This window comes from Aedes albopictus, chromosome 3 (genome assembly GCF_035046485.1).
Source record: "Aedes albopictus strain Foshan chromosome 3, AalbF5, whole genome shotgun sequence".
Classification (NCBI taxonomy): domain Eukaryota; kingdom Metazoa; phylum Arthropoda; class Insecta; order Diptera; family Culicidae; genus Aedes; species Aedes albopictus.
In genome coordinates this window covers 263,194,740-263,334,067 of record NC_085138.1, presented here as the reverse complement: position 1 = coordinate 263,334,067, position 139,328 = coordinate 263,194,740, and the positions used below count along the sequence as shown (strand labels likewise).

The following is a 139,328-nucleotide window of genomic DNA, read 5'->3' as shown; positions in this document are numbered from 1 at the left end:
CGAGATTTATAAATTAGAGATTTGATGAAGAATTCCATTGACAATTCTCATGATCACATTCAGGTTCTGTGACACCTTGCAATGGCAATATTGAACAAATATGTAACAAGAAAAAAATAGTCAAAACTCGTAACAATAAATTCAATCAAAAACAGTTGAATCTTCTGACAGACATCGTTTTTAATGTTGTTTTTAATACATCTTCGAATCGATCATCCAAATCAACCGTAGACGTTTATAAATTATTTTGTGAAACTTTTTTTTGTCAAGAATGACATTTTAGAGGGGATCTCTGAATGATTTGTTGATTGCCGAACAAACGATGCGTAGAACATATCGAAGAGAACAAAGATGCCGAGAATACCTAAAATCGCACTATTTCTAAAGAAATTCTTCCAAAAAAAAATCATTAAAAAATCTGTTTCAGTCTTGATTATTTTAAATGAAATTCCCTCATAAATTCGTGAAAGTTTCTTGTAAAAGAACAACAAACATCTGATTTAATCCTAGCTTGAACTACAGTGATAGACATTCGTTTAGCCGAGGCTCAAACATTTTCAAAAAAGTGTCGGGAAACTCATACAAAAGATTTTATGATAAAACTTTTTCATTGCGTTGATAGTATATTTAGTACAGTTTTATGAAAAGGTGATTCATCACACTTACATATACACTGAAACAAAAACGAGGGTAGAAACCCTTCAAATGTAATTTTTTGCCTAGACATTCGTTTAGCCGAGGTAAATAAAAAATTGGTTTTAACAGATTTTTTGTAATTTCGTGAATATATTTCGAGGATATACCCCAAGGCATTCAGTTTATGGCGTGTTAGCAAGATAATTGACCTTTAAGGTTTTTTATTTGTCCCGATAAGGAGAAACAATGATAAAAATAATTTTATTTAAGGAAAATACTTTCTGTAAGCACTGTAATGTAAGCTAGATTACTAGTTCTGAAAATATGACACAGAATTATCGTTGGTAAATAATTTATTGCATAAAATCAAAATGTCGTGAGAAAATTAAGTATTTAAATTTCCGTTGGTTAAACATCAAAATGGGATTGATATAAGCTCAAATAAATAGTTCTGTATAGAAATAAAGATATCTACTAATGCTTCTGAAGTATAACTGTATAATACTAGCATAACTAAATGAATTAGAAGCCAAGTGAAAAGAACTACTAGAAGAGTCGGAATTTTAAACCCTGTTTATTTTAAAGCAGATTTTCATACAAAAATGCATGACATGGACAAAACATTTGCTTATTTCATTCAATCCGAAGAAATGTATTATAAATGAGTCTTAGATTTGAATCACATTTATTCTTAACTTGAAAAGAACGTCTATATTATGAAACAAGTAGTTCATGCTAGAAATTTGAATACTTTGGGTGCTATTTCTTAAATCGTGAGGCGTCCAATGTATGTTATTTCAACCAGAATACAGTCTAGAAGGTATTAGGAGCTATAAAAAAACGTAAAAGTAGTAAACGCTGTGATTTATGCCAGTGATACTATCATATTTTATTTCAGCAAAACAATAATTAAATGCGTGATTTTTTTAAGGTTTGCGGCATTTTTTTCTGTTAAAAACTTTGTTTTTCGTAGATTTTCAACCTGCACTCGTTGTGATACTTTTATTAGAATCTTTTGAAACACTTCCGATGAAAATAACTACAACATATCTCAATTTGGAAACATTTTTATTATTATAACATATTTATACGAGATGCATGTAAAATTAATATGGCAACACTTCCAAAAACGTGATTTACAAGTCTATCTATAATGCAGGTCGCCATACAAAATGATTGTGTTGAATATTTTTCGAAATTTGATAGTTTTTATCATGGAATTCTAAAAATAGTACAATTCGGCTAAACGAATTTTCTATTTTTCTTGTATTTTACGGTCAAAAAATAAATAATATATTGTTTCATCCCATTGGCTCATGCAAATTACCTAGAAGACCCTCCAAAAATTAAAAATAGAACATATTTTTTTAATATACTTTTATTTTTGTGTATTTTGACTGATGCTAATTCTACACTTAGACATAAAATTATTACAGTTGCGAAAAAAATAGATAAAATATGCCTCGGCTAAACCAATGTCTACCACTGTCGAAATTGTATCATACATTTTCTCGAGTTTGTTTTGGAAGTTGCTTTGTTGAAATTCCTCTAATAATTTGAATTTCCCAGGCGTTTATACGATCAGAATTCCATAGATTCTTTGCTTCTTTCTGTATTTTCAATTTTAATCTTTGCTTATTTAGCGGATTTGTGAAAAAAAAATTCCTAAATTTTTGATAGCACTTGTAAAATACAGTCGAACCTCCATGAGTCGATGTTCCTTGACTCGATATCGACTCATGGAGGTAAATTTTTCCATACTGAAAAAAAAAAATCTGGGTTACTATGATGGTCCCTTCAAAAAGCTTCCCAAAGGATTTTTGTTCCACTACTCGATATTTCCTTGAGTCGATGGTCCCTTCAATATCGACTCATGGAGGTTTTACTGTATGTGGAAAAATCAGGGATTTCATTTTTGTAAATGAGTAGGTAGACAACTGTTGAATTAGTTGTTGGATTTTTTTTTTCAATCATTTATTGTGAATGTGCAGTTGAAGGAACATCTCTCTTTATTGAAGTCTTTGATAGTTTTTTACTATTGCTTTTTTGAGATTTTGACTTTTACTTGTTTTTGCAACAATGGTCTAATTTATCGTGACTGTGAATTTATGTGACTTACTTAATACTAATGCTTACAATTGTCCCACAGAATAAAAACCCTAATTAATCCACCTAGTGGTGATGGCGCCTTTCTCGTGCCTTTGAAAACACATTTCAACACAACTCAAGTGACATGTTGATGAATATCGAACTTGCATACGTTTAACAGAAATCCATTTCATGACATCAGATAAACGATATGGTTTTTGATTTTTGAGCGGCAATTTTAAATTTTCAGCCGCCATTTAGGTAAGTCCGGCAGCTTGGAAATTCTGGTCGCTATTTTTGGACTCTTGAAATAAAATTTAATTGAATGTGATTGAGAGCAATTTGACAAAAAATACAACCTTAAAAAACACCTCTGGCGCGAGGACGTTTTTGAGATCCTTATCTTCAACATTACATTTTCAAAGGTTTATGATTCAAATCAGTAAATGTTCTTATGCCGTTGATAAATTAGTGCCTTGACTATATTATCCAATAGAAAAATGCAAGGTTTATCGATTGGAAGCACGTGAGCAATGTCTTCGAAAACTTTCGCATTTTTTTATGGGCCATACTGCATACATGTATATTGTCATTTTTGAAGTCCAGATTTCTTCCCCATTTCAAATATATTCATATTGCATGATTTCAAGTCCTAAAGCTTTATTAAATGGCCATAACGGAACGCCTCGACCTATGCGAACCATTTTTAATAGCAAACAATGCGGTAAAATTCCAGTTTGATTCGAGCTATAATCCGAATAATCCGCTAATGGGAAGTGCCTTAAAAATGAGTGAACTTTTTTTGCGCACAGACATATACACAATTTTTTGGAACACAGCTTGTTCGATTCCTTTTGGCGTCCAAAACAACAGTGCAAAATTTGGGAGCGATCGGTTGCGTCCCCGTATTCCGCATTGCGATTGAAATTTGTATGGAATTTAGTATGGAAAAACATGTTTTTTTTTGCATTTTTCTCCTAAATTGATTTTTTTGTCTAAAACGATCTAACTGATGACGTTGAAGTATAGCCTGGGACATGCTGAAAATTTTTACCGAAGACCGCAAAGTGATCCGACACTTGTGAAAAAAGTTATAACGTGCAGACAGGCCCGGATTAAGGATTGTGGGGGCCCGGGGCCCGAGCGGATGTGGAGGCCCCATGGAGAGATGTCCAAAAATGTTTTTCCTTATTTTCGAACAGTTCTGGAGCAATATGAGAAATAAAGCTAGTGTTAGCCACCAAAAAAAGTTCTTGTGGGGGCCCCTAAAATGTGGGAGCCCGGGGCCCGGGACCCCCCGGCCCCCCCTTAGATCCGGCCCTGCGTGCAGATTGCCCAGTGGTGCTTAACATTTAACATGTGAAGGAATAACATCAATAAAATCTCCACTTCTGGACTAAGTAATCAAGGGAATAACTTTTTTCACAAGCGTCGGATCACTTTGCGGTCTTCGGCATATCCTAGACTATACTTTAACGTCATTAGTTACATGGTGTTAGACAAAAGAATTCAAATTATGAATAAAATGCAAAAAAGTACGTTTTCCCATACTAAATTTTATACAAATTTCAATCGCAATGCGGAATACGGGGACGCAACCAATCGCTTCCAAATTTCGCACAGGTTTTTGGATGCTAATACAGATTGCAAAAGCTTTGTTCCGTTGATGCAATCAAATTTAAATTTTCTCCATACAACGTTGACCCACTCTAATACACACATACAGACATCATCTCAATTCGTCGAACTGAGTTGATTGGTATATGTGGCTTGACCCTCCGAGTCTTCTATGGAAAATTGTTTTTTTGAGTGAACATATAGACTTTCATTACAATTCGGTGTACGAGAAAAGCAAAACAATACTTTCGAGCTTATTTGCTTTAGAAAACTTAGTTATTTAACTAAGGCAAAAGGTTATTGCAACCATAACAAATTGCAAATGCTCCATAGAAAATCAAAAAGCGCTCCATAAAGAATGAACATATGTTCCATGAAAATTTGCAATGTTACCCATAAATAATTGAAAACGTTCCATACTTTATGAAAAATGTACCGGAAAAACATAAAATTTTCTCATTAAAAGTGAAACTTTGCACCAATAAATAATACTGAAATGCTCCATAATAAAATACAAATGCTCCATAGAAAAATGCAAACGCTCCATAAAAATGAAAATTATACCCATAGAAAATTGAATATTGCTCCATAGAAAAATGAAATTGCACCATAGAAAATAGACAAATGCTCCATAAGTATTATCAAACTGCACCACATAAAATACAAATTGCTCCATAAACAATTGGAAATTCTCCATGACTTAAAATATTTGCACCACCAAAGCAGTGCAATGTAAAGCAATTCAGCCCTATCAAATTAAATTATGAGAATATGCTATCTATGGACGGTTTTCAATTTTTCATGGAGCAATTCATATTTTCTATGATGCAGTTTGATAATACTTATAGTGAATTCATCTATTTTCTTTGGTGCAATTTCAATTTTTTATGGTGCAATTTAATTTTTCTATGGAGCAATATTCAATTTTCTATGGGTACAATTTTAATTTTTTATGGAGCGTTTGCATTTGTCTATGGAGCATTTGTTTTTTATTATGGAGCATTTCAGAATTAATTATTGGTGCAAAATTTCACTTTTAATGAGAAAATTTTATGTTTTACCGGTACATTTTTCATAAAGTATGGAACGTTTTCAATTATTTATGGGTAACATTGCACATTTTCATGGAACATATGTTCATTCTTTATGGGGCGCTGTTTGATTTTCTATGGAGCGTTTCTATTTGTTTATGGGTGCAATAAATAGGCTGCCTTTAACTAACCCAATAGATTGAAAGATCTTTTGTGAAAGAAAATTATGTAAAACAGGGTTTAAAAGCTGCGATAAGTTTGAACATAATCAAGTAATAGCCAGTTCGAGGCAAGCAAAGTCAAAAACATGTAAAGTTCAATTACTACGTAATGGTTGAGATTTGACCATATGCGTACCATATGCGTACATTTTTTTCACCATTTATGATCCTCTAATACTCCTTAAAAAGTTTGCATTCACCCATCGGGACCCCCCGGAACCAATTCCGGAACACTACCGGTTCAGATATGGTTTGATACTGTTTTCCTGCTAACCGTTCATCAGGTTACCGAAAATGCCGCTGTTTGATGTGTCGCATACATGGGTTTGGTTCTCTTTTATATTGGGCAACTTCCGGCGGGACACCCAGAACCGGTTCCGGAACACTACCGGTTCTATTAAGGTCTGAGACTATTTTCCTGCTTACCGTTCATCAGATTATCGAAAATGCCGCTGTTTGATGTGTCGCATGAATGAGTTATGTTCAATTTTATATTTGGCCACTTCCGGCGGGACATCCAGAACCGGTTCCGGAACACTACCGATTCAGATATGGTCTGATACTATTTTCCTGCTAATCGTTCATCAGGTTTCCGAAAATGCCGCTGTTTGATGTGTCGCATGAATGAGTTATGTTCAATTTTATATTTGGCCACTTCCGGCAGGACACCCAGAACCGGTTCCGGAACACCACCGGTTCAGATATGGTCTTATACTGTTTTCCTGTTTACCGTTCATCAGGTTATCGAAAATGCCGCTGTTTGGTGTGTCGCATGCATGGGTTTGGTTCACTTTTATATTTGGCCACTTCCGGCGGGACATCCGGAACCGGTTCCGGAACATTATCGGTCCTGATATGATCCGAGACTATTTTCCTGCTTACCGTTCCTCAGATGATCGCAAATGCCGTGGTTTGATATGTCGCATGCATGGGTTTGTTGCATTTTCATGTCTGGCCCCTCCCAGGGGTACCGGTCCGGAACACCTAAATGACCATAACTCCGGAACGGCTGGACCGATCTGAACCATTTTCAATAGGAAACAATGGGACTGTATGCCGCGTCGAATGAACCGTCGGTCATTAAAATCGGTTGAGCTTTACTGCCAAAAAGTGATGTGAGTTTTTTGTACACACACATACACACATACACACACACGCACACACATACACACATACACACATACACACACACAGACATCACCTCAATTCGTCGAGCTGAGTCGATTGGTATATGTGACTCGACCCTCCGGGCCTTCTATCAAAAAGTCATTTTTGGAGTGAACATATAGCCTTTCCAGTACACTTAGTGTACGAGAAAGGCAAAAAATCATAAACATGAAGGTTGTCGTTTTATTAGTACCTAATTGGTAATAATCTATTAGCTCCGGTATTTTAGTTTTTTTTTTGCTCTCAACATTCAAGATTAAGATTACTATAAGAGGCAGTGAGGCATCGATAACTCCTTCCAGTGACGTCAATGCTTTTCGCACTTACCGACTAGCTTCCTATAAGATGTCGTTGCGGATATTTCAATTCTGTTTGCTCATTGACTTGACCTCGTCGCCTGACCCTTTCGACAAATACAAGAAGCAGAATTTACCCTCAAGAAAGATTCGACGATGCTTCCCACATGGCACATTGCAGCCCATGCACTGCAAAGTCCAGTGGGTAAGACGAATCAGTAGACGGCGGGTGTCGTAAAAGTGTCACTAGCATCACTATTAGCCGTGGCGTTCGGAAGAATGATGGCACAAAGTTGGAGGACTATTGCCGCACCTAAAGCGTAGTTCTCGAAAAGTTTTGTCATGAGAGAAATAGGTGTGTAGAGGAAAAAATCAACCGATGATAAAATTCTGAAAAAGGAGGGTGCACGAGCGATTCAACTGTACTGATGATGCGGTTTGGTGCTTCCGATGCCGATTGTCCGATTGAGTTTATAATCGCATTATACGGTTGGCGATGTTTTTTTAAAGGGATCAATGAAATTGAGACGTCAAGAATAATTGAAATTCAAAAAGTCTGATTTGCTACAAGTATTGATTATTTTGGACAAAATGGCAGAACAGAGCCTTCCTACATGTTGTGCAAAACATCTGGAATATTCTAAAAATTCTCTGAAGTCCTACTCTACATGTTTAAATATACGAGTTTTTTAAAAGTTCCAGTTTTTAGCGAAAATCTTGGGGAAGGTTTTGACAGAATTTCGATAATGTATCTGGTAAAATATTAGACTAAAAACGACTATATAAACTTAACGTATCTAATACAAGACAGTTGGAATGCAATCCAATCCGATTGAGGTGACGAAGAAGCAACCGAACAAAAAAAAATCAAAGCCCGGGGCTGGGAGTCAAATCTACAGGGGATGGCCAAAATGTTTGGGATTGTCAACTTTTTTCTCTCACAAAAATGTTCAACATGCTGTAACTTTTCAAAGAGTGCATAAAAAATTCTCAAATTCAGACTGTTTGTTCACTGATTACATGTGCATGATTGGTATAAATTTGAACTCGATTGGTTAATCTTTCGCGAAGTTAGAATCGTTCTGGTAAAACACTATTTTTTAGACAACCAATTTTTGAACTGTCATATCTCGGAAACCAGTGAACCGAATTGAATGAAATTTCCAACGTCTATCAACAATATATTGATACTTTATATCAGGCCCGGATTAAGGATTGTGGGGGCCCGGGGCCCGAGCGGATGTGGAGGCCCCTCGGAGAGATGCCCAAAAATGTTTTTCCTCATTTTCGAACAGTACTTGAGCAAAATGAAGAATAAAGCTAATGTTAGTAACCAAAAAAGGTTTTTGTGGGGGCCCCTAAAATGTGGGGGCCCGGGGCCCGGGCCCCCCCGGCCCCCCCTTAGATCCGGCCCTGCTTTATATGATGCTATAAATGTAATATTTTCTCAAGATGAATAAAGTTATACCGGTTTGACATTTTCACCCATATAGAGGAAAATAAGTCAAATTTACAATATCATACAAAAATTACTAAATGTGTTATTCTTTCAATCCAAATAGGCTCTAATACATCTTATCAGAGATGTCTTGAGAACAGAAGCAGAAAATCTTTGGATATCAACACTAAAATTTAATGACATTGATGTACAAAATTTACATTGTTTTTCAAGAAAGATCCAAAAAGTTTAAATCCATGATAACTTTTTTCAACGTTAAAAAAGTACCTGTGTTTTAATGTCATGAGAAACATCAATGTATTGTTGATTTACGGTCAAAAGTTCATTAAATTCGGTTCACTGGTATCCGAGATATGACAGTTCATAAATAAGTTATCAAAAAAATAGTGTTTTACAAGAACGATTCTAGCTTCGCGAAAGTTTAACCAATCGAGCTCAAAATTGTACCAATAATGCACATATAGTAGGCAAATAAACAGTCAAAATTTGAGAATTTTTGGTGCACTCTATGAAAAATTACAGGGTTTTGAACTGTTTTGTGAGAGAAGAAAAAGTTGCCTATCCCAAACATTTTGGTCACCCCCTGTATAATCATCCGCTTATGAAGCGAACGTGCGATAAACTACGCCACGGGCCCAGAGACTTTTCTTCTTCTTCCTTTTAGTCTGTTCTTTGTCGCGCTAACGTTCTCGCATTTCAACAAAACTTCGAAGTATTCTTTCGATCTGCCAGCTACCATAATGTTTACTGTCAGCAAGTTGATTACTCGGTCATTGATCATGATGAGAGACATCCCTGCTTTACTCCACATGCCATTGAAAGTTCCATAGAATATTCGCATATCATTTTGTTCCATACTGTTTTGCGCCTCAGTAAGAACATTTTACTTTCACTGTTTTTTTTTTTCTTTCTGAGGTGAAATCTTTTCTCTGATGCTCTCTTGCACAGATCTCGATTCTGCCGGGTACCAGACTTAAAGAGAAGAGAATCATGTCTTGCATCAATGCTTCCTAGAGCTATTTCCAGTGTTTTGTAAATTACCTGAATATTAGACAATTTTGAGTTTGTATTCCGAACACGGCACTCCAGATCATTTGAAACTTAATCACAAAGATTCTCTTCTCTGCAGAGCTGCTGGCATTTTCCTGCAACTCTGCTTGTATTTTCCAATACTCTACTGTATTTATTGAAATGGGATAATTCAATTATCGGAACCACAATAATCCATTCAAGCATAACAGCGCTTACTTTCGACATTATCAATCAAATTAATCTCCCTGCTGAAAAAACTTTTTCAAAGCTGTTGAGGTATCACCTCTCTCCGCACATACCGACGCCTGTTCCACGACCGGCAGATGTCTCACATTTCGTTCCATTGTCAATTGGTGTACCCGCAGGATTGGAACAAAAATCCAAAAGAGTGATTGCAAAAACTCAGTTTCGAACAAATGCAAGTCCTCGGCCTCGATGAAACGAGGCTCATATTTTACGGCCATCAAACGCACACGAGTACCGTGGCAAATTGAGATATAGCAACGCTACAGTTGCAGAAAAGACACTCGTTCGTCGGTCCTGGCAATTGTATGACAAGGAAGCGATAAAATCAGGACCAATCTATTACGCTTGTGTGGCCGCATTCTGTTCAGCTGCATGCAAGGCAGCATCCCATTTCACCTCGGGAATGTCTTCCCATTCGTCTCTATGTCCGTGTCGTCCGCGGTGTGGTCGTTGGTAATCGAGACACACGGAACTATCATATCCATTGAACTTTCTCGCGCGTTGACTGATGACCCTTTCTTCTCGTAATTAATTCTATTTGTTATTCTTCTCAACCGAGCTGAGGGAGGGAGGGCGTCTACGACGATGATGATAACCATCAGGTGACCAGTCCAAGAAGTACAAATTGGTGCTGTCGAGTTCCTGATCTACGCGGGTAATCCACAGACATCGGGCCAATTGTACAGCAATTTGATATGTCTGGTTATGGTATAATCTACTCCATCGGTCCAGGAGCGTAACCACGTAATTGCTACCATGTGGTTAAGGCTTTTTACGACATCATCAGAATCGGCATCCATGTTGGACATGTGGCTTGAAATTTCAAAGTGATACTTTTCTGCAACCATAGCGAATATTCGTATGAAAAAGTATCATCCTATATGCTCACTCGCAGTGATTACGATGATACTTTTTCAGCTGCGTTGCTGCGGTTGCTGCAGAACTGGTAGTTTTTTGTCACTTCAAAACGCGAGGCAAACAATCATTGAAAAGCAAAAAGTCAATGATTCGTTTGAAAACTTGGTGATGCATCAGTACACCTTAAACGGTTGACTTGAGATGGGAACAATTGATGACGTTGCATTCTTCCATGCCAGTGGTGTCCAACCTTAGATGTTCGAACAATTCACTTCATTTCGCTTGTACATTGTTTCCTCAAGTTTCCTTCAAAATTTTTGAATGTTAAAAAACCTCTTAATACAAAGTTTCCAACCTGCAAATAAATTCGCAGAAATTAACAAGTTTGAAAATTGAATCATGAAATCCGTGATTACAGCAAGGATTTTGAAAGTAAAATACAAAATAGACATGCCCATTCAGAATCCGGACGGATAAATTCACTTATACACTGAATTTCATACAAAATGGCCAAGTTTGAGATGCTGCCTGTAACTGGTTTGCATTGATGGATTAAGCTCAATTTTCAATACGGAACTACAAATATGCTGAATTTTACGTATACAAAGCACAAAATGTACAAAAATACAAAATTACTCAGGAACGAAAAAAAACACATCTTAAAAATTTTACAGAACTTAGCTAATAAAATTTCCTTCCAAAAATATTTTTTTTGTAATTGCGTTGCGTTTTCCCCTACTTTTCACTCGCGATTTCAATGATAAAACGGCCTACTTTTCTTCACTAAAACAAAAGTGCCGAAAAGTACTACTTTTCGGCACTCTTAAGAGTGCTGAAAAGTAGCACTTTTCGGCACCTTTGTCAGAACCCACTTTTCCACAACTTTTGCGGCTACCGTAGACACAGCTGCTGCTTCTACATCCTCTGAGCAGCTCAAATCCGAATTAGGACTATTCAGATTCTGATTAGGACTGCAGCAGATCAGGCGTAGAAACAGCAGCTGAAACTACTTTTGCTCTTGCCCATGCTGCGGTATGACGACGACGGGAGCTTGCAAATTTCTGACACCTACCCTATCATAGCCTACCTGATCGAACAAAAGCACCACGCTGACGCGCATGAATGGTGACACGTGGTTCCTCTTGATACAAGTTCGTGTAGCAATGAAAGATTATACTGGGTTTTTTTTTTTGCAATTACAAAAAACTTTGTATGCAACTCGTTGCAAAACTCGATTTTTTCAGCACTCGTCGTATTTATCCAACTCGGCAAGCCTCGTTGGATAAATGTACGACTCGTACTGAAAAAATCATCATTTTGCAACTTGTTGCATAAATAACTATTTATGAATTTTTCCGGACTTCCTATATAGTTTTTCCGGCTTTTCCTACCGATTTTTCTCATCAATGGAAAATGTTGTGGAAAATATTTTTTATTTTGTATTTTTTTAAATTGCTGAGAAAATTTGCTTATGATTCCGCAAAAAATGTGTCTACGATGCTTCGTTCTTGAGTTGATTTTTCAAAGTAAGTGGTGTCTGTGGAAAATGTTTATTTTCCACTGGAGTTTTCCGGAAAACTAGGCGACCCTGTTTTTTTCAATTTAGTTTTTATTCATATATGTAATATAAACCCCACCTGTTAAAAAGAATATTAAATTCTAAGAACCTTCGTACCAATTTGTACGATAGTGGCTTCGTGGCCGTGCAGTTAGCTGCATCAGTCGTCTAGGCGTTTCGTAAGCCTCGGAGTGCGAGTTCGATTCCCGCTCCAGTCGAGGAAAACTTTTCGTCAAACGGAACATTCTCCATTGGGCCACTGGGTGTTATGTGTGTTGTCCGTTGTCACGTGTTAGTAATGTTCAATCTGTGCAGCCTCTGGCTGAAGATGGTGTAGTGTCTTTGTGGTGTCTTTTTATAATAATATGAAATCCCCTAGTGTCAAACAGATGTTTGATCTTTAGTTCATTCCTTGCCAAAGATATGGACCCTGTCTACTGGAGGCCTTAAAATTTCTCGTCAAACCATGGAAGTCCAAGTAGATTTGTCCATGCACACAAACTTTAACGTTCCAGGGACATCTGCTCATGTCATGGTTAACCCTATAAGTACCAGGACGAATCAAAAATTTTCAAACTGCTCGTTCTCAGCAGTGTATTGACCGATTCTCAAAAACTTGCACTTTTATTCAAGGGGAATAGTTGTACTAACTTTTACATTTGGTGTCGCCCCGCAAAACCCCTCCCCCCTTTCGGGGAAGGCAAATATGTCTGTGTTTTTTCCTATTCTTCTGCTAGTTTGAGCAAATGCTTCAGGTTTTTCAGTAATTTCGATAACCAGCATCCAAAATCCCACCGGAGAAGTGTAATTTAGTTGCATGACAGTGTCCAACATTGTTGGGGGCCATTTGGTTTCGATGTAAGAGTACCAGGCTCACTGGAAGATCCGGAACATCCGATTGATTGATTGGTTTATCTTTATTTGAGAGACTTACAGCCCTTGGCTGGTTCGTCTCTTTCTTGGGAAAGGTGAGCCGGAAGGGCTCACCTGGAAAAAATACAAAAGCTGTCAAATATTACAAATCATTGTGGGTGTATGGGGCCCAGAGGGGGCCACCAAAGAGAAATAATTACATTTCATTTGTTTTTGCTGCTGTCTGCTGTGGTCTTCGGTCTTTGGTACCGGTGGTATGGGCCCGTGAGGCCCGCCGCTCACCGGGGGAGGGGGTTGTCTACCGACCTGGTTGGTTATGGTGTTCCAGTGGTGTCCTGGGAGCCAACGGCTCGCCACGGGCCTTTCCGGCCGGGGTTGGACTCGGAGCTTGTTTCCGACTGGTTAGCCGGGTTATATGAGGTTGCTGGTTTAGGGGTCCGGGGTTCCAGGCGGCCTACAGCTCGTCTCGGGCCTTTGCTGGCCAGGGTTGAACACGAAGTCCTTCTTGGTCTGTTTGGATGGCTCCTCCCCATGGGGGGGTCAATAAGGTCCCGTAAGGACCGCAGGGTAGGCGGAGTTGTCGGTTGGTGGTTGTTTGAGGGGGGGGGGCCGGAACATCCGGTAAAATGGCCATTTGATGAAAATTCCTCTAGAGCTATGGGATTTTTTCCAATACAATCAAAATTCTTGGTCTAATACCATAGTCAATGATTCGGTACTCTTATGGACCACAGTGGCCACTTATTGACCCACCGGAAGATCCGGAACATCCGTAAAAAAATTGTCATTTGATGAAAATTCCTCTAGAGCTATGCGATTTTTTCCAATACAATCTAAATTCTTGGTTTAATACCATAGTCATTGATTTGGTCATCTTATGGACCGCAGTGGCCACTTATTGGCCCATCGGAAGACCCGGAACATCCGTTAAAATGGTCATTTGATGAAAATTCCTCTGCAACGGTGCGATTTTTTTTTCCAATACCATCAAAATTATTGATCTAAGACCGCAGTCAATGGATCGGTCCTGTTATGGACCAAAATAACTGCATAATGCCCCACCGTAAGATCCGGAACATCCGTAAAACTGATCATTTGATGAAAATCCGCCTAGAAAGCTGTATTTTTTTCCAATAACATCAAAATTTTTGATCTTAGATCTCAATCAATAGTTCAATCCTGTTATGAACCAAATTTGCTATTTTTTGGCCCACCGAAGATCTGAAATATGTGTCCATAAAAATGGTCATTTCATGAAAATTCGTCTAAAACGCTGCGATTTTTTTCCAATAACATCAACATTCTTGTACTAAATCCGTACTCAATGGTTTGATCATGTTATGGACCAAAGTAGCCACCTATTGGTTCTTGGGATTATCCGTTCGATCCTCCTTTGTACCAAAGTGGACATATATAGGCCTATCTGAAGACCTGGACATCCGTAGAAATGGTCATCTAACGAAAATTGCATCAAACCGGTTTTACAAAGATTATTCTAATCAATGTTAGAGGAACGAAATCAATGGGTCGATTCTTATATGGAACAAGTAATGGAAGACTCTACGACTGATCCTGTACATGTGTAAAAAGATCATCTCAGAAAATAGTCTAAATCGCTGCAATTTTATTTACACTTGTATGAATAAACTGTATCAACGATTCCTTAGAATACTTCGTTTATTTTCATTCAAGATCCAAAAAGGAATAAAGTGGTTGAAATGTTTTATAAACCAATGCAAAGAGCGATAGACCCATCGTAGGACCAGCAAAATCCGTAAAACAGCCATCTTATGGGAACTGGTCTAGAATGCTGTGATTTTGTTTCTCCAAAGACCGCTAGAATTCATGATCTACGAACAAAACAAAAGTAAGACCCGATGGTGGTCATATTTCTGCATCTTGGTAACCGGTGACATACCTTTCTGATCATTCGAACATTTGTAAGAATTCCCATACAACATGGGACAATTGGGCGTAGAACAGCAGTAAAGGTGCTTCATTTTTGGATAATAGGCCTACTGATTGCAAGATCTGAAGCAATGGAAAAAAGTTCATCGAATAAAAACATAGTTACATTACAGAATTTTGTATTGCAAAATTAGTGAAATTCTTGATCTAGTTATCCGATGGTCCCAGAGGTTCTAATTGTTTTTGATTTGAGATAATGAACTATTATGCTCTTGGTAAAATCGTAGACCGCTAGTTTTCATTTTTGGCCATTTTTTTGTGATCAGGACCCTCCGGTGGGTCTGTCAAAGGCCATCTAGGTTGCCACGAAAGTTTTCCTAAACCGCAAAGACTTTTTTTCAATGCCATCAAAATTCATGTTTCAAAATCGTAGTCAATGGTTCGATTGCCCTATGAACCAAATTAGCTACTTATGGGCTCATAGGAAGATCCGAAACATCCGTAAAAAATGGTCATTGCATGAAAAATTATTTGATATGTTACAGCTGTATTCAATACTATAAAAATCAATGATCAAAGATTGAAGCAAAGGGTTCAATCCTTTGATGGGCTAAAGTGGCTACATATTGGCCCACCGGAAAATCCGAAGCATCCGGAAAAATGTCATTGAATAAAAAATTCGCCCAGACTGCTACGATTTTTTAAAATAGCACTAAAATTCTCCTGAAAGAATTTCCGGGAAAATTTCTGGAGGAATTCCATGGGAATTTCTATTGAAATTTTTGGAGGAACTCCCTGAGGGATTTCTAAATGAATTCTAAAGGAAATTTTTCTAGAGAAATTCTTGAAAAAAAAAAAAATCTGGAGAAATTCCACAAGGAATTTTTGGAGGAGTTTCTGGGGAAATTTGAGTAAGAATATCTAGAGGAACTCCCAAAGAAAGTTCTGGAGAAATTTCCAGAAGAACTTATGGAGGAATTCCTGGTGTAACTTCTGGGAGAATTTCGGAAGGAATTTCCGGAGAAAATTCTGGAGGAATCTGGAAAATTTTTTGGAGGATTTTCCGGAGAAGTTTTTTGAGGAATACCTTGAGGAGTTTCTGGGGGACCTCGTGAAGGTGTTTCTTGAAAAATTCCCGGAGGAATTTCCGAAGCAGTTTCTAAATGAATTCCCAAAGGAATTTCTAAAATTCCCAGACAAATTTCTGGAGGAATGTCTGGAGGAATTTCTTGAAGAATTTCTGGCGAATTTTTCGAAAGAATTACTGGAGAACTTCTTGAAGGAGTTCTGGAGGAATTCCCGAAGAAACGTCTGAAGGAATTCACAAAACAATTTCAGGAGGAATATCAAAAAAAAAATCTTAAGGCATTCCTGGAGGAATTTACAGAGATATTTCTGAAGAAATTAATTTCTGGAATTATTCCCACAGGAATTTCTTGGGGAATTCCAGAAGAAATTCACGAGGGAATTTTTGGAGGAATATCCGGAGAAATTTCTGGAGGAATTCGTAAAGAACTTTCTCGATTCCCTGAACATGTTCTGGAATAATTTCTGGATTAATTGCAGAAACAATTTCGGGAAGAAGTCCTTGTGAAATTTCTGGAGAAATTACCGGATAAGTTTCTGGAGGAGTTCTGGAGTTTCTGGAGGAGTTCCCAGAACAAATTCTGGTGGAATTCTCTGGGGATTTTTTGGAGGAAGTCCTTGAAGAATTCCTGGAGGAATTTCAGGAATAATTCCCGGAAGAGTTTATGAAGGATTTTTCGAAGAACATCTGGAGGAATTTCTGGAAGAATCTCTGTACGAACTCCCGTCAGAATTAATGGAGGAATTTCCGGAAGAAATTTTGGATTAATTCCTGGAAGGATTTTTGGAGGTTTTTTTTAAGAATTCCTATATGAATTTCAGGAGGAATTCGTGAATGAATTTGCGGAGAATTTTCCATTGGAATGCAGTAAGGATTTTCTGGAGGAATTTCTATGGAAATTTGGACCCACAGAATCAGTAAGCTTTCTCTAAGCTTACAGAAATTTTGATTTGGAGGAATCTCTGAACTAAGTAATCAATGAAAATAATTCTGGAAGAACGCTTCGAGCTACTTCCCAAGGAACTCCTGGAGCAATTCCTGGAGGCACTTCTGAAGGAATTTTCCAAGAATAATTCACAACAAATTTGTAATCCCTGGTAGAATAACGAGGAATTTTCGATCGAATTTTATGTAGAGATTTCAGGCAGGAATATCTAAAAAACAAATACAAGCCTCCCCGGAACATGAACTGCCGAAGCAATGAAAAATTATCTGGGAAAGAGCTTCTCGGGGAAATGTATTGTGCACACGGCCAATGGATGAGCTTACGCGGGTTCCTCTGCTCTCTCTGTTGGCAAAATACAAACTGCACAGTGCATGCACTTTGGTTCATAACCATTGACTATGGTAATACATCAAGAGTTTTTATTGTATTGAAAAAAATCGCATAGCTCTAGAGAAATTTTCATGAAATAAACATTTTCACAGATGTTCCGGATCTTCCGATGGGCCAATAAGTGGTCACTTCGGTCTATAATCCAATCATTGACTACGGTCTTAGACCGAGAATTTTAATTGTATTGAAAAAAAAAAATCGCATTGTTCTAGAAGAATTTTCATGATATGAAAATTTTTACGGATGTTCCGGATCTTCCGGTGGGCCGATAAGTAGCCACTGTGGTCCATAAGAGAATCGAATCATTGACTATGGTCTTAGACCAAGAGTTTAGATTGTATTGGAAAAAATCGTATAGCTCTAGAGGAATTTTCATCAAATGGCCATTTTACCGGATGTTCCGGATTTTCCGGTGGGCCTGGAACTCTTACATCGAAACCAAATGGCCCCAACAATGTTGGACACTGTCATGCAACTAAATTACACTTCTCCGGTGGGATTTTGGATGCTGGTTATTGAAATTACTGAAAAACCTGAAGCATTTGCTCAAACAAGCAGAAGAATAGGAAAAAAACACAGACATATTTGCCTTCCCCGAAAGGGTGGAGGGGTTTTGCGGGGCGGCAACAAATGTAAACGTTAGTACAACTATTCCCCTTGAATAAAAGTCCATGTTTTTGAGAATCGGTCAATACACTGCTGAGAACGAGCAGTTTGAAAATTTTTGATTCGTCCTGGTACTTTACGGGTTAACCTTTCATCTCGCATTTGACCACCACGCCTGGTACTTCAGGCCAGGGATGGGAACACTCACTTCGAAAGAGTTACACTCACTTGCTATTTTCTCAGCTCAGAAGCATGTAATCAAGAAACGTTGTATGGACGACTTTTGCCTTGTGGTTTTGTCTAAAATTTTGCCGAATGGAGTAGGGGTCGTACAAGAATCCCAAAGTCGTGACAGAGCTGTGAAAGCGACTCTCCACGAGGTGAGTGTAATTCAAATTCACCCCGTGGAGAGTTGCCTTCGTAACTTCCTCAGCACATCGGTATGCGTGTGAGACCCCTATTGTATTTGGCAAACTTTTAGATAAAATCACAAGGCAAAAGTCGTCCATACATCGTTTTTTGATTGCATGCTTCTGAGCTGAGAAAACAGCAAGTGAGTGTAACTCTTTCGAAGTGAGTGTTCCCATCCCTGCTTCAGGCTACTGGTCAATGTGGGGTTGGGGAGGGAAGTGATGATTGCAATCGCTTGTTGCTTACAGACCGCGGAACTCACTGCATCTGCACAAGTTCATGTGGATGGCGGAGTGTTGTTGGGAAATGTATATTTTTGGCATAGGGGTTCACGCATTGGTGCGTGGATGCCAGGCGTAAAGTGTTAGATTGTGGAAAGATTACTGGACCCGTTTCTGGTTCTAGCGATGGGTATGAACATACGTTTAAACCTGAGGTATATGTAGAGAAAAGAGTATAGAGAATGTAGATAGTAAGATACAAAGTAGGAGGAAAGGAGGGAGTTTCTACTGGAATATGTAGTATCGATTATTTCCACTGACTTTCTCATTCTATGCACTCAAAGTTCAAAACGACTTGTTTTGTATTGCCCGATTTTCGGCCTTGTTTATTTGGCCTTTTCAAGATTAAAACTGTCTGTCGTTTTTCGTTATATTGACTAATACCGCTTTTCGCCGAAGCCCAAAATGCAAAAAGTGACATTAGACAATGTAACGAAAAACTACAGAAATTTATACCTCTAAAAAAAGCCGAAACATCGGGCTATACAAAACGAGTCGTTGTAAATGTCCATTTACTGAGAAAGCCAGCGACAATAAGGGAACGTCCATAAACTACGTCACGCAAAAATTGCCCAATGTCAACCCCCGGATGGATTCCAGAAGAATTTCTTGAAAGAATGCTGGAAGAAGCAACTCTTTGAAGAATCCTAGAATAAACTCCTGGTGAAACCCTATAAAAGAAACCCCAAGAAAAAGTTCTAGGGGAACCCCAAAAGGAACTCCAAGAGAAATCTCAAAAAGAATTTTCCGTAGAAACTACTAAATAAAACTCCTAAGAAATTTCAAGCAGCATCTTGATCAGGAAGAAATCTTTGGGAAATCTAGGTGAAACTTCTAGAAAAATCCTCTAGCTATCGAAACGGAAACTTTTTATCGAAATTCAAAAGAACATCCAATAAGTACGTATGAGATTAGCAAGAGGAATCCCAGATTCTTCTTGGAGGATTTCTAGAGAAAAGCCCTTGAGGACATGTTAATATACAGGGGATGGCCAAAATGTTTGGGATAGGCAACTTTTTTTCTCCCCCAAAAAAATTCAACATGCTGTAACTTTTCATACAGTGCATCAAAAAATCTCAAATTTTGACTGTTTGTCAAGTTATTATATTTGCATCATTGGTACAAATTTGGGCTCGATTGATCAAGTTTTCGCGAAGTTAGAACCGTTCGGGTAAAACACTATTATTTAGACAACTAATTTTTGAACTGTCACATCTCGGAAACCAGTGAACCGAATTGAATGAATTTGTTAACGTTTATCAACAATATATTGGTACTTAATACGAGGTTATAAAATGTAATATTTTCTCACGGCGAATTAAGTTATACCGGATTGAAATTTTTACCCATATAGAGGAAAATAAGTCAAATTTACAACACCACACAAAAATTACTAAATGTGTTCTTCCTTCAATCTAAATAGGCTCTAATATATGTGATTGGAGATAACTTGAGAACAGAAGTGGAAAATGTTTGGATATCAACACTAAAATTTATTGACATTGATGTAAAAAAATTACATTTTTTCGAGAAAAATCCAAAAAGTGTCAATCCATGATAACTTTTTTCAAAGTTTAAAAAGTACCTATGTTTTAATAATTTGTGAAGCATTTACATACTGTTAGTGTACGTTCAAAATTTCATTCAATTCGGTTCACTGGTTTCCGAGATATGACAGCTCAAAAATGAGTTGTTTAAAACATAGTGTTTTACCCGAACGGTTCTAACTTTGCGAAAGATTAATCAATCAAGCCCAAATTTGTACCAATGATGCACATATAACAGGTTGATGAACAGTCAAAATTTGAGATTTTTTGATGCACTCTATGAAAAGTTATAGCATGTTGAACTTTTTTGTGAGAGAAAAAAAAGTTGCCTATCCCAAACATTTTGGCCATCCCCTGTAGTTCTGGAGGAGTTCCAAGAGATTCAGAGAAAAATTTAAGGTGATCTTCTGCGAATTTCCAAGAACCTTGTTACGGAATGTTGGAAAACTCAAAAAAAAAATCCAACCAATTCTCCGTAAAGCTTTGTTCCATCGGATAGTTTTTCCTTCAGAATTCCACAAGGTTACCGGCGGCATCCTAGATGAAGTTCTGGCGTATAGCAGGTTTAAGTTAAAAAAAAAAGAAAATTTCGACCTCAACTGTAAGGTTGTCTTCAGTGTCTCGTACTTGACTCGTCTCGTCATCTTAGTCCCACTTCTCTTGGTCATTACTAGTCCAACGAAGACGACGTAAGACGTTGTAGAGTAGACGAGAGTTGCCGTCCTGTCTTCATAAGCATTTGGACTTCCTTTTCGAAAGCCGCATAGCGCTGGTGGGCTGTGGCCGAATAGCGGCCTTTGGCGTTCCTTCACTCCTCTATCTTTCTCCCATGTGTCATCTGTGATCTACTGTTTTCTCTGGGTGCGTAGCTCATCCTTTTCTGGTCGGTGGGGACGAAAGCGCTGTACTACCAGCTGAGCATACAACTCTTTCCTGGTGGTCTTCGTCATCTATTGACCCGTGGATGCATAAGGTAGAAACTTTTGAAGACCAGAACAACGTTGGACGCTCTTTACAGGTTGTTGACACTCCACCATTTTGTAGCCCTGAAAAATACTTCCGATTTTCAAAAAAGACAGAAGACATTGCCCATTCCTGTTTTCCATGATGGAACTATGATTTCTTTCAGTAGAATAATGTAGAAGAAAATTTTTAGTGTGTATCATCAGTGATTTTAATGTCGATTTCAACGATATTTTCCAGTTGGGTTTTTCACATTCCATATTATCATTAACATATTTCAGGCATCTCTACTCATTACAGTATTAAGTACATAGAATGAAGTGTTAAACTAAGAATGAACTTCTCACATTTGTTTGGCAATGCTCTTTTTAGCTCATACTATTTCAAATACTTGATCCTGTGAACTGATAGATTATTAGTAATTTCCGCATTAAACCGCATTCTCACATTCACAAACAAACGCCCGATCTCAAAGTATCACTTTTTAAAGTTTTTTGTTATTAATTGAACCTACTTAGAAATACTACAGGCATTATATGTATATTTACAACTATGTACAAGTGAATTGCCTGACAATTTTTGAAACAGCTCAACAATTCCGTTTAAGTTTATAAGCCCTAGAATGCCACTGATGCATCGAAAATAAATAGATGGAAATATGAAGAAAACGATACGTATATTTACAAAGCAACGCAACGGTTTCCGTTGCTAGAATTGTCATGGAGTTTGTACGGTTGCTCGTTAGTTATGCTATAGATAATGGGCTTCTCGCGTGAATGGTAATACGTGCTATCCATGTTTGCGTTCGTTTTTGTTTGATTTCTTAAGACACAAATGAGAAACTACAACTGTTCTTATAATTACTAGGAACCGTTGTTTCAAGTTGTGCTAGGTCAATTTCTGCGATGCCATGTTGGTACGTATGGAATCGCAATAATTCACCTAAACAACTTCAACAAATAAACTTAGCGATCTACACAATAAATAACACCGTTATACTGCTCCTTGGGATATCCAGTTCTAATTGCTGCTAGCTAGGCTGCTAGTTAATTTTGATTTTGGTAAGTTTCCGGAAAATTGAACATTTCCCATGGCGCGTATGGGCGGCCATGCCAGATGCGCGTTCAGATCCGTAAGCATGAGTGGAGCGCATACAATTCTCATACTTTAGAGCGTGCCATTTTTGGCACTTCCCGGGTGTCGTGGACGCGAGATATACCTAGCTCTGCAGAGAGCTCTAAGGTTTCCATGCCCCTCTAGTGTCAGGGCTTTGGGCGCGATGAGCTTCAATATTTCCTATTGTCACGGATGTGCGCTCGTTTCCTTCGGGTTTTCTTCTCACATTTGCCCCACCAGGAAGATTTGCTGCACACGGTTTCCGGCTTCAGGACGAAGCACTTGGATTGTACGATGTTGAAGAACAGCTTGCCGACCATGTTGGCATCGCTGGAGTCGGACATTTTCAGGCAGGTGCGGAATCTGCGGGGAGAATTATGGGAAATATGTTAGACGGCTTTAACTTCTTGTTTAGGCATTCGAATCATTTGAACTGATAGCGAAAAGAACCAAAACTTTTTGGGTAAATAATGAAAATATCACGCTCTTTAATTGTTCATCAAATCTGGCGTTCGATTTGAATAGGTCGAATCTACATAAGAATCACAGCAAGCTCAGGTCCAATTCAAATCGAACGCCTGAAATATTCATAGAATCAAGAAGACTTGGCTGATCTTGCCAATGTTTTTTTAATAGTAAAAATACGCCATATCAAAAACTTTTTCCATACTATTCCTTAAATTTTTAGATCGATGGCATTTTCAGACTTATTTGATGTAACAATTATTCGTGTAGCTATACACGTTTTTCAAACACTTGCAAGTCACTCAGAATTACTTCGTGATTCGAACGAACAATACAGATTTGAGTAACACAATGATGTTTGCGATTTTTTGTTTGTTTGTTGATTCGCTTTACAAGAAAGTTTGCAGATTTCCACTACTTACTGATAAGTAAGGTGAGGACGGTGAGGTGCGATTGATCATAGAGTAAGCGACTGTTTTCGACTGTTCCGACTATACTACCTTAATATGTCAGTGTTTCTGCCCACGTTCTCATTGTATAATCCATATAAACACTGCATCCTTGTCTTTGGACACTATTATCGTTGATGAACATTCTCGTGTTTTTGGTCATTCTATGATGTCTTCGGTTTTCTTTTTAGTACTTAGTGAAGTGAAGTTTTTTTTTGATAGTATGGAAAAAAGCAAACAAACCGTTTCCATGTTGTTTTGATGTGAATCGCTTGCTGTCACTGTTGAGATTTCTTGGCGGGAGTTTGCTGTTTGGCATGAAAAGTAAGCAGTAAGCGTACTTAAGCGCGGCTAGATTCGAAAAATTCCTTGTCGTGAGTTTGTTGTTTATGTCGCGCAGTTTGCAGCAAATGATCTAGTGCATGAATGTATTGTTTGGCGTAGAAATGTGAAGAAATCGAGGCGTGGGTGCGATTGTCCGATGAGGTTGAAGTTGCTAAATGAAATATCTTTTGAATATTCACTATTATTTTTACCATCCTATCACTAATCAAAAACTGTTTCAGGCTAGGTTTCAGGTCTGCACCTGTCTGGACGCTTTCTAGATTATTTATTTGCCAGTAAACTGCCTTCCCTGTCATTGCACAAGACAGGAACTGACGCAGTCTTGTGCCGCGCAAAATTGGCAGTTCCATAGATCCTCCACATATCATTCCGTTCCATGCTTTCCAGCCCTTTAACAATCACACTCTCTTCGTGCTGCCGTCTCTTGCTGCGGTGGATTCGTTTCTCTGTTGCTCTTGTCATGTATCTTACCTGTATCGCTCTCCGTTGATCTGGTTACCGGCCACTAGCATTCGATTTCTGGCTGCATTCTTTTCGTCCGTCACTCGTTGATACTCCTCGTTGAGCCAATCATTACGTTGGTGTCACCGAGCGGTAATAATAGTGAAATGGATAATGATTCTATTGTTTCGTGATCTCGTAACTCCACAATTGCGTCGAAATTTTTGCAACTACAAGATAATGGTCCAAATCTATGTTGGGATCTTTAGAAAACCTCATGTGATATCAAAAATTGGATATCCTTGGAATTACCAAGAACTTGAAAACACATATCGTGCCTTATCAATATCTTGAGTTTGATAACCACTGTTTATTCTTGCCTTTTCTTACTAGAATGTTCTTTTTTCTCCACAGCGAGCGCCATCATTCCCTGTTGCTCTTCGTTTGTAATCATTCAAAAAACAAACCCGAGTACGTCGAGGACCATCATCAGATACCTCGAAATCTCTGCTGTCCTGGACGGACATGGTATATCACACGCAGCTTTACGACAACGCTCTTTTACGATTATTTATTGCCGGTAATCAGACAAAAGCGATGAGAGTTTCCCCGTTGTTTTACGTTTAATAATCTCCTCAAGGCTGTATAGCGAGTTTTGGGGAATGATTTTCAACCTGTTTCGTCGCCTTTTATCTTGGTGATTCTTTTTTGTTCGTTGAAATGAAGTCGCTGGTGCGGTGGGAGTTCCGTACTTGAAAGAATCATAATCGCAATTATGGGATCCGATACTGATTGATTTTCGCTATTGCGATCTTCTTTCGGCCGGCGAATGTGCGCTAAATAGCGTAGGATTGGAACGCATTTGCAACTCATCCCACCGAGTAATGGGAATCGCGTGCGTGGGCATGGTTCTCTCCGGTCGGGACAATTAACGTCGGATTGTGGTCAATTAGTTACAGGTTATTGAAACGACGGCGTTTGTACGCGGCGCATCAGAAGCCGAGCGCCAATTAATGAGCATCAAAAGGATGTGACGAAGATCTCGGCTAGCTCTGAAACGCCCTCTGTCGAGGAATGAAACGTGCAGAGGGGAACGGCTGCCGGAGTTCAAGAGGCATGCAGGATAGCGTTACTAATCCGGTTTGATGGTGTGGTAGCTGAGCTGCAGGCAGGCAGCAGGCGGCAGCGTCTAAGACGTCCGTCGGTCGATTCCTGGAAGCCTACCTCCGAAATCCGAACGGAGACGTGTAAATATAATAACGTAAATTATCACCTCTGCTGGGATTGGTTTCGAGAGGGTCCACGCCATCATGCGTACGATATACGAGTGTGTTAAATGGATCCTTGTGTATCGTTAGGCGTCCTTTGTGTGTGCTTTCGGTTTCTCATGCTTCGTCGCCTGGCTTGGCCTTTTGGCTTATTGTGGTGGCAAGGCTCTTCTGTATCCGAACAATCGATTTCAATACCTACTGAGTGGTACAAACGAATGACCGTAGTTGGAATTCCAAACCGAGAGCCTCTTATGATTTAAGCACAAGTGATTCTAGGGAAGGACCTGAAGGCCTCTAGATAATTAATGATATTTTTCGCGCTGTAAATTTCAAATTCTTCTAAATGTAAAACTGGACTTATCTCATTTGAATACAAAAATTTATGAAAAAAAATACAATCCCCTTTCGTGGAAATCTGGAAACGCTCCTGGTCAGGCAATGTTAAAAGATTTTCTTTTTTTCTCATTCGTTGATGGACTGTATTTATTTAGGAGGTGCTTCTTTTGACCAATGAATGCCTGTTCGTTACGACCGAGTACTACAGGAAGCATTCAAAAGATCGAAATCGATGCTTTTGATTCGGTGTTATCCTAGATTTAACTTTGCTTCTGTTATGTATTTGGCGCCTTTCGTGGAGTGCTTTCCATTATAGGTGTTCATCTGCTTACAAGTGCTTTGAGATGATTCCGTTTCTCCACTCACTTGAAAATGACTTGTCATTTGAATATGTGATCAATGATAGGCTATTTATGAGGATATTTACGTGTGGATACTTCTAACACAAATATAGGACAGCAACAGATAATCATTTTGAAAGCATCCAATTACGTAGTCTATTAACTTGAAAACAAGGCTTCAAACCATAAAAAGGGTCCATTTTATTCACGGTTTTCTGAATTTGCTTCGTAGGTCCTGTCAAACAATTATTTCTTAAGAAGTGGGAGTTCATAAGGTTAAGATTGAACTTCCAGCGATGAAAGATTTACCTAAAAAGTCTGACCCACTCTAATGCCACATTTTATTGGGTCAACCCTGACATAATGTCCATTGTCGGATCAACCCTCCTCAGGGTCGATATCGATCAAATTATTGATTACTAATGGCCCTTCATCCAAATTCCAGAAGCTGCAAATAATTTGATTGATGGCGCTCAAAATCTGCCCCGGCTACCCACACGTGAGGATCGCGCGCGCTACGAAGCCTACTTTCCTCACCTCGTGCCCTTAGACCGCCTTCGGGAAGCAAACCTGTAAAATCAATCAAAACGTGCATGCACGGTGTGTTACCTCTCATCGCAGCTGCAGTGCATCAGCGTGTTAACCCGCCAGTTGAACACGCCGTACTTGGTCTCGAAGCCCAGGATCCAAAAGGGGCACGACAGGTCGTGCTGACGGCAGCAGCGGTCCGCCTTCGACAGGCCGCCCATCTCGACGTAGTTGCGCGCGCTCCAGCCCTTCCCGCACCACTTGGTCCCGGGCACCCGGAGCACGTTGGACAAATCCCGGCGGTGCCTGGTCGTCCATCGAAAGGTAGGTAGGCACAAAACGGAAAACATTTTTTTTTGCTTTGTTGGTGATGACTATTTTCTACGCTCGAGGAGTTAGCATTCTAGGACGAAGCGAGGGATTTACAACACACTACCGGGAAGGATAACGACACGGGAACAGGTAAAACGAACAAAAAAAAGCCGTGTTTTAACAGAAACAAAACAAAAACTATAGGTATTTGGCTTGTAGGCGAGCCAAGCCAGGCGTTTACATAAATCTTTTCTGTTTCCGATTTAAAATTCAATGCCATCACTTTCTCTCCTAGCTGCTCGTTGCACACTCCACACCACATACGACGCGTATTTATCTTACCTTCTTATGCATAGCTGAGTGGGTGTCGTTGGGACATCCGCGATTCAGGTTTGGCCAATGGCTATCAGTGATTGTCAATTGTTGGACCTTTTTTTAATTTTACCTAAGATCCCAGTAGCATTCTCAGAATTGAGGCGAAATTCCTCTCAGAACTGTGGGGGAATATTTCTTAGGATTCTGCGGATACTCTTTCCCAGATTCTCTGAAAATTCGGCTTTCTGGGGTAATCCCCGTCAGGATTCTGGGGAAATTTCTCTCAAGATTCTGGGGAACTTGCCTCATGATTCTAGAGAAATCTTTGGGGTTCTGGGGCTATATTTTTATATTTTTCCTTCAAAATTATTAAATATTAAAGAATCTCTCACGAGATTCTGGGTAGAATTCTCTAAAGAAATTTGGATTTTAGAGAATTCCTTTGGAGATTTTGTGATTCCTTTTCGGGTTCGGAAGAAATCCTTCCCAGCATTCTACGAGAATCCCAGTAGAATGCTGTTTTCTGTATTGGAAGAGTTGCTCCCAGAAATCACTTTCAGGATTCTGGGAGAAACCCTCCTAGTAATCAGGGAAAATCCCTGACAAGTTTATGGAACAATTTTCTTGAGATTCTGGTGTAATAGTTTAAAAGAATTCTAAAGGAATCACCCTCAGAGTTCTGGAACAATCCCTTTTAGAAGTTTAGGGGAGTCCTTTCAAATATTCTAGGGGAATATCTTTCAGGAATCTGTGGTAATTTTCTGTTTTATGTGAGAATACCTCTCAGAATTCCAGAGAATCCTTCTCAGGATGCTGGGGAAGTCCATTCTAGAAATTTTCGTAATTCCTTCCAGGGAGAATCCTTATCAGATTTTTGAAAAAAAAACCTCTTAGGTTTCTAGATATATTTCTCTCACGAATCTGGAATTACCCCTCTTATGATCCCTCTCAAGATGCTGGAGAATCACTCGTAGAATTCCGAGGAATACCTTTCGGGATTCTTGCAGAATTATTCTCAGCACTCTTAATGGATTCCACCCAGCATATTTTAGGAATTCTGGAAGAATACTTAAAAGGATTCTGGAGGATTTCTTCTCAAGATTCTGAGGTCCTATCTCCCATACTTCTGTGAGAGTATATCTCAGTTTTCTTTGGCAATCCCGCCTAGTTTTTTGAGGAAACCTTTCTCAGGATGGTGGAATAATCCTTCTTAGGGTTCTAAGCTACCCTTTTCAAGATTCAGGGTCATTTCTTTTAAGTTTCATGGAGAATTCATCTTAGGAATCCGAATTTTGTTTTTGTGAGGATCTCTCATATTTTTTTCTAGAATGTGGAAGAACTGCTTTTGGAATTCCTCTCAGGATTCTGGGAGAATTCATCAAAGGATTCTGGAACATTTTGGGAAAATCCCAAGGAAAAGCTTCTCTTAGGATTCCGAGGCAATCTATCACAGGATTCTGGGAGAATTTCTCTCGGGACTCTGAGACAATCCGTCTCATAGATGTGGAATAATCTCTCGCAGGATTTTAGGAAAATCCATAATAGAATTCAGAGGGAATTTCTACCAAGATACCGGAAGAGTGCTTTATCTTCTAGATAATGTCGTTCAGGATTCTGGTGTATTTTCAGCATTCTGAAGAAATCTATCTCATAATTCTAGAACAACTTCGTTCAGAAAGGATTCTCTTTAAATATTCTGGAGGAGTTTCTCTCAGCAGTCTGCGGGAATTTATCCCAGTACTATATGGGAATACTTCTCAGAGATCTGGGGAATCTCAGGATCTCAGGATTTTTCTCTCGATTCAATTTTTTTTTCAGAATACTGTCTCAGCGTTATTCTATTTTCGAATCAGATTCGCGAAATGTTTAATGTGCACAAATAAAACATACTTGAACTACATGTAGCAAACGAATCATTTCATAGCTTTGTAAATATTCTATAGTATGGAACCGATGTAAAAACATCGGTTCAAAGCATTCGATAAAATCGGTGAATCGATTCTGCTGATCCGATTCGAATCGATTCACAAAAATCGATGTCTCAGCCAGATTTGCCCAATGCTAGGTTAGAACACTTGACGATCACGCCGAGGACCTGGGATCGAATCCCACTCCCGACAAACTCGCAAAATGTGAGTTCTTCCTTCGGAAGGAGAGTAAAGCGTGGGTCCCTAGATTAACTAGCCTAGGACTAAAAATCTCGTAAATACAGATAAAAAAAATCGGACGACTGCATTGGTTCTTATTCGTTATTAGTAACAAGCGTATTCAAAAAGAAATGTTTAATTTAAAACGAATAAGATAGACATATAGAGGATTTTAATCAGCAGTTATTTCAATATCAACTAAGAATCTCTTGTATTTTTTTTTGTATTTCTAGCTGAAATCATTTGGGCGATTATGGCACATGTTCTAAGACAGTAGCTCCACAGACTTAGAAAATCTAACTGTTCTACAAGAATGCTTAAAATATGCATATCCATGATTTTAGAGTTGAACACCTTGACTTTTCGTACATTGGTTTTTGGGATTTCTTGATATGCATACTATCAGTAGGTCAGCTCTAGAGGTGCATACTAAGGTGGCAAAACAAAAATTAAAAAAAAAATACCAAATCTTACCTCCTGAATCAGTAGTTTTGGACTCCCAGAAGCTACGTTCATAATTTAAGCAAAATCGATTAAGCCTAAGGGGACGCTCAACAAGCTTGAAGTTTGTATGGGAAAACTTGGCCAAATGTTTGCAGAAATTTTTCGAATATTGCCGCTAGGTGGCGTTGTAAGCGTTCAATAATTAAGCCCTTTGGTATTATTAAAGGTGACTGTTTTCCAAAAAACTTTGCCGTAGACCCCAAAGTGATCAGACGTATGTGAAAAAAGTTACACCCTAGGCAACGTGAGGCGAAGTACTGAGATTTCATTATTGACATTATTCCTTTACATGTACTGGAAAACAACAATTATGTTTTGCCTCACTTAACCTAGGCCCTAGGGTATAACTTTTTACACAGACGTCGGATCACTTTGTAGTCTTTGACAAAGTTGTTTGGCATATAGTCACCTACAATAATACCAAATGGTTTAATTATCGAACGCTTATAGCGCTATCTAGCGGCAAAACTCGAAAACTTATGATTTCTTCATACATTTGGCCAAGTTTTCCCATAAAAACTTCAAGCTTGTTGAGATATTTTGCTCAAATTTTGAACATAGCTTCTGGGAGTCCAATACAACTGATACATGAGGTAACCCGGATAAAAACTAACCATAGGGTGTTTTGTGAAAACCATTCCTGCACCATACAGTGTACCAGCCAGTGTTGGTAAAAACTCAAATTCTCAAATCTCATGGTTGAGTTGTTTCACGCGCGATTCTTGACTCATCAAATTCATCGCCGAAAAAATCATGCATGAGTTGACTCGTGATTTTACTCATTGCTTTATTTCTTGGTGTTCTTATTATTTACACCGAAGTTTTTAGGATTGTATGATAGAACAACAGCAAATCTAGTATACAACAACATTGAAAGCCGTTTAAATTAATTTGGATTCGTTTTACAAGCGAACGAGATTTCGGCGCTTGACTCGTGAGAGCGAGATTTTGCATGAAAATCTCGCGCATGAGAAAATGATTCAGAATCGCGCGCTTTTTTGCTCACGCAAGAGCGGTTCATGAGTGCGCTTTGAGTGTGAGTTTACCAACACTGGTACCAGCTACAATAAAGTGTATTGTAATGGAATGGTTCGCTAAAAGCTTTGCACATTGTAGCTTCTATACATTTACATCAGATCTTTATGTAACCATATATTATACTGTTTTTCTTACGTTTGAATAATTCACTTTTTCGAAATATTATTGCATTTTTTATTATTTATTCAGTTTTAGATTTTTTTTCCGTGCTTTGTTTTATTGCTGTTCGTGACTTTTTTTTTATGCAAAGGAAAGGAAAGAGAAAAAAGATGAATAAGTTGAAATATCAATTTAAAGTCAATAGGGGGACTCACTAAACAGTTTAAATTGCTGCGAAAGCCATGATTTTCTGTTATTTGAAATGTATCATGAAATTGCGAATGAAATAATCAAAGATTGCCTTGGTGATCGCAACTTTTAATCAGAATAAACTTTAATATGCGGTTTACGCGGTTAAGTGAATCCCCCTAATAAAAGGTTTAAATAAGTGGTAAACCAGGTCTTCTAAGGACTGCAGATCCAAGAGATAGGTAAACCCGGAAAGACGCAGGTAAACCGCAGATTACCGTAAATCAGTGGATGAGTTCAACACTATTCTTTCTATATTTGCATTTAGGGGAGTTTTGTCCCCTATCAGTATTATCGTTCTATATGAGGTCAAATTTACAGCTAAATCCGTTAATATTTGGGCTGTGCTGCTCTCGTTTGAAGTTTGTATGGGAGTTTTTATGGGAAACATTTTTTTTTGCATTTTTCTAGTGAGTGGCTCTAATTTATTTCAAATCACCAAACCAATTATATAAAACTATAAACTATAAAATTTTTTGAGATATCATAGACTATAGTTCTATATTATCGGTTACGTGATGTAAGAAAATTTAGAACCCCTCTGGAGAAAAATTCAAAAAACGATGTTTTCTCATATAAACTTCCATACAAACTTCAAACAAGTTTACCACCGCCCAAATGTTAACCGATTTAGCTGAAAATTCGATCAGAGCATCGTAGCGTCATATAGAACAAAATGAGAATGGGGCTCATCGAACTTTTTGACATGTGGGTTATTCCATACTAGCGTGAACCACCCTATAATATGTGTACAAAATCGTATTGTTCATTTAAGTCTGAGTATACTTCCTTTTGCACATAAAGGGGCTCAGCTGATCAGCTGATGATCAGCTAGGTAATCACAGCATTGAGCTCAGCGTAGGTGTCATTTACATTCTTCAGATAGGTGCTCAATCGTTGGTTAACCTGGTTGGGGGAGGCGGCAAGTGAGTTTTCCACTCGCACCACTTTCACGTATTCTCACTAGCGTGAGAGCGACGGAAACTCCTTGAGCGTTTGAGGATCAATGGATGATCTCCAATTGTTATCTCGATCGAGCAAAATAGCGTCATGTCGATTCATCTTGATGACTCCAGGGGCAACCTCAATGGTTACCCCAACGGAGGCTTCAACGAATGGTGTGTGGAATTTTCTTGCTCGAATCTGGAAAATCAACCCCTCAGGTCTTGGGTCCGGATTTGCTCTGATTGGCGATTCTTTGGTTGTTGACAGTTACCGTACAGTGCACCTTCTCAGGCGGCTTTAGTAGTTTGATTCTACAACGGTGCACAATCACGCTGGGTGTTTGCAAACGTGTCGGATAGGATAGTTGTCACTAGAGAGCACCTTCTCGCCTATCTGCGATTCTAAGCGGAAATCGATTGAACCGGCTTGGTCAAATGATGCCCTCTAAAATTATAAATGGACAAAAAAGACAGCTTTGAGGCATCACAGTAAATACTGTACGGACACCACGAAAGCAAGTTGTTGAGAAACGAATACTGTAAACAAGAACCACACCGTTCATCTAAGACGATTACAAAACTGAAAACTAGCCCCAATAGAGTTTGGCGGCATGCCAACGATCAATGAATGGAATCTAGTTTGCCGGCTATACGATGAGTGATGGTTTCCATGAAGCTTATACTTCCAATTCTATTGACGACATGTTCCATTCTCAGTTCAGTAGCGTTTTTGTCAATGTAAGTTAACTCTCATAATGTAACTGATGCCACAAGGAATGTTCGCAGCTTTCCAGAACCTTAAGTACAGTCGCCAACGATGTCGTAAATGATGCCAGCGAAGTTTTGAAATCAGCCACAGGACGGTATTCCTTCGCTTATTGTTAAACGTTGTTTGAAACCAATTCTCATACCTTTTATAACTGTTTCAAACCTGAACTGCTGGAAGCAGTCGCATGCGATTTTCCATTTTCTAGAAGAGCTGCAAGAGAACTGTCTAAAACTACTACGGTGTTGCTTGATTGTGCGCCACGTCGAAGTTGCCTGAATTCATTGATCTGCACAAATTAGTTCAAAGTTACGCACCTTATAGTTCTGAGGATCTGCACGAATTTGTTCCAAAACGATCCACGGCCTCAAATCTGACATACATTTTATTTCTTGGTACTTTGCACTCAGTTCACTCTGGCTGATCAAAAACATTAGAAAGTGGTTTATAGTTCAGTTTGGCTGAATGTGTTTTTTTGTTTCAGATAAAACCAGTTGAATTTTGCAAATAATCTTGATTTTTCATCGTCTATGAAGTTGAAATTGATATCACTCACAATCCTTTACGTGAATCAAAGAGGACGCGTATATTATGGTAGTACGAAGGTCTCAAAATAGCTTGAAATCCGAACTGTGGAAGCCCTCCCAGCTCAGCCTTTCCCACCCATGTTTTTTTTTTTTTCATAAGTGGTGCATGTGGTGACATAGAACAAGGGTGATTATGTCAAATGATGTCCTTGCATGCCCTGAGGTCCTCCTGAGATGTGAATGTGGAGCAATTTGTGTACTTCAAATTTATGCTGGTCGAAAAAAAACCATGAAAATGTTCTGCCAAAGTGCACTAAATACCAAAAAAGTTTTCAAAAATATGAAAAAGATTCGAACTTGGATCATCTGAGTGATAACCAAGCGCGTTACCTCTAGGTCATATTACCTTGCTGAAGGTCAGTCGTTAACTCTGAATCAAGTTCTAAACATTCTTCTCAAGGATGGTTTTCGTGAAAACGCCATTTTTTGATCAGCCAAAGTGAACCGAGTGTTTGATTTTTTTAAGCTTTATTATTCTAATAAGCCTTGTTGTTCAATGACGGCTCCTGTGTTAAATTACCAGTATGAAGTGTATCTACATAACGAATGTATTAAAAACCAGTTGGTTTTTGTATGGTCCACTACACGAACTTACGCTGGCCTGCTTACTCTCACAGAAAGTTTGACGTTTGAGAGGTGCCGACACCGCTCAAACGTCAAATTTCGTGTGAGAGTAAGCAGGCCAGAATAAATTCGTGCAGTGGACCATTCTTGAGAATAATATTGATTCTAAAATGCTGTGGACTTTATTCGGTCTGGCTGAATATGATTTGGAAAAATGGCGATCAGCGCCATCGAAACATAATTGAATCCTCCAAGACCCATATTTCTAATAACGTGTTCATTTCTCTCACATATTGTTATTATTAGTCGGTTAGAAGTTAGAAATCTGACGGCGATGAGAATGAGAAGAACTTGAAATGTTTATCACCTGGACCAAAACTAAAATATTTCGCTGATTCTATCGAATGGCTTACAGTTCACTCTGGTTGGATGCAAAATAATATTTTGTATGTTCTGCCAAACAAAAATTTTGAATTTACTCCACGAAGAGCTGCCAGAATTACTGGATTTTTACATGGAAGGAAGATCATCATTTTCTTCACCCAATGGTTGAGAAAACTCAATTTTTCAAAAAATGGTCTTTGGTTCGGTTTAGCAGAACCCCGACCAAATCGGAAATGTATCGAAATGCTGTGTCCTAGCATTCGTTCACAAGAAATCCATTTTCCACTTTGGCTACGCTTTGGAAGTTGTTTAGTTGAAGCGCGAATCGACAGTCAAGGATCTTCCGGCGTTGTATGGAGTAATAAATTAAAGCCTCCCCCTTCATTTTCATAAATTTAAAAAACGCCTCATGGAGACGCTTGGTTGTTTATTTGTGCTCTTCTGAAATATAGCCGAAAAAAGCATGGAAAACATCGATTTTCCGCATTTTTAAAGATCATCTAATTTGCTGCACCCAAAAGTTAGGCGCTGTCCATAAACTACGTAGACTTTTTTTCGGCCATCTCAGACCCCCCCCTCCCCCCTCGTTGACTTTTGTTCATACAAAATTTTTGAAATTTGTATGGAGCGTAGACTTTGGCCAGACCCCCCCCGTCCCCCCCTAAGAGTCTACGTAGTTTAAGGACAGGCCCTTAAGTGTTGTGCGCTTCTTATATGGAATCTACTCATTAACTATCACGTGTCCCCTAGCGGAAAAATGCCAGCGGGCATTTGGCCAGCACCTAAACCGGAACCCTTTTATTTTTTTTTCAAATTGTCTGTTTGAATAAGGAAATTTTATTCTGTTTATGAATTTAAAACGCGCCTCATGGAGACGCTTGGTTATTTATTTGTGCTATCCAATTAGAATGGGAAAGTTTTTTTTTGTCATGGGCCAAAATAAAAAGTGGCAAGGGATTGAACTAATCTTCAAGGGAAAATAGACCCTTAAAAGCGGCATATAATTTGAGATTTATGACCACATATGCTTAAGCAGGGCGTTACGCCCTTCTTTCCCCTAATTTTGATGTTTTGCACCAATCTCGACGAACACCAAGGGAACATGTGTTCAAATATCTGTTCCAGATTTTAACACAAATCGTGATTTTCAAATTTCGATTATAGATAGAAAAGGTCCTTATGGTATTATTTGTAAAAATGGGAATAAGAATTCCGGGTTTGTTTTTTCTGCATTTCTTGATTTCAAACAAATGAGGAACTGTTTGAAAGAACGATAGTTTGAAAAATACTGTTAGCGATTCATGTATGCATATTTAATTCTTTTCGGTTCCCTTCCATGATGATTAACGAACTCCCACTCCCCCCGCTTCCCGTTGCAAAACTAACCTTTGATCACAGCTACAGTGGCTTATCGTGTAAGGACGGTAATTGAACAGGTCCCACTTGGTGGCCATACCCGGAATATTCAATTTACAGTAGTCATGCTGCCGGCAGCACATGTCCGCCCGGGACGCGCCTCCAAGTTGATGGTAACGTTCGGCGGAGTGTCCCCTGCCACACCACTTGGTGTTTGGCGATAGGAACCAATCGGCGATGGCACGCTTATGCCTTTATTTTCGTGTCGGAATCGAAGTGGATATAAAGAAAGAAAAAAAGTAAAAAGAAGAGAAACGAAACAATAAATGATAACGGAAATCCGAACGCAACGAGGGGAAATTAATTACATACAAAACAAAATAAACCGGGCTTGGGGCAGAAGGGGACAGAGGAAGAAAAATCATACGCAATCAGTGAAATGAATAGCCCAAAAGGGAGATAATGCTGGTCAGTAGTGAAAGAATGTGCAACCCATTTCCGCATAGGTATAATGAATGATTCGCTATCGAAGCCACCTTACGTAAATATGATAAAGGACGCAAAACCACCATAAAAACCAAAATCTGCAAACCGAACCGAAGTATCTTATGCCTAGTAGGTACATGATGCAACCTTACAATCTTCACATCGTGTCGCACGATATTTCTAGCCGTTGCGTTGTTACGTTGTAGCATCCCATTCGTGTTGCGTTAGTGCGCATGACACACGCGAATCGAAGTGATACATATTTACAATTTTCCTATTCGCTGCCTCCATGTACAACGGGACAGATACGCGAGTTGCATGGAGCCACCCAACATAATTTAATACTCATCCAGCTCGCTCTCCGGTCTGTGTCCCTTTTGGCAGAGAGGTTAGAGTTCAACAGCAACAACAACGGTCGTGTATGACCATCATCAGACCACAACAGCCAGTGACTGCTAGGCGATGGCAAGCGAGAAACTCGAGATTTCGGTTTTACGGGCGTCCAACGGATTTAGATTCAAACAGGGGCAGGTGTGTGTGTGCGGTTGAAGAGTGTGCAACGTGCGTGCGTGTGCGGAGAGAGATAGATGGTGATAATGTGCGGATGTGATCGGAGTGCAATCATGCTTACTAGCTTAGCTTGGCTTATGACATAACACGGAATGTTAGTTTCAGGATAAGGAAGGCAAACATGTTAGTTAGACATTTGGGTAACGAAAGCGCTGAAAAAAAAAATCAATTTACCTCTGCAAGGTTTCGCCGGCAGTCTGTTGCTCTTGGGGATCGCTACTCTGCAATCCGTGAGCGAGATCACGCATCTGAACGTGCCGCTGATCGCACTGATGCTTCAGCCTTCGGTAGTTTAGCTGTTTGTGAATATCCTTGGGGATTTCGTCCTCGCTCGTGATAGGAATGTAGGTGAGGTTCCGGAGCCCGAAAGCATCGCCGCTCACAGCGAAGGACTGCTGTCCATCGGCGAATTCTTGCACGTTGTACTGGAGATCTTCCATCTCGGAGGTGACGATACCGTTTTCGATGAACTCCCGGAAATCGTGATCCGAGACCAGCGAGTGGTGGGTCTTCGGAACCATCAGAGGCGAGGTGAAGTTTCGGGCACGGGCCTGTTCAATCTCTTCGTAGAAGCGAGCCAGGAAGGACCGGACCAGTTTCTTCTGCCGGATGTATTCGCAATCCATGAGCTGACCGTCGCTGGTGTAGATCATCTGGATGAAGCTTTTGCCGTTCGATAGCTGCCACAGGCTGAGCGATTTGCTGTGAAGGAGGAGGGGAGAAATTTTAACACATTGCATTAGATGTTTTCGATGGAAGCTGATATATTTGTTCTCTGATGTGTTTTCGTAAATTTTGTAAAGTTTATGGAATGATTAAATTGAATTGATTCAGCTACCCTTTGTGGGTGAAAAGGCCTTGTATCGGTCTTGTGCACCATGATAATCTTAACACAAAAAGACTCGACTTCAACATTTTCGTTTTCCAGAGAAATGGATAAGGAGTGTTCATGATGTGGCTTCGGAGTCAGTTTGGCTTAATATTCCGCAGAATCGTTACTGCATAGTTCTGTGGCTTAGTTGGTTAAAGCACCGGTCTAGCGTATACGGAGTCGTGGGTTCGAGTCCCAACAGAACATAGTTTTTTTTTTTAATTTGATCTCTCAATTTGCCAATTGGCAACATTCTGTGCTTTCTAATTACAAGTTTTTCCAGTATGTACTTTTGGTACGGAAGGTAAACAGTGAGAGTGTGCGCTGGTTAGTTCGGAAGACTCTTTGCAGAGAGTGCATTATTTGATACGAAAAGTACAGTGAGCGAAAAAAATGACACTCAGTTAGCAGCAAATAACACTTAAGTTTGATGGTCCCTCACTTCAGTAACAAAATTAAGCCATGCTTATTATTCAGGTTTATTCATCCATATCTCATGCTTCTCAAGCACCTCTGTACTAAAACCATTCACGCACCAATAAAGGAAACGCCAACCGCCGACCACCATTTGACACTGTCATAAATTTGCAAATTAAAATCAAGTTTCGTTTTACAATGGGCGGCTTGATATAGGAACCAGATCTCCCCACACAAACCCATAGGCTTTATACGCCATAATTCAACCTCATCATAACACTTCGACTTGACGAGATATGTTCCGACATATAGTGGCAACAATATCTGAACAAAATCTCGCGGACGCACAATGTCACCACCACCGGCCCGACAAGTTGTCATAAATCAGCGCAGCATCAGCAACAACAACGGGTTCCCGCGGCAACGCTGCTGTCGCGATTCCGCATTTCAGCGCAGATCATCGACGACGACGACGACAAACTGTCTGTCTATACCAACAGCAGAGCGATAGGCCGTGCGCGGCCGTCTTCACACGATGACGATGGCATAAATTTGTAAAATGGTTAATGATTCTGGAAAGTATTTATGCCGCTGGCACGTGACTAGCGGACTTTATGGGGCTGGCGTTGATGATGATGCGTTTGTGCGTAAATTTTATAGTGTACGTGAAAACCTGCTAGTTAGCCGCTGCTAGCAAGCTATTTGCAGCGAGTAGATACGCAAAATACGTCATCAGACCAAACCAGACCACCAAATGTGGCGTCTGTCTAGTGCGTATTAAAAAGCTGTAAACTATGACATCGCGTAGTTTTATGGTTAATGAAGGAAGACGTATAACAGACAGTTTAGCTACATGCGGCTGTTTGCAACATTTTGAGGAGATATTTGAGTTTTTAGATAGCTCGATGGGCAAAAATTCTGAATATTACAGAAGCGTTTCACACATCTATTCTTCTAATGCCATGTCGATACCTCTGGTAATCCATAAACTACAATTAGGTGATGATTCAATAGACTGTACCAATTGACCCTTAATAGGACAAAACTACTTTGCACAACTCTGTATGAGCAATTTGTATCAATTTGTACAACGGTACTCTTAAACCTTACGAGGTGGTTGCCAAAAGCATAAGACTGGCTATTTTTAGACGACGACTGAAAAGACGTTGCGAAAATAACTCTCTTCGCTTTGGCTGTGTCAACAGTAGTAGCCGGATTTTAAGTTGTGGCTTGTTGCATTGATGTATGTTCCTTTTTGCAAACAGTGTTTAAACGTTTGTTTTCTTTGAACCCAGTTATCCTACTGAACAAAGATGAAACGTTTGAAGTAAGTTTTTCAGTTCATGAAAGTATCAACAACTTATTTGAAATGTATGGTTCGATCTGTCCACTAAAATGACTCATGAAATAGCCTAAGACATCTGTGAAGTCAGCAATTTGTTTTAGTATGTGAATGTCAAAATATCAATCTTCCAAACTTTCAATATCTTCAACGAAATTCCCATGACCAATCGTCATCAGAATCGAAATCGTAACCCCACCGTAGTTACCCATATGAACGAACGATCATCGATCCGATCGCTATGCCATGTGGAGAGCGGTGGATATATTCTACGCTGAGCAAGCAACCAGCGCCGGTGAAGCCCCGTCATGGTTAAGCTACTTTTTCTCTGTTTTTTTTTGTTCTTCTTTGCGCCCCTTTTTCGGTGTATCGTACGATAGTCTGTGACGTCACAAATGGCGTGACGGATTTCCTCGCTTTACTCTCTCTTGCTCACCAGCTACCTAGCGAAACCGACTGCTGATCGTGAGTTTTTAGGAAGGTTGATATATCAACGGCGAGTGCGTTTTCCATAGAATGAACATGCAAAGAATGGTAACACTGTTGATTTTTTTTGGGACTACATTTTTGCAGCGCTCGCTACGAGCTAACGTATCCGTGTTATCGATAGAACATGCATAACTCTAGCAATACTACCGCACAAAACTCTTCCTTTTGACAAATTCCGTTATAGGTAGTTTCCACTTGTTTGCGTCTAGGAAGCGCCACTTCCGTTGAATGGAAACCAAGCCGAGTTGCCATTCTTTACATCAACACTCTTTGGTGTTTTGCTACTGTTGCTGCTTATGTGTATCCAAGGCAGTCCGTCAAGTCAGTGCAGTGTTCGGTTACCCACGCCGGCTCATTCGCGCTGACGACGATCCTCGCGATCGTACGATGTTGGAATGCTCTTTTTATTATTTTGATATTTTTATACTTTCGACATTCTTTTTGGCGCTCGGAGTTGGCTGTTGGCTCTGCTTCGCGTTCCCATCAATTAGGCAGACAGCAATCGTCTGCGTCTGGCCTGGCCTGGCATAACCTACTACTCTTCTTCTAGATCTTACCAACCATGCACTTCGTGGTGGGACGGTAGTGCGGTAGATGCAAAAGTCAAAGCCCGCTTCGTTTTATAGCCGGACGACAAAAGCGATATCAGTTGCGGCGAATAACAGAGACGAACTTAAAAGAGTTCAAGGTATCTGTATATCGTGTTTACCATAGCATGTGGTGTGTGTGCGCCAGCATGGTACTTTCGTTTGTCCATTTTTGACACTCTGCAAATTCTTTCGCATATGGTCAGTGGTGGTCGAGGAGGTTTAGGCGTATTGCGTTGCCACTTTGAACCGGAATGCTACGTCAGAATTTCGCAGAAACGACATCTTCTACAATACGAACGTATGGGAATCGCATCCCAAGAAGGAATACAAGAGTGGCGAAGGCATTGTGGGCGAAAAATTTAAAATGTAAAAAGGGACAACCTAATCGGATTTATTCCAAGTTGGTTCCTATTCCGCACTACTCTAGCTGCGGTTTAAGTCCCTCGAATAAACACATTTCAACACCTAATAGAGTGAGAGTTGCCGCCGTCCGACGACCGTGTGGTAGCAAACACTTCTCTCCTAGTTCGTCCTTGTAGAGCAGCGGCAAGGCAACTGTATGGTGCTGCTCGCACAACACCCCTTCCCACAGTAGGTAGTCGAGGGCCATAAGCTTGCTAATATTCGATCCTTGTTGCTTTCCTGCTGCCGTGCCGTTGTTGATGAGAAGCGGGACGGAAGCAATCAAATGCTTTTAAGCGAGCAACAGATTCGATAGGGACCTTCCACGTTCGTTGTGGCGCTGGCGGCAGTCCACGAGGGTGAAAGTTCACCATCAGCAACCAACAAGTGGGGCCACCGCTGCAGACTGTCGCATGTGAACCATCGCATCGCATCGCATCGCATGGGTTGTGATCCGTGCGGTCAGCACAATCGTGGTTGATCCAATTTTTGACCCTTGTGTGGGCGCCGCAAAGTTTAAGACGATTGATTTTCTTCTTCTCCCTCGTTGCACAGAGTTCCAACTACAAACGAACGAACAGAATCTGCCTACGTTGGCAAAAGTGATCGAAAATCGCTTTGAGTTTCTCTCCGCTGCTGGTGCTTTTTTTTTCGTTTATACCTGATGCATAACCGACAAAACAGCGCTGGTTGTCCGTCGTCGTCATCGTCTTCGTGGTCACGCGTTTGCCAGCGTGGAGTCTTTTGCACTGGCATTGCTTTTGAACGTCATCCTACGACGATGGCTAGCCAAAGCCAGCGTGTTGTAAGGTACTTCTACCTACCAAATTACAACAACTGCACGAGATCAATCAATTGAACGAGCCGTGGAAAATCGATGTCCAGCTCCAGAGAGAGACTCATAAATTTGTTCGGCATTCAACAACACTAAATTGCCGTGCGACAAATATGCGACCTGTCCTGTCGTCAGCTAGGACAGGGGTGGGCAAACACGGTGGATCACGGATCACATCTTGGGGTGGAATGCGTGTGAGAACACCTTCTTTCTATTTCATTATAGAGGAACTTACGTGTTTTCGGCAGTTTCGTTCTTTTCGTCATGGTTTTTTTTACACTTGTTGAACTCAGAGTTGGCCTCATATCCTTGCCAACCAAGCTGAATCATATGGCCAAGGTTCTGGAAATTTGGCTGACAAAAACACCCTATAACGGAGAGAACAAACCTGCCGATAATTCTCAAATTCACCCTATAGAAGATGTTTGGTGTAGGAGATGTGAGATATAATATTATGCACATTTGCAAAGAACTCTATCTGCTACTGATTGTGTGAGTGCTAATTAAATACTAAGCTGAAAAGCTGGATCTGTCCCATATGAGTTTTAACGAAGAAAAGGAATATGATTGGACAATCAGAAATGCAACAAACTTACACAGGTTCTACGCTTATTTGTAATAAAGCATCGATCTATTAAGCACCATGCGCCTCCTCTCTTCATTACTACTTCGAAAAGGACGAAGAAATCTTATCACAGTTACCTAACAATTGATATATCGATATATCAAGTTCGCTGTGACAAAGTAACATCAAGCACATCCAATACATTTCTCCATCGGTTTGTAAAATTACAGGTTCGCACTAAAACCACTGAACAGTTATAGAGTATTGGTTGATTTAGCTTGTTTACAATGTTGAATACAAGAAATTCTTTCATATAACAGGATGATATGCAGCTCTAGAAACCAATAGGAAACTGATGTAGAGAACATTATTGGTCGAGTAATGGCTCTATGTTCACAAAAGGTATAAACTATGTCATATCTACGTGAGATGCAGATTACAGGATTTTTTTCTGAAATGAAAACGCTTTGAGCGTACAATAATTTTACACGTCAAAAATGATTTTTGCCTAGCAATTTTGGATATTCAATTCAATGCTAATGAAATAGTTATAATTTAATTCTTTCAATTTAATGCTCGGACCTGCAAAAGATCTGTGAAAAGACCTTTGGCGAAACCCCAGTAGGATGTTTTTTTGATTTTCTGTCAATTTTAAGGGAGATTGATACATGAAATTTGTCAAAAATATTCAGAATGCGTTACATAAATCCACCTTTAAAATTTCATCACTACAATGAGTTCACCAGCAGTTTGAAAAGGTCTCGTTTAGAAACCATCATAGATGTTTTAAATAATTACATATCGACCAAAATACTTGGTATGAAATATGTGAGCAAAAGATGTATCCAGCTTCCTGCAGGAAGCTATAAAGAATGTGCGAATGAGGTCCCACAAGCATAGTCATCAACTATCTCAGCAGGCTCAACAAGTATCTCGTAATGAATTTGACGCGAAGAACGTCGCGGAAAAAATCACCAAAAAACCTCTCTCTGATCCATAGGATCATACAATGAACTTGTCAAGTATTTGGTAAAGAATTCGAGCTAGATTTTGGAGTAATCTGACATAGTTCTTAATAACTTTTCCCAAATATCTCTCGAAACTACCTTGCACACATCTCTTTTGAAGCTTATGAAAGAATTTGCCATGAAGCTACTAGAAATTCGCCAATAATTGACGGCAATATACACAGCAAAGTAATTGAAGGGACTAATAAAAAATTTCAGTTGCCAAGCTGACTATTTTCCTTCTCGTTTCGACAAATCAAGTTTGAAGTGCTGCACGAATGATTTTGACAACACTTTGGGAATAGCCACCTCCCCGGGGGGGATTCGGAACATTTTCGGTGTGGCCAGGCTACTCCCGAGAAGTCATGGTATCCTAAAATCACCTTTTTCCTTCTAGTTAGCCTCGTTATTATGAGAATTGAGGGATTTGGGGCTAATCATTGACTCTAAGACAAGATTGACGCAACCATCTAACGGTCAAAAGTTGTCCTGACACGCCCTTGTAACAGCAGAGTGATGGGAAAGAAAGATTAGTTTGACACAAACGATCAGTATGTTCCTAGAGTCCTCTACGTCCTCTCAGGCTTAGGTTTCACGGAATTTTGAGTAATGTCAGTGGAAGGGATACGTTTGGTCAACGTTTAGGCACCAAAATTCCAGTATTCTCGAGACGAAATCGTTGACTTCCATTTGCGCCTCCAGACATCCAGCAGCAATATCAATCAAAATTACAAAAATGACAATATGCACTACTACATGATCCTGCTACGACCTCTCGGAAGTACCATTTTTTCTTCTCGTTTTGATAAATCATGAAATTTGTCACGACGCACGATTGGATTCGATAACGATGTGGACCATTTCCCTGGGGGCATCCGAAAGGTATTTTCCTGCTCGTTTCGACAAATCATGAAGTTTGACATGACCATTTCTATTGGGACATTCGGATCGGAACTTACTCGGTTCATGGGACTTGTAGAACAATTCCAATGTATTCCAGCAGCTGGGAATAGGAAACCACTATGTTGACGATTACATAGCGCAACATTTTTTGGTCTCAAGAGCAAATTTATGTGTCTCTGACAGATTTTGGGCCGCTGAATCCGAATTCGGGCTCAGATTTGCTCTAGCACGTCACAATTTTGAGCTATACCTTAATTTATAGGGCAAAATTTGCGATTTTGGTCTTTTTTAACTACAAGTCATTATGCATGGAAATATATTTTTTAAGCATTCAAAGGATAAATTGGTCAATTAACATCTAAATGAATGACTCATGCAAAATATTTCGTTTTGGCACAACAAATTTGATAGATTTAAGCATTTTATGTCAGCACGTAAACTTGCATACAAGTTTTGGAGGGTGACTTGTATGGGAAATATCGCACCTAACATAAATCGTTTAAAACTATTAAATTCGATTTGGTAAAACGAAATATTTTGCATGAGTCGTTAATTTAGAGGTGATTTGACCAATTTATCTTTTGGCTGGCTAAAAAAATATTTCCATGCTTGTTGGCATGCAGTCAAAAAAGCCCAAAATCGCATATTCTGCCCTATAAATTGAGGTATAGCTCAAAATTGTGACGTGCTGGAGCAAATCTGAGCCCGGATTCGGATTCAGCGGCCCAAAATCTGTCAAAGACACAAAAGTTTGCTCTTGAGACAGACCAAAAGTTATTTTTTGTTACGCTTTGTTACAGGCACCGTACGGAGCAAGGGAAGGGCATGATAAGATTAGTGTCAGACATACGGAACATTCAGGCTGATGGAGGATTCAAGCTACGAAACTGGCAATCGAGTTCTAAAAAAGCGTTGCAGGTCAATAAAGCAATTCAGCTCCGTCAAGCAAAGTCAGGTGCAACACTTGCTAAACATGGCGTGGTTACCGGATGAATGTGTGTTCGTGTATTACGTCAAATTGCCAGACGACACCGGAATTGTTCAAGATCTGAGAAGAGCCCAAGCAGGATGGAATGACCCACAGCAAAAGTACCGAAAATCTGGATCCGGAGAGCACAATTCGTAGTTGCTACTCCGTGATGGACCAGAGCAATCGAAATTGCACAAGGTTCCAATGAATAGGGCTTGGTACTAGCTTACTATTCTCAATGTACACAGCTCGAGAGCTCTCAATTTTATTATGGTCAATTACGGCGCCGGCCACGTCCTTACGGAATTCCTGGATGTTATTTTACCGGATACGATCCGTATAGTTTGAATTCGCTTTCCGTATCTTGATCGTGGCCAGCCGAAATACGCTTTGGTAGCCTCAAAAGCCAAGGTGGTCCCATTGAGATCGCTGTCAATCCCACCATTCGAGTCGCCATGTCTGAGTATACGCTCGCTGTTTGTAAGTCGCAGATTCTTTTGGAGCAACTCCAAAACTATGCTTTCCTGATCCTGAATCAGATCAGATACTCTGAAGTATCGCCAGAACGTAGCAGTACGAATTGGTAAAATATTGGAAGAAACGCCTCAACGTTGCGGGCGGGTGAAGACATTAAATAGGGAAAGGCCCAGCTTCTAATCCAGAGAGCCGATTGTTCACGCCGGAGAATAAGTGGCCAATCGATAGCAACATATTCTCCAATTATTCGTTCATTGCCTGATACCGGAACTTCTGCAAGCAAGAAGTTTTGCAAGCCAAGTATAACTTGAAGCAGGAAGTGTTACAAAAATAAAAGAAATTAATTACTACAAAGGATTAACATATCACGAACACATAGTACCTTACAAATGCACAAATTAAGAACATCACAAATTGTCGCAGCACAACACATAACACAAATGTGCCCTGTTATCCAGATGGATAACTCCTTCCGATCACAGGATGACGAGGTTTCATGTATTGGTTTGGGTCCATCAGTCATCCTGGAATTGTATTTTAGTTGGCAGTTTGCCCTTTAGTTCACAGTCTTTGCTGCTGTGTTCATAGCTTGGTTTCGTCTAGGAAAACTAATCCTAATCGGGCATCCCGTTTCGGGGTTCGATACTTGAGATCAACAACTTGAATTCCGTGGCAGGGAAAGGTTTACATCTCTAGTACTTGACCGCTGCCAGAAATGGCCTGAAAGTTGGCAATCAAAGTAGGATTGCATCTCATTGGCTTTATTTTCAGAACCCTATAAATGTTTATTTAAATTCGGGGAATATTTACAAGTTAAAATAAAACATGTAACACAAAGAACGCACGAATATAAAATTTATAACACATTTAACAATTATTCTGTCTTATAATTGTAATAAATATTTATACCCGTAACAGAAGACATGTAGCGAGCAGGGAAAGCTTTGTGGTGACTTGCTCAAACCAAGGCCTCTCCTAGAGAACTTGACAGAAGCTGTTCGATTCGTTAACTATTGAAGTTTTGGCGTTCGTTTGGCAGGTCAAACTGGAGCTTTCTCGCTGTCAAATATGATGCAAAGTTCCCAGTAGTCTTGCCAAAATATCATCGTGTGACTGAACTTCTGATCGACTGGTACCCACAGGCGATTTGGCCACTACAGCAACGGAACAGAGGTCAATGAAATCCGGTCAGCGTTACGGACGGTGGGTAGTGCGAAAAGTTGCAAAAAAGTGCCAGGAGCACACAGTAAACAGGGTGGAGAACATGCCTCTGGAGTCGACCTACTGATACCTGAAATAGGGCGCTTCCTTGAGTATTCAGAATGGCTCCACCACTGGAAGCGTCCATTTTCACTGCTCGGCATCGATTATTTAGGCCTGTAGAGATGGTCAAATTGGCCGCAGTCACACGAAGCGTTAGGTGGCACTCTTCCTTTGCTTAGAACAGTGCACCTAGGAGTAACTCTTGCAAGCTTGCACTTCAGTGTTTTATCGCTCTTCATAAGTCTTTGCTGCAAATCTACTCCGACCACAAATTTTGTCGGTGTCAGTTGAGTGTTGGTTGGTCAAGTAGCATCTATGAACCGAAAGTTCACGGTTCTCCAAACAATACGGTGTGGAGCAGTGTCAATTAGGACCCTTGATGCACGACCTTCTGGAGACTTAAGACCAGGAGGCATTGACTCCAAATCATTTTATTTTTCTCTGGTCTAACGGAATCAGGCAGCCGGAGAAACTCCCGATTCACTTCTCATCGGTTGGAATTTGTGTCGATACGTCCTGGATCAATTCTAGATAAGGTGGATCCGGGAATATATGCAGGTCTTAACACGGAGCACCAGGTGGCATGATGAAGCCAAGCCTATTCGAGAGGGCGATCTTGGTATTCGTACACAAATAAAAATAATGAGATTTACACGTCATGTAAACTTCATTTTAGTCATGTAAACTTACTGTTATGAAGGTTTACATGATATATCATGCAAATTTACGTTATATGTCATGTAAACACTCAGAGTCATGCTGAATTACATGACATATAATATAAGTTTACATGATATTTTATGACATTTACATGATATGTCATGTAAACTTTTGTGTTATCCCATATATCACACATTTTTACATACACAGATTGAAATGTGTAGTCGGAGAGACGTTCAAACGGGTGCAGGGGTTCTACGTCATCCAGTGGCTAAACTAGCTATTCTCAACCAACATACTACCAGAGGCATAGGCACTAATTTGTGATGTAGTTGGGGGTTGGGCTATGCTCTGCAGAATTGAACATTCAGCTTAATGCACTACTTTTCACGTGAACATTCCTAGTTTGGATGAAGAGCGTCCATTGTATCTGAAGTTCATTGTTTTTGATAGGCCTCATCATCCCCCGACTCCGCCACAAGTTGGTGCGTATGTCTCAAGGGTAATCCTGCTGCATCGGAGCAGCAATACGAGGAGGATATAGCTGGAGTCGTTCGTTACGCCCGTTGGTGTCACCGCGAAAATTATTATTTTCAATACATTTGAATTATAAAAGATTTTGTGACAGGTCTACGTAAGCTTTAACAACAAATTAGACAAAACCTATTCAGTAGATGCGTAAACATTTTCAACTAGAATCCTTTTTGATAAATATCTTAGAATACCAAAACCATTTTAAGGGATCCATTGAAGATATTGCAAGAAATCTAAAACAAGGCATGAAAAATATAAAAATACATGAAAGTTACCTTAGCTTTTAGGAGAAACTTACTGAAGCCCATGTCGCTTCGGGAGGAGTCCGTAATTCATTCTAAGTACAGTAAGGTAAGAAAGTAAATTCTATTGGCTATTATACAGTCTATAGATTAGCACATAGATTAGGAAATTCTAGACAATTGATGATAGCCTATAGAATTTCCCAATCAAATCCGTTGTTTCGCATCCCACCGGGGTCCGAAAACCTCTGCCAGGAGTGCACTGCTTCTACATAGCACCACTTGACTGTTTGACGGGTACCTACGCGCATTTGAATAGTCCAAAAGTTTAGCCATGTTGCGGCTTTTGTGGGGCCATAAATTACGCTAGTTTATGTACCCCGAGCTGGCTGACAAAAGGGCAACGGAACCACGACAATTAAAGTGACACAACTATGCAACAAGACAGCGGAGAATGCTTTGTCGTGAATAGGTAGGTAGATCGGAAACTGGCTGGAGCGAGATGATCATCAGCCTCCGATGGTAGATTTACGAGCAGCACCGTGAGTCCGAAAGGTGGGCCACCTAATTCGAAGCGTTCCGTCGCTTCGCGTCCATTTATCATACTCCCAGGATCGTATTTTATCAACAAATCCAGAGACGGGTCAAACTTCGGGAACCTGTGAGAGATGCTTTCTTATCGATAATAAATCGTCAAAAGAAGCGGATCAAAACGATCCGATCTGGAGGGCTGCGCGCGTCGCGCATTCTTGCGTCCATCGATGCTGACGATAATTTTTTTATTGGATAACTGCACTCTTGTGTTCATCTCATGAGAACCCATCATGTCTATCGATGATGGCGATCGGGCGCAATACAAAGTGGGCGTAAACGACTATTGATAATGAAGTTTAAAATTTCCCAATCTCTCGCGCTTATGGAAGCCGGGAGAACCGATTAGAAACGGTAACAAATTGACGGGGCTTTTGTAATCTAATAAATTCGAGATGATTATGGGTGATAAAGATGATGAGATTAAACTGATACCATATTCTTTCTGATGATCCAAATACGTCATTACAATGTAAGCATTGCTAAACACCAGGAAACGCTTTTAAAATAAAAGAGTTCAGAAGAAGTTTCGCAACTGAACTCCAAACAATTCTACTGCCTTCACTTCTGAACCAGATAATTTATCGATGTTTGGGAAAAGTACGTGCTCTCACGCTGCACCAGAAAACATCACTTCATTTACATAATGATCTCCAATTGAGGGGGGAAGCCGTAACCCGGTGGGGGAAGATCACTGCCAGAAGTTTCTTTTTCAATTCACCAGCAACGTGCTCGATCTACTTTTGATCTTTTCGTCTGGTGGTTGGTTCAAGTAGAGCTGAGCCCATGCTGTCGGCAGTTATTCAAACAACTTCATTCTTCGGAACTGCTCTCGCACTCTTCTCTACGTAGCTCAGGTTCTTATTCCCATTCGATCGATGATTTAATTAATTGACTAAGACAAGCTACGTCGTCTGGTGAGTGAGGAGCATCTAGCGATCCTCCTCTTAGGCATAGAAGTTGCACCCAAGCGACACCATCAATTGTTTAGCTTTCTATCTATTTCTCGGCGATGTTCCGATTAAGTTGATGAAATAATAAACAAGATTCCCTAACGATTCTCCGCATTCTACAAATAGCCCTTCGCTTGCCGCGTACGAGTTCTTCAGACGATCGTATGGTGTTTGTTTATTGGATTTAAGAATGCATTCGAAAAGCGCATACCTAGATACAGGATGATCGCTTGTTATGAATTCAAGCGCGCTGTAAAACTACGTTCCACTGTCCGCAAATAAACAACCAAGTGGCTAATCGTGATTCAATTGATCACATCAAAGCAAGTTTGTACAGATGCAGTCGTTACAACATTTGTCCTAGGTCAGAAAACAGCATTCATCCCCTTCGAGAGCTCCTGCAACTGAATTCCCTCGACTGCAATTTGCTTCCCCATCTCATTTCCATCACGTCAGTATAATTATTTCGAATCAAATTAAGTGTAAATAGGTCTAATCTGCGCCTTGTGTTTGCAAGCGAGCATCAGCGACCAAGAGTAGCACTTTAATGTTGAAGCGATTTCTTCCATATCACATATCAAATTGCAAACAAAAGCACCGAGAGTGCAAAACCCGACTTCATGTGAAGGGAAAACATTACACCCTCATATTCTCTGAAATATATAGGGGAAAAATGTACAATAACAAAGTCGCCAGATGAAAATTGCCATCAGAGAGCAACCGACGAGGACCGACATGAATGAATATCCTTCTCCTGTTGCGAACGCAGTTTGTTGGATGCTGGTGGACGGGTAGCAGGCATCATCGCTTTTCAACAAATTATTATTATGATTCTAATGTTCTCATTCCGGTACGTTTGTCAGAAGTGATTTTTGCCCCGCTTCTCAAGTACCTTGCTAGTTATGTAGGAACTGGAAGAGAACAACAATTGTATGCGCGCTGTTTTCGGAAATGAGCGGAATCGCGACCAAAGTCACAGACATTGGGACGAGAATTCTGCTTCGTTGCTTCTTTAAAGATTGATCATTTATGTCACAGTCTCCCTAACTTTTTTGCCAGAGTAAATTCATCAACTACAAGTTGATGTTCTATGATGTTCCTGCAAAATATTTTTGATAAAATTTGAACATTTTGAATAATGTTCAGAAAAATCTTTATCCTCCTTAGTGCAAACGGTGGTCGACCTAACAATCTTTTCCTTCCTCGATGACTGTAAGGACGTGGTTGACGTCCTTGCTGACTTTTTGAAAGTTGTAAGCTCTTGAGTTGCAGAAAGAGTTTGTTTGACAGTGGAGAGGTGAACTCATTTCTGATTGTGTGTGGATATGCAAGAGATTTCAAGATATATAAGAGGAATGCACAATTGAGTGAGTGTTTCCCATGCCTGCTTAAGGAATTTGAAAGTTTTTTTTAATAAATTTTAGAAAAGCTTTTTAACAAAGTTCGTGGGAAATTTTTCTTTTGAAATCAACTTTCGGCAGAATTCTTGAGCTAGTTTTGTAAGTATGCTTGTGAAAGAATTCTTGTGTGAGACAGTTTCTGAAAATACTCATCCAAGCTTTGGGTTTCCTTAGAGGTCATAGAGATTTCAAAAGAAGCTTGAAGGTTCTGTGACAACTTGCGGAATAACATTTAGATTCATTCATTGGGAAACTGTTGACGAAACTCATTACAGTTTCTAGAGAAGTTCTGGTCCAATTCCTGGATGCAACTGCAATTATGGATAATCACGGATTCAGTATGGATTGAATGGGATAATTACTGGTTCTTGCTGCTGGAACTTTTGCCGGAATTTTTAAGATCGTTGACCGAAGTAATTATGAAAAAAAAACCTCCAGAAAGAATAGAATTATTGTAATAGCAGGGAACATTGCACGTACATAAATAAGAAATCGAAATGATGACAGGTTGACAATATCAAGCATCCTTAATGTAGAAGTGCTGGTGACCTATTCTTATACGACAATGGCGCCTATCACGTCATGCTAGCCAATGAAGGGAAGAGGTAGAAACTGATGAAGCAACCGCTCGTCCTTACATACAATCTTATAATGGGCAAAAAAATATACAATTACATAGTAGAGGGCAATGACGCACCAGGGAATGACCCCAGGTCCTTTTGTCTACAAATCAGAAGTGGTAGCTTTAGACCGCCAAGCCCACCAGAAAGGGTGTGTAGATTTAACTTCCAATCTACTCAAACATTCCACATTCTTTAGTGCAGAACAAACAAAAAACTAATGCCAAACAACCTGCAAACAATTCACTATAAACAACCTTATTAACCTCTCACTGAGCATCAACTAGGTTCATAAATTTCAAGTTCAAGTACCAGGTCCACTTGTATCTGTCACCTGGGCCAAACAATTCCCTCAGCTCTTTTTTAGCACTCACTGTACTGGGTAGGTACTGATGAAGATGTGACGAAAGAGGAAATAGGAATCCACTTCCAAGTAGGTACGGTACGGTACGGTAATACAAAATTCCCTGCCACTTGTTAAACACGCCATCATCGTCGTCATACACACGTTGTCTGTTCTTCTGAGCTGACTGTGTGTATACCAAACCAGCATCCCATCGACCGACCGAGAAGAACTCTGAGAGGAATCAACGCAAACGGAGACGGACACGAAACGGGTGGGTCATAAATGTTTTGAAAAGAGTTTGCCTTTCCACTTGATGTTCATGTGTTGTCAACACAAAAGCGGAAAAGAAGCTGGTGACATTTTTTTGACTTTACCTCAGATTCCTCCTCAGAACCTCTCACCTCAACCACATCAACCACGCTGCTGAGAAACGTACAGGGGTTGTTGATGTGACGATGTGAGGACGGGTTTCTCACTTTTAAAGTGAGCGAATAATTGTTTGCCGATTGTGGCCGGTGGATGTTCAAGTGCGAATCAGGACGATGTTCCTTCCATCAGGTTCCAGCTGGATGTGTGGATTGCCTGCAATCTCTTTGATTGAGTACTACCAATCCAGAATAACAGGGACGGTTTGTATATCTATCAGAGAACTGACTTTAATAATATCGCGGGAAGTGCGTGATTGCTGATACAGCATACGCTTGGCGACGCAGCTATTTGCGATATCGGCCAACCTTGATAAGCACACGCACCTCTCTACGGCAGATGTCCGACGGATTGCTGACGATTCCACCGCAATGTCCAATTAGTTTCCCTGCGGTACCTCGATAGCCAAAACCGGTAGTATACAAACAAACTGATAATGTCCGGTAAGACTTAATTGACTCGTCATGAAGTGACGAATGAAGCAATATATTCACTCGTCATTGCTGTTTCCATGTATTTCGATACCTGTATGATGTACTATCATCCGATGAAATCAGTTAAACAATTTGTCTTGTTGAACTACACCAATGTATTTCTGAATAAATATTAGGGGAATTTCTAGACGAATTCCCGAACAATTTTTTGAAAGAATCCTGAAATAAATTTCTGGAAAAATATCTAAAACAGTCCATGCAAGATTTTCTAAAAGATTTGAAGTGATTTTTTAAGGAAACCTTGGAGGAGTTTAAGAAAGAATTTTGAAAGATTTTTCGAAAAAAACTCACATAAATTCTCAAGCATTTTTCAAAGGAATCCCTAGAGAAATTCTAAATAAATATCTGGAGGAATTTCTGAACCAATCCGTGTCAGATTTTCTAGGAATTCTAGGAGAAATTTATGCAGAATTTTTTTGAAAAATGAAAGTATTTCTGAAAATTTGTCGGATTTTCTAAAGGAATTCCTAGAGAAATTTTTTTAATGAATATCTAGTGTAATTTATCCAGGAATTCTTGGTGTTCTTGGAGTTCTTCGTAACCCTAGAAAAAATGGCAAAATAATTCATGCAGGAGCTGACAATGTCATCATGATTCTTTCAAAAGCTTAAACTAGAAATTGTTACTTAGATATTCCAGGTACCGTAATCCGGGGTAACATTGATCAGAATTTTCTATCTTTCTTGAATAATTCTCTTGGTAAAGCAAACGTTACATGTTTTATATTTTTAAAACAAGTACTGGCCCTCTGAGTATGTGTTAAGTTACTCGAAAAAATATTGTAAAACTTTAAAACATGTTTAAATAGGTTTTTTAATTTAATTTTTGATTTTGTTGCTTTGGGGTAACATTGATCATGTCAGTGATCAATGTTCATTTGTGTTGAAAATACCCTTACTTACTAAATTCGGGGTCGCTGATTTCGAATATGTTGTCCAAATTCTTACAAGTTATGTACTTTTTAAGTTATTTTAGGATTAAAATCCTCTAAACCACGAATAACGCCTAAAGCTAGGCAATGGCTTAAGGAATTGATAGCCGACTTTTAATAAATCGTATATTTTACTGAAAAATAACATTTTCATAAAAGTTTTGTTTATTAAATCCAACTCTAGGATATCATATTGAAGTAATACAGTGATTTCGAACCTCATATTGTATCTAGTATTCACGCCAAGCATGAATGTTTGACAATGTATCTCAATGCGTTACGAAACACAGTTATGGAAAAATCGAATAAATTCAATGTTTATGAAATTCAATTTATATAAATTGCATGTCATTTAATAGCTGAATGAAAGCAGATTACGATATACTATTCGATAGCAGAAGCTGATTCAATGTAAAATGCTTGTTTGAACATTTCATGAGGTGGGTCAAGCCGATCAATGTTACCCCGCTGATCGATGATACCCCGGATTACGGTACTTAACAATAGATTTCAGCAGACATTATTTTTTTTTAATTTTTCCAAAATTTTCAGTAGGTTTTCCTGCAGTTTCTCATATAATCCTTGTGATGGTCTAAGTTGGTATTTCTCTTCAAGATTTGCCAGAGATTGTTCAGAAATATTTCTTCTGGTTTCTGCTAGATATATTATAATAAAATATTATTATAAATCAACCATTCTCTTTTAAGGGATGTCATCAGACATTTTCAAAGCGACTTTGAAGAGAATTTCTTAAAACTCCTTTAACCAAGTGATAATCAATATTCTAACTGATTTTTGTATATGTTTAATTATAGTGCTCACTTGAACTGGTTTTGTCATTATTTTAATCAAGCGCAACTACTCTTCGATGATTAGTGGGTTCGAAGTACCTTCCAAGTGTTGTTGAGATACAGCAATTGAAGCTTTATTTCACACAAGAACATTGGTACTTAAAGTGAAACTGGATGCATTTCTTCATTATCTGGTTTTTGATTTTATATTGAATAATGAAGAAATACACATTTAGAGAAAGGAGTTATCTTCTGATTTTTTGCCTGGTGGAAAATGCTTTTCAGTTTTATAGAAACCATTTTTTAACGAAATTTTGAAAACTGATATGCTTTTCCCATTAGCTAAAAAAATGAGAAGATACCTTGATCCTTTCTCTGAATATTTATAAAAACACACTTTTGAAAATATTGCTTAATTTTCTAATAAAAAAAAAAACAAAAAATGAGAAAATCCATCAAATTTCACCTTAAGAGCTAAGAGAGTCTTATAGATATTTTCAAAACATTCTTCTTAAATGACATAACCAATAGATTTATGAAGAGAATAAAGTTAATAATAATAATTTACGGTGATTTCTGCTGAGACTTACTTATTTTCATCAAGAACATCACAAATCAAAGCGATTTTGCTTGGCACTTGTTACCCTAGCTCAAAACCCTCTCTATTATAAGTCTCGTTAGATTCAAGGAAGATTTATAGTTAGTTTTTGAAGTAAATTAGAACATACTTGGTTTTAAAGGACAAATTTGAAGCACTTTTCAAGTACATTGTAACATTAATTTTTCTACTGACTGGTTTTAGCCACCTGAACTGCTTTCGGAGCTTTCGTTAAAAACTATTGATTCAAATTTATGGAATATATTCAAATAAATCCCAGAAGGATTTTTTTAAGAATCCATTCAGAAATTCTTTTGATCAATGCTATGACAAATTTCTGAAGGAATTCCTGGAGGAGTTTCTGGAGGAATTTCTGAGAGATTTTTTTGGAAAACTCTCGGCATTCTTGAATGAAATCTTAAATAATAAAAAAGTAAATAAATTTCTACATAAATATCTATAGGACATTTTGAAAGTATTCCTCGCAAAATTACTCAAAGAATAGTAATAGTAAAGTAATTTTTGAAGCAATCCATGCTAGATCTGTTGAAAGATTTTTCATGTGATTTTTCATAAATTCCTACCTAGCGGAACTTTTGGAGGAATCCCCAAATGAATTTCTAAAGTAATCCTTGAAGAATGTTTCCGAATGAGTCCTTGGGAGAGTTTTTGAAAAAAATCAGTGAAACAAACCCATGTGGGATATTCTGGAAGAATTCATGGAGATATTTTCAACAGCTTTTTTGGAAGATTATTAAAAATATAGGAAATTTTCCGCAGGGATCTCTGAAAGATTTTCTAAAGGGATCCCTGAATGAATATTACAGGAATTTCAGACGGATTCCCCGAATGAATTTATGAATGAATCTCGAGAACAATATCTGGAACAGTTCCGGAGAAATTTTTAAAGCAATTCATGAAAAAAGAATTAAAAATGTTTTTTTTTGTGAGGAATTCCTGAAACATTTTTTAAAGGAGTCTCTGGAAAATTTCTAAATCAATATCTAAAGAAATTCCTGAACCCTTGGAAGAAGTTGTGAAATGCCTGAAGATGTTTCTGAAGAAATTCACGTGGGACTTTCTGAAGCAACCCATGCAGGATTTTCAAGGAATCCTAAGTGGAATTTTGGTTTTTTTTTTCTAAGAAATCTTGAAGTATTTCTGAAGTTCTACAAGATTTACTATAGTAGTCCTTGTAGTTTTTTTTTTGAGTGAATATCCAGAGAAAGTTCGGAAGGTAACAAATCTTTGTAGAATTATCTAAAGAAACCTCTGGAGAAATGTTTGTATTAATTTGTAGAGGATTTTCCAAAAGAATTCCTGCTGGAGGAATTGTTCAAATCAATCCCAAAAAAAATATCCTAATGAATCCTTGAAAGAATTTTCGAATGAATCCTTGGAGAATTCTAGATGCAGTCCTTGGAGAAAGTTTCAAAGAAATCCCTGGTTGAATTGCTAAAGGAATTATTGATGGAATAAAAAAAAACCTTTTGAGAGTTTAGGAAGGAATCACTGAAGGATTATCCATAATTCAATAATTCCTTAGAAACTATTCAGATAATTTTTGAAAAAAAACCTCTGGAGGATTTGAAAAAAAAGAAAAAATAGATAAATTTCTGTATAAATAACTACATGTTTTTTTTTTAAGAATCGCTTGACAAATTACTCAGACACGGAAGAAATTTTTGATGCAATGTATGCTAGATTTTTGTTATGAAATTGCTAGTAAAATCCTCCTTAGTGGATATTTTTGAAAGAATCCCTTGCAAAATTCCTAAAGTAATTCCTGAAGAAAATTTCCGAATGAATGCGTGAAATAAACTCCTAGGGATTCTTCTGAAACGAACAAATTTTCAAAGGATTTTTTGGGCGATTTTCCGTAAAAAATAGAAAATCTCAGATGGATTTTTCAAAGCAAATCCATTAATAAATATAAGAGGAATTTTTGAAGGAATCATTTGAAAACAGTTCATGTAAGATATTTTAAAAGCTTTTTTTTGTGAAATTTTTGGTGGAATTTAAGGACAGACTTGTTAGAATCCCAAGATGGCCGCCACAATGGCCGACTTTGGCACCTACTCACGATTTCGAGGGCACAAATCTCTTCGTAAACAAAACCACCGCATTTGATCTTCTTATTTTAAGCTTATTGCAAGTGAGCAAGAACGGTATAATAAAATGCACTGTTGTTTGAAGCTTACTTCTGGAGATTTGTGCGTTATAAGTTCTCATGCACTCTTGAAGCGGGATTTCAAAACGTTTGTCCTTAAGAATGAATTTTTCGAAGATCGTCTGAAAACTCCCCGCAAGAATGTTGAAGATATATGTGAAGTATTTTTTAAAAGAATCCCTGGAGAAATTTCCCAATAAATATCTAGAGGAATTTCTGAAATCCCAGGAGGAATTTCTGAAGCATGGATATGCAAGATTTTTCAGGAATCCCAGGAGGAACGGATATTAAGTGAAAACCTAAATGAATCTCCGAAGGATTTCTTGTAGGAAATCCTAGATGAATTTTTGAATTGTAGGAACTCTTGGACGAAATTCTGACCCTAGGGCTTGTTGACAAATGTCATAATGCTGGAGGGGTGGGTGTCTGTCATGGTGTTATAGCTCGAACGAAAAAAAAAAATCTTCCCATACAAACAATGTTACGAAGGGGTGGGTGGGTGTCAGAAAAGCCCGTTTTTGGCGTTATGATATTTGTGAATGAACCCCTATTATATTTTTTTTTAAATAAATGTGTGAAGCAATTTCTAGACGAATTTCTGAAAGAATTCTAGGGGGATTTTAAAGCAATCGCTAAAGAAAATTTCCAAATGAATCCTTTGCAAAAGTTTCTCTATGAATCCGTGAGTTCTTGGTGGAATTTCTAAAGCAATCGTTGACGAAATTTTCGAAGCAATCCCTGGTGCAATTTTAAGGGCATCCTTGGAAGAGATCCCACTCAAAGAGATTTTTTTGCACGTATAGGATGCAAAGAAACTTCCACTGTGATAAAGAAGGAGGAGAGAAATACTAATAATGAAATAGTTATAAAAATTGTTAACTCATCATTCGATAACGCTCTTTTTTATTTTGAACAAATGAAAAAGGATCTCACGTCGATCAATTTTACCAGTAATCACGGTATAATTGAACTTTTCAAATAACTATAACAAACCCTTAGATTTCTGTTGAGGTAAACAGTATCATCTGGGAATGCCATACATCTACTCGGAATCACCGTTTCCCATTTGCGTTTTCAAGAGCACTAATCTCAAAGTTTCGCTGATTAATACACCTGATTCTGCGATTATCCTAAGTTTTCTGCAAGGATAAGTGAATGCATGATATTCATAAGCAATAGACTACGTTACTTTATTCTTCACTGGCGGTATGTCTTTAAAATATGCATGCAAATTTGAAGTGGGATTCATAAATCTTCCCCTGGAAGAGCAGGTTGGAGGTTGAGTGTGTCTCAAGCCTACTTCTTTAATTCAAAGTAAGTGTGCGTCATGCAGTTCCACCAGGTATAAGCAAATTGATATGGAATATTCTTAACCTTCTTCGGGCATTAGAAAAAAGTTACGAATAATGCATTGGGGTCATTATGACCCAGAAAATGAAACTCTTATAGAATGATGATTTTTTCACCAATTCAAATGACCAAAGCCTTATATGATAGATAATTTCGTCAAGAATGTGTTGATATGATGAAATAGTGGTTCCGGGAACATTGGCCACCGGGAATCTGCTATACAGGGCACCATGTCGGACATGTAGGATAGCACTACATTTTGCCAGTAGTTGTGGAATATCTCGCGTTCTGGACCACCTAGAAGGATACTGTCTTCGGCAAAGTTTCTCAGAAGACTAAGAGCTTTCACATAGGAAACAATTTAGTTCGAGAATCACTCACTGCGTGGCGCTAGTGTTCCTATGAGCTTCCAGTTCAGTCTGAACGTCGTATATCTCGTGTTCTGGACCACCTAGAAGGATACTGTCTTCGGCAAAGTTGCTCAGAAGACTAAAAGCTTTCACATAGGAAACAATTTAGTTCGAGAATCACTCACTGCGTGGCGCTAGTGTTGCTATGAGCTTCCAGTTCAGTCTGAACGTCGTATATCTCGCGTTCTGGACCACCTAGAAGGATACTATCTTCGGCAAAGTTGCTCAGAAGACTAAGAGCTTTCACATAGGAAACAATTTAGTTCGAGAATCACTCACTGCGTAGCGCTAGTGTTCTTAGGAGCTTCCAGTCCAGTCTGAACGTCGAATATCTCGTGTTCTGGACCACTTAGAAGGATACTGTCTTCGGCAAAGTTGCTCAGTAGACTAAGAGCTTTCACATAGGAAACAATTTAGTTCGAGAATCACTCACTGCGTAGTGCTAGTGTTCTTAGGGGTTTCCAGCCTAGTCTGAACGTCGTATACCTCGTGTTCTGGACCACCTAGAAGGATACTGTCTTCGGCAAAGTTGCTCAGAAGACTAAGAGCTTTCACATAGGAAACAATTTAGTTCGAGAATCACTCACTGCGTGGCACTAGTGTTCTTAAGAGTTTCCAGTTCAGTCTGAACGTCGTATATCTCGTTTTCTGGACCACTTAGAAGGATACTGCCTTCGGCAAAGTTGCTCAGAAGACTATAAGTTTTCACATAGGAAACAATTTAGTTCGAGAATCACTCACTGCGTGGCGCTAGTGTTCCTGTGAGCTTCCAGTTCGTATATCTCGTATTCTTGACCACCTAGAAGGATACTGTCTTCGGCAAAGTTGCTCAGAAGACTAAGAGCTTTCACATAGGAAACAATTTAGTTCGAGAATCACTCACTGCGTGGCGCTAGGGTTCTTAGGAGCTTCCAGTTCAATCTAAACGTCGTATATCTCACCACCTAGAAGGATACTGCCTTCGGCAAAGTTGCTCGGAAGACTAAGAGCTCTTACGTAAAAAACAATTTAGTTCGAAAATCACTCACTACGTGGAGCTAGTGTTCTTAAGAGCTTCCAGTTCAATCTAAACGTCATATATCTCGTGTTCTGGACCACCTAGAAGGATACTGCCTTCGGCAAAGTTGCTCGGAAGACTAAGAGCTCTTACGTAAAAAACAATTTAGTTCGAAAATCACTCACTACGTGGAGCTAGTGTTCTTAAGAGCTTCCAGTTCAATCGGAACGTCGTATACCTCGTGTTCTGGACCACCTAGAAGGATACTGTCTTCGGCAAAGTTGCTCAGAAGACTAAGAGCTTTCACATAGGAAACAATTTAGTTCGAGAATCACTCACTGCGTAGCGCTAGTGTTCCTATGAGCTTCCAGTTCAGTCTGAACGTCATATATCTCGTGTTCTGGACCACCTAGAAGGATACTGTCTTCGGCAAAGTTTCTCAGAAGACTAAGAGCTTTCACATAGGAAACAATTTAGTTCGAGAATCACTCACTGCGTGGCGCTAGTGTTCTTAGGAGCTTCCAGTCCAGTCTGAACGTCGAATATCTCGTGTTCTGGACCACTTAGAAGGATACTGTCTTCGGCAAAGTTGCTCAGTAGACTAAGAGCTTTCACATAGGAAACAATTTAGTTCGAGAATCACTCACTGCGTAGCGCTAGTGTTCCTATAAGCTTCCAGTTCAGTCTGAACGTCATATATCTCGTGTTCTGGACCACCTAGAATGATACTGTCTTCGGCAAAGTTTCTCAGAAGACTAAGAGCTTTCACATAGGAAACAATTTAGTTCGAGAATCACTCACTGCGTAGCGCTAGTGTTCCTATGAGCTTCCAGTTCAGTCTGAACGTCGTATATCTCGTGTTCTGGACCACCTAGAAGGATACTGTCTTCGGCAAAGTTTCTCAGAAGACTAAGAGCTTTCACATAGGAAACAATTTAGTTCGAGAATCACTCACTGCGTAGCGCTAGTGTTCCTATGAGCTTCCAGTTCAGTCTGAACGTCATATATCTCGTGTTCTGGACCACCTAGAAGGATACTGTCTTCGGCAAAGTTTCTCAGAAGACTAAGAGCTTTCACATAGGAAACAATTTAGTTCGAGAATCACTCACTGCGTGGCGCTAGTGTTCTTAGGAGCTTCCAGTCCAGTCTGAACGTCGAATATCTCGTGTTCTGGACCACTTAGAAGGATACTGTCTTCGGCAAAGTTGCTCAGTAGACTAAGAGCTTTCACATAGGAAACAATTTAGTTCGAGAATCACTCACTGCGTAGCGCTAGTGTTCCTATAAGCTTCCAGTTCAGTCTGAACGTCATATATCTCGTGTTCTGGACCACCTAGAATGATACTGTCTTCGGCAAAGTTTCTCAGAAGACTAAGAGCTTTCACATAGGAAACAATTTAGTTCGAGAATCACTCACTGCGTAGCGCTAGTGTTCCTATGAGCTTCCAATTCAGTCTGAACGTCATATATCTCGTGTTCTGGACCACCTAGAAGGATACTGTCTTCGGCAAAGTTTCTCAGAAGACTAAGAGCTTTCACATAGGAAACAATTTAGTTCGAGAATCACTCACTGCGTGGCGCTAGTGTTCTTAGGAGTTTCCAGTTCAGTCTGAACGTCGTATATCTCGTGTTCTGGACCACTTAGAAGGATACTGCCTTCGGCAAAGTTGCTCAGAAAACTAAGAGCTTTCACTTAGGAAACAATTTAGTTCGAGAATCACTCACTGCGTGGCGCTAGTGTTCTTAGGAGCTTCCAGTTCAATCTAAACGTCGTATATCTCGTGTTCTGGACCACCTAGAAGGATACTGCCTTCGGCAAAGTTACTAAGTAGACTATTAGCTTTCATATAGGAAACAATTTAGTTCGAGAATTACTCCCTGCGGGGCGCTAGTGTTCTTAGGAGCTTCCAGTTCAGTCTGAACGTCGTATATCTCGTGTTCTGGACCACCTAGAAGGATACTGTCTTGCGGAAAGTCACTCAGCAGACTGAAAGCTTTCAAATAGAATACAATGTAGTTCTAGTGCTCTTAGGAGCTTCAAGTTTAGTCTGAACGTCGTATATCTTGAGAAAAGTTATTCAGAAGACTGTGAGCTTTCACATAGAATACAATTTAGTTCGAGAATCACTCGCTATGTGCGCTAGTGCTTTTGGGAGATTCCAGTTCAGTCTGGACGTCGTATATCTCGCGATCTGAACCACTTAGAAGGGAATACTGTCTTGGGAAAAATTGATCAGAAGACTAAGAGCTTCCGCATATAAAACAATTTAGTTCAAAGATCGCTCACTATGTGGCGCTAGTAGTCTGTGGCGTCGTGAATCTCGCGTTTTGAACCACTTAGAAGGATACGGCATGGTTGCACATAAGATTGAAGGCTTTCACATAGAGAATGGTTTAGTTCGAAAATTACTCACTACGTGACACTAGTACTTTTCTAAGCTTTTAGTTTGTTCTAATTTTCTAAACCACCTAGGTGGATACTGTCTTCGGCAAAGTTACTCAGAACACTGAAAGCTTTCACATGGAAAACAAACTGAATTTCCTGACTTCACCCACTTAGAAGGATACTGTCTTTGACAAAGTTGCGTTTTCACATAAGGCACAATTTAGTTCAAGCTACTCACTACGTGACGCTAGTGTTCTTGGGGTATCCATTTATGTCTAAACGTCGTATATCTCGCAATCTAGACCACTTTCAAGGATAAGTTTTTGCCCATAAGACTAAAAACTTTCACATTGAAATCATTCCAGTTCGAGATCCTCTCACTACGTGGAATTTTTTGGTTTAAACTTTGTATATATCTCGCTCTGGACCACTTCGAAGGACACTCTCTTTGACAGAATTTCCCAGAAGACTTAGAGCTTTTATCTGAAAAACAATTCAGTTTGAAATTTTCCCACTGTGTGGTATTAGTAGTTTCCAATATAGTCTAGTCGTCATTTATCCCGCATTTTGGACCACTCGAAAGAATGCCGTTTTAAAAACGTTGCTGAGACGACTTCCTTCAAGACAACAATTAAGTTCGAGATTTAATCACTATATTGATTAAGTTCTATAATAAGCTACGAGTTTGGTCTAGGCGTCCTACATTTCGCGTTTTGAACCATTTAAAAAAATACAGGTTTCAGAAGATTTGCTTAGAAGAATAAAAGCTTTTTAATTTGTATAGGAGGTTTTCAAGAAATCTCTTTGGGGATCTACTATTAAAATTTCCTACACAATTGATAAAAGGTTTTCCTGCAGTTATTTTGGAACTTTTCAATAATTCCTTTGAAAACACTTTCGGCATTTTTGACAATTGCTTTGGAAAACCATTTTGCATTTCATTTAATAATATATTCATATTTTTTTAATGTTTTAATTTTTTTATCTTCGGAAAGTATTTTGAGGAATTGATTTTATTTATTTCTTTGGTAACACCTTCGGAAAGTTCTTCTAAACTTTGTTGGCAATCATTCAGAAAACTCTTTGATATTTTTTTGAACTTATTTGATTGCTTCGACAATTCCTTCAATAGTTCTCTCCGCAAATTCTTTGTTATTATTTTTGCTTTCATTTTTCAATACATATTTTGTTTGAGTATTTGTTCTGCAATTAGAATGAAAATGCATTGAAAAATTCCTTTGAGAATTTATTTGATAAATACTTTTAAAATGTCTTCCTGAAATTTCTTATTGATTCCTTTCTGCAGTTTCGTCGGCAATTTAATTGTTATATTACCTAGCAATTCTTTTGGTAATTTGTTCTTCAATTTCTTTAAAAATCACACAGTAATTCCTTTGGAAATGATCGTGAAATTACATCAAGATTATTTGGAAACTTCTTTTGCAATGCTTTCGGAAGTGCCTTCGACAGCTTATTTGGTATTCTTTTTGAAAATTTCTTCTGCTTCGGAATTTACTTCAGGATTTCCTTGTGAAATTTCAGTAGCAATTCCTTTGGAAAGTCATTCGGTAATTTCTTGAGGGTGCCTTCAACTATTTCAACATTCAAACGTTTTTGGAAATTGCTTTTTGAAACATTCTGATTTTTTTCTAGAACTTCTTGATTTTTGATGAACTTCTTGAAAACACCTTGATTATTGGAAATTATTTAGGTAATTCCGATGAGATTTTCTCCGGCCATACCATTGTATTTTTTTTTTCCAATTCGATTGAGTAAGTAATAACAAACGAAATTCTGTAAGGATTTTCTAAAGGAATTTCCAATGCTGAAAGAATACTGAAGAAATTTTTAAAAATTCAATTGCACAGAGCTGTCAAAAGAATTGCAAAACAAATTGCCAGTTAAATTTCCAAAGGGATTGCAGATGAAACTTCCAAAGAAAGCCGGGATGAACCTGCCTACGGCAGAAAATCCCGTTATTCGGGGATAAAAAAAAACTTCCAAAGAAATTGATAAAGGGAATCCCGTAAGATTTGCCTGATAAATTTGCACACCGTCTTCAGCCAAAGACCACAGACTGAATATAACTTACACTAGACAACGGATAACATGTAAAACTGTAATACATCTAGTGGTTCAATGAAGAATTTTCCGTTTGGCGAAATTTTTCTCCCGACCGGAATGGGAATCGAACCCACAATCCGTAGCTTATAATAGTCTAAAAGGCTTGCGTTACTAACAGTACGATCACGAACACACACAGCATAGTGTATTTTCAAAAATAATAACTTCAAAAAATTTCCAATATTACTGCTGAGAAATTTCCAAAAGAATTATCGTACAAAATTCCAAAGAATTGCCGAAATAGAAAACCCAAAAAAAACTTATATGAAGTTTTAGATCAAATGCAAAAAAATTGCTGAAAGGATTTTCAATGAATTTGCTGAAGATATTCCGCCAAAAGGAAATACGAAATGTTTTCACAGGGTTACTTTTAAGAAATTCGCCAAACCGATTTGCAAAGGAAATACCGAATCAGTAATAATTGGCAAATATGTTTCCAAAAGAATGTTGAAAATATTCCCAAAGTAATAAGCAGAGGCTTTTCCAAACAAATTGTAAAAAAAAACAAAAAGAATATTCAGACGGGATCCCCAAAGAAATTTCTGCAGAAGAAATTTCTAAAGAAGACCACAAAGTCATTGCAGAAGCATTTGTTACATAAGTTCCTAAAAAAACATTGAAAACTTTCACCAAAGAAATTGCGAGTTCAATTGTCGCTCAGACAGTTTTCAAAAGAATTGGCAAAAAAATTCCAAAAATAATTTAGCAGGCTACGAATGAGTGTAATCAGTTTTGTACCTTTTAATCCCACCCTATTTTGCTTATCCTTTGACATCACTTATTCGTAGAGGGTATTCTGCTTAGAGGGTTCGAAAAGTAGGTACAAGATCATAATGTAGCAGGTTTAAAAAATCCAAAACAAATTCCCGAAGGAACTTTCAAAGTGATTTTAGAACCGATTTTCAAAGAAATTTTGATTGTTTTGGATTGCTGCACAGATATCCAAAATTATAACTGAAAAAAAAAGAATAAACTACTTGACACCGAGATTAAACTGACAGCTCCAAAGGACACAACTACCACGTTGTGGACGAATTTTGAAATAAACTTTCAATGTAAAAGCTTCTTTTCTTCTAGGAAGGTTTTACAAACATAGTAACATGGATATACAACGATTACCAGCTTCTAAGAACAATACACCCCAAATATTTTTTCCTGAAACTTGCCGAGTTGAAAGTTTTAGCAAAATATTTGTGAAAATACAGCAAGGTTTGCTGATTTGTTCAGGCAAATCTACTGATCACCATCAACGATTTGCTGTAACTCAGCAAATTTTGCCGAAAGTTCAACATAAAAAGCTTATTCGTTAAGCTCAGCAAAATTTGGCTGAAAGCGTCTTGGTCTTCACATCATGAAAACTCTAAGTCTTTTGAGCAACTTTACCGAAGGCAGTATCCTTCTAAGTGATCAAGAGCGCAAGATATACGACGTTCAGACTGAACTAGAAGCTGCTAAGAACACTAGCACCACGCAGTGAGTGATTCTCGAACTAAATTGTTTCCTATGTAAAAGCTTTTAGTCTTCTGAACAACTTTTCCGGAGGCAGTATCCTTCTAAAAGGTCAAGAACACGAGATATACGACGTTCAGGCTGAACTGGAAGCTCCTAAGAACACTAGCGCCAGCAGTGAGTGATTCTCGAACTAAATTGTTTTCTAAGTGAAAGCTCTTAGTCTTCTGAGAAACTTTGCCGAAGACAGTATCCTTCTAGGTGATCTAGAACGCGAGATATTCGACGTTCAGACTGAGCTGAAGCACCTTAGAACACTAGCACCACGCAGTGAGTAATTTTCGAACTAAATTGTTTCCTATGTGAAAGCTCTTAGTCTACTGAGCAACTTTGCCAAAGACAGTATCCTTCTAGGTGGTCCAGAACACGAGATATACGACGTTCAGATTGAACTGAAAGCTCCTAAGAACACTAGCGCCACGTAGTGAGTGATTTTCGTACTAAATTGTTTTCTATGTGAAAGCTCTTAGTCTTCTGAGTAACTTTGCCGAAGGCAGTATCCTTCAAGGTGGTCCAGAACACGAGATATACGACGTTCAGACTGAACTGGAAGCTCATAGCAACACTAGCGCCACGCAGTGAGTGATTCTTGAACTAAATTGTTTCCTATGTGAAAGCTCTTAGTCTTCTGAGCAACTTTGCCGAAGATAGTACCCTTCTAGGTGGTCCAGAACGCGAGATATACGACGTTCAGACTGAACTGGAAGCTCATAGGAACACTAGCGCCACGCAGTGAGTGATTCTCGAACTAAATTGTTTCCTATGTGAAAGCTCTTAGTCTTCTGAGCAACTTTGCCAAAGACAGTATCCTTCTAGGTGGTCCAGAACACGAGATATATTGAGGGATTTGCACAAAAGTGCACGCGGCCTATCGTTTCCGAAAGGTACAACCGCGGTTTTCACCCCCTGTTTACTTCATACTTATGGGAAATAACATTGCGGCGTTTCCTACGGTGCGGCTGTTCCTTTCGAAAACGATAGACCGCGTGAACTTTTGTGCAAAGCCCCTTTTTGAAACATTTCAACGACCGCGCGGTGTTTACGTTTCAAGAAATCTGACAATACGACGTTCAGATTGAACTGGAAGCTCCTAAGAACACTAGCGCCACACAGTGAGTGATTTTCGTACTAAATTGTTTTCTATGTGAAAGCTCTTAGTCTTCTGAGTAACTTTGCCGAAGGCAGTATCCCTTCTAGGTGGTCCAGAACACGAGATATACGACGTTCAGACTGAACTGGAAGCTCATAGGAACACTAGCGCCACGCAGTGAGTGATTCTCGAACTAAATTGTTTCCTATGTGAAAGCTCTTAGTCTTCTGAGCAACTTTGCCGTAGACAGTATCCTTCTAGGTGGTCCAGAACACGAGGTATACGACGTTCAGACTGGGCTGGAAACCCCTAAGAACACTAGCGCCACGCAGTGAGTGATTCTCGAACTAAATTGTTTCCTATGTGAAAGCTCTTAGTCTTCTGAGCAACTTTGCCGAAGATAGTACCCTTCTAGGTGGTCCAGAACGCGAGATATACGACGTTCAGACTGAACTGTAAGCTCATAGGAACACTAGCGCCACGCAGTGAGTGATTCTCGAACTAAATTGTTTCCTATGTGAAAGCTTTTAGTCTTCTGAGCAACTTTGCCGAAGACAGTATCCTTCTAAGTGGTCCAGAACACGAGATATACGACGTTCAGACTGAACTGGAAACTCCTAAGAACACTAGCGCCACGCAGTGAGAGATTCTCGAACTAAATTGTTTCCTATGTGAAGGCTCTTGGTATTCTGAGCAACTTTGCCGAAGACAGTATCCTTCTAGGTGGTCCAGAACACGAGATATACGACGTTCAGACTGAACTGGAAGCTCATAGGAACACTAGCGCCACGCAGTGAGTGATTCTCGAACTAAATTGTTTCCTATGTGAAAGCTCTTAGTCTTCTAAGAAACTTTGCCGAAGACAGTATCCTTCTAAGTGGTCCAGAACGCGAGATATTCCACAACTACTGGCAAAATGTAGTGCTATCCTACATGTCCGACATGGTGCCCTGTGTAGCAGATTCCCGGTGGCCAATGTTCCCGGAACCACTATTTCAACATATCAACACATTCTTGATGAAATTATCTATCAAATAAGACTTTGGTCATTTGAATTGGTGAAAAAATCATCATTCTACAAGAGTTTGATTTTCTGGGTCATAATGACCCCAATGCATTATTCGTAACTTTTTTTGTGGCGCCATTTTGGTTTCACCTTAAGAAATTTTTTTTTTTTTAAAAGACTCGTTTCTGAAAAATATTAAAAGTCAAGAAGCTTCATTACGATAAGTTAACTAACAAAAGAGATATTAATGCTTGAAATCGCGTTTTGGGTCATAATGACCCTAATGCACGACGAAGGTTAAATAGAATTTTTTGGGGCTTCAAATTCATTAATTTGAATTCATTCGCCTCGAGAAAATAGATTTAGATATCAAAAAATATTTTACTTTTAAACATAATGCACAAATGTGACCAGGTGTCGCTCAATGATTATACTTTTATGGTACCTTATCGTCTATAATGACCAGGGATGGATAATGTCGCGGAATTTCATGAGAAAAAGTCATGACATTTTTCTATTTTCACCACTTTAGCGTAAATTTCAGTTCGTAAGCATCAACAATTCATAATGCTGATTAGATATGGGCAATCAATGATGTCTTCGATTTACTTTTTCTACTAGATGCAAATAACGAAATGACATTTTTGTGACATTTTCCATCCCTGATAATGACAGTCAACCCAGAATGTGCTTATGCTTATGCTGTAAACTTGTTGAAACAACCCATCGATTGTGCAAAAAAAGCAAATCGAGAACTCTGTTCAAATAAAACGTCGCCAAAATTTCACAACACCTTGATGATCGATTGCGCAAAATTCTGTTGCGAATTAGATACTACAGGCGACGGACGGATGGACTGTGGAGTGTCACGTTATCAATCACAAAAAATGATTTGATTGCTCCAAATTCCAAACCATGCACGAGCTAGTCAATAACTTCGCTGTCTACGCTCTGGTAGGATGGATCGAATTTCCGAATTCGATAGTCATATGTGTGAGTCTGGTACATAGGTAAGTTCATCTTTTCTGTGACCGTGGAGGTTTAGATTTGTTATGCAAATATCATGGGAATATCGCACGGTCATGCTTCGGTTGCCTTGCGGTTTGTCACCGTGGAGCGTGATTTTTCCGCTGACTAGGCTGATTTTTATTACTTGCACTTATTTAGAAGTAGGAGCAAACGTTTCGTCACTATGCGCGTATATGGATGTATCCGATACTTGAGAATTCCTCAATGAGGCTGAATGAGATGTTTAGCATCTGACAAACTATGCGTTCGTGGTCTTGTTCAAAACAGACATGCTCGAGGTACCCTTCACACCAAGATGTTGTTAATAAACAACTCAAATTTGTCGAATTTGTCAATTTCATCAAGATAGCAAACATGTCTTGGCACCTCTACCATAGCAGGACCAGCCCCGGTTCGGTGAAAACAACAAACGAACAGGTGATCCAACCAATATTGTGTCCCGTTCAATTGGTTACTGCAACGTCGCGTGTAGATACCTAGTCCCAGGTGATGCAATTCAATAGATTGCTGAAGCGTGTAGCATCTTATCGCTTCGGCTGTTGCGGTGGGCGGGGTGTTGTGGAGTGTTTCCCGTCGTCAACAACGGCAATGAAGATCGTATGACTCCGGCTCGAGTTTGCGTTCGTCATAATAAAACATCACCTGTATCGTACGATATGAGTGACTGACTGACGCGGCTGTTGTATATACAAGTGTCTGAGTTGTAAACAAATTACGGTTTAATGTGGGGAACTTTCAGGGGCAGGGCCAATCTTCTGTGAAATATAGGCTAGCGGGAAATCCAAGAAATATGCAAGTGGATATCGCACGGTCCGTAATTTATATGGCGTGATACCTCATTAACGTTATGTCATTTTCGTCGGGCGCAAATGTCGTCTTCAGTAAAGTGCAGAATGAGTGTAGAACGAGACTCCGAACCGGTGCCTTATTTTTAACCCAGCAGTAGCGTGATTCTATTTTTGTCGTATCATTTCGTTTAAGTAGGTGCGGCACCGCGCAGTGACAAAATATACCCTGTAGATATGTACACGTCTCAATGGGGTTCGAGAAACATGCGCGACGGGTAATTCGGCGCTGCAAAGCTAACCTTCAAAATTATCGTCCAAGCGCCACTTTGCGAGATTAGATGCGCAAACGTAGATACGTCACCAAAAGCCGCTGTTTGTTTTGACAAAATCCCACACTTTTTCATGTGATTGCTTGCGCTGATACATATGTAAGAATACGCACAAGTCCGCCGGCCACCGCGTTTCCGCCGGCCACCGCGTTTCCGCCGGCCACCGCGTTTCCGCCGTTCGATGAGAGGAAATAAACGCTCCGGTTTCAAAAATTTGACTCCTTCCCGCCGGCGTGAGGTGGTCAACGGACGACGACTTAAGCAACGTCGTCGTCGTCGATTGCATAACTTTTCGTCCGGTAATTGCCACCTCAAATGGTTTTCTGCCTCAAGTTGCACATTGCAATTGCACTGATTGACATGTTGGAACGGTCATTTCATGACAATTTCAAACCACCACAAGCGCCGCCAAACGCTACAGCTGCGCAAGCAGTACAAGATCGGAAGATCTCAGATTTCGTCGGGTGATCGATTCGGTCGCCTAGAGGCGATATCATCGGATGATCAATTGATTGCGGTGTTGACCGGCGATCATCGCCGGTCGGTTCAAATTGTTTGGGGATAACTGCGCAAGATCAGCAATTTATCGAACGATCACGAACACTTTGGCGATACACGAGTTTGGCTATTGAATCAGTCGGTAAAAATACTCGCTATTGCAATGTTGCGATGAAATTGTTTATTGAAGATCAACATTGTATTGGATCTGGCGGTGTTATAAAAATAGATAGTACATCATATGTTTCAGTAGATCAGGTCATAATTTCAGTGATTTAAGTGTTGATCACTCGTATTTCAGCAGTTGTTCTGTACACATTGACCCTGACATAAAAGTGTATTGAATTTCTTGTTGCGCAACTTCGTGTGCAGCATCTAGCATGTTCTACACCTCACACCGCACGACTAGATTTTCAAACAAACGTGCGCTTGCTACCGTTTTGAATTACCATGCACGCGCTAACTATTCCAAGATCTTCCACCACACACTTTTAGGTCAACTCATGGGTCAACCTTGGCTTTCTCCACTTTTAATGCAGACCACAGCAATTAGCAAATGGTGCACTGCATAGGTTTCATAAACTTTTCTTAGCACTCTATCGCATCTTTCAATCGTCAGGTCCATTTCGGAAATTTCACTCGGAAGCGATTTTCTCCAAACCGGAACAACAATTAAGCATCTCACAGCAAATTTGTCGACATTATTCATAGTCCTTGCCTCAATAACACACACCCAAGCACTTATCAGGGCTTCCTTGCCAACTTTCAACGACGATTAGCACCAAACAGAGGGACAATACTGGAAAGCACTTATCGCCTTTTCCCACCGGTAAAGATTTCAAATTTCACATCTCGCCCATTAGAGCAGAACGTCATTGAACAATTAAGCCTGACCTGCCCCCTACATCCCTAGCGTGTGCGTGTACATACAGCATTGGACCGGCTATTGACCACTCTAAAACTCAAACGGTTTTCCAATTTCAATGTCGTCCGGTCGGTAGGCACACTCGCCGCAAACAAAATGTAGATCGATGAAAACACTCGACTCACCTCACGTCACCGATGCTGGTTTCTTTGCCTGCTAACCCATTCCAACTGATGCGCCGTTCCCGTTCCCCGTCGCTCAGATAGTCTATCAGGATGAAGTTGTCCTTCTGGGGCTGCTGTTGCTGCTGATGAGTTGACGGGTGGTGCCGATGGTTGTGACGCGTAGGAGAACTATTAAACTCGTCCAAACTCAGAATGCTGTTGGACGACGCCGAACTTGCCGCCGAGGCCAGATTTAGCAGGGCCGTTACGATCGTTAGCAGAAACAGATTTCTGATTTCAATCTTCATGTTTAACAAATTCTTAACTCTCACTTTCAGAACAAACATTTGATTTACACACTTTCCCCCTTTTATTCTGATGCACCTGGCTAGTTGCACTTGTATCTCACGGTTATCTGCAAAAAATCACACAGAGAAAACAAACCGTTAAAACGCTTATTCAAAAATTCCAATCTCGACTGCTATTACTTAAGAAGCTCGTTGAGCCAACACGTAGATATTGTCAAACAAAAACTATCCGGACACGTAAATGCGACTCGATCCAAAAAAAAAAATGCAACCAAAAACTCGCGCACTTCCTTCCGTTTACGATGGTCGATCGATCGCTACGTAAGAAAATGTATATCTTGCTGAACGGCTGCCCTACTTGATCGGCGTGCGGCAAAAGTACGTATAACTCCTGCCCCGGCGGGGAGCAACGGTTTTATATAGATTTTCTGTAGCGAACGCAACGAAAGGAAATTCGCGAATGGCAGCGATCGAGCCGTTGCTCAGTTGGCTCACTCGCAGTTTGGTTAGCTTTTTGACTCGTACTGAAATTTTAACCCTTGTAGAGCCAACGTATGTTTCTGCTCCCAATAAGTCACATTTCTTTTCTTTTTTTTTACGTTTCGAACAAGTACCCTATAGTGTTAAAATTAAATTTAGGTCTGACGAAGTGGATGCTTTTTTTGTCTATTTTTTGTCGTTGAATTGCAAAATTAACCTATTGAATGAGGAAAATTAACAGAGTTGATTCAAAGCAAATTGGTACAATGGTGACTTTCAAAATATCGAAGAAAAAATCGAAGTCAGAAAGATAGTATTAAGAAACAATTAAATACAATAAAAACATATAATTCATTGTGTCTAGCAAAAAGTGTAACAACTATTAAGGTGAATCATCTGGGGCGCAAAATACGCATCGCACCCACAAGGGATGACTCAAATACTCATGACGTATTCGTATAAGATCTCTCACTCTCTCGTCGTGCCCAAGGTGTAGGTATATCGCAGACATCCAACATTCACCGTGAGAAATCTCCAACTGGTCATCCAACGTGTCCAGTCGGAACAACCGGTGATCGTGGTGTGAGTAGCGCCTTCATACCTGTAGTGGAAATCATACGATGTTACCCTATCATGAGGTAATTATACGCTTCACCTGCTCGTATCGGCTAGAACTAGTAGACTGCTATCATTACGTGGCGCTTCGCCTCTCTACATTTTCGCAAGGAATCCACTGTTATCGTCACCACAGGCAATCACAATTTCACGTGCTGTTTACCTATGGCTTGCCTGTGCACTCCAATCATTGCTCACGGAGCTGGTGGCGATAAAGATGTCCCACCAACCTTATCTCAACAAGCTTCCAAAAACCTGGAGGCCATCGCATGACGCCGCATAGATTTCCAAACTTCCGTCTCGAATATCCCCTTATTTTGGATATGTTTCCAAATCGCTAGGGAACCTTCTGCCTCGGGTGCTAATTGCCAACTCTCAATTAACACCTAACCTAATCTTAACGCCCTCCAGTGAGAGCCTTTCAACCAACGGTGGAGGTGGCAGCAGGTGATGCCACAACAACAGTGCTGGACTCGATAGACCTACCAATTATAGTATGGTATTTACCTTGAGGGTCATGTTTGCAAAGATGACGCTCACCACCAGCCATTGTTCCGCTCAGAGCGGCGCTGGCTGATTCCGCGCAGGCGTGGATGATGATCGGGCCGAGCCGAGTGCATCTCAAGCAAGTTCTCGTGGACCGGCGGCGCAGCAGCGCATACGCGCGGTGCGTCGACGTCGTCGTCGATCATACGATGGGTGATGTAAAAACGATGACGTGGTCCGTGAGGCCCCCGTGTGGTCTCCACCACCACCAGGTAGCTCTATTTGCACTTTTCATTCATACCTAGGTACGTTTCGCTGCCACTCACAGGTTAATCAGGCGACGACGACGACGACAACACACTGGCGTGCTTGTTTGGGGCAAGTTCGAAGCTTATTGATGATTCAGAACTGATTTAAAATGGTTCGTGCCTATTTCGAATTCCAGATGGATTCTTAAGGTGAAACATCTTGATGTCGGATTATTATGTACGAATTGCAGAAGCATCTCAATTACATTTCAATTATAACAAAACTGAATCAACAATTTCTTGCCATAACACTCGATTCACGGCTGCAGTCCTTCTTCCTCGGCTGCGTCCCACATTTACCAGATCGTTCTGCACCTGGTCCGCCTAACTTGCACACTGCGAAGAAAACTTTTTCGTAATCAACGAACACCAAGTTCGAGTGACTCTTGGAATTCATTGATTTGCTCGAGAATGATACAGAGCCTGACAATATGGTCACGCAGGATTGTCCGGCACGCGCACGGAATCCTGCTTGCTGCCGTCGGAGAGTTGCGTCAATCTTCTCCTGTATCCGGTTAAGGATCAATTTGCTGCGAACTTTGAAAACGATGTACAGTAAAATAATGCCCCACAAATTTTCGCATACAGTCAGGTCCTCTTTTTGAGTACCTTGCATCCAATCGGCTGGAATTATCGCGGTTTCCTATATGTTGCAGAATAATAGATGCACCAGTTGTGCGGATATTATGAGGTCGGCTTTGAGCATCTCAGCTGATATACGATCGACCCCTGGGGCCCTGTTCGATTTCATGCTACAGATGGCTGTTTCTATCTCCTGCACTGCACTGATGGATCTTCGGTGTTGGCACGGGTAATGCGCCGAACCTTTGGATGATCATACTGAGATGTTGATGGCGTGACCGACATTTGTAAAAGGTTTCCAAAGTTCTCGAACCAGAGTTTCAACTGTCAAAACGTGTCTTTCACGGTATCGTAGCATTGATCTTATTCCAACTAAGGCACGTGAAACATCGTAGAGGAGACGGATATCGTCGGTGTTAACGGCTTTCTCGCCTTCGTCGGCCCACGCTCTTTTGTCCCGTCTGCATGAGCGTTTCACTTCCTTGTCGAGAGCCGAATAGCGCTGACAGGCTACGGCTTTGGCTCCATGTGTTCTTTCGCTACTCTATCTTCTTCCATGTAACATCTGTGATCCACTCCACTGCTTTCTCCGAGCTCACTCAAATTATTCTCGCCGGTGGCGATGAAGGTGTTCTTGATGACGCTCCGTTGATCTTCTACGCTTCCACCTTCTGGAATATCCACAGCACGGTTCTCTAGCTCCTCGACGAAGGACCTTTTCACTGCAGCGTCTTCCAGTCAGCGTGTGTTGAACTAGCGCCAGATTTTCTCCTCTTGTCGATAGATCCTAGCAATGCTTAGTCGGATCTCGCCGATTAAGAGATGTTGGGGGCTGTCCATAAACCACGTGGTCATTTTTTTGGGACTTCTCAACCCAAAACCCAAAACAGACACTGTTTGAGCCGCACCTTCTTAGTGAACAGAGGCTCGAGACGGACCTTCTCAATTTAGCTGAATTTAGAAGGACAACAATGCTCAGGTTGCATTACCAGCTAAGCACACAACTCTTAGCTGGCGGTCTTTATCATCGCTTGAGCCGTAGAAGCATGAGGTAGAAACTAGAGCTATGTTGGACGCTCTCCTTATTGACTCACCGTTTTGCAGCCCACACTACCCTCTAGATCTTCTTGTACCATCCGAATCTCTGGCGAACACCAGCTTTGCAAGGTTCGTCCATCATTCTCGCTACTTGTTTTGTTTTCCCTGTGGTTCCACCTGCTAGCATGTATTTCGTTTTGCTGCTTTACGTTTCAGGCCGATGTATAGTTCTGCCATCGTTCCAAATGTTCAAGCAACAATATCCATGTTAGCCCGGTTCGATAACTTCCCATAAAAACGACGGAAGTTAATCTGGGATAACACTTTGTGGGCGGCATTCAAAATTGTGATCATTCGGAAGTTCTAACACTGCAACTTGTCACATTTCTAGTAGATGCGACTCCTTGCTTCCATTACTTCTGTAGCTGTTCGGTTTCCAGCTCTCGACTATCAAACGGGGCAGAGAGGTGGCCAACTTTTCCTGCTGCATCTTCATAAATTCTGCTGCGATACTGACCTTACCAGATGCTTTGTTGTTTTTGAGCTGCTGTTGGCATCCTTAACTACCCTCAACAAGGAGAACACAGTGCAGGTAACGCAGCTGAACCTGAACCACTGTGACGCAGTCCAGCAACTGCTTTGTCAGGCAGTTTCTGAGTGAGGGACGGATATCGCCGGCAACGGCAATTGGGTCGCGCAATGATGGCACAAATTTCTCAAATGGAGGAGAACGTGCCTCTGAAGCCGACCTACTGATACCTGGGTCGCGCATGGATCCGAAAAAATGGCGGCAATATGGACGACGGGTGAATACTCCGTGCAGGAGTTGGTTTCTATCACCTACGAGGGCTTCGTGGTCGCCAAAGTAACTACCCAAGTAACCACGCTATTGAAGGTGTACGTATTGCATAAATAATGTATATATGTATATTGACAAGCATTAATCTATATAAATCATTAAGGTTAAATTAAAGTGGGAAATGGCGCCACTTTTGTTGAATTACGATTATACCAGTATAATTGTAAGTCAGCAATAGTGGCGCCACTTGCCACTTTAATTCAACTTTAATGGTTAATGTAGGACAGTGCATGCCAATATATGCGCTTTATACATATATGCAATACGTACAGCATCAACAGCATGGTTACTTGGGTAGGGTATTCTTCTGTAGCTGTTATACGCCTACGCGACGGTCGATCGATCAATTTACACAGAAGCTGGACTGTATTACGACCGTGCTGACAGGGTGAAGGCCGCTGCTAATAGCGGGTGACTTTAATGCCTTAGTCTTGAAATGAGGAAGCCATTTTACGAACCAGCGGGAGCAGATCCTACTAAAGGCACTAGCTATGTTAGATGTCGAACTGGCTAATATCGGTTCCAAAAGTACCTTTAGTCGAAACGAAGCGAAGTCGATTATCGGCGTTACTTTTTGTAGTCCTCGCGTAACAAATAGTTCGATCTGGAGGATAGACGATGGCTACATTCACGGCGCGTACCAGGCGGTTCGCTACAGTATCGACATCAACAACAGTAGGCTCCGCGTAGAGGCAGTCCGGCTAGACCTAGGCAAAGCTCTCGTAGGTGGAAGAAATCATATTAAAACGAGGTATACCGCATTTAGTTCACCACTGGACTGCGAACTGCGACTTCATAAGTGCGAAAACGTAAATAAAAGTGCGCGATTGCATCAAATCAGGTTGATGTCTTCGGCGCACTATTTCTTTAACCTATGGTGAACAAGTGCTCTGAAGACACCGAGTTGATTTGATGCAATCGCGCACTTTTATTAGCGTTTTCGCACTCGTGAAAGCTAGTGCGATAGTCCAGTGGTGAACTAAATGCGCTATATTTAGGTATTGAGGGATTTGCACAAAAGTGCACGCGGCCTATCGCTTCCGAAAGGTACAGCCGCGGTTTTCATTCCCTATTTACTTCATCCTTATGGGAAATAACATTGCGGCGTTTCCTACGGTGCGGCTGTTCCTTTCGAGAACGATAGACCGCGTGAACTTTTGTGCAAAGCCCCTTTTTGAAACATTTCAACGACCGCGCGGTGTTTACGTTTCAAGAAATCTGACAATATTAAACCTACGCGGTTTAGGCGGTGACCAGCTAGCGGTGCACGAACCGAGTAAGCGCGAAACGAACGGTGGGTGGTGTTTGCTAGAGTCGCTCTGAAGACCGAGATAAGAGCAAGCAAAAAGGCCTGCATTGAGGATCTCTGTTCAGAGTGCCAATGCGTATCCGTGGGGTAACGCCTACAGGATCGTGATAGCCAAGGCAATAGTTGTAATGGATACTACAGAGTAGTCTCCAAAGATGTTGGAAGGGATCATCCCGGGGGATTTTCCGCATCATGATCCTAGTCTTTGGCCTCCTTCCGTATGAGAGCTGGAGACTGGGGCTGGCGATGAGGAGAGGGTCACTGATGATGGACTTGCGGGGATAGTAAAAGTCCCTTAACGTAGGTAAGGCCCCAGGTTCGGACGAAGTAGCTATTGCAGAGGTTCCCGAGGTTCAGGTCTGCTATGCAGAAATGCCTGGGTTAGGGAGTCTCCCCACACGTTTGTAAGCGGAAGAGCCTGGTTCTATTACAAAAGGAGGGGTAACCACCTAGAGACCCGTCGGCATATAGACCAACATGCCTAATCGACACGGTGAGGAAGAAGCTCGAAAGGATCATCCTTAACAAAATGTTGAGGCACACCGATGATATCTTGTAGGTTACAGAGACAACCGAGAAAGCACTGCAACGTAAGAGGAGGGGAATTCGCTACTGTGCAGTAGTGACTCTGGATGTAAGGAACGCGTGCCAGTTGGACGGCTATTACCGATGCGTTGCTGTGTCTGGGGATACTCGAGTACCTGTACAAGATTCTCGGAAGTTACTTCCAGAATCGTCAGAATAGTCACAAGTGTTTTCACATAACCTCAGAAGTCCCAAAAGGTACGATGAGTTATTGAGATTAAAGTTCGCGGTGCAAGTGGCAATTGTCTGCTTCGCTGACGACATTACGTTAGAGGTCTGGAATGGTTAATGTGGTTGTGGAGGTTGTCGATCGCAGTTGTGGAGGAGTGGATGTGAACAACGGATTGTCAGTGCAGCAAGCGGTGATATGTGTAGGCAATTGCACTATCACCACGAAGCTCTCCGTCAAACACTTGGGGGTGATGATCTACGATAAGCTTATGTTGGATAGTCACGTTGATTATGCCTCCACAGCTATAGTGGCTGTTCCGGATAATGTCCAATAGCTCTGCGGTGTATGCGCTCTGCGTCATCACTGGTAGAGTGGGATGGTTCTACCAACGGAAGGTTGACTCATAGGTTGATTCCGAGACTAAATAGTTTGATTAATAGACACCATGGGAAGTAACATTCCACCTGACACAGATCCTTTCAGGCCATGGCTGCTTCCGACAGTATCTAATCTACATAGTTTCGGTCATGCGGATTCTCCCGCAAAACGGCGAAACACGTTTTGTTCGTGTGCCCGCGTTTTCGCACAATGCGTGACCACATGCTTGCCACATGCGGGGAGGACACAACTCCGGACAATCTCGTCCACAGGATGTGTAGGAATGAGTTTGGTTGGAATGCCATTTCAACGGCTACTACCCACATCGTCTTGGAGCTACAGAGCAGGTGGTGTGTGAACTCGGAGAATCGCTAGTTCAGATGCGGTACAAGAGGTGCACAGATAAAAATGACCACATTTACACGTCTTGTAAATTTAATTTTTGTAATATTAACTTAGAGTTATGATGGTTTACATGATACATTTACATTTACATGATCATGCTGAATTACATGACATAGGGTATGTGTTCCATCAGTAATCTCACGCTCCCATATTCATCCTATTCGAAATCAAGCGATTCCGGCACCGATTGATTCCGTTCTTTTAGTTTTCATGCGTGCTCACTCCTAACAAAAAATACAAAAATAAGAAACAAAACAAACAACGCTTCAATCCTTTGTTTTACGTAGGACGAAAATGGGAGCCACATGCTTAATAAGAGAACCAGTACCCTATAATGGAAGGGCTGCAAAACGGTGAGTCGATAAGGAGAGCGTCCAATACAGCTCTGGTCCTCACAAGTTCCTACCTCATGCTTCCACGGGTCAAGCGATAACAAAGACCGCCAGCTAAGAGTTGTGTGCTTAGCTGGTAGTGCAGCCTGGGCACTGTTGTCCTTCTGACTTCAGCTAGATTGAGGAGGTACGATCCGAGTGTCTGTTCACCAAGGAGGTGCGGCTCAAACAGCGTCTGTTCTGGCATCCAGCGGCTGAGTAAGAAACGCTGCACCACGCCCAGCTAGATCCAAGGTGGTAGCACCATCAGCGTGGTCGTCCTAGTGTTGGTTGGGACGTTAAACAGAACTGGCACGATGGCCCTCTGGCGAGACAGAAGTGTTGGCGTAGGCCCAATAAGCCACCCGTAAAAATCCCCATTGCGAATAACATAGGAGAAAATACGACTCGATACAATCGGCAGGGCCCATATAGCCGAGGCGGTAAACGCACGGGTATTCAGCATGACCATGCTGAGGGTGACGGGTTCGATTCCCGGTCGGTCCAGGATCTTTTCGTAAAAGAAATTTCCTTGACTTCCTTGGGCATAGAGTATCTTCGTGCCTGCCACACGATATACACATGCAAAATGGTCATTGGCAGAGGAAGCTCTCAGTTAATAACTGTGGAAGTGCTCATAGAACACTAAGCTGAGAAGCAGGATTTGTCCCAGTTACGCCAAAGAGAGAGAGAGAGAGACAATCGGCAAAGACCCACGCGACGAAATAAGGACTACGATTGGAAACTTGGAACATGGAATTGCAAGTCACTAGGTTTCGCAGGATGTGACAGGATAATCTACGACGAACTACATCCCCGCAACTTCGACATCGTGGCGTTGCAGGAACTTTGTTGGACTGGACAGAAAGTGTGGAAAAGCGGGCATCGAGCGGCTACCTTCTACCAAAGCTGTGGCACCACCAATGAACTGGGAACAGGATTTATAGTGTTGGGCAAGATGCGACAACGTGTGATCGGGGGGTCAGCCGATCAACGCAAGGATGTGCATGTTGAGAGTTAAGGGCCGTTTCTTCAACTACAGCATCATCAACGTCCACTGCCCACACGAAGGGAGACCCGATGAAGAGAAAGAAGCGTTCTACGCGCAGTTAGAGCAAACATACGATGGTTGCTCGCCGCGTGACGTGAAAATCGTTGTCGGCGACATGAACGCGCCGGTAGGAAGGGAGGAAATGTACAGACCGGTAATAGGGCGAAACAACCTGCACGCCGTATCGAATGATAACGGCCAGCGATGTGTAAACTTTGCAGCCTCCCGTGGTATGGTAGTCCGAAGCACCTTCTTCCCCCGCAAAGATATCCACAAAGCCACTTGGAGATCACCCGACCATCAAACAGAAAACCAAATCGACCACGTTCTAATCGACGGTAAATTCTTCTCAGATATAACCAATGTCCGCACATACCGCAGTGCGAATATAGATTCGGATCACTACTTAGTCGCTGTATGCATGCGCTCAAAACTTTCGACAGTTATCACCACGCGTCGAAGTCGAACGCCGCGGCTCAACATCGAGCAACTTCGTAACGTAGAAGCAGCAGTTAGCAGTGGCAGTGGTAGGATAAACTTAATCGTTCTTTTTCCAATACATGTAAAGGAATAATATCAATAACACTAGTTTACAAAATAAAACGAAAGTCGTGAACTCCTGTCAACGACCAACATTTTTGAAGCACAATTTAGCACTGATTTCGAAATCGTGCTTCAAAAAATTTTAAGTAGAGCAGTTTTTGAGTTTTAGCTCAATATCGAGTTTTTCAACTTTTAAAAATATAGAATTTACTAAAATTCAAATATCTTGCGTTTTGTTCAATCAATTTCAAATCTTTTTCCATAAATTAAAAGCTGAATACAATACCATTCGATCATCTGAATACAGGTTTTGCGTCAGATTGATGAAATTCAAGATATTGGCGAGCTTTAGGGACGATCTCTTTAAATTTAAGCCAAATTTCCAAAAATATATTCAGAAATGTATTTTTTTTATAAGAAAAAAACAATCTAAAAATTCTTTCTCAACGTTAATTTGACATATCATATGTAGGCGAGTTACAGTAAAAAATTCAGTTCAATCGTAGCAATGATTACGGAGAATGAGATGTGTGAAGTGTGCGACGTTGCTTAAAAATAGAACAAAAATCGATTTTAAATCATCAACATTGTATGGAATGTCGAAAAAAATTCCGCTCTACTGTAATTTTTTTCCTTCGCGTTTTTGAACTCAGGGCATGATTCTACACCAAAAATGATCATCAGCTTAGGGGAGACTGGGGAGACTTGATCCCTTTTTCTTAATTTACCAGAAACTTTAAGAAAAAACACAAAACTAGATTCGATTTCCGTACAAAATGGCAGGTAAACATGTATTGCAAGTTAATACACAGCAGAAGGCCTTTAAATTGTTGTTAAAGTTTTCAAAACTGTGTTTTTATGGAGGCATGTCTTATGGTGTATTTTTCAAAAATGGGTGACACTTGATCCCTCTTTGAGCACATGGTTTACTTAAAGAGAAAATCATTCCAGAGTCTTCCTATTCATTTTCTTTTCGAGTTTTCTTGTATTTTCGATGAATATGGAGTGTTTGAAATTGTAAGATTTCCTTAAATTTTTAAGGATATGCCGTATTTTCAAAATGGGGAGACTTGATCCCCCTTTTCTTGGTTTGTACTAAAGTTATAATTATCTGACACATTTTATCGTTGAATTGACTAGAATTCCAAGTAAATAGAGGCTTCCGAATAGAATTTTATTTTTCACATGTATAATGTGTGTGTAATCCTCGAGGGATCAAGTCTCCCCATGCCATTGTTGTGTATACTAAGCTGAATTAATTGAAATATGTTAACAACAGCTTTATTTGGATAAATAAGTTTGAAAGTATTTTATTTTAACTATGTGCTGTGAAATTTTGACACGATTTGGTTCAATTTTCACACAGTTATTGAGATTTTTCGGAATCGCCTAAAAGATTTCTGAAGGACTGAAAACAAACCATCAACCGTTAAAAAATAATGCAATGTACAATCGAAATCACATGTAGTCAAAACATAGTCGTTTGTCCAGGAGTAGTTTTGGAAAAATTATGCTAGAAGAAAAATGTTTTTGATTCCGAGCAAATATGGGGGGAACAAGTCTCCCCAGGGATCAAGTCTCCTCAGTCTCCCCTACCGAGTTCAAAAATGCTGTAAACTAGTGTAATGAAATCTCAACACTTTGCCTCACTTTGCCTAGGGTATAACTTTTTTCACAGCCGTCGGATCACTTTGCGGTCTTCGACAAAGTTGTTTGGCATATAGTCACCTACAATAATACCAAAGGGTTTGATTATTGAATGCACACAGCGCCACCTAGCGGCAAAATTCGAAAACTTAAAAATTCTGCATACATTTGGCCTAGTTTTCCCATACAAACTTCAAGCGTTTTGAGCGCCCTCTTAAGCTCAACCGATTTTGCTCAAATTTTGAACGTAGCTTCTGGGAGTCCAAAACAACTGATTTAGGAGGTAAGACTTGGCATTTTTCGAAATTTTTGTTTTTCATATAAGTGTGGGCCACCCTAGCCCAGGAGATACTATCTTACCTGAGCTTCCACCTCGAACAAGATGTGATCTAGTGTAAAATTAACCTACGCACGCTTATGCATATCGATTTGATGGCGACGAAAAACAGAGCTGTCGTACGAATACTTCCAAGAAAAAAAAAACGATGCGTTGTGTTTATATTTTTCGCCAACGTGTAGGCGACCTCCGGGCTTCATGGCTTCGAGCTGAATGGCCAAGGATCTCATATTGCACAAATATCTAGGTATATCGGATGATGGTGCGCGGTGACGCACCAGATACACTGCAACAATACCTAGCTAACACTCGTCGAAGCGAAGGCTGTTGCGGTTTGCGCCGAATTCGACCGATCACATGAATGAGCGTGGAGCGAATGGGTGGGTAGATCGTATGATTTCGCACGAAAAAAACAATCGTCATTCGAGTCGTGCCACTGACTGACAAAACACCTACATACTACCCCGGTGACCATTTGTTTACGTCCGCAATGACTATTCATCAGTTTGGAATCGGAAAGTTTCACCTACGTGTGTTGAGCTACTGGAGAATACATTCCATATAAGCAATGATACGACTAATTTTTGACCAATCAATGAATAACAACCGTCCACTTAGTCATCAATCAGATAAGTTTGTGTGCTTTCGCGAACAGTTTGTATCGTATGACTGTTTCGGCCTTGCGCGCGCGGTAACAGTAATAGTTGTGCCTAGATAGATTCACGATTTCGATTGTACACTACTAGGGCAAAATGGTTTGAAATGGAACGAAACATGACTGGCAATAAATCACTTTTCTATTATGTCAATAAATCGTTTTGGGTTATTTTTAGGCAGTGTCCAACTTTATGTCCAGTTACATAAAAAACATATTTCTACTTTTTTTTTTATTAATTCTACCTGTTACAAAACTGCTTCCGTTTCAGTTTCCAGAAAACTTGCTATTTGTATTTCTTATACACATCTATTATTATTTACAGTAGGTAGGTTAGATTGAGCTTCCGTTTACAATAATATTGTAATATTATTATACAGTGCGAGAAATAAGTATAAAGACAGAGCCGTTTTCCATACAAAATAATCATGTTTAGGGATCAAAATCTCTTTTTCTAGCGATTCGATTGTTATGGAATTTTCGCTGCCACCTCAAAATAACTAGAATTTCGGCTAGAAATATAAATCATCATCCATGAAAACGTTTATATCGACTTTTCAGATTCGAATAAATATAAAGACACATTTTTATATGGAAATAATGTCTTTATATTTATTTGAATCTGAAAAGTCGACAGAAACGTTTTCATGGATGATGATTTATATTTCTAGTCAAAATTCTAGTTATTTTAAGGTTGCCGACAAAATTCCATAACAATCGAATCGCTAGAAAAAGAGATTTTGATCCCTAAACATGATTATTTTGTATGGAAAACGGCTCTGTCTTTATACTTATTTCTCGCACTGTATTCATTGTTTTGAACAAATGACGAAATAGCTCTTTTTAGTGAACTGCAGTGACTTAGACCCAAAATGATACACTATATGAAGTATACAATGCTTGGTTGCTTATTATAAGGCATTTTGTACAGCTTTTACCTATAGAGAAATAGCTATTAATAGCCATATTGGTTTGCTTGTACTCAATCGCTGCAGTGTAGAAAAAGCAGGGGGTGTGTCCATTTCCTCAGGTTGTGCCGTTTGCTGTAGCTGACTGCGCCGAGCTGATTGCTACAGTGACGATTCGTTCGTTGAGAGCTCGTTAGATGGGCTGTCTCGATGGTTGAATGTTCACTGGTTGGGGCAAAACCCAACTAAAAAGCACTGTCAATGTCAAAATAGATGTCAAAACGAGTTTGACGTCTGACCGCCGTCGCATCACAGCTCCTGTATACAGAACGATTACGCAAGTATGTGAGTGTTCCGTGACGTATTTCTCGTCACTTGCGTGTGTCTAGAGCATTTTGATCAGTTGTCAGTTGCCCCAACGAACGAACACGATTCGCTAATCGGGGCGCAGTCGTGACCCAACCAGCGAATCCGGACTGTATTTGAAGACATGTAGGCATATTGGCATCCAAGATTTTCATGCTCGTGTGGAATAGTAATTGAAATGACATTGCATCGTGCCGCTCATCGATGCCATTCGTCATAAACATCACTGTGAAAAAGTTTTTGAAGATGTTTATAATTGTAGGCGTTGAATTTACGAATGTCTCGATCGTTTATTTGCACTAAATTTCATGCCCGGCTGCGACTAAAAATTTGTTTTGTTCTTTGCCAATATATTTATTGATTGGTTAGAACTTTTACTGACAAGTAAAGACTATCAAATTATAAAATAGGAAGAGTATCACAAAAAGTTACAACGCACTTTATGTAAAAGCTGGGGTTAAAATCTGAACAAATCCAACGAGTTTTGTAATTTGTTGTTTTCTTTTTAAACAATTCAAAAGTTTCCCCAAAAATTATTGGCATGTGAGCTGTTTAAATAGTACATCAGGGGGTATATATTTGTTGTGAATTATACAAAGATAATTCAAAGGTTAATGGTTATTTATTCAACGAGTTGTAAAAAGATGTTTTATTTTCATTATGCATTTCGGTTGCATAATGAACCAGCATGGGAAAGTAGGCCATTATTATACTTGAGGGGGTTAGAAGCAAAGGGATGTAAGTCACAAAAACCCACTTTCGAGTAAATGAGGTTTAAAGTTTTTGACCAATTTATCATCCCATACAAAATGTATGGAGCACCAAAATCAACCCTATTTTCTCTGATTTATTGTAATTTTTCCAATCATCGCAGAAACAATCTTAAAAAAGTTCCTGAAAGCTTGAAATCTGAAGAATTTCATGATATACTCAGCTCAAAATCGACAAAATGGTCACTTACACCCCTTTGATTCTGGGCCCCTCACTTTAAAGAGTTAAAAAAACTAAAAAAAATATGCTAACAAATTTCATAAGAGCCTAAAAAATATGTAATTTTTAATGAAATACCGATGGAAATTGTACATTTAATAATTTTGATATGATTATATTGTCTAAACAATTGGGTTTTTAAATTAAGAAAATTTTATCGATTTTTTGATTTTATACGAAAGAGCACCTTTTCTAAGCCACTATGATTTTTTTCAGATTTTTAGAACTTTATTTTGGTATCTAAAATCAATTTCAAATAGATTTTTTGAAATCACCTTTTGACAGCTGGGCAACTGTTTGACAGCTCCACCCAGTACAAAATGCGACGAGGGGTGATTCGACAAATCGCTCCCATACAAACTTCAAATTGATTTTTAAATAGGTTCCCGGGCTCCAAAATTCATGAAAATTTGGATTTCGGCTCAGTTTGATGTGCAGATTCAGAATATGGAATTATCTCAACATCGCTTAAAAAGCCAATTGTCATGTAAGGTTAAAGCAATGCCTCAAAAAAAATAAAATTAAAAAAAACGCAGCATATAAATATACACATTATGGGCGCATTGGAAAGGATTGAATAAACGAGGATGGACGCCCGAGTGTGCGACCGCGTTGAGCGCTCAACGCAAACTGAGCTGGCTCAGGTCAAATGCTCTGGCTTAAGTACCGCTCTCGCTATACAGTATACATATCAGAGTTTCCCAAATATTTACCAATCGTTCAAGCAATTCGTTTTTTTTATTTCTTTATTAAAGTTAGCTTTATCAAATAAATTTTAAAACTAAAAAACGATTTTTCGTCGAATACGTATATTTTGCTTTTTCATTCCATCATGTTCATCAGACGTTTAATTTTTGAGATATGAATTTATGACTAACTAGCTGGCCCGGCAAACTTTGTCTTGCCTATGATGGTTTGACAACTGTTGAGTTTGTGCAGCACCGCACTCTAGATTGGTTTCATTTCCATCGTGTTGATTTCCTTCCCAGCTTATGAAAAATCAATACTTCATCATTTTTCTTACTTTTCTAGTTGGTTTTTGTAACTTTTTGTACATATTAACACAGCCCCCACGAATACTAACCGAACAGTGTAAGATTCACGTTGATCGGTTCATCCGTTCTTGAGTTTTGTTGCCTCAAAGGAACATAAAACTCATTTTTATATATAGATAGATTTCTTTTGTTTTTGGAATCTAGGATTTAAAATTAATCATATTTCAAAAAGTATCATGTATAAGAACATTTGCCCTTTTATTTAAAAAAAATCAAATCTCAAAAACATTTATCTTTTTTCTTATTTTTCTGATAAAAATATAAAACAATAGTAACCCTTTGGTCCGAAGACCATAAAAAAGTGAAAAAAAAAACTAAAATATTTGCATATTTTTTGTACCTAAACAATAGTTTACTCCTTCAGCGTATTTTTCTGAAAACTACAATGCAATAACTTTGAAGCCGGGGCCCGTAGCGTAGTGGCTACACGTTCACTTCATAAGTAGATGTAGGTTCGATCCTAGCACCGGTACTTGCAATTTTTCGTCAGTTGCTCTTCCCCCTGAGAGCGGCTGGCACTTGACCCTCTTCTGTGCTCATAGCTCAAATGGACTTGGATATCGGTAAAACGGAAACTCATAATGGACCCCAATTGGACTGGAAAAGGAACAAGAGCCTCACATCAACATCCTCGCGCTCATCATTCTACCATGGACAGGGTAGAAAAGTGACAGCAGCGTAAAAGGACACCAGTTCGATATAGTAGAATAAGAATAGAATACATTTAGGCGCTGTACAAAAGTGAAAGTACAGCTGCCAATTGGTATCGCTTACGCAGTGCCCCAGTGGCCAAAAAAGCTGTAAAATTAGGTTAAGTGGTTGAACTTGAAATCGGTCAACTAATCTCAAAATTTATATTTTTTTGGAAATTTATAGTTTTGAAAATCCTTGATTTTTTTGAACCACCTTTTTGATTTTTTGAACCACCTTTTTGAACCACCTTTCACACAAAAAAAAAACTTGAAATCGGTCAGCTAATCTTAAAGTCATGTTTTTTTTGGAAATTTTTAGTTTTGGAAAACCTTGATTTTTTGAACCACCCTATATGAAAATTGGTCACCAAAATGAAGAAATAATAAAATGGGTCTAATTATGTTCGATGACTGGAACTAGTTGCCCGATTTCAAATTTATGTTTTTTTTTGTTTAGATGATATAGATTTCTTGTTTTCATATTATATTTATATTTATTTATATTTATATTTAAAGGGCATAATTGTTTTTGGATGCATACAAATTGTAAAAATATGAGTATTCAGTATCCATAGTTCTACAGGGATTTAAATTATAATCAAATTTAAAATAGCGTCTTGCATGATCAAAATTGACCTGTTATTTTCAAAATATCATATCTTCGAATCTGATATTTTTAAATAAAAAAGAATAAGTTTTCCTTTTAAACTTTCTTGTTTTTACAACATAACCTCTACTTTTAATCACCAGCCCTGAAATTGGCCACCCTAATGACCAAGTGTCACGACTTTTTGAGGTACACTACACTGAAGTTTTTTTTTACGACGGTAATGGTACCGCGTAAAAACCTCGTTATTTCAAAAAACGTCGCAAAAAACCGCGTTATTAAAAAAAAAACTGTCGTAAAAACCGCGTTTTTTTTTAAACGTCGTTAAAAAAGCGTCAAGTCACGGCAGATGTGCGCTTTTTTTAAAGAACGTTGTTTTTTATGACAGTTTTTGAAATGACGCATTTTTAAAGGATGGACCGCGTTAAAAAAAACTTCGGTGTATACCGATTTTCTATGGAATAGCTAAATAGATAAATTGTCTTTAAAACGATGATCTCAACAGATATATTTCACAATTCAATTGTTTTTTTATCCATTTTATTCCATAGACCTATAATTGAAAAACTGGCAACACTGTCACAAATCGTTGAATATCAAAAATGTGTATGTGTTATAGCGTTTCAAAAATAATAATTAAATAAAGAGAGTCAATGTTTTTGCTTATAATTAAATTCAATTGTAGTTCTATACATCCTCTAGTTTCAGTTTTGAGATATATTGCGACTAATGTAAAAACTGGTAATCGTTAAACTCGATTTACATAATTAGAACCGGTTTTCTGATAGATACGTACATTAACGTGTTTTCTTCACATTTTTATTCAAAGTATTGTACTATTTTGGTTTAAAAAAATGTTTAACCGTAATGTGGCCGGTAGGGTACCCGAGTACCCTTTTCGATATTAATGGCTAGTTTCCACTTGATAAGTACTGTGTAAAAGGATAGGACAAGTAATGCTCACGTAAAACTTTTGCAATCAAAATTACTCAGGCGTTCGCAGTTGATAAGTATTTCACAGCCGGAAAGATTTGCCAACAGATGGCACTGTCATGCGATGCTGTCAGTCATGTTGTTGATTTTCCGTACGGAATAATATGTCGATGTATTATTCCGTGAGTAAAAGGGACATTTCTCTTTCTTTGTGTTTCTTCTTTCGCGCCTGCGCTTTCACAGTGTGCATTAGTATTTAGCCGTGTCGCTCTATAATGTATGCTCCGTCGTCCCTCAGTATGGCTACATCTGAACACGAGATTGAAATTCTTGAGGTTGAATAATTTGCCGTTACGTAATTTAAAAATTTATAAAGACACCCCAAAACTGAATTGTTTATAAATAGTTCGACTATTGAAAAAAGTAAATAGCATTTGAGTTTAGCTGATGAGGAGACAATGATTCTAAGAACTGTTGCATCATAATCATTTCATTTCGTTTGTTGAATAAAATGTTCTATGGTGCACTAGAACCATGAGAAGTAAAGACTGTATTCGATGAAATTTGGACACAGAAAATAATGTATAGCTTTTGATTGCGTTCACAAAATCAAATATTTTTTTGATCAGGAATAATATATAATGTGTAGCTAATACCATAACAATGACAACAAATTCAGTTTGGTATTGGCGCAGATATTGGTAATATCATAAAATAAGATTTTAGCAAATTTTTTCATCCGTTTTAAAAATTGTAAAGGCTATAATTTTGATGTAGCTCGTCAAGACGTCTGAAAATTTGACTCGAAGTTCTTAACAGAGTATCAATAAACTGGTAAAAAATCTTAAAATCGGTTCTATACGTTTTTCTAGTATTCAAAACTCAAATCGCTTCAAGGCATATTTTAGGTACATTTTAATCATTTTATTCCGTGTCATGACGGTTCCGATTTTTATTAGCATTTGAAACTGTAAAACCATTATAAAAACTGTTCTTAGCCAAATTGCTTGAAAACTTTTCAAGTTATAACTGTGTGAATGTCACGATACAAAAAAAAACAATTTTTGCTTGTTGTGACTTTGTGCCACATACGGCTATAACTTTATTATGGCTAGATCGAATTGAATGAAATTTTTACACAATATTTCTACATGTATACTTTACATACAGAAAAGTTTTAATTGAAATCGGTTCAGTATTTTTGAATTTAGAGCTATAACGGTGAAGAAGTGATATTTTTTAAAACGTTCGTTTGCTCATACTTCTCAAATGGCAAAATTCTTGTTTCAACGATATCTCCACCAATATTCAACCGATTTTGATGAAATTTGTATAGTATTAGCTTTACGTAATACACTATTCCTGGTAAAAAATTAGTCATTTACCATTTTATTATGAAATCTTTCTGAATTCCAGGAATTCGTTCCGAGATCCCTACGAGAATTGCTCTGGGATTCCCTCAGAATTTCTGCTTGGGATTTCTCCAGAAATTCCATCCTAGATCTCTCTCGAAATTTATTCAGGATTGCTCCAGGAGTTCTTTCTGGGATACCTAAGGGATTTCTCTCAGATATTATTCCAGCAATTTGTTTAGGATTTGTTCAGAACTTCCAGGAGTTCTCTCCAGGATTACTCCTGTAACTCCATACGGGATTCCTTCAGAGATTCCTTCATGGAATTCTCAAGAAATTCCTTCCGAGATTCCTCCAGAAGATTCCCATGAAATTATTCTAGAAGTTCTTTCAGGGATTCTTTCACGAGTTTTTTTTATGATTTCTTCAGAACCTTTTGGAATGTCTTCAGATTTTTATCTGGGAAGGAACTATTGAAGGAATCTCTGAAATCGCTCGTGTAGATATTCCCTGCAAAACTGCTGGAGATATTCCTTAAGAAGCTGTTGGAGGAATTTTATAAGGAACTCAAGAGCAAGTCTTGGAGTACTTCCATAAAGAATTAAAAAAAAAACTTCTGGAGTATTTCCATTAGCAAAATTTAAGAAACTTCCAGAATGAATTCCAGAATATGCAATCTGCAAGGAATCCCAGTAGAAGTTCTTGGAGGAATCCCGGAAGGATATCCTGGATAAATTATTGGACAAATCTTAGAGGAACTCCTGGAAGAACCTTGACTTATTTTCCAGGAGTCTGGAAGTTCTGAAGAAATTCCGGAAAGAACTTTTGGAAAATTCCCGGAAGATACCCCGGATAAAATTTCTGGAGAGGTCCCTGATGTCACCCCTGGTGTAATCTTAGAAGAAAATCCTGGAGAAATACCAGTAGAAGCTATGAGAGGAACCCATAAATTTACAAAAGGAATTCTTTAAGGATTCACATGAGAAACGTCCAGAGAAAACCTAGATGAATCTCAAAAAGTTGTATCTTAGAAAGAAATCCTGGAAGAATCACTGAAAGAACTCCAGGACGAATCTAAGAATGAATTCCTATAGAAATCCTAGAAGGAGCTCCTGAAATGATCCCGGAAGGAATTCCTGCGGCAATCTCCGAATAAATATCTGAGTGAACTCCGGATAAAAAATACTTAAGAAATCCCGGATGAAATTATTGTAGAATAGTTCGAAAAAACTCCTGGTAGAATCTTAGAAAACACCTCTGGAGAAAACCCTGAAGGAACTCCTAGAAGATCCCAAAATAAAAAAAAAACAAAATAAATAAATCCTGAATTAGAAGGAACTCACGGAGTGATTTTTTGTAGAACTTCTAATGAAAATCTCAGAGACATTTTATAAGAATCCCCTGCGAACTTCTGGTGGATTTTTCGGTGGAACATCTGGAAGAATTTCAAGAGGACTTTCTGTGAAACCCCAAAGAAAAACCTTCGTACGGAATGCCAAAAGATTCTTCACAAAGAATCTTTCGTGGATCTTCTTTAAATTCCCCGTGAAGCTTTGTCCTACCTCGTATTTCATCTAAAACTCCACAAGGTAACCGTCAGAGTCCCAGCCGAATTCCTCCCACCGTAGTCCGAACTCCAATATTGCAGAATTTATAATTAGTATCCAACCATAGTTCTCGCTGTAATACCATTAAAAGTTTTTTTTTAATTTCTTTTTATTTGTGAATTTTAACTTAGGCTAATTCTTCACACACCCATTAAAAGTTCCCTCAGAATCCCAGCGTCTCTCATTAGCATTTCCCTTGGAACTCCGTTGCACGGTGTCAAAATTTCAATTATTATCGAACTTCCATGTACCTCGGATCTTTCTTCACAGAAAGTCAGCATTTTGGCTATACTTTATAATTGGAAAGTTTTAAAATATTACATCGGGGAAATTTTGTTTTATCTAAGTTTTTGGTTATTTTCCATACTAAAGTTAATTAAATAGTGATTTTAACCAAAAAACGTCCTATACAAAATATATGGGAAAAATTTCACCGATAAAATATTTTCTCGTCTTCCGATTATGAATATGTACATATATAGCCCAAATACTAACGATTTCCGAAGAAAAATCCGAGGTACATGAAAGTTCAATAATAATCGAGATTGTGACACTGTTGCGTTGAAATCTCACTATCTGGATTTTCCCCATACGCGCGCAAAACTTAAATTTAAATTTCAATCACACTTCCTGAGGAAACGAACAAAAGTCCAAATCGTAAACAACAAGGTCACGAAACGCCACACGAACAACGAAAAATTTATCTAGCAACCGCCGTATGCATTGCCCTTTTCTTCACATCCTTCTTACAGTATTGTTTCGTAAAAATGCTGGCGGTTAAACAAATGTCAAAATTACTTACGGAAAAAGGAGGAATTTTACTTGAGCGCTCTACTTGGGAACTGGAAACTTACCATTAGAATGTATGAGATGAAGGGCGCCATACTGCGTACTCCATTTGGCCAATTTGAATTCGTGAAGGCAGAATCACGAAATCGCGCATCAACGGTGACCTTGAATGATATAAAGTTGAGCGTTGAAACGTCCCTCCACGAAGGTACCAAACATTTAACGTGTAGAACAGCGGTTTTCAGATCGTGCACCGCGGTGCACTTGGTGCACCGCGAAGCTTTGACAAGTGCACCGCAGCACTTCTGAAAAGTCTTGCATATTTAAGTATAATTTTAAATTCATTACCTATTTCATGAAAATAATTCGACTTAATTAGAGCAACTCAACTATTGTAAGGTGCTCCAAGGGTTTGACAGTAAAATTTCCATCATTCCAGCCGGCCAGTTAACCTTTTATCCAGCAAAAAACGTCTCAGATATTCGCGAAGAATCATGGAACAAGTCTACCAAACTCTTCTAATAAATATCTTTTTTTTTTCAAGAACTCGTAATGGATATTCACAAGTACCTACCCTCCAAGGCATCTGCAATGTATCTTCAATGAAGGCGCTAAAAAAATCTCAGAAAAAATCTCACTAATATTTCTGTGGCTTTGCTTAATACCAGAGAAGGAATCTATCACTGATCTCGAAATCAGGTGAACACACAACTCCACATCACACAACGACTTCCTTTATCAAAAACATTGTCAATATATGCCAAAGTTCTAAAAATAAAGCTGCCTAGTGTTTTACTAGAAATTTTTCAGAAATTCAGTTAAAGTCTTGGAAAATGTCTATTAAATTTTTTCTAGTGGCGGTTCCCTAACCTCAAACCTATCTGTCCAACGAACGTAAATTCTTGAATTTTGTCATCAAATAGCTCGTAATTCGTAGGAAATCACGAGAATTATCGTTTCCGTTTATTTTCAATTTAATTCTGATCCTGAATTCCCGAAAATTCCAGTTTTAGGTTTCCGTTGGAGAGGTGAAAAGGCAGGTTACGAGGCGCTACTGCAATAGTCTTGGAAGGACTTCTCCGAGGTTCTTAAAAACAAAACACCACTAATTCGGCCCAAGATTTCATAAAGCATTTATAAAGATCTTGTCTGAAAGTTTCCAGAAACATTCTGAGCAAGAATTATTCCAAGTCGAATAACTCTGTCACTTCCCTATAAGTGATAAGTGATGAAAAAACGTAAGACAGTGTCAAAATTGGTGGAGGAAAAACTAATAACGAGTGTATGCACCTTGGAATTGATATGAAAAATACGACAGCTTTTTTGACGAATTTTGTTTTTTTTTTCACAATAATGAATATGTGCACCGCGGATCGATTTATTTCTAAAAAGTGCACCGCGAGCCGGATTGTCTGAAAACCCCTGGTGTAGAACATCATCCGCTCCTATGGATTGGCAAACCATCTGCTTCACTTCACTTGTAGTTACATCCGGTGCAATATTGGTAACATACAATTGCAGATTTGCATCGTTCGGTGTCTGTGCTGTTAGATTTCCTGCGTTATGGTAAGTTTCCAGTTCCCAAGTAGAGCGCTCAAGTAAAATTCCTCCTTTTTCCGTAAGTAATTTTGACATTTGTTTAACCGCCAGCATTTTTACGAAACAATGCTGTAAGAAGGATGTGAAGAAAAGGGCAATGCATACGGCGGTTGCTAGATAAATTTTTCGTTGTTCGTGTGGCGTTTCGTGACCTTGTTGTTTACGATTTGGACTTTTGTTCGTTTCCTCAGGAAGTGTGATTGAAATTTAAATTTAAGTTTTGCGCGCGTATGGGGAAAATCCAGATAGTGAGATTTCAACGCAACAGTGTCACAATCTCGATTATTATCGAACTTTCATGTACCTCGGATTTTTCTTCGGAAATCGTTAGTATTTGGGCTATATATGTACATATTCATAATCGGAAGACGAGAAAATATTTTATCGGTGAAATTTTTCCCATATATTTTGTATAGGACGTTTTTTGGTTAAAATCACTATTTAATTAACTTTAGTATGGAAAATAACCAAAAACTTAGATAAAACAAAATTTCCCCGATGTAATATTTTAAAACTTTCCAATTATAAAGTATAGCCAAAATGCTGACTTTCTGTGAAGAAAGATCCGAGGTACATGGAAGTTCGATAATAATTGAAATTTTGACACCGTGCAACGGAGTTCCAAGGGAAATGCTAATGAGAGACGCTGGGATTCTGAGGGAACTTTTAATGGGTGTGTGAAGAATTAGCCTAAGTTAAAATTCACAAATAAAAAGAAATTAAAAAAAAACTTTTAATGGTATTACAGCGAGAACTATGGTTGGATACTAATTATAAATTCTGCAATATTGGAGTTCGGACTACGGTGGGAGGAATTCGGCTGGGACTCTGACGGTTACCTTGTGGAGTTTTAGATGAAATACGAGGTAGGACAAAGCTTCACGGGGAATTTAAAGAAGATCCACGAAAGATTCTTTGTGAAGAATCGTTTGGCATTCCGTACGAAGGTTTTTCTTTGGGGTTTCACAGAAAGTCCTCTTGAAATTCTTCCAGATGTTCCACCGAAAAATCCACCAGAAGTTCGCAGGGGATTCTTATAAAATGTCTCTGAGATTTTCATTAGAAGTTCTACAAAAAATCACTCCGTGAGTTCCTTCTAATTCAGGATTTATTTATTTTGTTTTTTTTTTTATTTTGGGATCTTCTAGGAGTTCCTTCAGGGTTTTCTCCAGAGGTGTTTTCTAAGATTCTACCAGGAGTTTTTTCGAACTATTCTACAATAATTTCATCCGGGATTTCTTAAGTATTTTTTATCCGGAGTTCACTCAGATATTTATTCGGAGATTGCCGCAGGAATTCCTTCCGGGATCATTTCAGGAGCTCCTTCTAGGATTTCTATAGGAATTCATTCTTAGATTCGTCCTGGAGTTCTTTCAGTGATTCTTCCAGGATTTCTTTCTAAGATACAACTTTTTGAGATTCATCTAGGTTTTCTCTGGACGTTTCTCATGTGAATCCTTAAAGAATTCCTTTTGTAAATTTATGGGTTCCTCTCATAGCTTCTACTGGTATTTCTCCAGGATTTTCTTCTAAGATTACACCAGGGGTGACATCAGGGACCTCTCCAGAAATTTTATCCGGGGTATCTTCCGGGAATTTTCCAAAAGTTCTTTCCGGAATTTCTTCAGAACTTCCAGACTCCTGGAAAATAAGTCAAGGTTCTTCCAGGAGTTCCTCTAAGATTTGTCCAATAATTTATCCAGGATATCCTTCCGGGATTTCTCCAAGAACTTCTACTGGGATTCCTTGCAGATTGCATATTCTGGAATTCATTCTGGAAGTTTCTTAAATTTTGCTAATGGAAATACTCCAGAAGTTTTTTTTTTTAATTCTTTATGGAAGTACTCCAAGACTTGCTCTTGAGTTCCTTATAAAATTCCTCCAACAGCTTCTTAAGGAATATCTCCAGCAGTTTTGCAGGGAATATCTACACGAGCGATTTCAGAGATTCCTTCAATAGTTCCTTCCCAGATAAAAATCTGAAGACATTCCAAAAGGTTCTGAAGAAATCATAAAAAAAACTCGTGAAAGAATCCCTGAAAGAACTTCTAGAATAATTACATAGGAATCTTCTGGAGGAATCTCGGAAGGAATTTCTTGAGAATTCCATGAAGGAATCTCTGAAGGAATCCCGTATGGAGTTACAGGAGTAATCCTGGAGAGAACTCCTGGAAGTTCTGAACAAATCCTAAACAAATTGCTGGAATAATATCTGAGGGAAATCCCTTAGGTATCCCAGAAAGAACTCCTGGAGCAATCCTGAATAAATTTCGAGAGAGATCTAGGATGGAATTTCTGGAGAAATCCCAAGCAGAAATTCTGAGGGAATCCCAGAGCAATTCTCGTAGGGATCTCGGAACGAATTCCTGGAATTCAGAAAGATTTCATAATAAAATGGTAAATGACTAATTTTTTACCAGGAATAGTGTATTACGTAAAGCTAATACTATACAAATTTCATCAAAATCGGTTGAATATTGGTGGAGATATCGTTGAAACAAGAATTTTGCCATTTGAGAAGTATGAGCAAAAGAACGTTTTAAAAAATATCACTTCTTCACCGTTATAGCTCTAAATTCAAAAATACTGAACCGATTTCAATTAAAACTTTTCTGTATGTAAAGTATACATGTAGAAATATTGTGTAAAAATTTCATTCAATTCGATCTAGCCATAATAAAGTTATAGCCGTATGTGGCACAAAGTCACAACAAGCAAAAATTGTTTTTTTTTGTATCGTGACATTCACACAGTTATAACTTGAAAAGTTTTCAAGCAATTTGGCTAAGAACAGTTTTTATAATGGTTTTACAGTTTCAAATGCTAATAAAAATCGGAACAGTCATGACACGGAATAAAATGATTAAAATGTACCTAAAATATGCCTTGAAGCGATTTGAGTTTTGAATACAAGAAAAACGTATAGAACCGATTTTAAGATTTTTTACCAGTTTATTGATACTCTGTTAAGAACTTCGAGTCAAATTTTCAGACGTCTTGACGAGCTACATCAAAATTATAGCCTTTACAATTTTTAAAACGGATGAAAAAATTTGCTAAAATCTTATTTTATGATATTACCAATATCTGCGCCAATACCAAACTGAATTTGTTGTCATTGTTATGGTATTAGCTACACATTATATATTATTCCTGATCAAAAAAATATTTGATTTTGTGAACGCAATCAAAAGCTATACATTATTTTCTGTGTCCAAATTTCATCGAATACAGTCTTTACTTCTCATGGTTCTAGTGCACCATAGAACATTTTATTCAACAAACGAAATGAAATGATTATGATGCAACAGTTCTTAGAATCATTGTCTCCTCATCAGCTAAACTCAAATGCTATTTACTTTTTTCAATAGTCGAACTATTTATAAACAATTCAGTTTTGGGGTGTCTTTATAAATTTTTAAACTACGTAACGGCAAATTATTCAACCTCAAGAATTTCAATCTCGTGTTCAGATGTAGCCATACTGAGGGACGACGGAGCATACATTATAGAGCGACACGGCTAAATACTAATGCACACTGTGAAAGCGCAGGCGCGAAAGAAGAAACACAAAGAAAGAGAAATGTCCCTTTTACTCACGGAATAATACATCGACATATTATTCCGTACGGAAAATCAACAACATGACTGACAGCATCGCATGACAGTGCCATCTGTTGGCAAATCTTTCCGGCTGTGAAATACTTATCAACTGCGAACGCCTGAGTAATTTTGATTGCAAAAGTTTTACGTGAGCATTACTTGTCCTATCCTTTTACACAGTACTTATCAAGTGGAAACTAGCCATAACTGTAGAAAGAATTCCTTCTAGTTGCATCGTGTGATTTATTTGTGATATTCGTTATATGTAGTGCTGTTCAAAGTTATAGTTTGATATTTCTTTTTCTGTAATTTAGTGTAAACTTGTTAGTCAGTTACAGTAATCTGTGCGACCAATTTGGTCGAAGATGGAATTAAATAAATAAATAAATAAATAAATCTCGATATCTAAATGGTTGTTGAGACTAGGAATTTTAAAAACTGCTAGATCTAAGAACTCGTGAATATAAGGGACTGGGAAGTATTATATCGATAGATAATGAATGAGTCAAAAATTTAAAAAGAAATCGGTGAAAAGTTCACGAAGATATGATCATTTTTATTTCGTGGGTACTCGGGTACCCGGCCAGCATTCTACGGGTGTTTTTGCTGGTGATATGACGGTTAATATGGTTGTTCTTAATATTGAACATGAAGTTTGTTCATGCATCCACTCCCAAATGGATGGGGTATTGTATTTTTCTTAATTTCCACTAAATAATTTCTTTTTTTTTTTGTTTTACGTTGCATAATAAGTTTTTCTGAGTATTGAGGAACCGTCCATAAAGTATGGAAAATGGGAAAACGGTTAATTATAAGTTCATGATTAACCCTATCTGTTTCCAGCGTTTCGTTATTTTATGTGTTACGTAACTTATTCACTGTATCACAAAACTATTCCAACATAAATGTCTAAACATTGTTATTCGTAAAATATATTTATAATTTATGCTACCTTATATGCAGCAACTATATTAAGCTATTTGAACAAAAAATCAGAATAGATCCCACTTGCTCCGTGAAATGGAGTAAATGAAGATCCGCGACACTTTTCACACTACATAATATATGAAATGTAATTTTTAGGAAACAATTTCAATGCCCGGTAATATGACGAAATATATCAAAAACATCTTTTAGAACCATGAGAATTATCAAGTAATTTGTATTCACAATTTTGTGGCATGACAAAACCAAATTAGCATTTTTTTCAGTCTCATTTACCCCGGTGTACGTTACTTAGAATTTCTGGAACATTTGCGAATTATCCCATTCAACATTACTTGATCCGTTAATATCGTTAGGTAAGGAAAAAACTGCAATGTTTGTCAGAAGATTTCTAAAAAAATGGATCTACTACTGTACTACCCATAAAAAAATCATGCCGATTTACATCGCCAAACACACTTAGATAAAATCATCGACTTCGGTAATATTTTACCTAAATCTCTGCCGTTAAGTTTTGTTTACCGAAAAAAAAACGGTAAGCTGGCAACATTTACCGAGCTTCGTTAAAGTTTGACAGATAAACGATAACATTTTACCGATTTTTTGTATTTTTTTTTACAGGATTCTGGTAAAATCCATTACACTAGTTTACAGCATTTTTGAACTCGGTAAGCTGATGATCATTTTTGGTGTAGAATCATGCCCTGAGTTCGAAAACGCGAAAGAAAAAAAATTACAGTAGAGCGGAAATTTTTTCAACTTTCCATACAAGGTTGATGATTTGAAATCGATTTTTGTTCTATTTTTAAGCAAAGTCGCTCACTTCAAACATCTCATTCTCCGTAATCAATGCTCCGATTGAGCTGAAATTTTTACTGTAACTCGCCTACATATGATATGTCAAATAAACGTCGAGAAAGAATTTTTAAGTTGTTTTTTTCTTATTGGAAAGAATACATTTCTTCAAAAAAATTTGGAAATTTTGCTAAAATTTAAGAAGATCGTCCCTAAAACTCGCCAATATCTTGAATTTCATCAATCTGACGTAAAACCTGTATTCAGATGATCGAATGGTATTGTATTCAGCTTTTAATTTATGAAAAAATATTTAAAATTGGTTGAACATAACGCAATATATTTGAATTTTAGTAAATTACATTTTTTTAAAAGTTGCAAAACTCGATATTGAGCTAAAACTCAAAAACTGTTCTACTTAAAATTTTTTGAAGGTCGGTTTCGAAATCAGCACTAAATTGTGCTTCAAAAATTTTGGTCGTTGACAGAAGTTCACGACTTTCGTTTTATTTTGTAAACTTGTGTTATCGAACGCTCAGAAGTTGAGATTTCGGTAAAAATTATCGAACGCGGTTAGCTATGAAGGCTTTATTTTTTACTTTTTTTATCTTCTGAAAAACAAAATTAGTTCAGTTAGAAAAACTTTTAAATACACCAGTACTATAGATATAATTAATATTCCTTCTCTTCTTTGGTTGACCGTAAGGAAGTAGCCGGCATCGTTATTGACCTTATAAAGTTGGGCCTCTCGGTTTATTATTGAATTTTCTATCAAATGGCATCTTTGAATCGATGGGTTTAGTTAAATAACTAAGTTTTCTAGACCAAATAGATCAAAAGAAGTGTGTTTTAATTAGTTTTTGTCAATAATCTTTCAAAAATGCGTAATAATTTCAAATTCTTTCTTAGGCAAAGTTGAAGCCTCTGATTCACTCTACAATTCGATTTTTGGCATCAAACTTCTATCTCTTATCGTTTTCTTGCAATTTCGATTTACACATCGCATTTCAGATCATAGATTTGTAAGCTCTGCGCACTGTGCCGCACATTTAAATCAAAATTGCAAGAAAACGATAAGAGCTAGAAGTATGGTGTCAAAGAACGAATTTCAGAGTGGAACAGAAGCCACAACTTTGCCTAAGAAAGAATTTTAATTTATTATGCATTTTTCAAAGATACTTGACAAAAACAAACTAAAACACACTACTTTTGAGCTATTTGCTTTAGAAAACTTAGTTATTTAACTAAACTTATCGATTCAAAGATGCCATTTGATAGAAAATTCAATAATCTTTCGAATAAGGGTAAAAACTGCGATAGGCTTGACCTTTTTAAAGTTATAGTCAGATAAGGCTATAATAATCAAAAACATGGAAAGTTAAATAACTACGTAACGGTTGAGATTTGACCACATGCGGTGAACAATTTTTTTCACCATTTATGGTCTTCTATCACCCTTTAAAAAGTTTGCACTCACGAACCTAACACCCTGTATAACAAATCGCATCATATTTGGAAATGGATTGGATTCGGTGCTCAACAGAGCTCCCATAACATTCTGAATCATTACAAACTTGTCATGTACCTTGACCTTAGAAGAAATCGTTGATGATACACATTAAGAGTGTTCCATCAACCAACATGTTGCAAGCATTAGAAAGAAATCTTTAAGCGTGTTGTTAAAGGTCAATTTTGAATATTTGAATACTAATAATATGCTAATACCCGGACTGCATCGGGATATCGGGAAGCACACTCTTCTGGAATAGCATGGAACTTTTTATAGTGGTCAAATGGAAAGCGTAAACATATTATTGATGCTGAATTTCTTGTTTTTTCTTGTATTAAAATGGGCCTTCCGTAGATTGATATTTTTGCCACCATATTCTAATGTTTGTAAAGAAGATTAACAAATTTGTCCTTGGCTTCATCAAGCCAGGACACATGGAGAAATGCCTGTGTCCCATCCAAGGAGAAGTAGAGAGGTCAACTATGACGGAGTGTGCATTAACCTTCTTAGCAGCACCACTCCCAACAATTTTATGTTTCATCACCATTCTCTTAAAACGAAACGGTTGGTACGGTTGTCCCCGTTTCTTCCTTCATTCAATACAAAAAGGTTTGTCAATCATGTTATTCATAAGTGGATAACCAGATTGCCTTAATTTTTTGAATTATCTTCCTACCCATTAGTTTGTACAGTGAGCCTGGCCATTCTAATATTTGTGTCACATCTCTGATATGCTGCAAATATTAATGCTGACAAGAAAATGTCAGAAGAATTTTTGATATTTTCAGAATGCCTTTCAATACTGGCTGTGCAAGCACTAGAATAGAATATAATAGAATCGCAAAACTTGACTTCATCATATAAAAAAATGAATCAGCTCAAACATTTTAAAGTTTTGGTGGAAAACATTGCAAAAAACAGAGATATAAAACGCAACAGTTTATATAAGGTACCATGTCGAAAAAAGTCATGCACCTCAGTAAGAATCTGGATGCTCCCTATTGAGTATTTCATTTAATTCGAGTTCAATAATTATGTCACGCTTTAAGGCCGAATAGGGTTCAGAAAGATATGATGACCCTTACAAAAATATTAGAAGTCTCATACAAAAAGTGGAACATAAGAGAAATGGGTTGCAAATGTAATTGGCAATTTTTCGTAACGAAATTGATAATCGTTCCTTTATAACCCAAAAGAGTTCAACTTTGTTTGAATAACACTTTTTGATTTTTTCTATTTTATTTTTTAATTGGAATGAACTAGTTCTCCGACTTCGGATCGATATTATTGAAAAAGTTGCATTTACATATTTGTGGAATTAAATAACAAAACTTTTCATGAAGTTTGTAAAATTTCAGACGCACAAATCTCAAGAAACAGGCTTCAAACAACAGTGCATTTCATTATTCTATTCTTCCTCACTTGTCCCAGTTTTTGAAAATAGTGTGAGTTTTTGGCATTTCAAAATGCCAAGTAGAATGTAGAAGTTGTTGAAACATGTTTAAATTGAAGTTAGAATACTCATTTATTACAAATGATTAGAGAAATCCTTCTGCTTTGATTTATCTGCTTTTCTAAAAACAAATAGTAATTCATGAATCCAGCTTGATGTTTTAGGTGTTCCGTCGGTATTATGAATATCTGCATTTCTGAATTCAAATTGAAATTGGCACAGTGTAACTGTTTCACGTTTCTACGGTATTTGTAAAACAATGAATAACCAATAAAATACTATGGAAAGCTAAAACCAGAAATTTTGTTATTCAACTTTTGAACAGTTTCTCACCTTTTTGTATTAAAGAAGTATCCAATTTTCTTTTCACGTGCAGCACTTCCGTAATTTATTCACGTAAGTGTATTACTAATTAATTATTTCACTTCACTTCAGATATGTTTCTTCTAATTTTTCATAAATTCTGAAATTTAGACACGTCTTCTTTTAACTCGTTAACTCATCATTCTCTTATCTAACCACTATTATCGTCTTCACTTTATACAAAATTGCAAATCTCATTTTTAATTGAAGCAATTCTTCTCACAATTCTCCCAACTCTTCACTAATTTATTGCCAATTAAATCGTTTGAACTCCATTAAAACCGCCAAAACCAGATCCGAAAAAAAACGACTGCATAGGAACAACTGACAATCCAAATATGCGCGCCATCCGCAGCTTTCCCAACCAACCGTCCGTACCGTAGCGCATCCGAGGAGCGAATAAAAGACCTATCTTGGGATATTGGGGTCGATACCTTCCTCGGGCGCAACTGCAGCTAGCGCACACGGTTCGGTGCGGTTTTTCGGCTGGACCGACAGTGTCTCGCACAGCACCGCACGAGTCAAACAGTCCGAATTTTATGTTCCACTTGATTCTTGTTTCATCCTTGCGACGGACGACTACAAGTCGGTGGGAAAATATTACGATCCGTTGACAAGATGATGCTGTGTGACTAAAGGAGTGCTTGGCGATGATTGGCACTGCCTATCGGAATATGGCTCTGCAACATAGTGGGGAAGTGCGAAAATGAAAAAAAAAGAGTTTTTTTTTTTGCAAAGATGGGTAATTTAAGAGGAATCGTATGATTTAAACGCCTATGTTTTAGACAACGTTTTAATGTTTTTTTCTTCTAGTATGGTGCGGGTCTATTTGGGCAGGGAAGTCTCTAACTTTCCTCAGCGTGAGAGTCCTTTGCTTCATTTTATTTTCTCGGCTGTTCGAGCCCGTATGAAGTTGATCAATATTAACTTCTTTTCTCGATCAGCCCAGATAGCTGTGTAGTGTCGGTAGCGATTGTCTCAATTGGCTAAGAATAACACTACGGACCGACCGCCGGTGTAAGAGTAAGAGTCCACCAACAGGTGAGCCCTAATTCATGGTGTGATGCGGTTTTATGCTTACCGTGCCTAGGAATAAATGGCTAGGGGGGTCTAATAAAAACCTAACCGCAAACGGAGCCTGTGAAGTACTAGGGCGCCCTCCACAGTATGTTGCCCTTACTGCGCTAACCGGAGCAATAGTGCGGTGGACCTTGTGTTTCTCCGAGACAATCAGGTGCCCTTCTTTAGTCTCACTTGAGGCTAAATGAGGGCGGGGTTTTTAAGATGTTGTTAATTAGTAGCAACGGTTGTCCAACTAATATTCCTTCCCTTCCCCGGCTGACCGTAAGGACGTGGCCGGCGCCGTTATTGACATATTAAAATTTGACTTCTCGGAACGTGTACATTGAAGAAGGTGTGCTAATCCCAAGCCCCATCTATTGGTTCTTTGTACAATTCCGCTAGTTCTAGTCAATCACGGGGTAGCAACTACGAAGTGTACGGTCACCAATGATCATGCTATATTAGCGTCCAAAACAACTGTGCAAAATTTGGAAGCAATTGGTTGCGTTCCCGTATTCCGCATTGCGATTGAAATTTGTATGGAATTTAGTATGGGAAAACGTACTTTTTAGCATTTTACTCATAAGTTGAATTATTTTGTCTAATACCATGTAACTCATGACGTTAAAATATAGCCTAAGATATACCGAAAAACTTTGATGGAGACCGCTAAGTGATCTGACGCTTGTGCAAAAAAAAAAAAGATTCGCTTGGTAGCAGGCCAAAAATTGAGATTTTATTATTGATGTTATTCCTTTACATGTTAAATGTTAAGCCCCAGCGGACAATCTGTACGTTATAACTTTTTTCGCAAGTGTCGGATCACTTTGCGGTCTTCGGCAAAGTGTTTCAGCATTTCCTAGGCTATACTTCAACGTCATTAGTTAGATCGTTTTAGACAAAAAAAATCAATTTATGGGAAAAATGCAAAAAAGCACGTTTTTCCATACTAAATTCCATACAAATTTCAATCGCTATGCGGAATACGGGAACGCAACCAATTGCTTCCAAATTTTGCACAGTTGTTTTGGACGCTAAAAGGAATCGAAAAAGCTTTGTTCCAAAAAATCGACTTTGTTGACCCAGTCTAGTGTCCATGTCGTATCCCCCTGGCGTGATTCAAACGAACTACATAGACAGATCGCCCGCAACCCTTACGCAGTTTTTTACACCATCCATCGTCGCTTTGATCAGTCAGTCTCGGGAAGCCTTTCTCGTCCATGATTTTCTATGGCTCTGTGCGATAGATACTGGAATCGATGGTGCGTTGGGACCTGGTATTCTAGTCATTTTTAGAGCATTTGCCCCATGGTGTAGATCTGGTCCGTTGCCGAGCGGTCATGTTGCACTGACGCCTAGACTGACTCAGTCATTTACTGAGATGCCTTTATATCCCGTTCCTACATTCTCCTCGTCATTCACATACGCATCGAAGTGCTGCTTCCCTCATTCAATCACCTCAAGTCCGTCCTCCAAGGGGCTCCTGTCTTTATAATTTCCATTTCGGTGCAAGGCACGAATCCGTTGCAGTATGCGTTGTGCTTCTTGTAAAATTTCCGTGTTTCTTAAGAACAGTACAACAGTTCCATTTCCTCGCAGTCCACGCTTTTCCAGGCGGCATTTTTTTTTCTCTCAAAAGAGGCGAGTCTGCGATTTCCGATTCTGTTTGTATCGTTCCACATTCTGCCGGGTTCCATGCTGCAGCATTACCGCCCGTGCTGCGTTCTTGCCATCTTAAGTCGCTCTTCACTCCTCATCGAACCATGCGTTTCTCTGACTCCTTTCCACATGCATGATAGCAGAATTTAAAATTTTCATTTTCAATGAATGAAATTCAACGTGAATTTTGAAAATTCTCAACTGACGGATCAAAATAAAATTCATTTTGGTGAATAAATTTTTTCACCTATTCATTAATTTTTCTGTCACTGACAATTTTCACTGAGAAATAAAACTGGACCGTAACTCCCGATTATACTTCCAACAACCTCCAAAGTTGTGTATAGTAGTTAATTAGAATATTAATTATGTTCTCTATTTGTCCATTAAGTCGGATTGTGCGTCTGTTAACAGAAATTGGGCATTTTACGACGTGCGAAAAAATATTCGTGACAGAGAATTGAATAAAAAAAGAGAGGCATTCAGCTGACAATGAATGTGACCAAACACGAATAAAAAAATGAGAATGTCAATCTTCACTTTCAATCTTCGATTTTTTTACTCATGATGATAGTGTTCTCGACTACGTCGTTGATAGCTGCTATATAGCTAAAGGACTGTTAGAGAAGCCATTTCAAGGTCGCCTCGTCCGATAGCGCTGCCTCAAGACTCTACGTAGGGGTGGTGGGGGTAAAGTGGACAGCCTAAGCATTTCGGTCGTTTCCCGCGGAAATGCGGCAAAATCCATCTACTTTTCCGAGTAACATGGAAGGCAATGATAATACTCTAGAAATCTTGTAAGGGGTTGCATTTAAAAAATATTGTTTTCTTTGATTATTTTCTTCACCAAATCGTGCATCAAAATAGTGTGAAAAAAATTGGTGGGGGTAAAATGGACAATCGATGGGGTAAAATGAACAAGTCGTTAAAAGTTATATAACGGCATATTGTTTCTATGTTTTTAAATACAAACTATCAAATTTCATACAAAACCTTTATATTGTCGTTTTCAAACTTTTAATACAAACTTTAAAACACACTAAAATAATTATTGTAAAAATAGTGTAAAAAACAAGCACTGTTTTGGATGAAAATTATATTTTGTTGATATAACATATTTTTTTATAACTTTTTACTTCACCTATCTCACGATATGTATGACGGCTGATGATTCTGATGTTTGCAAAAAAAAATATGAAATTTAGGTGAAATTTGAACCGATTGTCCATTTTACCCCCACGTGGTCTGATTTTGTTAAAATTATTAAAAAATTATTTTTTTTACAAAACTTAATTTTTTTTTCGGTCAAATATATACTTCTACGTGGACTTTATTGGTTTAGGGTGTAAAACTTGTAATAATTTGAAAATAACTTACGAGAAAACCTTAGCAATTATAAGCAGATTTTACATCATTTCCGATTTTCTACGTGATTTTTAAAGTTTTTGTCATCTTGAAGAGGTTTATTTGATTTTAATGTTCAAGATCAGCAAAAGTATAATGATTCATGCTTAGGCATAAGCTTCAATCGTTGAAACATTTTGAAAAACAATAAAAGCTATGAAACTGTACCCTGTCCATTTTACCCCACCTGTCCACTTTACCCCCACCACCCCTACGCGTATGCGGTTCCTTAAACCGCGGCGGTCACCAATACATTGTTGATGATGGAAGTTTGGGGCGTAGTTTGGCCTTTACCAGGAAGTGGTTAGAGTTGATCTAAGCGCCACGGTATGTCCTGATATCGATAATGTCGAAGAAGTGCCGTCCATCAAGCAGAACGTGGTCGATTTGGAATTTCGGTTGCTGTGGTGATCATCCAGGCATTAGGCTAAGAAAGGCTGTGTTGGAAGAAGGGGTTACGAATGGTCACTTTCTTGGAGGCAGTAAAATCGATGAGCCGTAGGCCGTTTTCATTTGTCAGCTGATGGTGGTAGGCGTTGAACTTTTCAATTCCTCCTCCTGGGTTTTCTGAGCGTTCAGGCCTCCTATGATGATCTTTATGTCGTGACTTCGGCAGCGCACAGTGGAAAAAATTTACCCAAAATCACAACTTTTAGAAGCCGCTGGTTTGGAATTGAGACCTATTTCTACGTAAAAAATACAAGGAATCGAATGGTGGTGTTTTCGTCTTGTGCATACTACGGGAAATGTCCCATTTTGCCCTGTTTTTTTCCTTTTTTGCACTATTTTTATACAAAATATTACAAAGAATGGAAGATCAACCTCTGCCTGTATTCCAGAAAAATGTTAAATTCTATAGCATAGGCTGATCTCGATTGAAGTCGAACATTGTGTTGTTGTGTAGATCACTACCACCACCACCATACTACTTATCAATTATGGGAAACTAGTTTTTTCATAGACTTTCCAAATGCTTTCAATGTTTCCATGCAATGATAGGAGTCGTGATGCAAAAACTTTAAAAAATGGGGTAGAGTAGATTTTCACTATGGCAGAGCACAGGATGTTGCCTATTTTGCCCCAATTCTCCCTAATTGTCATGTTACGTTGAAAGATTTTACCAAAAAGCATAAAAGATCTCTACTGAAGGGCTGCATCAATGAAAATCGTTCAATATTTTAGCAAAGATGATCCACAAAGAGGGGGCACATTTTCATGTTGCCCAGATCACAATAATGTGCCATTTTACCCCATATTTCTTGAAAAATGATTAAAATTAGTTTTTTTCATAAATTTTCAAGGTTTTTTAGAAGTTTCCATGCAAATTATAGCAATCACGATGCAAATGCTCTTACGAAACGAGATTGAGTTGGTTTATACCATAGAAGAACACGATACACAAAAAATGTCAGCAAAGATAATCCACAACGAAGATAAAACATGTTCATGTTGCCTATATAACGATATTGTCTCATTTTGCCCCATTTTCCTTGAATACCATCAAGCATTTGCTTTTCCATAGGTTTTCACGCTGTTTTCGACGCTACCGTGTTTATTATTCTTACAGGGACTCTTACAGAAAATCTTCCACAGATTCCTTCAGAAAAAAAACTTCTTCAAAAGAATTCTATCAAAACAAACTTTCATTGACTCATTTACAAGTTCCTACAGTAGTTTATGCAGAATAATTCAAAGAAATTTATTCAGAAATTTCTGAACGAATTACTTTAGCAATTCTTTCGATGTTTTTTTTTTTCAGAAATTAGAGTCATTGCGTCAGGAATTCGTCCAGATTTTTCTTCAGGAATCACGTATTTCGCCATACAGAGATTCTTCAATCCTCAATGATTTTCGCGTAAATCCCTCCAGAATTGAGCATACCTCCAGGAATTTCTCCATGGATTTTACAAGAAGTTCTTCAGAAATACTTGCTATGACACCATTGGTCTCGGCTCCTATTACTCTGTTGCCGACTTTTTTGTAACTCCCTAACTGGAGGACCATGGTGCATAGTTTAGCTTAAAAAGTTCGCACCGGGATTGGATTACCCGATCTTCCTTAAGGTTGCTCGCAGCGCGGCTAGTACTATGAGGAGTTAGGGATATGAATTGCTGAGTAGAGGCTAACGACATCAATAGGTACGCATTACGCAGCCTTTACCGTGCTAGATGCTCCCGTTCGTTGGTTTCAATTTAGAGTCAATTGATACATTGAAGTTTACAAAGATGATATAAGTAGTCAAATCTATCATTTTACTGGATTCTTCCATTAACCTGTCAGGACACGTGCCGTTGTAAAAAGTACAGCACTATCAAAAAACCTCGCTCGTCGTATGCAACGCAAGCGCGATGAAGTTTCAGCTGCTTGACGGTGCGCGTCCTGTAACCTTTCAGGATTGATTGATTGCTCCAGAAAAAGTTTCAGCGAAAAATCCCTTGTCATTTTCTCGTCGACACGCTTTTCATAAACACTTTTTTTGAAAATGTATTATCAGTTCGAATTACTGCAAAACATAAATATTATGTTGAAAGAAAAGAAGACTCAGATGATACATGATGAAAGCTGTACGAGAGTCTGTTTCATGCATTCCAAAAAATTGTTCAATATTTTTACGGCACCTCTTCAACTTCAACAAAGTTTACCAAACAAGCAAAGACAAACAGATAGTTGGTTCACATAGGAGAAAGAAATACCCGTAGGGTATGATACTTGATTACGCTGTCAAACATTAATTGGGTGTAAAATGGGAAGCTAAGTGGCCAACCATGCACATATTTGTTACGGCGACACCCTGAAAACCTTCTTCGCTCTTTCGTTGCACGTTGAGCATGTGCAAACAAACTTACATGCAACGCGTGAAAGCATCCTCTCAACCAGTCAAGTTGCAGTCGCGTTGAACCATCCGCAAGTCTCCAGCAGAGTACCTACGAACCTTCTGTCTTAACGGACTATCTTGTCTATATTTGATTATTCATTGGTTGAAATAAAGACTACATGCACATGCGCGCAGCACAGCAAAGCGCAAGCAAATCAAGTGTGTCAATCAATCATAGCTATCTCGAAGCAGCCATCGCACTGTTTTGCATTGATCTGGAGCAACAATCAGGGGGCGGCCGGCGGTGGACTTTCAATCTTCTAGGTTCACCGAACGAAGGCATGTGGGTGGAGGTGTAAATTTGAAAATTGGTCTCATTAGACACCATTGGATAGTAAGCTTAATGAACATGACACGATGTAGGATTGGAGGCGTAAGAATTAGTGACTTTTATTGATAACGATCTTTCTGCATAAATAGACATCCAATCAAACTATTGCATCTTGTTCTTAATGTTTAGGGTGATGCAAATCGTGTGGCAGTGTAACTCATGATGACTAACTTTGAACTGTGCAGTCAGAAACGCTCATCTGAGACTTTATCTCAGAATTAACTGTTTCACCTCCCTTTCGAAGGAACTCACATTTTATAAGCTTGTCGACAAGTATTTAAGTGTGAGCAATGTTCATTAAGAATAACGTTTAATTTACATTCTTATTTATACAATCTATACTAGACCGGCCCACATTTGTATGGCGAGGAAGAAAAGTTGGAAAAAATCACGGGGCACACTCTAGAATCATCCCTTTGGATGAGAAGATCAATCTGTGAAAGATTCAGCGCAATCGGTTTTAAACTGAGCTGGCGCAAATGAGTTGAAGGTTTGTATGGGATTTTCGGTCCAAATATATGGGAAATTGGATGACCTACAGTCTCTCACTCAGTACGCCGGTTCAGCGAGTTCGATTTAGCTCAGAATTGAAAGAATGGTAGTTGATACCCTAAGGAACAACTTTGTAGAAGACCATATCATGATAACACTTAATTTAGTTGCGGTTTCAGCTAACGAAAGCAGGATGGGGACAACTTCCCCCGTTTACTCTCGGTTGTTACATGCAGCACATGTTTGTCGGTCGAAGCTTGCGCGCTACATCATAGGCAGCTATATAATTCTTCATTGTTTCGATACCCGCCCACGTGGTTGAGCAATTGAAATTAAGGACAACATAGCCGCCTATGATGTAGAGCGCAAGTTTCGAACAGCAAACACGTGCTGCATGCAACAACCGAGAGTAAACGGGGGAAGATGTCCTCATCCTGCTTTCGTTAGCTGAAACCGCAACTAAATTAAGTTTTATCATGATATGGTCTTCTACAAAGTTGTTCCTTAGGGTATCAACTATTATTTTTTCAGTTATGAGCCTAATCAAGCTCTTTCAATCAGCGTGCTGAATGAGAGACTGGAGGTCATCCAATTTCCCATATATTTGGACTGAAGATCCCATACAAACCTTCAACTCATTTACACCAGCTCGGTTTTGAACCGATTGAGCTGAAATTTTCACAGATTGCTCTTCTCATCCAAAGACACGATTCTAGGGGGTGCCCCGTGGAATTTTTCGACATTGTTGTATTTGGGCCAGTCTAATCTATACATACATACAGTGAGTATACTGGCCCATTTTCAAAAATGTTCTCTCCTATCCATTCCCATGTCCTAGACAATTTCATAAGTAAATAAGTCACTAATCCAAAATTCATCAATTACAATATTTCATATCGCCCCCTTAATGCTAGAACTAGGTAACTCGTTTTGGAAAGTGCGGGTAAAACGGCTGGTAAAACTAATCCTGCTATAAAACAAACTTTGTGTTGGCTTTAAAATGTAAATTAATATGTATGTGTGTAGTTTCAATTGACAAACTTTTGATGATTAACCTGGGCTTGTTAGGGGAATATCTGTAAATAAAAAGAAAATCGGGTTAAGTACTGTTCCTTTGAATTCCACTAAGAATTTGCATCCTTTGACAGATACGTATTTCGACCTTAACTGTAAGGTCGTCTTCACTGTCTTGTACTTGAGTCGAGTCAAGTACTAAGCATTAAGGGGAGGATTTAGATAAGGCAGCATTTAAATAATACAACTTTGTCTCGAGAGTACTGAAATTCGTGTTATTTGATTAATTCATTCCTATATATCTTTTTGAGCCTTTGGTTCCTATGCTACCAAATGTGTGATCCTCACCCTACCACTAATAACTCTCAACTTTCTGTGAAGTCTGTGAGGCAGGTAGAGGTCACTGTAGCGCTCTTAAGTAGACTATTTTGGGCACTTGCCGCTATAACTAAGTCAACTTCAAACCGATTGATTTAAAATTTTGTCCAGAGTCCAGATGCGATGTTCTAGGTCATCTAAACTAGTAGGATCTATATTTATGAAAATGCAGTGATATACGTGGAACTTGCAGTTTTGGTATAACTTGCGAACGAAACGTTCGATTAGAATCGCCTTTATTTTGTTCTGCTAGTTTTCACCCAAGAAAGGTTTATAAGACAAAAAATTGTACATGGGTAATTGAATTTTTTTGGAGATTGATTTTTCATACATTTTGAAAGGGAATTTTGACTTGGAAACTGGACTTGAAACGTCTATAAAATGCAGTATACAAGTCAAAGCTTGCCAGGGACAGTTAGTTGAGTATGGAATATAGGTTCTACATCGTCTAGAGTTTAGTTGAGTATAGAATATAGGTTCTACATCGTCTAGAGTTTATTTTCTGGTTGCATAGATCTATGTTACAGGCGTATTGGAGCTCATAGAGTATTAACGGAGACTATGAGATACTTTAGGGATATTCAGGATTTTCCAAACTATTCAACAGCCGCAGCAAGAGGAATTCCACGTAGTTCACTGAGAGCCCAAAAAGGGTCTCAAGGGACTTAAGAGACATTTCAGGGGGTTGTTTCTGGAGATACCGGTCAGACTAGGGCAAGAGTGTCCGTTGCTATACGTAGAAGTCTTCTCCATTCGAATCGGTCCATGACTGTGAGTCTTCAGCCCGCACTATGTGGAGGGTACGCAAATCGTCCACTATTCGATTGACTCACCTACATAGCTTGCTGTGAGTGCAAAATTAACTTTAAATTAAAATAAAATAAATGAAAAAAAAATGAAAAAAAATCTAGCTCGTTGCGCACGACTTCTTGTATCGGTCGGATTGATCTCGAGAACCGTTTCAGGGAATATCAGGAGCTTTGCTAGGGCATTCCGACAGGTTTCGTTGGCGTTTGAATAGAATTATGGGTTGATTCCTAGGAGCCCCTTGGAACCCCCTGAGACCTCCTTAAACGGCCTTGAAATCTTCCGGTACCCCCTGAAACCCTCTCAAACGCCTTTGAGACCCCCTTAGAACTCCCCTAGAACCCTCTGAGACCCGTGGAACGACTTGAGACCCCCTGAAATGCCCTGGAGAATCCCCTGAAACACTCCGAAACATTCCTCAGACATTCCCCTGAGCACCAATGAGACCTCCTAAAATTCCCCTGAGACCTCCTGTAATGCCCCTGTAATCCCTACGCGATTCCCTGCAACTCCTTGAAACTCGCTGGGCTCTCGTAAAACACCCCTGAGCCCTGCTGAAACGGCTTTGAGACCCGTGGAACACCTTTGATATCCCTTGAAGCGCCCCTGAATGCCTTTGTAACCCTTATGGGGTTCCCTTAAACGCCCTTGATTCCTGCCTGAGAGCCGTTGGAATTTCTTATGAGCAATATTGATTTTGAATAGCTCTTACTCTTCTTATGAAGGGCATAAGAACGACATGTATGCATCTGAAAATGCAAAAATAATCTTGGTTTGGTGTATGGTTATTTTTGCAGTACGAGTGTAGATCTGCTCTTCTGAGTAGTTTTGTTGGTTTGGAATATCTTACTTAAAAGAATGTTGGATTGGTTTGTACAATCCCACAGGAGTCATAGATTATACCTAATTCAATTACAGTTTATTGCGTATTTAACTACTATACCTGTAGACGTTAAGGGCCAGATTCCAAGACAGTTTGAATGACCCTGAATGTCCCAGTTGGTTGTCCCAAAATTGCACATGGTCGAAAAGCTTGGGGGCTCACCTTCCAAATGATAGCTAAGGGTGTAAGAAACAAACTTTTGTATGGCGGCAACTTTCAAAAATGACGTTTAGAGGTCGCCCCGGCGAGATTTTTGAAAAATGGCCATTTTTCGTAATAAATTTCATACAAATATTTTTACCGTACAAAAATTGGCAATACCCACTATTTTTATATTTTTTACAGCTTGATATGAATCCAAACTTCTAGGAAAAAATAATTAACGACATGTTTTGCAGGTAACTTTTTGATACTGAATTTTTGAATTTACTAAAATTTGTCATTTTTTGATATACTTTGCATTTTACCCATCATAAAAAGTATCTGAACCTAATGCTAATTTAAAACAATTTCCAAGAAAGATAGGAAATTTAATGAGGAAAAACTTTGCCGAAGACAGCACGGTGTTTTTTCTATCCGTTTTAGAGTTATTCACGATTTACTATTTGGTGAAATCTGGATTTTTAGGTATTTAAAAAAAATCACAAAAGAACTGCCCAAAAACACATACAAAGTAAAAAATTACGTATGCTCAACAAGTTTTTATCTACACAGATAAAAATAATGGAACTTACACGTCATGTAAGCTTTAGTTTAGTCATGTAAACTTAGTGTTATGATGGTTTACATGATATATCATGTAAATTTGTGTTATATGTCATGTAAACATACAGAGTTATGCTGAATTTCATGTCATATAATGGAAGTTTACATGATATTTTGTGACTTTTACATGATATGTCATGTAAACTTCTGTGATATCCCACGCTCCAATCATGTGCATTATATGTCACAGAATTTCACTTTTTTTCGATCTGTGTAGATTGTGTTTAGGAATTAGGAATTATTCATTGAATTTTTGTTTCCGTTGACAAATCCATTTTCTTTGAACTGGAAAGGCACCTACTAGCGAGAAACTTTATCATTAGGTACCATTTTGAGATGCCTCAGTAGGCCATGGCATTTATAACGGTTATGTACTGACAATGGTTTATACCTAGGATAGGATGTGACACCTGCAACTTCTCTGTCTAATTTCACAGCTTGCTGTCTTGTTTTTCCGCGTTGCTAAGATTATTGGTCCCCAAATTGGTCTCTTTTGGGCTGACTAGTTGTCGTATCCTATCCTAGGTTTATACGAGCATAATACACAATCAAACGCACGGCACATTTTCTATATCATTTATAAGGTGATACATCCCGCAAAACATGTCGATTTTGTTTTTCAATGATGTTGTTCAAATCGTTCAAAGACATGAATAAAACGTTCTAGTAGTCCCTATCATTTTGATCAACAGATAGGACGATAAAAATGACGTCACTTGTTTACGTTTAAAACTGTTGTTTACCAATAATAGCCTACCTTGTCTTAATGTATGCCGTGTATGTGTTATGGTAATCAAATTGCTCTATCCTTGGATAACATTACGTTAACTCACTGGTTCATCTCATCCCACCCGTTTCAATTTTCCTCGGTGTATCTTATTTTTGGTGTTGATAAGATAGTTCAAATCAGTAGATGTAAAAAAAGACATGCCCTGCTTTTCAGAATGTCTTGAATTGGAACTTAGTATCTAAAAATTGGTATTCTTACGTAAGATGTTCGTAATCGCGATTTGAATTTGGCAAGGATCAACGTATTCGCCTTTATTCACTTTGCCACTGTTTCCTGGGCTGTTTCACTGGTCCAGGACTCATACGTCTTCATGTAGAAAAATAATTGAAAATATCGACAGGAAAGTAAGATAAACGCAAAAATATGGCTCAACATTTTGTGGAGAATATCTTTAACAAATCAATAGGCAGTACGAAGCTTGTCAAGAGAGCTAGCTTTTCAAGAAATCTTTGCTAGTTAATTTCTATATGAAGGGATTGAATAACAAAAAACAAAAATCAAATAATAATGTCACCATAATTCCATAGCACAATCAAGACAAAAACTTGTTGAACATATGTGATTTTTTACTTTGTATGTGTTTTTGGGAAGTTCTTATGTGACATTTTTAGAAAAATACCTAAAAATTCAAATTTCACCGAATAGTAAATTGTGAATTACTTTAAAACGGATTGAAAAAACGCCATGCTGTCTTCGGCAAAGTTTTTCCTCATAAAATTTTCTATCTTTTTATGAAAATTGTTTTAAATTAGCATTAGGTTCAGATACTTTTTATAATGGGTAAAATGCGAAGTATATCAAAAAATGATAAATTTGAGTAAATTTAAAAATTCAGTATCAAAAAGTTACCTGCAAAACATGTCTTTAATTATTTTTCCCAAGAAGTTTGGACCCATATCAAGCTGTAAAAAATATAAAAACAGTGGGTATTGCCAATTTTTGTACGGTAAAAAATATTTGTATGAAATTTATTACGAAAAATGGCCATTTTTTTAAAATCTCGCCGGGGCGACCTCTAAACGTCATTTTTGAAAGTTGCCGCCATACAAAAGTTTGTTTCTAGCACCCTTAGCTATCATTTGCAGGATGAGCCCCCAAGTTTTTTGACCATGTGCAATTTTGGGACAACCTAATGTCCCAGTCATCCAGTAGGTCCAGTAACCATTTTGCAACGTTTTCCTTTAAAGTGGATATGACTACTGCTCTGCGGAGTAGTTTGATTGGTCTGGAATATCCCAAAATAACTTTGGAATAACTCATATAATTCCAAGGGGGTCATAGATAAAAGTTGGATATGTGATGTCATAGCGTAAATCATTAATGTAACGGCCGTAAATGTCAGCGGCTAAAAAATTTATATGCATAATTCTTCAAGTTAGCCCAGTAATTTTAGTTGACTATGTAGCGGGACTCTGCATAGCGCACATGACTACGGTTCAAATATAGATCTGATGTTCAAACTCTAGATTAGTTTGGATGATTTGTATTATTTAATAATGTCAAAGAGTGGCTTCCGTGTGTGTATAAGAGATTCAGAATTATAGCAGAATATGTTATGCTACAATTTTTTGCTAGAAGGAACAAAAGCACTACTGTAAATTTGAAGGTCAGAATTTCAGAACAATTTGGAACACCTAGGACATCCCAAACTATGAGAATCTGCTCCACATTCCTTAAGAACGATTTTTAAATACGTTTTAATGTAAACCATATCCAAAATCAGTATTTAACGCTACTGGTATGTCAATTATTGTGTTTTTTTTTTTCAAACTTATTATTATTATAATTATTATTTATTAAAGAGGTTTTAACTTGAGTCATTCGCCTCCTTTTCAAACTTATTGATGTTCAGGATATTCTTTACCACGCAACGCAATACAACTTTTTGATGTTCATGATGTTCTAGGCTGTCAATGATGTCTCAAACCCAATTACTCGTAATTTTCCTAACGGAGGAGTAGGATTGCAATAACTTTGCCGAAGAGAGTTTGATTTTATACAGCCACTTTCATTAGGGGTCACGTAACCACTTGGGTCCCTGCGTTTTTGGGGTCAAGTTCAAGTTTTTACTGTCTACCAAGTGCTAAACTATGGTTTATTTTGATCAATTTGGCTAAGTCGAATTTGGTGAGTCGATCAGAATGCTGAATTTTGCGTTTACAAAGAATGCAAATTGTTTTCAAATACTGGACAAGGAAAAAAATGTGCATTTTTTCTTTTGTTTTCAATAGAAAACGTTCTTATTTTGAGGACATTCGAAATTAAAAGTTGGACATTAGGAACATGAAAAGTTGATTTATAAAATAAAAGTGGTGCAAAATACAATCTGCCTTAGGATAAAGAGGCCTTATCATGGGTAGCATAGGCATCAACAACCAAGCGCCTCCATGTGCTTCTCAATGTCATTGGAAACACATGTGTTGGGTAAACTTTTGGACCTCGATACGTAGTTCGATACAGCCTGGGGATACAAGGGAGAACTTGTTAGTACGGTAAGATCGAATCTGGTGTTTACGCTGCTTACAGTTGTAGGTATAGTTGTACGAATAGTATAGTAATAGAATAGTATATTCCAACGTTCTTCGCAAGATTTTGAGTGGGTGCCGTATGCCCTCGTTCCCCCACGAGTTTTCTCGGGCCTCCGTTGGTAATGAGTAAATATGTTTTGCTTCTGCATACACTCAGCAGCAATGTTCACCAAACCCCATCCCTGGCTGTCATACTGAAATGAGAAGGTACTCTCTGGCAAATAATCGTAAGAAATACATAAAAATGTATCATTAAATTTAGCCATACCTTAAAAATAAGATCTTCATACGTACTCCTCATTTTGAAAAACGTGAAAACGAATCAGTTTTAATAGCTGGCTACATAATGGAATCATAAACAAGCACTCAAAATGTTCTCTTTTGATCTCAAATGAACCTTATGAATCCATAATCATAGAGAGACAAACGTAACGCTTGTACCAAATTTCAGTTAAAAACACCGTCAAGAAAACCTAAGCGCCCAATACTAATCAAAATAATCGTAAGAAATACGGACAACTACTAGATCGTAAATAATCGTAAGAAATACGGACAACCACTAGATGCCGGTAGTGGGCAAACGTCAAACAGGAGCAAAAACGATGTGAGTGTCAGGAGTGGCAAATTGATTAACCACCAAATATTTGAATGCACCGTTAAAAAGGTGATGGATAAAGAATGAGTAGAGTGTGACGTCTGTTTCTCTGTGCCATAATGTGAGTTAACCCTCTGATATTCAACCCCGCCTTTAGACGGGCTATAGTTTGATAATGTTTGTCTATTTTCTTTCCCCGGCGATCAAAACTTTCATATTTATTCATATTTGCATGATATTCAGGACTGTTCTGTATATCTCAAAATGGGATTTGATTTCTTTTAAAGCGGATTTACATTTTTTAATCATTGAAAAAATGATGTTTTGGTCACTCTTCAGATGTCATAGTTTCATTTGTATTGAATCTCAACAATCAACATGTTTATTTTCTTTCCTCAGTCATTCTATTATAGCAAAAAAGTTTAGTTTTGAAAATTAGCATTAGCATTAGCATTAGCATTAGCATTAAGCAAGTCGTACAAATTCGTAGGTGGTACAGCCCTGGATCAATGTTATGAGGTTTGCATCTTTCCTGTCCGTTATCAAAGCACAAAGATTGAGGACTAATCTCTGACTCTTAGACAAGATTGACGCAATCCTCCAACGGTCGAGTGCTGTCCTGGCCACGTCCTTGCGACAGCTGAGGGATGGGAAAGGAAGATTAGTTGGACACCTATGAAAGTACATAGAGACCTCTACATTCTTTCAGGCCTAGGCGTCACGGGAATTTGGATGTTAGTGGAAGGGTAAAGTTAAAAGGAAACGTTTGATCAACGTTCAGGTGCACGCAATATTGTTGGTTGATGCCTGGTTCCTTTCCTAATTCCTTGTTGGGTGTTCGATTCCAAATCTGAAATAAAAAGTAAAATTATAGATTTTTAAATGGTGATAGGCTCACAACAGTTACATGATTACAAATTACCTGAATCCTCCTGAAAGAAATGGTTTATTAACAATGGAAAACATAACATGTAAAAGAAAAAAAAGTAGAGCAAATTGTGATCTTGGAATTTTTCTGCATTTAAATTAACAAAGCTAAAAAAATACAAGATCAAAATTTGTTATGGTAGATCTTACGCCGCAACGCACCATTATAAGGTGATCTACCCACGTTACGGGACAAAAAAAATTTAGTTTTGAAAATACTCAAAAATTATTTTCATTAAAATTACACGTAAAATAAAATTGTTCATGAAAAAATAATAATCTTTTGATGATAATAATTAAATCTCAAAATATTTTTCTCTTTAAAAATCGCTGTTAAAAATAGGATTCCGGAAAAAAATTAAAGGGTGGGGATATTCAAACACGAAACAAAAACAAAAAATTAAAAAAAAACTAGATTCACAAAATTGCGAATAAAAAAGAAACTTCTCTCATCATCTGATAACATTTTCAAAAGTTCAAGAGCATTCATAAGCGATGCCTAACTCTACAATATTAACAGAAAATTAAGTTTTTTTTCCCACTTCTGAAATGTAGGAAATATGTCTAGCTCGATGCAATAAGTTGTTTATTATGTATAATGTCTCTTGTAGTTTAGATATGTTACAAATATGTGCCTTTTTGTGCAACTGTTTACAAGTATCTCTACAGGGGAACTCAAGCACATTTCGACACAAAGTTTTCAAAAGCATTACAATGAATTTAACGAATTATGTTAGGGCACAATTGTTACCGATAAAACATGTCAATACTAATAAAAAAGTACAAAGCACCCCCTGTGATCTGTGTCAGCAGTTACACACCACCTTCAAGGGCAGTACCTTCATTGAGTTCATCGGATATGAGTTAAATAGAACAACAAACTTGTGAATAAATAATCTGTATTACACCATATATGGTTTATCTTGCGTGGTACATTTTTTTTTTCGAACATTCTTAAGCACAATTACCATCGTAATGCGTTAGGTGTAGATTACTGCTGCGTTACTTACTAACTTTGATTTTATTAGGTTAATTTACATAAGAATTGCACTGTAACTTCGACTGCAGTCAAACTAAAAGTTGTGGAAAATATCATATGTCAGATGAGGAGCGTTTATTATCCATTTTAAAGGCAGATTATGGCTGTGATAGCAGTTGTAAATTTAGAAAGGAATGTGTGAAATAACGTCGAGAGGTGAAGATGTTAGATAACTTTCGTATAAAGATTTCTGTAAAGTTTTAAAGGAATGTTTCTTATAAATAGTTATCTGGGTTTGTTTGCGGATGTCACTCGGATATCGGTGTACAAAGCTATATGATCATTAAAATGTTACTATTGTTTGATTGTGTATAAACTATTACAGCACTGCTTAAACGCGTTGGATTTCAAATAGTTTCACTTCAGTGTCGTACCAAATGGCTGGATCAACATTTCTGCAAAGAATAATGGTTTTTTAAATCAATGTGTTCTCCCTTTTTATTAATTGTTGGTTTACCTGAGGTAAATAACACCCCACATATAAGTACGGAACCAAGCAGTAGTACCGCTGTTTGCTTGATACTTCCGGATCAAGATCGGATGCGGCACTGGGAGTAGACCAACCAGTGTTCCGTGTTGGAGGAATTTCAAAATTTCAGACTCATCGGTCAGCCCCTTGTCGATGCAGATTTTCTCTACCTGCGGGACGAGCACCTGTAGCAATCTCATGATGGTCTGAAGCGGTAGCTTTGACCGCCATGATTGGACCCACTCGGGTGACGGTTGCCAAACTTTGGCCTGCGATCGCTGACCAGCTCCTGGCGTTACACGAATGCTTCCACGCTGGAAGAGAAAACAAAACTGAAGAATTGATGATCCAAATTTTTACGGTTTACTTTACCTGAGCAACAGATCTTTTCATTGGGGACAATTGTTCCTTGCTAGGTGATCCCTTTGTATCTCCAACCGGAGTCTTAGCATTGGGTTCAACGGGAGATGGTGTAGTGGCCTCTCCAGTTGGGTGAGCGGATTCACGCTCTGTCATTTGTGTGATATCTGGAGTATCAAGCAGTGTTGCTTTCAAAGTACCCGGTTCTGCCGGTTGAGCTGGTCGTGAACCTTCCATTGATTCCTCAACAATCTCACTGCGGCTATCTTCTTCATCCGATGGCTGTCTGTCATCTAGAGATAATTGACCAGTTCTAACTGTGATTTCTTCCTCGCTTTCATTGCCGGCATTAGCAGTAGATGGCAGCACCTCATTGTTCTGAGGACTCCGGACTCCATCGCGGGATCCATGACTAGAATTGTTAAGCTTTCCACCTTTTCTGTTGCTCATGCATCTTGCTATTCCTGCGGCATCTGTCGGCAGGTTGGCCAACGCGTGGAATACCTGTCTCTTCCGTATGATGGTATACACTAGATTAGAGTTGCCATCGAATTGATATTGGATAATATTATTGAAAATTTCCAACAAGAAAAACACCAAATGATGATTGGATGGCGCCGAGTACAGGAACCAAGGTGTACTGAAAGCTTCCAACAGATGAAGCAGTTTTATGCTGGCTACCATCGAGAGCGTTTTCAGGTATGGCGAAACGTTCACCAGTATCGTAAGTAGACAGTCGAATAGTGGCTGCAACCGTTGATGACCTGTGGCTATGATTTTGTGAAACACCGTAATGAGCAGGTCAGCATGCGTTCCCGTAAACACGGGAATGTCCATTGGAACCGTAGCAGTGTACGGTTTGTTGAGCCGGACTCCAAAGTTACGTTCTCCGGATAGTAGTAGCAGAATAAATACACCAATATGCATCAAACCAACTCGGGCTGTAGTAAAAAATGAAAAGTGTTCAAAATCAGCTTTTTTGGTATGGACCCAGTATTACTTACATTGATCTGCTCGAGAGTCATTCAGATGATATAATATAGGTACCAGAATGTCCAATACATCACTGCTCTTCAGTACGAAATACAAGAATTTCTGGAAAAAATGTGAATCAATGTATGATCAGTTTTAAACATTTTCAGAGAATCATAGTTGCCACAAAATCTTCAGTTTCGAAGAATGTGGAGTTGTAGATTTCTCCTAGTTGAGTACTTTATTAAATGTCTACTTACCTTATTGTAGTCGCAAATCTTCCAAAAGAACACCAATAGTTCTTGGTGACAATGCAGTCTCTTCGTCGAGTTGGGTAGATAACTCTGCACCAAGGGATTATTCAGCAGACGGGTTACGCCTTTCAAAATGAAATGAAAATCATCGTCTCTGTGAATCCGTGACAAATAGTTGATGAATAGGTTGTCGGCAATAGTTGTATCATCGTGTGAATATGATGCCGATTGTGTAGGTGAATTGCTCGTTATGTCGTGATCTAGTGTGACGATCAAAATCTGTAAGCAAACTTCGACCAGCGGTTCCAGAGTATCCGTGAATAGCAGATGGTTATAGGGAACTCCCATCCCTACTGGATCATAAGCACATACTGTGTTCAGAAGAGACGTAAACAACGGCAATGCATGACGATTTTCAGCGCTTGTAAAGTGAACTATCCATTTGTTGGGTTCATCGCTCATCGTCGGTACACGGTACATAGTTTCACTGAAGCAAGTCAACAACAGCTTAAGAAGTTCAGTCCGTCGAGAGTCCATGTTGCCATTGCGAGGAGGTGATTGAGCAAAACCCACTCCAGCTTCCCATATGTATTCACAGCTATCGATGGAGTTCAATTCCTCTGCTTTTTCCGGTCCCGACTTCCGTAAACCAACTACAGTAAAATCCGGACAGAACAGTAGGTCACAAATGGCATTCAGCAAACTTTGCGCCAATGGAGTCGCATTATCATCCTTTTCATTCCCTGAAGGAAGTGACGACCAGAAAAAGTCTTTCCATTGCGCGTCCTCAAAGATGTACGGCAATATACGATTCAGTAGGCGTACACAATTCAGCACAGTCTGCTGTTCGCCCTGAGTTCGACAACTATTATCCACAGCTCGAACCAGCCTTTCCGTAGCTTTATAGCATAAGGTAGCTAAATTTGCAGGCATTACATCTCTAACTTTGCGTATCTCATTGGATGGAATCAGTGCAAAAACGTCCTGCACTGAAGTACTGTGTTCGATCCAAAACTGCTCCCAAAATACGTCATCACTTGCATCGATCGGCTACAACAAAAAAAAAAGTAGATAAACATATGGTGATTGCATGCCACATATGCCGAAGAACAGATCGAAACCACTTTGAACATGCTGATTTCGCACATTTGTAATGCTTAAAAGATCGATGATGTCAATTTCCCCGATTCTTCACATTTTTTAATATTCAAATTTTATTTTTCCTCATTGAAAACCCTTCAACAAACCTGACTTTTGCTGGTAAGCTGCACAATCGCCTTGCGGAAATTTAACTTCGTATCCGTATTACCCATGCTCAACCAGCAGACACAGTACTATACACCAAGACGCTTTTGGATACTATTTTCAACAATATTTGTTGAAAATACCGATTTTATCACGGGTTATCAAGAATTACATTGGATTTGCAAATTTTTGCTCGATGCGATGACGACTATACCACAACACAGAAAGCACAAAGAAGAAAAATGATGACAGCTTTTAATTTATTCCTCTTTTGCCTGGACTTTGCCGTGTTTGGCTGCGTTCGTACCGAGAAGGGGTGGTGTTGAGAAACAAACCAGCCTGCCTTCAGATTCCAATTGGAAACTGGTGGCGAGGTACACATTTGTCTCGTACGGAAACAGAATCGCCAACTTATTGCCCACTTGAATACAATCATCAATACACAACTAAAAATACATTACCAAATAGTTGCTGGAAAATTAGAGTGTGGCAAAACACTTGCTGTAATTTTGCCCATTGGACTTGGAATGCAATATCTTGGGGCTCTATCAAAGTCCAGGGTCGATGGTCCAGGGCCTTATTATTTTGATCGGCTTTGTAGAATACCATATTTGTCTAAAAATCATTAGGAGGCGCTAAGCGCATCCTGCCTAATAAGTCTGGATACAGGGCCATTGTTCAATGTAAGGTGATGGAGACGCATGATAGTTATCAGTTTGATGTCACAATAAGTGCGCAATCGGATAACTACAATAGTGTTTTTTGTTAACATTGAAAATCGTAGTTTTCATGCTTTTTTATGATACCAGTCAGTGGCGCTAGAGCTAGAACAGTACATGTATGAGAAATTAGAACGCTAATGGCGCTGTAGCCAATAAATTAGTTTATTTTATTTAATACCACAGATGTATTTATCCATTAATTTTTTATTACACATATGTATTATTGTGGATGTTTTGATTTGGCTACAAAAATTGGTTTGACACTTGTAGGACCGGTACTGACGCTATAAGGGCAAACTAGATGTTGGTCACACGAACACTCGTGATATTGACATTCTGTGGCTAGTTTTTCTACTATTAGAACAATTAATCATTATTAATGTAAAGAAACAGTTTGGAGGCTGTTTGCTGCCAGTGCCAATAAATGGGTTCAATACTCTATCCCGGAATTACGTTTTGTTTGGCAGTATGCAGTTCACAGCCTTTGTTGCACAGTTAATTTTTCAAAGGAATTCTAAGTCTAATTAGGCATTATTTTACTTTAATAATTTAATATCCAAGTAAGGGATCGGTTTATTTTTCTGCTCAATCGTTGCCTGAAATGGCCTAATTTTTTGCAATATTTGCATCAAAATAAAATTGCATTTCGTGAGCCAATGTCAGTATACAAAAGAATGATTTATCCGGAGATATTTTGAACTTGAACAGATCAGAGATCCATTCAGGAATACCTCTTGCGGTCCGCACAGACCGCAAAGAACATGCTTCTTTCAAAGCAATAGTTATGGTATACCACAATGGTGGGCGTTGTAGATACAAAACCACAATGAGACTCTCTTGGAGTAGCAATTGAAGCGAGTTATCCATAAAATGTGGTCCCCCAACCAATTAGCACAGACAAACAGACGTCTCACTCTACTCACTTCTCATCGTTACCCTTTTTAACGGTTAGTTCAAATATTTTGTAGTTCGCAAATCGCTCGGTTACGGCGCTCGCATCGTTTTTGCTCCTGTTTGACGTTTGCTCACTACTGCCACCTACTGAGGGGTTTGCGTAACACAACCTGGTTAGCATTGGGCGATTATGTTTTCGAGACGATGATTTTTATCGCAATTTGTTCCAAGTGGTACGTCTGTTTGTCTGTGCAATTAGTACAGGTTTCCTAGTTTGTTGAGCAGGGACGCCTGAATGCGCAAATTTTGCGAAGAAACACTCAAACGTGCAAAGAAGGTCAAATGGAGACTCCTCATCTAACACATGCTAATCAGTCAATTCATGACAAATTTTACTCATGCAGAGTTGGGTTAGGTGCAATTCTATGTTAAGTTATCCATGAACTGTACTACCTAAGTAATCCATCAAACTGAAGCATCTCAAATTAATGTTTGAGCTACTTCAGATGATAGCAATACTGCCAAACATCAGCGAAAAGATGCTGAATACAAGAGCTTGCTTGAAGGCATCCATAAGGAAAGGTTGAAACATGCTGTTATTCTAAGATATAGCTTGCTCGAGGCACGACACTTCATTTATAATGAAAGATGCAAAACTGGGTTCACAAGGTAACCTATACAGAAGTTACCCTACGAAAATGAACTTGCTGAAGTAGAGCCACTTGGGCTACGCACGCTTTTTACGCTGAAAATGGATCTGAGGTTTCCTAGCCGTAGCCACTACCCAAACTATTTTTTTTATCTTTATTAACGAGATTTTTAACCCTAGGCTAGTTCATCTCGGGACCCACGCTTAACTTCCCTTCCGAAGGAAGAACTCACATTTTGTGAGTCTGTCGGGAGTGGGATTCGATCCCAGGTCCTCGGCGTGATAGTACCCAAACTAGACAGGATTAAACTCTTCACAATCACAGCACAAAAAGGAAACATCAACGACAAACCAAATCGGTGTCAATTGAAAAACGTCACCCGAGCAAAAGGGAACAGCAACAGCATAATAAAATGTGTTATTTTGGAAAAATAACTGAGTAGCGGAAAGAGCTATTTTCATGTTATTTACATAACATATCCTGTTATAAACTTGTCTGTCATAAGCGGCAAAATAACAAATACTATAACAAAAAAATGTTCCTGGAAGACCTGTTTAATAACATGTTTTGTTAGTTTCAATAACAACTTAATAACAGAGAATTTTGAAAATATTTCAATAACAAATTTTGATATGAATACGTTATTGATAACAATCTGAAAACAAAATTTGCTTTTTTTCTGTTGCGGATAGGAACTCCTCCAAAGTCCCATATGCATTCAATGGGATACGCAACAATAGGATCTATTGTTAAATGTTTCATTCATAATTGGGACGCTATTGTTGTCGCAAGCGGTTTCTTATCGAAAACAGAGATCAAAAACTACCGTCGTTTTGAAACCCTTTATCAGGTGGTTCATTGTTTATAAGATTAATTTACTTTATTACCTCATTGATTGACACATTTATCCTAGTTAATCTAAGTGGGCTCGATGCAGTGAAATCAATAAAAATAAAATGTCTGAAAATAATGAATGGAGTTCTTGATGACTTATTTTTTTACATTTTTGTCGAAAATGTGTTGTTCATCGTTGAATTCCACCAGTTGATCCAAAATGTTTTATAAAATGGCTAACACTCTCTATTTTCTTCTCTCAAATAAAGATAAATCAATCGATCAATTCCTATTTTCGTATTCATACCTAACTGAAACTGGGACAAAAAAACAGGTTTACTTTTCGAAGTGTTTATAAAACAAAAGGCTGATAAGTTGACACTGTAACGTAATGTCAGTAAGAAGAGGAACTGATGACAAAATAATATTTTCTCTTACAGTTCCTCACGGAATGCTGTGAACAACGAAAATCTCGAATGGTGTAGTTTTGATTGCAAAGCTAGTTATGTTGTAATATTAATGATCAATTATTTGTACTAGTCTCAATGACACAATAATAACTGAACTTGTGCTACAACAAAACATGTTATTGAAATGTAATTTAAAGAAAATATACCAAGAGCACGATCATAACAAAATAAGATTGCCCAACAGAACATGTTATGGAACGGTGATGACTTAATAAGTTAATAATAACAAACCGAGATATAAAAACAGGTTTTGTGATTCCGTTGTTATTATTTTGATGTTTTCCTCTCCTCGGGCAATGGCGCAAACGCATTACGTGAACCCATATAGGTAGTAATGTGAGCAAGGGCGTAGCCAGCTTTTCGGCCAGAGGGGGGCGAGCACCCTTAAACTGAAAACCACTTTGCAGTAACAAGGAGTTCAAATACTTCATCATTTAAAAAAAATAAAAGTGAAGTATGAAATATGGGTGATTAACAGGAATGGTTCAATGGAAGAATCATATATGATTATAATCCTGAGGAATTCCTCCTGACGGGTTCGATTCCCGGTCGGTCCAGGATCTTTTCGTAAAGGAAATTTCCTTGACTTCCTTGGGCATAGAGTATCTTCGTGCCTGCCACACGATATACACATGCAAAATGGTCATTGGCAGAGGAAGCTCTCAGTTAATAACTGTTGAAAGCTGAGAAGCAGGCTTTGTCCCAGTGAGAACGTTACGCCAAGAAAAGAGAGAGAGAATTCCTCAAGATATTGCTTCAGGAATTTCTTAACAAATGCCATCATGAATTTGAATTTATCCAGCAGTTTCTCCAGAAATTTATTTAATATTTTTCCAGGTTATTTTAATGTAGATATTCCAGAAGAAATTACCTTCGGAAAACTTGCAGTAATTCCGTTGGGAATACTTTCAGAAATTTCGTCAATAATTCCTCCAGAAGTTTTATTACGAATTTCACCATGCATTCTTTTGAGAATTTCCCCAGTAATTCTTTACAAATATTATTTTTAATTCCATCAGAAATCCGTTTGAGAAACTCCAGAAAATACTTTAAGAAATTCTCCGGGAATTCTTTCAAAAATTCCCATCAAACTAAGATTCCTTTCCTTGAGGAATACCCTAAGAAATTTTTGGAGAAATTTCTTCGAAAAATCCTTTAATGAATTCCTTCGGAATTACGGGAAAAAATTCTTTGAAAATTTCTAAAGGAATTCCTTCGGAAATTCCTGGAGGAATATCTTTGGAAGTTGCTAGAGGAATGCATTCGGAAATTTTTAAAGGAATCAATTAAAAATAATTTCAGGAATTTATTTCGAAAATCCATGAGGAATTCCACCTGAAATTCCTTGACAAATTCTTCATAAATTTCATGAGGAATTCCTTCATTTCTAAAGCTCCTTGAGAAATTCCATAAGACATTCCTTCGAGAGTTCTTCTACGATTCCCTTTAGAAGATTCTTCGGGAATTCCTTGAGGAATTTCTTTGAAAAAGATTTAGAATATTCCTTGAGGAACTCCTTCGGAGTTTTCGTGAGGAATTTATCCGAAAATTCCTTGAGGAATGCCTTCAAAAATTCTTGGAGGAATTCATCCGAAAATTTCTGTGAGAATTCCTTCCCGAATTCCTGAAGCAATTTTTTCGAAAATATTGAAAAACAATCACTAAAAGTCTCTTGAGATATCGCTTCTGAAATTCCATAAGGAATTTCTTTAAAAATCTTTCAAAACTTCCTTGGAAAAATATTTTGGAAATTCCTGAAGAAATGCTTTTTGTGATTTTTTATTTCCTAGAGGAACTCATTCGGAAATTCTTTGAAGAGTTCCTTTAAAAATATCTTGATAAGAAAAATTCGGAAATTGTTAAAGGAGTTCGTTTGGATTTTTTTTGACATATGTCTGAAATGTCTTATGGAATACCTTCGGAAATTTTGTGAGGAATTGTTTGATAAGTTCATTGAGGATTTTTTTTCGGTTTTTTTTATAAATCTTTACGAAATTCCTCAAGGAATTCCAGCGAAAGATCCTTGAGAAGTTTCTTCGGAAATTCCTCAAGAAATTCCTTCAAAAATGTACTGCGAAACTCCTACGAAAACTTGAGAAACTTCTTCAAACATTCCTTCAGAAACACGTATAGGGACTATGTGAGAAAATCCTAAGGAAATTTTTTGAGGACAACCGTCAACAATTTTTGGAGGAATTCATTCGGAAATTTTTGGAGGTATTTCAAAGAAAATCCATAAGAAATTTCTTTGGAAATTCCGGGAGGGATTTCTTTGGAAATTCGTAGAGGAATTCCTTCGGAAATTCAGGAGAAAATCCTTTGAAAATTCCAGGAGAAATTCCTTTGAAAATTCCGTGAGGAATTCCTACGGAAATTCCTGGACAAGCTCCTCCGGAAACTCATGGAGGAATTCTTCGGGAAAATCCTAGAGGAATTCCCTCGGAAATTCTTGGAGGAATTCCATCGAGAATTCGTGAAGGATTTCCTTCGGGAATTCCTGGAGGAGTTTCTTCGGAAATTCCTGGAGTAATTCCTTCGGGAATACCTGGAGAAATTGCTTCTTGAAATTTTTGGAGGAATTCCTTCGGAAATTCATGGAGGAATTCCTTCAGAAAATCCTTGAGCGATTCCTTCGCAAAAGTCCTGGAGGAATTCCTTCTGAAATTCATGGAGGAACTCCTTCGGAAATTCGTGAAGGAATTCTTGGAGATTTTTTTTCGAAAATTCCTGGTGGAATTCCTTCGGACATTCACGAAAGAATTCCTTCGGAAATTCCGGCAGGAACTCCTTTGAAAATTCCAGGTGAAATTCCTTTGAAAATCCCTGGAGGAATTCCTTCGGAAATTGCTGGAAGATTTCCTTCGGAAATTCCTGAAGGAATTCCTTCGGAAATTTATGAAGGAATTCCTTCGAAAATTCCAGGAGTAATTCCTTCGCAAATTGCAGAAGGAATTTCTTTGGAAATTCCTGGAGGATCTCCTTCGGAAATTCCTGGAGGATCTTCTCCGGAAATTTCTGAAGCAATTCACCCGGAAATTCATGGAGAAATTTCTCAGGAAATTCCTGAAGGAATTCCATTGAAAATTCGTGGAGGAATTTCTTCAGAAATTCGTGAATGAATTCTTTCGGAAAATTGCTGGAGCAATTCCTTCGGAAATTCATGGAGGAACTCCTTCGGAAAATGCTTTAGGATTTCCTTCGCAAAATTCCTGGAGGAATTCATTCGGAAATTCATGGAAGAATTCCTTCGGTATTTCCTGGAGGAATTCCTCCGGAAATTCCTCAAGGAATATCTTCGGAAATTCGTGGAGGGATTCCGTCGGAAAATTTCTGGAGGAATTCCTTTGAAAATTCATGTAAGAATTCCTTCGGAAAATTCTTTAGAAATTACTTCGCAAAATTCCTGGAAGAATTCATTCGGAAATTCATGGAGGAATTCCTTCGGAAATTCCAGGAGGACATCCTTTAAAAATTCTAAGAGTAATTCCTTTGAAAATTCCTAGAAGAATTTCTTCGGAAATTCGTAGAGGAATCCCGTCGGAAAATTTCTGGAGGAATTCCTTCGGAAATTCATGGAGGGATTTCTTCGGACATTCATGAAGGAATTCTTTCGGAAATTTCAGGAAGAAATCCTTTGAAAATTCCAAGAAGAATTTCCTTGAAAATTCCTGGAAGAATTCCTTTGGAAATTCCTGGAGGAATTCCTCCGGAAATTCCTAGAGTAATTCCTCCAGAAATTTGTGGAGGAATTTTTCCGAAATTTCCTGGAGGAATTTCTCCGGAAGTTCCTGGAGGATTTCCCTCCGAAATTCCTGGAGGAATTGCCACGGAAATTCCTGGAGGAATTCTCTCGGAAATACATGGAGAAATTCATTCGGAAAATTCTGAAGGAATTTCTGTCGCAAAATTCCTGGTGGAATTACATCGGAAATTCATGGAGAAATTCCTTTGGAAATTTCCAAAGGAAATTCTCCAGGAATTTCCGACAGAATTTCTCCTGGAATTTCTGAAGGAATTCTTCCTGGAATTTAAAAAAAAATCCTTCAGGAATTTCCAAAAGAGTTTCTCCAGGAATTTCCGAAGGAATTTCCAAAGGAATTCCTCCAGGAATTTCCAATGGAATTCCTCCGGGAATTTTTAAGAAATTTCTCCAAGAATCTCTGAAGGAATCCCTCCAGGAATTTCCGAAATAATTGCTCCACGAATTTCAGAAGAGATTCCGGAGGAATTTCTCCAGGAATTTCCGAAGAAATTCCGAAAGAATTCCTGCAGGAATTTCCATGAATCTTCAAACGAATTCGTCCAGCAATTTCCGAAGGAATTCCTCCCGGAATTTCCAAAAGAATTCCTCCAGGAATTTTTGAAGGAATTCCTAACGGAATTTGTAAAGAAATTCCTCCAAGAATTTTCGAGGAAATTCCTCTTGGAATTTCCAAAAATAATATCCAAAAAGACTTTCCGAAAAAAATTCTCCAGGAATTTCCAAAGAAATACCTCCAGGAATTTCCGAAGGAATTCTTCCAGTAATTTCCGAAGAAATTATTCCAGCAATTTCCGAAGCAATTCCTCCTGCAATTTCCAAAGGAATTCGTCCAGTAGTTTCCGAAAGAATTCCTCCAGGAATCATAAAAAGCATTCCTCTAAGAAATTTGGAATGATTTTTTCCAGGAATGTCATAAGGAATTCATCCAAAGATTTTCTCAGGAATTTCTCTATAGATTTCTTAAAAAAATTCCTCCAGAAATTTCCGGAGGTATTCATCCAAGACTTTTCGAGGGAACTCTCCAAGGAGTTTCCAAAGGAATTCCTCCAGAAATTTTCTAAGGAATTCGTTCAGGAATTTCCGAAGGAATTCTTCCAGGAATTTGCGAAGGGATTCCTCCAAGAATTCTAATTTTTTTAAGGAATTCTTCCAGGATTTTTTGAAGGAATTGCTTCAGGAATTTCCGAAGCAATTCCTCCCGGAATTTCCGAAAGAATTCCTCCAGGAATCTCCAAAGGAATTCGTCTGAAAGAATTCCTCTAGAAATTTCCGGAAGTATTCAACCAAGATTTTTCGAAGGACCTCGCCAAGGAATTTTCGATGGAATTCCTCCAGTAATTTCCGAACGAAGTACTTCACGAATTTTCGATGGAATTTCTCCAGAAATTTAAGAAGGAATTTTTCCAGGATTTTGCGAAGGGATTCCTCCAAGAATTTTGGAAGGAATTCCTCCAGGAATTTCCAATGGAATTCCTCCAGCAATTTCCGATGGAATTCCTTCAGAAATTACCGAAAGAATTCCTCCAGGAATTCCTAAAGAAATTTCTCCTGAAATTTCCGAATGAATTCCTCCGGGAATCTCCAAAGGAATTCGTCCAGCAATTTCCGAAAGAATTCCTCCCGAAATTTCTGAAAGAATTCCTCCAGGAGTTTCCGATGGAAATCCTCCTGGAATTCCCGATGGAAATCCTCCTGGAATTTCCGAAGGAATTCCTGCAAGAATTTCCAAAAAAAATCCAAAAAGTAGGGGAAGTTACGTATTTTCGGCAGTTTTGTTCTCTTCGTCATGGGGGTTTTTTTGAAACCTGTTCATCTCAAAGTTGGCCTCAAATCCTTCCCCACCAATCTGAGTTATGTGCCCAAATTTCAGGCAATTTGGCCCACAAAAACCCCCCTTGACGAAGAGAACAAACCTGCCGATAATACCCTTTGTCACCCTATTTCCGAAAAAAATCCTCTACGACTTTCCAAAGGAATTCCTCCAGGACTTTCGGAAGGAATTCCTCCATTTTCAATGACATTCGTCCAGCAATTTCCGAAGGAATTCCTCCAGGAATTTCCAAAAGCATTCCTCCAGGAAGTTTGGAATTATTTTGTCCAGGAATTTCGTAAGGAATTCACCTAAGGATTTCCTCACGAATTTCTCTATGGATTTCTGAAAGAATTCCTCCACTAATCTCCGAAGGTATTCATCCAAGATTTTCCCAAGGAACTGCCCAAGGAATTTCCGGAAGAATTGCTCCAGGAATTTCCGAAGGAATTCCTGCATACATTAAAAAAAATACGAGGATGCAGGAGAATTTTATTTTTACTAGTCAAAAACAGCTCTGATCATCTAAGTTTTTCAGTTAAGTTAGAATATAGTTAACCGGTCAGGGAGGGGGCCACGGCCCCCCCCTGCCCCCCCCTGTCTACGCCCTTGAATGTGAGCTAATTTACAACATTTGAATAATCCCATCCTTATTTAGCCTCAAATTTGAGATAAGAAGAGCAACTGATTATCTCGGAGAAACGCAAGGTCCACTGCACTATTGCTCCGGTTAGCACAGTAAGGGCGTAATACTGTGGAGGACGCCCTAATTCTCCACAGGCTCCGTTTGTGGTTAGGTTTTTATTAGACCCCCCTAACCATTCATTCTTTGGCACGGTAAGCATATAGCCGCATAACACCATGAACTAGGGGTCACCTGTTTAGTGGACTCTTACCACTGGATCAGGCGGTCCGTAGCGTTATTCTTAGCCAATTGATACAACCGCTACCGACACTACACAGCTATCAAGGCTGATCGGGAAAAGAAGTTGACATTGATGGTTAACTTCCAAACGAGCCCGATTGAGGGGGTACATACCGAACGTCTGTTGACCAAGGAGATGCGGCCCAAACACCGTCTGTCCGGTATCCATGCGGCTGAGTATGAAATGCTCTTCAACCGGAAGTTATACCTAAACTACAGTGGATAGGGGACCTTAGCCCAATGACCTACTGCTATCAAAACCCAAACCCATTACAAAAAGCGAAAATGAAAGATTACACAGTACGAAGGAAACAGGTAAATTCCAGTGGTACACATAATTGAGTTGATTAGCGCTCAAAATACATATTCCTATTTTGTTATCATTAATTTGATTCATTTTTTTTTAATAATCTTTATTAGTATCTCAATCAATTGTTACATTCTTCAACTTAATCTAGGTGTTCTGTGTATTATAACACACTATCATCCTAATTTGGTATAATAAATTTAAGATATTATTAATACTAATTAATAACATATTACATGCTATTGGAGGTTCGACTGTTGGGATTCAACTTTCTCTTAGAAACGGCTACGCAGTCTTTTAACAGTGAAACGATGTTTATTAACTGCCTCAGTTAATAAACTGGGCAGTTAATAAACATCGTTTCACTGTTAAAAGACTGCGTAGCCGTTTCTAAGAGAAAGAAAAATAACATATTACATTTCATTTGCTGTAGCAGTTAAGATTTTTTGCAGGCTTTAAGCGTTAATTTTTTAACATGGGGAAGCATAGGAGGTCAATTTTAAAATGCTTCAAAAAAATTCAATCTATTACGAGTATCTCTATTTGTTGTTACATATTTGGGTGTCTGCTTGCATACAAATGGACCCAATGTATTTTGAGGATGGATCGCAAGATCTGTAAATCTTAGGATATTTTTACTGTAGCGAATGCTTGCGGAATACTACTCTTAGAACCACATAGTACAATTCTGATAACTTAGCAACATTTACTTGGTGATCTAGGTCATTCAAAATATTCTGAAATTAAGACCTTCAAGCTCTACAAGCTCTACTCTTGTATCTCTTTGCTTTATCGATGAAATTCTTCCACGATTACCTCTGTTGTATCTCATAATATGTTGAGTATTTCTTTGTGTTCCTTGTGCATACACTGACAAACAAATGATCTTTATGGTATTTGGAAGTGTCGGAAATTACCCAAGAATTCCTCTAGGCGTTCCTCGGAAATTTCACCAGAAGTCCCTCAGAAGTTCATCGTGATGTTCTCCGAGAACATCTACGAGATCCTAGAGAATGCCTCAGGACTTCCCGTGAAATTCTTCAGGAGTTTCCCAGCAGTTTCTCGAAAATTTCATCAGGAGTTATGCTGGAACCTTTCAGGAGTTGCTCAGGAATTACTTCAAGAACTTTTCGAAAAATCCTGCACGATTTCCTCGGGAATTCCTCCAGAAATTCCCCGAGGAATCCACGGGAGTCCCCCAAAGATGTCGCCAGGCATTCCCTTAAAACTTCTCAAGGGAATTTTCTCAACAGTTCCTCCAAAAATTTCTCTTGGGACTGGAGTAAGTTTTCCAGGGATTCCTTCAGGAATTTTTCTAGGAATTTCTCCAGGGATTGCTCCAGCGATTTCTCTAGACATTCTTCCAGGGATTCCTGAAAGGATTCCTTCAGGAATACCTCCAGAGATTCCTTCGCGAATTCCTTCATGGACTCATCAAGGAATTCATTCAAGTATTCCTCCAGGAATTCCTATCTGCTCCTTCAGTAATTCTTCCAAGATTTCCACTAACAACTAATCCAACGATTTCTTCAGTATTCAAGGGATTCTTCCAGAAATTCTTCTAGGGATCCCTCCAGAGTTTCCTCCAAAAATTTTTCCAGGGAATACTCCAGGAATTTCTCCAGGGAATTTTTACGGGTAATCTTCCCGGTTAATTTCTCCAGAAATTCCTCCAGGAATACCTCCAGCAATTTCTTCTGGAATAACTGCTAATTTATCTATGAATTCATCAAAAGGATTCCTTTAGAAATTCCTCGACGGAACCCTCCAGAAATATTTCTAGGAGTTCCTCCAGGAATTCCTCCACAAAATTATCCCAGTATACCTCCAGCAATTCCAACAGGGGTTCTTCCCGGAATTCCTCACAGGGATTCCTCCTTAAAGTCTTTCAGAAATTTTATCAATTATTCCTCCAGGGATTCCTCCAGGAATTCTTCCTGGATATACTCCAGGAAATATTTCAGAAATTCCTCCAGCAAATACTCCAGGAGTTTCTTCAAGAATTACTCCAGGAATTTATCTAGGAGTTACTCTACGAATTCCTCCTAGAATTACTACGGGAAATCATCAAGGAATTGTTCCGGGAAACACCTCAGGAATTCCTTCAAAAAATATTCTAGGAATTCCTCCAGGTATAACTGCTGGAATTCCTACAGGAATTGCTGTAGTAATTACTACAGGAATTTCTCCAGATTTTTTTTTCAATTCCAGTTCTTGCGGGAAATACCAAGCGTGAAATTGGAATTACTCGCATGAATTACACCATGAATTTCAACAGGAAATACTTCATAAAACCCTCCAGGAATTCCTCCAGAAAATAAAAATTTAAAAACATAACTTCAACATTTCCTCGCAGTTCAAGGAAATTCTTCAGGAATTCCTCTAAGAATTTCCCTGGGAAATTCTTTCAAAATTCCGTCATAAATTACTATATGAATTCTTGCAGAAAGTATTCCAGGAATTCCTCCAGGGTATTCTTCAGACATTTCTTCAAGAAATTCTTGAAGAAATTCCTGGAAGTATTCTTGTAGGAATTCTTGGAGGAATTCCTGAAAAAATCTTCAAGGAATTGCTGGAGAAACTCCTAGAGAGATTCTTGGAGGAGTTCTTGAAAGATTTCTTTGGGGTTTTGCTGAAGGAATTCATGGAAAAGAATTCTAGAAGGGATTGTTGGAGGAGTTCTTGATGGATGTTTTGGAGAAATTCCTGGACGAATTCTTGGAGGATTTCCTGAAGGAATTCTTGTAGTAATTCCTGGAGGTATTCCTGTAGGCAATTCAGGAGGAATTTCTGAAGGTATTTATTGAAAATCCCTGGAGGAATTTCTAGAGAAATTAATAAAGGAATCCCTGGCAAAATTCCGGGACGGATTCTTGAAGGAATTTTGACATAAATATTGGAGAAAGGTCTTGGAGAAATTCTTATTAGAGTTCCTGTTTGACTTCCTAAAAGAATTTCTGGAGAAATTCCTGGAGGAATTTTTGGAGAAAGTTTTGCAGGAATTCTTGAAGTATTTCCTTGAAAAATATTGGAGGAATTCTTGGATGAAGTCTCGGAGCAGTTCTTGGAGAAATCCTTGCAGTTATTCTAGGTGGAATCCCTGGAGTTGTCCCGGGAGTATTTTCTTGAAGAATTTCTGGAGGTTTCCTGAAGAATCTAGGAGGTATTCATAAAATAATTTGTGGAGGATTTTTTAAATGATTTTTTGAAGGAATTTCTTAAAAAATACCTGGAGGAATTTCTGTCAAAATTCCTGAAGGGATTATTGGCAGAAATCTTAGAAGGTTCTCCGGTAATATTCTTAGGGAAGGTCCAGTAGGAGTTTTTGAAATGCAGAGTAGCGTAGATTATATTTCGCAAGCAATCGCTACAATAAAAGTATCCTAAGATTTACAGATCTTGCGACCCATACTTCAAAATACATTGGGTCCATTTGTATGCCAGTAGACACCCAAATAGCAACAAATAGAGATACTCGTAATATAATAAGGTGCAACAGACATCGGCACCTACATTTCAAAAGGGCGTAACTGCATTTCAAAACAGTACCTTCTTTTGAAGCTGTGGATCGTATTTCATATTTCCCATGAAATCCATCGCCACTATCAGAAAGAGGGGGATTTTAGCTTTCTTTTAGCGCTTACAGATTGTCCAAAAGATTGAACATACGATCCACAGCTTTGAGAGAAGGCACTATTTCAAAAAGCAGTTACGCCCTTTTGAAATGTTGGTGCCGACATAATCGTGAAAGAATTATGCCGTTAGATTGAAGAAAAGCAAGAGTAGAGCCTGTAGGCCTTGAAGTTCCTAACTCCAAAATAGTTTGGAAAGCCTGGAATATCCCATGAGCATTATAGATGTGCGCTGAGGTTCCATCATCAGCATAGACTACATTCCACGAATATTTTTCACAACTAAAGCATGATACAGTATGTAGATATCGTAACCCAAACTTCAAAGTGTATTGGAATTTGTATTTCACGGAATGTCCAACTACCACAATGTCAAGTTCCTCATAGCATAGTGAGGTCTAATGGACATCAACGTGACTAAACTTTTTGAACAGAGTGAACACAAACGATGGTAGATGTTTTAGATCTTAAGAAAATAAATTCCAGAGTAGTTTGGATGACCTAGATCAC

The 139,328-nt window shown here is 38.7% G+C and overlaps 2 protein-coding genes across 5 annotated transcripts; both read right to left on the bottom strand.

Moving 5' to 3' along the window:
• Nucleotides 1–21,725: 21,725 nt before the first annotated feature.
• LOC109422442 (uncharacterized) lies at nucleotides 21,726–104,350 on the bottom strand. Of its 4 annotated transcripts, XM_062860552.1 has the most exons (6): nucleotides 72,755–73,077; nucleotides 72,288–72,681; nucleotides 37,009–37,536; nucleotides 35,809–36,030; nucleotides 26,595–26,819; nucleotides 21,726–22,700 (listed from the first exon to the last, which is right to left on the bottom strand). In XM_062860552.1, the coding sequence occupies exons 2-6, from the start codon at nucleotides 72,611–72,613 to the stop codon at nucleotides 22,508–22,510; spliced, it is 1,494 nt and encodes a 497-aa protein (XP_062716536.1). In that variant the 5' UTR covers nucleotides 72,614–72,681; nucleotides 72,755–73,077; the 3' UTR covers nucleotides 21,726–22,507. The 4 variants fall into 4 exon arrangements, with proteins under 4 accessions (XP_062716536.1, XP_062716534.1, XP_029713527.2 ...); XM_062860550.1 differs by lacking the exons at nucleotides 35,809–36,030; nucleotides 72,755–73,077 and adding an exon at nucleotides 103,933–104,350; XM_029857667.2 differs by lacking the exon at nucleotides 35,809–36,030 and having other exon boundaries at nucleotides 72,755–73,079.
• Nucleotides 104,351–121,354: 17,004 nt separating this feature from the next.
• LOC109422443 (protein HID1) lies at nucleotides 121,355–125,060 on the bottom strand. Its single transcript, XM_019697231.3, has 6 exons — nucleotides 124,814–125,060; nucleotides 123,573–124,616; nucleotides 123,345–123,435; nucleotides 122,353–123,281; nucleotides 121,969–122,294; nucleotides 121,355–121,906 (listed from the first exon to the last, which is right to left on the bottom strand). The coding sequence occupies exons 1-6, from the start codon at nucleotides 124,877–124,879 to the stop codon at nucleotides 121,843–121,845; spliced, it is 2,520 nt and encodes an 839-aa protein (XP_019552776.3). The 5' UTR covers nucleotides 124,880–125,060; the 3' UTR covers nucleotides 121,355–121,842.
• Nucleotides 125,061–139,328: the final 14,268 nt, after the last annotated feature.

Bases quoted from the DNA above. Each gene is read 5' to 3' on its own strand.
- LOC109422443 (XM_019697231.3), bottom strand. From the start codon at position 124,879: ATGGGTAATACGGATACGAAGTTAAATTTCCGCAAGGCGATTGTGCAG. The intron at 123,436-123,572 runs GTAAGTAGACAT...CATTTTTTCCAG, and splicing joins AGATTTGCGACTACAATAAG to AAATTCTTGTATTTCGTACT. The intron at 123,282-123,344 runs GTAAGTAATACT...TTTTTACTACAG, and splicing joins TGACTCTCGAGCAGATCAAT to CCCGAGTTGGTTTGATGCAT.
- LOC109422442 (XM_062860552.1), bottom strand. From the start codon at position 72,613: ATGTTTGTTCTGAAAGTGAGAGTTAAGAATTTGTTAAACATGAAGATT. The intron at 36,031-37,008 runs GTAAATTGATTT...ACGAAAATAAAG, and splicing joins GCCGGCGAAACCTTGCAGAG to GCATAAGCGTGCCATCGCCG. The intron at 26,820-35,808 runs GTTAGTTTTGCA...ATGGACGACCAG, and splicing joins CACTGTAGCTGTGATCAAAG to GCACCGCCGGGATTTGTCCA.